Source organism: Populus alba, chromosome 2 (assembly GCF_005239225.2).
Source record: "Populus alba chromosome 2, ASM523922v2, whole genome shotgun sequence".
In the NCBI taxonomy this organism is placed as follows: Eukaryota; Viridiplantae; Streptophyta; class Magnoliopsida; order Malpighiales; family Salicaceae; genus Populus; species Populus alba.
The window spans coordinates 15319354-15461068 of record NC_133285.1 but is presented as its reverse complement, the minus strand read 5'-3'; the positions used below and the strand labels follow the sequence as shown (position 1 = coordinate 15461068).

At 31.9% G+C, this 141715-nt stretch overlaps 14 protein-coding genes and 1 long non-coding RNA gene across 32 annotated transcripts; 11 read left to right on the top strand and 4 right to left on the bottom strand.

Annotated features, from left to right (window-relative positions):
- Window positions 1–3190: 3190 nt before the first annotated feature.
- Window positions 3191–5002, top strand: LOC118049869 (uncharacterized). Of its 2 annotated transcripts, none has more exons than XM_035060010.2 (5): window positions 3191–3393; window positions 3483–3567; window positions 3689–4167; window positions 4426–4660; window positions 4753–5002. In XM_035060010.2, the coding sequence occupies exons 1-5, from the start codon at window positions 3388–3390 to the stop codon at window positions 4770–4772; spliced, it is 825 nt and encodes a 274-aa protein (XP_034915901.1). In that variant the 5' UTR covers window positions 3191–3387; the 3' UTR covers window positions 4773–5002. The 2 variants fall into 2 exon arrangements, with proteins under 2 accessions (XP_034915901.1, XP_034915900.1); XM_035060009.2 differs by having other exon boundaries at window positions 3480–3567.
- Window positions 5003–21943: 16941 nt separating this feature from the next.
- Window positions 21944–25477, top strand: LOC118049870 (uncharacterized). The gene is made up of 8 exons (XM_035060011.2): window positions 21944–22214; window positions 23061–23141; window positions 23252–23340; window positions 23426–23500; window positions 23817–23929; window positions 24003–24158; window positions 24262–24324; window positions 25065–25477. The coding sequence occupies exons 1-8, from the start codon at window positions 22092–22094 to the stop codon at window positions 25199–25201; spliced, it is 837 nt and encodes a 278-aa protein (XP_034915902.1). The 5' UTR covers window positions 21944–22091; the 3' UTR covers window positions 25202–25477.
- Window positions 25478–36348: 10871 nt separating this feature from the next.
- LOC118049871 (protein SULFUR DEFICIENCY-INDUCED 1) lies at window positions 36349–40398 on the top strand. The gene is made up of 4 exons (XM_035060013.2): window positions 36349–36600; window positions 38152–38364; window positions 38918–39073; window positions 39867–40398. The coding sequence occupies exons 1-4, from the start codon at window positions 36463–36465 to the stop codon at window positions 40278–40280; spliced, it is 921 nt and encodes a 306-aa protein (XP_034915904.1). The 5' UTR covers window positions 36349–36462; the 3' UTR covers window positions 40281–40398.
- Window positions 40399–42104: 1706 nt separating this feature from the next.
- LOC118049872 (pantoate--beta-alanine ligase) lies at window positions 42105–45403 on the top strand. Its single transcript, XM_035060014.2, has 4 exons — window positions 42105–42982; window positions 43729–43842; window positions 44568–44699; window positions 44993–45403. Exons 1-4 carry the CDS (start codon window positions 42386–42388, stop codon window positions 45107–45109), a joined length of 960 nt encoding a protein of 319 aa, XP_034915905.1. The 5' UTR covers window positions 42105–42385; the 3' UTR covers window positions 45110–45403.
- Window positions 45404–45934: 531 nt separating this feature from the next.
- Window positions 45935–48937, bottom strand: LOC118049873 (vesicle-associated membrane protein 722). Its single transcript, XM_035060015.2, has 5 exons — window positions 48562–48937; window positions 48039–48180; window positions 47251–47371; window positions 46880–46942; window positions 45935–46338 (listed from the first exon to the last, which is right to left on the bottom strand). Exons 1-5 carry the CDS (start codon window positions 48749–48751, stop codon window positions 46195–46197), a joined length of 660 nt encoding a protein of 219 aa, XP_034915906.1. The 5' UTR covers window positions 48752–48937; the 3' UTR covers window positions 45935–46194.
- A 3773-nt stretch (window positions 48938–52710) lies between these two features.
- On the top strand, window positions 52711–55993 carry LOC118049875 (uncharacterized). The gene is made up of 3 exons (XM_035060017.2): window positions 52711–53061; window positions 54052–54206; window positions 55407–55993. Exons 1-3 carry the CDS (start codon window positions 52803–52805, stop codon window positions 55620–55622), a joined length of 630 nt encoding a protein of 209 aa, XP_034915908.1. The 5' UTR covers window positions 52711–52802; the 3' UTR covers window positions 55623–55993.
- A 715-nt stretch (window positions 55994–56708) lies between these two features.
- Window positions 56709–61144, bottom strand: LOC118049874 (guanine nucleotide-binding protein-like NSN1). The gene is made up of 10 exons (XM_035060016.2): window positions 61031–61144; window positions 60884–60927; window positions 60550–60794; window positions 60032–60149; window positions 59788–59961; window positions 59431–59648; window positions 58905–59169; window positions 57966–58145; window positions 57633–57844; window positions 56709–57198 (listed from the first exon to the last, which is right to left on the bottom strand). The coding sequence occupies exons 2-10, from the start codon at window positions 60900–60902 to the stop codon at window positions 56827–56829; spliced, it is 1803 nt and encodes a 600-aa protein (XP_034915907.1). The 5' UTR covers window positions 60903–60927; window positions 61031–61144; the 3' UTR covers window positions 56709–56826.
- Window positions 61145–66533: 5389 nt separating this feature from the next.
- Window positions 66534–74714, top strand: LOC118049876 (uncharacterized). 7 transcript variants are annotated; one of them, XM_035060018.2, is made up of 9 exons: window positions 66534–66672; window positions 66843–67009; window positions 67576–67890; window positions 68052–68274; window positions 69117–69263; window positions 69347–69471; window positions 70646–70850; window positions 71296–71546; window positions 74312–74714. In XM_035060018.2, exons 2-9 carry the CDS (start codon window positions 66894–66896, stop codon window positions 74478–74480), a joined length of 1551 nt encoding a protein of 516 aa, XP_034915909.1. In that variant the 5' UTR covers window positions 66534–66672; window positions 66843–66893; the 3' UTR covers window positions 74481–74714. The 7 variants fall into 7 exon arrangements, with proteins under 7 accessions (XP_034915909.1, XP_034915912.1, XP_034915911.1 ...); XM_035060021.2 differs by having other exon boundaries at window positions 66549–66672; window positions 66838–67009; XM_035060020.2 differs by having other exon boundaries at window positions 66636–66762.
- An 11305-nt stretch (window positions 74715–86019) lies between these two features.
- LOC118049877 (CLAVATA3/ESR (CLE)-related protein 41) lies at window positions 86020–86926 on the top strand. Its single transcript, XM_035060025.2, has one exon. It carries the CDS (start codon window positions 86139–86141, stop codon window positions 86532–86534), a length of 396 nt encoding a protein of 131 aa, XP_034915916.1. The 5' UTR covers window positions 86020–86138; the 3' UTR covers window positions 86535–86926.
- A 12335-nt stretch (window positions 86927–99261) lies between these two features.
- LOC118049878 (uncharacterized) lies at window positions 99262–107469 on the top strand. 4 transcript variants are annotated; one of them, XM_035060031.2, is made up of 15 exons: window positions 99262–99363; window positions 99782–99913; window positions 100694–100757; window positions 101045–101138; window positions 101618–101767; window positions 102229–102329; window positions 102952–103065; window positions 103645–103868; window positions 104473–104531; window positions 104616–104801; window positions 104889–105012; window positions 105237–105283; window positions 106329–106474; window positions 106601–106765; window positions 106904–107469. In XM_035060031.2, exons 3-15 carry the CDS (start codon window positions 100719–100721, stop codon window positions 107201–107203), a joined length of 1749 nt encoding a protein of 582 aa, XP_034915922.1. In that variant the 5' UTR covers window positions 99262–99363; window positions 99782–99913; window positions 100694–100718; the 3' UTR covers window positions 107204–107469. The 4 variants fall into 4 exon arrangements, with proteins under 4 accessions (XP_034915922.1, XP_034915918.1, XP_034915921.1 ...); XM_035060027.2 differs by having other exon boundaries at window positions 101042–101138; XM_035060030.2 differs by having other exon boundaries at window positions 100690–100757.
- An 842-nt stretch (window positions 107470–108311) lies between these two features.
- Window positions 108312–108914, bottom strand: LOC118049879 (basic blue protein). The gene is made up of 2 exons (XM_035060033.2): window positions 108685–108914; window positions 108312–108588 (listed from the first exon to the last, which is right to left on the bottom strand). Exons 1-2 carry the CDS (start codon window positions 108872–108874, stop codon window positions 108386–108388), a joined length of 393 nt encoding a protein of 130 aa, XP_034915924.1. The 5' UTR covers window positions 108875–108914; the 3' UTR covers window positions 108312–108385.
- A 4823-nt stretch (window positions 108915–113737) lies between these two features.
- LOC118049880 (probable serine/threonine-protein kinase PBL26) lies at window positions 113738–116332 on the top strand. Its single transcript, XM_035060034.2, has 5 exons — window positions 113738–114271; window positions 114439–114653; window positions 114749–114938; window positions 115021–115412; window positions 115529–116332. The coding sequence occupies exons 1-5, from the start codon at window positions 114142–114144 to the stop codon at window positions 115880–115882; spliced, it is 1281 nt and encodes a 426-aa protein (XP_034915925.1). The 5' UTR covers window positions 113738–114141; the 3' UTR covers window positions 115883–116332.
- A 630-nt stretch (window positions 116333–116962) lies between these two features.
- LOC118049881 (uncharacterized) lies at window positions 116963–120494 on the bottom strand. 2 transcript variants are annotated; one of them, XM_035060035.2, is made up of 5 exons: window positions 120289–120494; window positions 119292–119361; window positions 119070–119167; window positions 118066–118382; window positions 116963–117645 (listed from the first exon to the last, which is right to left on the bottom strand). In XM_035060035.2, the coding sequence occupies exons 2-5, from the start codon at window positions 119298–119300 to the stop codon at window positions 117209–117211; spliced, it is 861 nt and encodes a 286-aa protein (XP_034915926.1). In that variant the 5' UTR covers window positions 119301–119361; window positions 120289–120494; the 3' UTR covers window positions 116963–117208. The 2 variants fall into 2 exon arrangements, with proteins under 2 accessions (XP_034915926.1, XP_034915927.1); XM_035060036.1 differs by lacking the exon at window positions 120289–120494 and adding an exon at window positions 119922–119946.
- A 10852-nt stretch (window positions 120495–131346) lies between these two features.
- On the top strand, window positions 131347–139143 carry LOC118049882 (transcriptional corepressor LEUNIG_HOMOLOG). Of its 7 annotated transcripts, XM_073407561.1 has the most exons (19): window positions 131347–131457; window positions 131538–131639; window positions 131780–131849; window positions 131934–132031; window positions 132306–132415; window positions 132517–132809; window positions 132913–132985; window positions 133097–133208; window positions 133795–133847; window positions 133949–134215; window positions 134824–134886; window positions 135041–135265; window positions 136817–136955; window positions 137044–137153; window positions 137309–137458; window positions 137628–137783; window positions 137911–138027; window positions 138140–138337; window positions 138796–139143. In XM_073407561.1, the coding sequence occupies exons 3-19, from the start codon at window positions 131815–131817 to the stop codon at window positions 138937–138939; spliced, it is 2343 nt and encodes a 780-aa protein (XP_073263662.1). In that variant the 5' UTR covers window positions 131347–131457; window positions 131538–131639; window positions 131780–131814; the 3' UTR covers window positions 138940–139143. The 7 variants fall into 7 exon arrangements, with proteins under 7 accessions (XP_073263662.1, XP_073263665.1, XP_073263664.1 ...); XM_073407564.1 differs by lacking the exon at window positions 138796–139143 and adding an exon at window positions 138421–138740 and having other exon boundaries at window positions 131421–131639; XM_073407563.1 differs by having other exon boundaries at window positions 131422–131639; window positions 134824–134883; window positions 135044–135265.
- Window positions 139144–140646: 1503 nt separating this feature from the next.
- LOC140955297 (uncharacterized) lies at window positions 140647–141348 on the top strand. Its single transcript, XR_012169216.1, has 2 exons — window positions 140647–140764; window positions 141175–141348. It is a non-coding gene; the product is annotated as an uncharacterized lncRNA (long non-coding RNA).
- Window positions 141349–141715: the final 367 nt, after the last annotated feature.

Here is a 141715-nt window from a genome sequence, read left to right as displayed (position 1 = left end):
TTTTTTAATCTATGTTATTATTTTTATTTGGTTTTTCAACATATTGTTTATTAAAGATTGAGCTTCATGGTATGTGAGGTGATGTTTTTACTTTGCACCACCTCACAAAACACTATTTATTGTAATAATATTTTTTTTTTTGCCTTTGTTTTTTTTTTTAATCTATGTTTTTATTTTTATTTAATTTTTCAATATTTAGTTTATTGAAGATTGAACTTTATAGTTTGTGAGGTGGTCTTTTTACTATTCATCACATCACAAAACACTATTTATTGCAATAATATTTTTTTTTTTAATCTAAGTTTTTTTTTTTTATTTCGTACTTCAATATTTGGTTTATTAAAAATTAGGTTTCATGATGTATTGTGGTTTACTTTCTAAGTGGCTATATCAGTCATGTGGCTTGTGTTGTGAGTTTGGCATGTGAACACAGTTTACTTGATTCCGCCCTCCTTTTTAATTAGTATTTTCTTTATTTTATTCTTCAATATTGGTTTGATTAGAAATTAGGCTTTATAATTTGTTTTGGTTTGTATTCTATAAGGTCATCTCGATATCATGACCCGAACCATAGGTTTTACAAGTTAACTTAGTTTGAATCAGATCGTTTTATTGTATTTATTTTTTAGATTATTTTTGTCAATTTTATTCTTCAACAATGGATTGATTAAGAATTGAACTTCATGATTTTTTTCAATTTGTTTTCTATGATGTTATCTTAAGACCTAGATCACAGGTTATTGAGTGAACACGAGTTGACTATGGTTATTTTTTTTTGTTTACTTTCTATGAGGTTATATCGATCTTATGATCTAGGTCATGAGGTTGACTGGTTAACCTGGGTTGACTCGGGTTATTTTTTGTATCTTTTTTTAATTGAACTTTATTTTTCTAATTCCATCACTCAACATTAAGTTTATTGAAAATTAAGCTTTATAATTTGTTTGGATTATTTTTATGGGATTATTTTAGTCTAATAAATTGGTTTGTGGGTATGTACTTTAGTAAGTTAACTCATGTTGACTCAACTTGTTTTTTTTTTTTTTAATTATTTCTTAAAATTCTATCATTCATCATTGAATTGATTTGAAATTAAATTTTATAATTTATTTTGATTTATTTTATATAGAGTTATTATGATTACATAACTCAAGTTGTGAATTTGAAAGGTTAATCTTGGTTGACATGATTGATCCAATAAATTGTCATAACATATTTAATAAAAAAAAATATTATCTTGATTTTTTTAGTTAAACTATATTATTACTTATTGTTCAAGTTGTGTTTAAACTTGATAAATCAATCATATTAAATTAGCCTGCACATTAATTTTTTATTAGAAAAAAATTAGTAATGCATGGAAATTCTTTTGAAAATAATTGAAGACATCAAACCTGACAAAAAAAAAAGGGGGGACATTTTAGTCATAAAGGATAATAAAGGATAAAATGATAGCAAGGCTATACCGATGGAAGAGCTTGTCTCTTTGTACAGTGCATCGCATAAAAAAAAAAAAAAAATATTGTTTTTTTTGTGATGCACAGCACAAACAAACGAAACTTGAGTGTCGATAAGCACTCCACAAGAGAAAAGAATGACGCCATACGGACGTGCGAGGGCTACAATAGCATCCAAAAATGGAGTCGGAAGTAGGAGACAGTGGCCTCGAGAAATTTATCAGAGACCACCAACCCTTCACCATCTTGTCCTTATTCCCTTGACGGGGACAGCTTCCTCCATTCTCTCCGGGACACAGATATTAAACCGCCGGGATAACGACACGTCATCATCAAATACCGTGGAAGGGAGGGGTTACACGTCAGTCACCTGGGTTCCCATCATTGCCGGTGTGTCAGAAGGAAATGTATGAGAAAGCTCTAACACAGTCGACAGGACAAAACAACCAGTGGACATCTTAAATAAGAACCATCAGAGCACGTGTCTCCTTCGGCTCCATGCTTGCCCAGTATGGCCGGCGTTCATGGTAGTTAGGGTTCCGTTTTATTATTATCTTAAACATATCGAGACACTACGTTTCTGCAGAATTTCTCATTTCTTAACAATATTGAGAGCATCTTCCTCTTCGCATGCTCTTCTGTGTATCAGTATTTGTATAACAAAGAGTCAATTAATAATATTATAAGCTCTTTGTTTAGTCGAAATGGTGCTGGTAGAGCTGGCCCCGACATGTCTTTGCTGGCTCGAGCGAGGAGTTCTAGCTAGCTAGCAACGTACTTTGCTGGATATATGTGTTTTTATTTTTTCCAGTCTTGCACTACTCTGCTCCCAAGTCATGGAAACTCTCTGTGCCTCCTTCAAATGTATAATTGGAGCCATTTTTTTATGAATCTTGAGCATTGAGTGGCAGAATAATTAGTGTTTGGTCACTGAAGAGGAGAGCAGAGATGTACAGCATCTAAAATATTCAATGCATCACCGATTCTTAATTAATTATTAATTATCATGAACAATTGACTAGTCCTTGTGGCAAAATGATGGACTTAAACCCATATATTAACACCAGTAGATTGCATCAAGCATATTCTTTTGCTTTCTTTAATTATAAATGCATCCCAAAACATACAAAGCTATTCTTTTCACAAGTGAACTTGTTGAAATCAATGGTGATTAATGCGATGATTAGGAGTTTGGTGTTAGTTGATTTTTAAAATGATTTTTGATAAAAAACAATATATTAAAATAATAATTTATTTATTTTAAAAATTTTATTTTTAATATCACCACATCAAATTTTAAAATATAAAAATTTAATTTTAAAAAAAATCAAGTTTTGACCAACCCTTTTAAAACACAATACCAAAACATAGCTAATTCTTAAAATAACTCCTTCAGCAAATTTTTGCAACTAGCAGCCTCTAATCACAGCAGGTTAATATTCGGTATTCGATTGGTTAATCCAAAGTTTAGTTTTTTCATAAAAAAAAATTTAAAACAAAGTTTTCTTAATATAAAAAATGAGTGTTTTTCATTCACCTAACTCGAGCCAAACCCTAGATAAGCATGTCACATATAGTGGTGTCAATCAAAGGGTCCACCTTGATCGATGAAATGCAGATCTACAAGTGTTCGGAAACAGAAATGCCACGTGGCTAAACATGGTTCTTCATTAACTTAAATCTTTCCTTAATACCCACCACATGATCATCTTTATAAACAGTTTCCATGTTACGGGGAATCACATGCCAACCTTCAACCACTCGCTGCTTGGTTGTCTCACTATCTCTTTTAGATCCATTTCCATAATTTCTTTGTCTTCATCTTCTCAAAAAGGCTTATTTTATTGCAGACAGGAATCTTCAGCTCACTCAAGCACACACAGAGGCATGTTCCCATATAAGTAAGGGTATAAAAAATATCAAGCACAACATGCAGGTTAGCTCTGTTGAACTTGACATTATCATATAATGAGATGTGTAGAGTTCACATCAAAGCTTATGTTCACTCTTGAATGAATGTAGCAGACATTCCGCAAGCTCTTCAGGGTAAGACATGAACAGGCAAGAGAACATCCATCCAATATCCCTGCCACCAAAAACAACAGTAATGGTGAGAAATTAATACTATCAGTACATATATAGTACCTAGCTAGTTCTTAAACATGTTGCACACTAGTTTCTGTTTATTAAATATGCGTAGCTCTTTTCCTTACAAATTTCGTTGTGTGCAGCTAAAGGGAGAGAGATAATTTTGTTGAAGTATAGTGGGAATCATCGAAGATCAGAAAGGGTTAGAGAAAGTGATAAATTTGGTTTCAAATATTCCTGGCCATTTGCATTTTTATGCAGAAAAGATGTTGCAGAAGCTTGCTTCTACAGCACACTTGATCTGAAAAGGATTGATAGCTACAACAGTAGACAGCAGCATTGCACACGCTCTAGGAAGATGAAGCAGGAAGAGACAGCTGCGCGAGGACAAGTGATCACGAGTAACAAAGTGGATCCATCTGCTCATGCTTGTAATAAAGTTTTACCAGTAAATGACACGACACTGTCGTCCTCAGCCAGCACAAATGAAAAATGTAGCTCGTTGGAGAAGAAAGACAAGGTTAAAGGAGACAAAGCCAAAGCCATATCGAGAATGAAGGAACTGTTGAGATGGGCTGCCTCTGCAAAATCGGAGAAAGCAGGAAAGTATATCGGCCGGAAGGTAAATTTTTTAACATATTTGAGTCATTAATCTTCTCCCTGACCGGAAAATTTTAAACTTCTCCTCTCTCGGAATGTTTGGACGTTTGAGTTCATTAAGTGCGCATGCAGTATCGTTCTCTGGCCATATTAAAACAAGGGTTTAAGCAGGTAGTGCTGCATGGTACTGGTTTTACAATACTGCTCTCAAGACTGTAAAATCGAGCTCCCAATATTGATCATTCTGTTTAAATGATCTCTTTCTGTACTGATATTTCAGGTTCTACAGCTTAGAAGCCGAGCAACCCTTAAATCAGTACCAGATGATGAAGAACTCAGCATCGAGTCTCCCAAAATCAGTTTCAGATGGGATGTTGAAAGCTGCTCAACCACTTCCTCTGCCTACTCCGGCATTTCAAAGGCTTCTTCCAAGAATATAGACCTCAACATGCTGTCACTGAGATCCACTCCTGTTCATGACAGGAGAGGAAATTGGATCACAACAGACTCCGAGTGTAAGAACACCTCCCTCTAGCTAGTCCATCCCTTCTTGACACCCCCCTTCGAATTTACTAACACTTCCAAATGGTATTCTGATATTGGACAGTTGTGGTGCTAGAGCTATGAAGAAAAAAGCCCAAGGATCGATGGTCATTCTCCATGGCAATTGAATTGAATCCACTTGTTCAATTAGGCTTTGTATCGCAGCTGCTAGATTGTTTTTCCTTCCTTCTTTCGCTGTCTTTCCTTTATTTTTCCTTTGAGATATTAGTCGATCATCAATTCCTTGTAAAAATATCAATGTAGTATGACATGAAATTAATAACATGCAAAAATTAATAAGAATATTTATTCGATATTTTTTAAATAAAAAACAGTTTAGACGTGAGGTGGATTTGCTACGAGAAAGGTCTCGAGCGTGTGAGATTGATAAATCAGTCAAAAAGAAAAAAAGAAGAAAGAGAAAGATGGTGTACCTAATTTTATGCCCTTGTACCACACACCTCCAGTCTTCTGTCCTACCTCTGATATATCTAATTAAATAATATTATTTTCTTTATAAATATTGTTTCCAGTTACTCTAGCAACACCACCAAAACTAGGGTCCGGCTACAAACAATTATTACGGCTTGGGCCAATTATCTTTTTTTCCCCGATTCCTTAATTATCAGTTTTAACTTGACTGAAGTACTTAGATTACATATTTATTGACATCATTTTATTAAAAAAAAGAGAGAGATTACATCATTTTAAACCAAAAAAAAATAAAAAAAGTTTTTGGAGTTTGCTTAGGTATTGCCTGAGTTTATTCATGTTAACTAGATTTATCAAAATCAAACTAAGTTTATCAGAATTAACCTTTCAGCAAGTTTGAAAAAAAAAACACAACTTTGATTTGGTTTGTGGGCACATGTTTTTTTATTAGTAAAAATAAAAAAAGATAGTTAGGTGACGAAAAGGTGTTTTAAAGAAGTTAAAAAAAAAGGTTGAATTAATTCTAATTACAAACAAATCCAACATAAAAGCATGTAAAAAAAAAACAAACTAAAAAAATGATAAAAAAAAAACCAGAAAATCAGGAAAGACAATCAAACTTTGCAACCCATATTATATGAATGAGATAATCTAATAAAAGGCAAACTATAAAAAAAATATATGAAACTTAATTTCAAAACAACCAATGTTAATGATGTAATGAAAAAAAAATATTAAAGTTTAAAAAAACGATCGTAAAATAAATTTGAACCAACATGCTAAATTTGTGGTCCAAATAAAGGGATCAAAATAAAAAAATATAAAAGAAATCAAAGAAAATCACGAAGCTCAATATACCACCTAAAATAGATGGGCCACGTTACACTGTAGGTTGGTCTAGATTTCTCCAATGTAAAAAAAGGCTACAAGGAGACTTAAGTGCCCCTAAAAAAATCCAAGGAGATAAAGCGAAATTTTAAACAAATAAATTATTGAGGGATAAAATTAAAAAAATAAAAAGCAATGAAAAAAGAATAAAAAAATATCAATAAAAAGAACACTAAAGGTCAAAAATAAAAATAAAAATTAAAAAAAAAAAAAAAGCAATGAAAAAGAGAAGATTTGTGATGAACCCAAGCTAAACCACTAAACCCATGAAAAAAAAAGGTAAAAAAAAAACCTTCAAGACCAACCCCTAATTAAATGCTAAAAGATAAAATTAAAAAAATTATTTTTAAAATAGGATAAAAAAAAAAAAAAAAACTAAAGTGAAATCATGTAAACCTCCTCGGAAACTGGTGTTTCTAATCATGAGTCCTAGACTAACCCTATGGAAGAAATTTTTTTAAAAATAACGAAGTAAAATTATAAATTAATAAAATATTAAGGGATGAAAAAAACGGATCGATGGTCATTCTCCATGGCAATTGAATTGAATCAACTTGTTAAATTAGGCTTTGTATCACAGCTGCTAGATTGTTTTTCCTTCCTTCTCTCGCTGTCTTTCCTTTATTTTTCCTTTGAGATATTAGTCGATCATCAATTCCTTGTAAAAATATCAATGTAATATGATCTAAAATATGATCAGATTGTGTCTTGTTCCAATTATAGAGTTGTTGGGGTGAGATAAATGCATGGCATGAAGCGAGGAAAGTCTAGTGATCATGGTGTCTCTTTAGAGCAAGAAAACGAGTAGAAAAGGAGCTTCAATGGAGGAAATGAAGACCACAAAAAATGCTTGGGTTAGGTAGTGCATTGTGTGTGGGATGTTAATTTGGTGATTAATTAGGTGCAAATTATTTTTTATAAAAATATTTTGTAATTGAAATAATGTTTTTCAAAAAACATTATATATCTAACATGTAAAAATTATTAAAAAAATATTTATTCGTTATTTTTTAAAAATAAAAAACAGTTTAGACGTGAGGTGGATTTGCTACGAGAAAGGTCTCGAGCGTGTGAGATTGGTAAATCAGTCAAAAAGAAAAAAAGAAGAAAAAGAAAGATGGTGTGCCTAATTTTATGCCCTTGTACCACATGCATCCAGTCTTCTGTCCTACCTCTGATATATCTAATTAAATAATATTATTTTCTTTATAAATATTGTTTCCAGTTACTCTAGCAAAACCACCAAAACTAGAGTCGGGCTACAAACAATTATTACGGCTTGGGCCAATTATCCTTTTTTCCCCGATTCCTTAATTATCAGTTTTAACTTGACTGAAGTACTTAGATTACATATTTATTGACATCATTTTAAACAAAAATATAAAAAAGTTTTTGGAGTTTACTTAATTAGGTATTGACCGAGTTTATTCATGTTAACTAAATTTTACAAAATCAAACGAAGTTTATTAGAAACAAATATAAAAGTATGAAATAAAAAAAATAATAAAAAAAAAACAGAAAATCAGGAAAGATAATCAAACTTTAGGACCCATATCATATGAATAAGATAATCTCATAAAAGAAAAATAATAAAAAAATATAAAACTTAATTTCAAAACAACCAATGTTAATGTTAATGATGTAATGGAAAAAATATTAAAGTTTAAAAAATAATCATTAAAAAAACTTGAGCCAACATGCCAAACTTGTGATTTAAATGAAGGGACTAAAATAAAAGAACATAAAATAAATCAAAGAAAATCACCAAACTTAATATGCCACATAAGATAGGTGGGTCACATTGCACCGCGGGCTGGTCTAGATTTCTCCAACATAAAAAAAAGCTCCAAGGAGAGTAAGTGCCTTTTAAAAAAAATCCAAGGAGATAAAGCAAAATTTTAAACCAATAAACTAATGAGGGATAAAATTGAAAAAATAAAAAAATAATAAAAAAAGATTAAAAATATCAATAAAAATAACATCGAAGGTCAAAAACAAAAAGAAAAGTACAATTAAAAAAAAAAACAATGAAAAAGAGAAGATTTGAGTGAACCTGAGCTAAACCGCTAAACCCATGGAAAAGAAAGGTAAAAAAAAAAGCTTCAAGATCAACTCTTAATTAAATGTTAAAAGATAAAATTAGAAAAAATTTAATTTTAAAACAAGAAAAAAAAAAAGATTAAAGTGAAACCATCTTAACCTTCGAAATCGGTGTTCTTGGTCATGAGTTCTAAATTAACCCCACGGAAGGTAAATTTTTAAAAATAACAAAACAAAATTATAAATCAATAAAATATTGAGAAATGAAACTAAAAAATATAAAATAAAATAAAAGATAAAAAAAAATAGGGATCAAATTGGATTTAGAAACTAAAATCAAATGTTTGTGGATGAAATTATAAGAAAAAATCAATTATGAAAAAAAAAGAAGCAAATAATAATTAAAAAAATTAATTATTCATTGACTCTCCACTAAACAAAACAAACTTCAGACCACCTTGTACCTTGTCACTTGTACTTCACTTTTAAGCAAAAATGCAAATTCTTGTTGCTCTGAAAGGCCTGCAGATTATCTCCCAAAAACTCTAGCCAACACTGCTCAATCTGTCAAGACAGCCTGGTGTGCTCACTTACTAGCAACAGAGCTAGAAAAGCATTTGTTCTTAAATTCAATCAATGGCCAGGATATATTTCTAAATATCAATGGTTTAAAATAACCCAGCCCATAGGATCTAAATCCTTCTCCTTTGTCCTGTAATAAAAGAGTTCAAAAACCTTGACCCCAACTAGCTGGAGAGGGAGATGAACACTGTCATGAACCCAAGACTGTCACCACGAAACAAACCCAGAAATAACCCTCAAATCATCACAACCCGAAGCCTTCCAGCTATGAAAATGACCATTTAACCTGAAAACTCAACTTTGTTTTTAGCCAAATCAAAGCTCCCACTGTACAGCCTCCATAAAAACCACTGCATCCTCAAAACCCAAAGAGACCAGAGTAAAACAACCACCCACAGCTGCCAACCTCCCACCGACGGTCCAGCCCTTCTTGAAGCCGAATGACAGCAGCGCTGCCTATCCAGATCCAGCAGCGTTCCTGCCACTCTGCTCCAGTAACTCTTCCTCCACAAGAACCATGAGCCTCCAACGTTCCATCTCCACTAGCAGTGCAGCTGTGAGTCATCAACAGCATCTCAGATCCTCCAACAGCAAGTTTCAGCAGCTGCACCGTGAGCACCGGCATCTCAAGCCAAACACGGCAGCTGCACCGTGACCTCTATTGTAGAATCTCAATCGTCCTTCATGGCACAGCTCCATCTTGGTTCTCATTAGTCCAGCCATCGTGACCTTTTCTAGCCGAGCATAGCAGTAGTGCAGGCTCTCACCAACCGTGAGAAGTCAAGAAGCATTGCCTCTCTTTTTTTTGCCATTTGAAGCTTCAAGCTCGCTGGTCCTACCATTCTTGTTTATGATCTCTCTGGAGTCGGCTACATCCAAGGTTAGAGAGAGTAGGGGGACTAAGTCTTTTATGTATTCTGATTGCAGGAGTTAAGGTAATTCTGCATTCTTTGTTTGTTACATAAGCCATGTTTGGGCTGCATTTTTTATCTTGCTTAAGCGTTTCTTTGACATAAGATGATAACTACCTTGCTTTGTAACCCTTGTTAAAAAATGATGCATGAACCATGCTTGGAAATCTTCAATGACGACTATCATGCATGATTTTTCTGTTGGTGGGAGAAACCACTGGTGGTGGCTTTGAAACACTCAGAGGGGATAAAACACACTGTTTTATTACACAAATCCGAAGCTTACACTTAACACAAAAAGCTTAACAATTACACGCCCTCTCTCTATCTTTCTCTTTCTAGTGTTCCTCTCTATTCTCTCCACACATATAACATAAGCTGGGCACTCTATTTATACACAAAAACAGAATACGAAAATTCAAACTTTCTTCAAGTGTGAAAGCGGCTGGCGGCTGTGGCAGCTGGTGGCTGGCGGCTGCGGCTGGTGGCTGGTCGGTTGGTGGCTGGTCGGTGGCAGCTGGTGGTTGCCTTCCTTGACCATCTAGAGGTTGAGTTTAATTCAACAAATCTCCCCTTTAAACTCAATCGAGAGATATCATGCCAAGCATGAACACTTCTCTCTTCAATGCCTTCTCTCTGCTTGTAGACCCTTTTGACACCTATTGCTTTCTTCTTTTCTGGTGGGTCCTTATCTGCATGGAAACAAAATAGAGTTGTATCTTCCATAACCTGAGTGGTATCGTACAACTCTTCAAGATTCCGCATCTTTCTTGGTCCTTCTGACGAGGATGCTGATGGTGGTGTTGATGATGATGCTCCTGGTGTGTTCCTCCTGTTGAATACAGGGAAACTGTGTGCCGGACTTTGTGGTTCAGCTGCTGGCACAATCGGTTCTTCGACAAGTACTGTTGGTACTTCTTCACCTTCAAGGATCAAATCAAGATTGATCCATTTGATTGCTTCTTGATCACCATTCCATTCCCAAGATTTATCTTCTTCAAAGATAACATCTCTACTTGTAATCACCTTCTTCGTGATGGGATTATATAGCCTGTATCCCATCCTTCTTTCACCATATCCGACAAAGATGCATTTCTCGCTCTTATCATCGAGCTTTTTCCTTCTTGCATCTGGGATCTTTGCATATGCCACACAACCAAAGACTCGTAGATGAGTAACACTTGGTTTGTGACCACTCCATGCTTCTTCTGGAGTAATACCTTGCAAACTTCTGGTTGGGCAGCGATTCAACAGATACACTGCACATGATACAGCTTCAGCCCAGTATTGCTTGGGCAGCTTCTTTGCTTTGAGCAAACTTCTGGCCATGTCAAGAATCGTGCGATTCTTCCTTTCTGCTACACCATTCAGCTGTGGTGTATAGGCTGGTGTCGTCTGATGTTTGATGCCTTGTTGTGTACAGAAGGCTTCAAAATCATTTGCTGTATATTCTCCTCCTTGATCAGATCTCACTGTTCTGATCGTATAACCAGTTTGCTTTTCCACAATTGCTTTAAAATCTTTAAAACAATTGAATACTTCTGACTTCCTCTTCAGAAAGTATATCCACGTTTTTCTACTAAAATCATCAGTAAAAGTGAGGAAGTACCTATTTTGTCCAGTCGACATAAGCGTGATTGGGCCACACACATCTGTGTGTACTAACTCCAGTGGCCTCTTTGCTCTCCAGTTAACTTCTTTAGCAAAACTGGATCTGTGATGTTTGCTGAGGACACAACTCTCACAGACTTCATCTGGATGATCAATGTGAGGCAAACCTTTGACCATCTTTTTGCTTGCTAGCATCTTCAAACTCGTGAAATTCAGATGTCCAAGCCTCAGGTGCCAAAGCCATTCTTCACTGTTGGTGATGACGCTCAAACACCTTGCTGCATCATACTGGATGTTCAAAGGAAACATCCTGTTCTTGGACATTTTCACGTAGGCCATTAATCTCCAATTGTTGTCTCTAATTGCCAGATGACAATTCTCCGAGTAAAAAGTATAGCCTCTCTCCAAAAGTTGACCTAAACTGAGTAGGTTCTGTTTTATGGCTGGGACATAATACACATCGGCGATGTAGCTGGAATCGCCATTCTTCATCTTGACTGGGATGTTGCCTTTACCTTTGAATGGAACCTTTGTGGTATCTCCAAAAGTAACTAGACCTTGCTTGGTCTCATCTAGATTACTAAATAACTCTCGGTAGCCGCACATGTGATTGCTGGCTCCAGTATCTAGATACCATATGTCCTCCTTTTTCTTATCAAGTCCTTGTTGGACAAGAAATGCAGTTTCTTCTTTGTCATCCTTCTCTACATAGTTGGCTTGCTCACGTATCTCCAACGGAGCTTTTCTTCTGCATTCAGTGCTATAGTGCCCAAATTGATTGCAACTATAACATTTGATATTCCTCTTGTCACGGTTATTGTAACCGCCTCCTCTTCCTCTGGGAGTGAATGCTTGTTGTCCTCGGCCTCCTCTGGTGGTGCTTCTACCACCTCTTCCTCTGAAGCTTGTATTCCAAGAACCTCTTCCTTGGAATCTCTGGAATCCTCCTCTGGATTGTTGACTTCCTCCTTGAGTGGTGTAGCCACTTGATGAAGTCTCCCCTTGCTCATATCTGTCCTTGAGAGACAGCTTTGCTTGTAAGGCATGCTCAATTGCCTTATCTCCATTTCGCTTTACAATATTCTGCTCATGAGCTTGCAAAGAACTCATAATCTCATCAACCGTCAACTTGTCCACATCTTTGGACTCTTCAATTGCGACAACAACAAAATCGAATTTTGGATCTAGGGATCTCAAAATTTTCTCAGTAATTCTAGCATCGATGATGGCTTCTCCATTTCTCCTCATCTGGTTGACTATCACCATAATCCTTGTGTGATAATCAGAAATAGACTCCGAGGACTTCATTTGCAATAACTCAAATTCACCTCGCAAAGATTGAAGACGAATCTTCTTGATTCTGTCAGCACCTTTGTATTTCTGTTGGAGAGCCTCCCATATATCATGTGATGTTTCAGCGGAAGCTATGATCTCGAATGTATCTTCATCAAGACCTTGGTAGATGATGGTCTTGGCTTTGTTGTCCTTCTTTCTGTTGACTTTTAAGGCTTGCTTCTGAGCCTCTTGTAAAGCATCTTCTCTTTCTTTGGACTCTGGTTCATCATAACCAGTTTGTACAATATCCAAACACTCTTGTGACCCAAGGAATGCCTTCAATCTGATGCACCAACTATCATAGTTGTCTTTGGTCAGCTTTGGAATGAGTGTATGTGTACCTTCTGTAGTCATTTTGCTCTTTTAATGACTATATCGCCTTCTGGGAGCCGAATTTGACCAAACGGACACTGTAGATCGATCCGGAATGGTCCAAATAGTCGGGAACCGGTCTGACTTTGTTAAACTCGGGTCAGAAAATGGGTGAACCGGTCACAAAACCAATTCTGTACGGCGGGCGGTTCACTGGGTTGAACCGGGAATATTCTGGGAATATTCTGGGGAATATTCGGGGGAATATTCTGGGGAATATTCCTTCGGCTCGGCTGAGGCTTGAAAGTGGCTCGGCTCGGCGCGAGGTACGGCTCGGCTTGTGGCTCGGCTGGACTCGGCGTATACGGCGCGGCGCGGCTCAAATATGGCGCGCGTGTGGCTCAGTCGTCTTCAACCTCGGGGCGCGTGGGATGCGCGTGGGCGATCTGGCTGAATATTCAGGAGGCGCGTGTGGGCTACCCCGAACTCCGATTTGGCTGATTTTTGCGGCAGTGAGTTCGTCTTGATGAGCTCTACACTGTGGAATGATCAAAACTTGTTTTTGACAATTTTGAAAATTCGGATATACCCCAAAACACTTCTGTTTTCCGACGAACGGGGCTCTGATACCAATTGTTGGTGGGAGAAACCACTGGTGGTGGCTTTGAAACACTCAGAGGGGATAAAACACACTGTTTTATTACCCAAATCCGAAGCTTACACTTAACACAAAAAGCTTAACAATTACACGCCCTCTCTCTCTCTTTCTCTTTCTAGTGTTCCTCTCTATTCTCTCCACACATATAACATAAGCTGGGCACTCTATTTATACACAAAAACAGAATACGAAAATTCAAACTTTCTTCAAGTGTGAAAGCGGCTGGCGGCTGTGGCAGCTGGTGGCTGGCGGCTGCGGCTGGTGGCTGGTCGGTTGGTGGCTGGTCGGTGGCAGCTGGTGGTTGCCTTCCTTGACCATCTAGAGGTTGAGTTTAATTCAACATTTTCTACAGTGCTCTGAGTTATGCATGGTTTTCGGCCTGGCCATGAACATGTTTTTTGTTGATGAAGATTCGACAGGTTCAAGGATTTTTGGTTCTTTTGTTTTTCTGTCCCATGTTTTTTTTTTTTAAAAAAAGAATCTTAGGCATGTTTTGGGGTCCTGGAAAAAGCGAGGTGCTAGGAAAAATTCATGCAATGTTTGGTTTTGATCCTTGAAATGTAAAAAGCTTCCCCGTCTTTTGTTTATGGGTTTGGGTTTTAGAGCCCTTTTGCTTAGATAGAAAAAAGAAAAAGAAAAAGGGAAGGTTGGGAAATTTGTTTTTAGCCCATTCGTACTAGTCTTCTATCAAGAAGCCTGCCCCGTGGGTTTTGGGCTGAGCCCATTCTAAACCTTCAGACCACGTTTTGTTGTGCAAAATTTCACAAAGAAAAAATGCTTTTTTCTTTTTTCTTTTTTTCTTTTTTTATCCTTAGTCCGTGCTCCTTAATAATTTTTTGGCAGTTTTATTTTACTGATTTTTATTTTTTTTTTCCGAACAAAACCTTAATTATTCAATTTAATTTCTGATTCTTTCAAAAAACCATTTTATAATTATTTTTGAGTTCCAAATATATTTTTACCTTCTCATATTTAATTTGTGTAATAATTATCTAAACGAGGTGTTTTTTTAAGTATTAAATAAATTAATTTTATTATTATTATTTCAAAATAAAAAAATAATCTTTTTTTTTTCAAAAATACAATTAAATATTTTAAATTACATATGGTCAAGTCTCTAAAAAATAAATCATATTTAAATAATTTAGCATACTAAAAAAATCACAAAAAATATAGTTTTTTTTTTTTGCATTTAATAATCATTTTATTAAAGTCATGAAAACTTGGTCTACATTCCAAAAGCACCAAAAAATTTATTTTGTTTCTTTTAAATGTATGGGGTGGGGTTATGAACTTATTGTATGGCATATTCCAAAAATTAATTTTTTTTTTTTTTTTTTACTATAAAATGTCTAGACTTGACCCATAAATCCATAATTCACTTTACTATGGTGGACCGACTTTAATCAATTGATAGACCAACAAGTAGAAAACAAAACAATATCTTAAAAAATAGACAAATAAACAATGTACCTTACTTTAGATAAGGTGTATTAGAGGTGATATATCCTTCTTATACATAATCAGTCTCCTTACATAGACTCTAAGATCAATTAGAGTTTTTAGTGGCCAAAATACCACGTGGCGACACTAAATCTTTTATATATATATATAAAATAAATAAGAATTCTTTATTCTTTCAGCCCTTCACCTAAAATCTTAATCAAGGAAGAAGATTATCGCGTCGCACATATACAATACTGATGAAAATACCATTTTACCTCCGGCCCCATGTTCAAAGATTTTAGCTTACAAGAGAAAAAAATGTTTATACTAATTAAATGAATAGTAATACACAAGGAGGTGATCATGAGGACTTTTAGGTTTTTGTCGACATCAATTAAGTGATGAAGAATAACTATTAATAACCACAGTATTTCAAAGCCATAACAAATACACAGTCAATTAGTATATTGGCTTGTGCTTCATATCGGGTCAGTATCATTTTTTTTTATGTAAAAAATACATGAAAAGTATCTGACAACCATGTCAGACCCAAGCATCATGGGTTTGACACCCATGCCACATTTATTTTTCTTGGGTCTGTCATCTATGCAATACATATTTTCCTTGTGTTTGACACCCATGTCAGACCCACGTTGGCAAACATATCATACCCACATTACTTAGGTCTGACACCTAAGTAATTTAAATCTTGTTTTTTTGTTAAATCCAAGTAAATGCGAGTCCAACATAGCTTTTTGAATTTTAAAATAATAAAACAATATCAAAAGTTTTGGGTTTACTAGCCTTGCCAAACCTAAACATCTTGGGTCTGGTGTCATGTTAGACCTATTTTTCTTGGATCTAGCGCCCATGCCACATCCACGTTACTTAGGTTTAGCAAGTAAGTAATTTGGGTCTTGCTTGTTTGCTAGACCCAAGTAAATGTGGGTTCAACGCAGCTTTTTGAATTTCAAAATAATAAAATAGTATCAAAATACCAAAATATCCCCCATGATTATAGAAAATAACACAAAAAATAGTGTGGAAAAAAAAATACCCCCACATGAAAAACTTATTTTTTGTCTTTTTCAAGGCTAAAAATGTATTTTAACCATTTAACAGTTTATGAAATGTCAAAAAATCCCTAGGCAACAGGTCTTAATTTTGTTAATGTTGGGAGTATAATATTTTTACTATGCATATAATCATGAAAAGACTACCATACCCTCACTGAAACGTTTAATAACCAATAAGCCTATGAAAAATACTAAAATACCCCCACAACCAGAACTTTAATTTTTTCAACCAAAACACAAAATAAAAATTTAACTTTATGTGAAAAGACAACATTAGCCTCGTCCCAAGCCTTTAAAGCTTGGAAAATTCACTGTGCAAGTCTACAATGGAATATGTCTTGGTCCACAGTACACTTGTATGGGGTTGCCACACCCAAGCTGCTTGGGTCAACCCGGGAAATTAAAAAAAGAATTTGAGGTTTTAATATTTCATATGAAAAAAATTAAGAAACAATTCATATAGTTATAAGCTAAAAGATTATTTCAAAAAGTTTTTTATCCCACATTAAAAATATATTATCTTATCCTATTAAGTTAAAGTAATTAAACTAAAAATATTTTTCATCCCACATTGAAGAAACATAATTTTTTTCTTGTGAATATAGAGTATATATATTAATAGGTTTCAAATCTCACATTGAAAAATAAAACATTCTTCTAGTATTTATATAATGGACTTTGACATAAGTTAGTAACCAACTGAGAAGGATAAAAAAGAAGGGGTCTCTAGCTAAGAGGAAAAACACATTTGAAAAAAAAAAAAGGGTCTCTACCATCCCGGGTTGAAACGTCGGGTTGCGCAGGGTCTGATAACTATGTTTAAAGAGCAAAAAGTGAGCTTGAGAGTGTTAATTATAACTTATTATCTTCTTCTCTTGTTCAATAAAATCAGTTAATTAATCCTTAAATTTTCAAAATATAAATATGGATTCGCTTTTGCACTATTATTTTTCAATATTTTTTAATTTTATTTTTTGACCCAAACATCTAGCTCTGGCAACTATGTCAACCCATGTGCCTTTTTTTTTTAGAATATAATAATTCACTTATAATTGTTCTAAAAACATATTTGTTATAACCCGAATTTTAACTCTTTTACTTTTAATTTAATTTTAAGGGGATTAAATTTTGAAATTAAAAGATCATGAATGTATTTCAATTAAAAGTGTAATTTATCAACTTGTGAGAAAATTAGGGACTATAATATATTTTTGTCAACCTCTTCTTATTATCAAGATAATAATAGTTATTTTTTTAAAAAAAAAATTTGATTCTGAATCAAATTTAAATTTAAAAAAAAATATGAATTTATTTGAAACTTAGTTTTTCATATGCTATAGAACTCCTCACATTCATTTATTTTTTCTGTTCCCAAAGGAGAATAAGGCTCCCTGTCACAGATCGTGACTCGCCCCCGTACGCCTCCCTTCTCCCTCTTTTGAGGCACACCCTCATTTTCTCCTTCCCTGACCAGACTTTTACCCCACACAGGACAAGGGACGCCATTTTTTCGACGAGGTTCCAGCAACCCCTTGGCACAATAGTGTAGCCAATACCATCTTTGAGCCACCCCACATCATCCAGGCCATAGACATTGCTCTTCCTCTCATTCACCCAAAAACGAAAAGGACCAATACAAGCGCTGTGTCTTCTCTGCGTCCTGCACCAGCACACAGCCATCACCAACAGTCACAGTTCCTCTATGTACCGTGAGTATGCACCAGCCATAGCAGCAGCGTCGTCCAGAACTCCAGCAACCGTGAGCAAGTTCAAGCCAGAAGCAACAGAAGGAACCCTTCTTTCCTTTCCCCCTCGCCTAAAGCATCAACCACCGGCATTAGCTACACCCTGCACTGCCAGCAACGACTTTCTCTTCTCAGTAGTGACAGCACGGACTTCAGTAGCTTGAGAAGCAGCCATCGTGAGAAAAAGCAGCTGTTTCTCCTCAACCACGGTTGCAGTCATCCCTCCTCATCAGCACTAGCAACAACGAGACTAGTAGAGAGAGAGACGGGACGAAAAACAAAGGAAAAGACAGAGAGAACAAAAGGGGAACGCAGGGGACGAATACAAGGGACGGACAGAGAGAGATCAGAGAGAAGAAAGATCAGAGGAAACAAAAAAAGGAAGAGTAGAAACAGGGAGAGGGAAGCATTGATCGGCCCAGAGACCATCACCTGATTCACCTCCCGTTTTCGTCTCCAGCAGCACGCCCAGGCAAGTCTTCTTTCCTCTGCTTTTGCAAATTTTATTAACCCATTCTTGTAGCAAGCGCGCGTGAAGCCGGCTGGATATAACTCAGCCCGTATAGCTATGCCAGATCCACCCAAAAAAAAAAAAACAAACACACACACACACTAACCGGTCCAATTTGTTTTTGTGCTGCTAAACACACCTTTATATTTATTTTATTTTATTTTATTTTATTTTGATATATAGTCAAATAAACCTTTTTGATACTAGAAAATTGCAGAAACTTTTGGATCTTTGTTGATTTATTTATCAACTCCTATTTTTTTGTTGTATATTCGATATGTGAACTTTTATCGCAAAAATATAAATATGATATGCAATATGTGTCTTCCTTTATTTAAAAAATAAATAAATAAAAATAAAAATACCTTCCTTTTCTTTTAATACAAATTCTGCAAATTTATTCACTAACGTCTAGAGGTAAGCAAAAAACTAAAAAATTAATTAAATTAAAAAAACAAAAGAAAAATAACCAAAAAAATCGAACCGTGAAAAAAAAACCAGATTAAACCGATTAGATTTTTAAAAAAACCGACCGGTTCGGTTTCAGTTTTATAAACTTGAAACAAAAAAAAAAACGAAACTGAAACAAACCAAAAAAACAAAGCCAAACCGGTTTGAACCGATTTTTTCTAAAAAAACCAAACCAAAACCGATTGATTTAAACCGGTGTTGGTTGTTTTTTTTTTTTTAAATTTGGTTTGGTTGTTTTTTTTTGTATAAAAACCGAATCGAAACCGAAAATAATCACCTATACTAATGTTAGAGTAAAAAATATTGTACTTTTTGGGTTGCACAATATTTACTAACGCTAGAGTCGAAAATAATCATAAGTGAATATTCACTGACATCAGAGTTAAGAATATTATAAAAAGATTACGAGAATTGAACAAAAACAAACCCTTAGCAATTTTAAACAAGACCACCAATGCAGCTTGCCTAGGTAGGGTGCTTGAGAATGATAATATCTTTCATTTTGAGTAATCAGTCTCATATCATAGAATCTTGATTGACCAGTTAGAGTTTCTGGTAATCATAATACTAGGTGATGACTCCTTAAATAAGATCATTTCCTCTAAGAACAAGATGCTGGATATCTGTTCTTTTTCTAAGAGAAGATTTTTAAAGGTCATTGCAATGTCCAGGTATGACAATATTTATTTTATATTTTCATCTTTATCTTTTTAACCTTTTTTTTTTTGTATATTTCTTTCTACTATTTTGAGACATTAACAATATGCATCCTTAAAATCCACCCATTTTTTAATCTCTAATTTTAGTGAAGAAATCATCTACAAAATTGCACAGATTAAAATAGTCAAAAGGACAATAAGTCTTTTACATATACAATATTTTCTTTTCCCACAACATAATGTATCAATTCAAAAGTTCAAAAGTTTTCTCTTATGATTATATATTTTAAATTTTTGTATATATTGATAGTTATAATGCATAATAAACTCTCCTTATAATAAACTTTGACAATTAGATCACGTAATAACATTTCAAATTTTAAAAAGCATGAAACCTTTAAAAATCTATTCAATACTTGATGAAAATATAAAATTAATATTTTAATCCACAATGCATAAAAAAAAAGTTTATTTTTGAAGACCTGAAATAAATCATTTAGAACTCAACATTTTTTTCTTTCTATTCTTTCCTCTTCGAATATAACAAATTTATAAAATAAGTTGCACAAATAAAAAAGAGTTTGCAGTTAAGTTTTGTTGTATATAAATAAAAAAATCCTACTTGAATGAGCGAATGTTTGTTTTTGCAGTTCGTTCGTGCTGTTAAATAATTTTAAATTTTTTGACTTAAACACTTGGGTCTGGCATGATTACTAGACCTAGACGTTGATCTGTCAGGCCTAGGTGCATGGGTCTTGCATGGTTGTTACGTTCAGGCGCTTGGTTCTAACACCCGTGCTAGACTCAAGGGGTGTTGCTAGATCTAAGATACTTAGATACGACAAGTATGTTTGATTTGACGAACAAGTAACAAAAATAATTATCGTGCACTTTAGTTGTTAGGAGATAAAAAAAAGTAAGAAAAAATATAAACAATCGATCATCGACGGCAATTCATCTATTATATGTTTACACGTGTCACACCATGTGGAAGAAGGCACAACTGCGCATTCAATAAGATGATGAATGTTCATATTAGACTACTAGAAAGTGTTATAAGTACCTTCTTAATGATACAGACACCACTTACTTGTCGGGGAAGAAAAATAAAGCAAAAAAAAAAGTCTTGTGTGAAACAATGAAAAATAAAATTACTAATATAATTCATAATAAAATATTTTTTAATCTATAATAAGATCGCATACTATTTAGCTTTTGTTATAGAAAACTAGTCATGACTACAGTATTTCTTTCTCTGTTAAAGCACCCGTGTAATAATAAAAAGAAAGAAAGAAAGAAAGAAAGAAAGAAAAGCATCCCGTCGTCTGCTTCAGGGCTACGCAAATGGAAGATCTACGCAACCCGATCTCCCGCAACTGAAAGATCCGATGGCAACGTAGTAAATAGAACCGGCCTCGAGGTTTTTACCATACCCCTACCTTTAGTCAATAGTAATACAGTACAGTAACTTTAAATTATATTACATTCACTCTCCTTTTAATTTTAATTTAAATTAATAGAGGAATTATCTCGACTAATTATTATATTTTATACTTAGATTGTTTTCATAAATCTAACCTTATATCTTAAATTATTCTCTAATTTATCTCCTCATTGAATCTTTTATGTAAATGACTCCAGATACTAAAATCCATTTAATTTATAAACAAAAATTAAAACTGAGAATAAATCTCCTTATGGTGTTGAAATTCAAATATTTTTCATAGTTATTTTATAATAAATTAGGTTACATTTGGATTTGGATTTCTCATGTAAAAGTATTTTTATCAATTTAAATAAGAATATTTAATAAAATAATAGATTAAATAACGACTCTATTATTTAGAGATACATTAAAAACAAATAGATATATAGGTACTATATATTATATAAAACCAAGTTTAGCTACTTACTTTTATAGGGGGAATCTCATAAAAGTCTATAACATTTAGAATTAATTTTAATTAGATCCCAAATCTAGTTTTCATCTCAATTAGGACCAAATATAGCAATGAATACTCAATTAGATTCTTCGATCATCTTTAGAGCCTGTTTAAAAGTATGATTGTGATTATTTTTTAAAGCGTTTTTTCATACTGAAATGCATCAAAATTATGCTTGTTTTATTTTTTTTTAATTATTTTTTAAAATTAACGCACCAAAATACAAAAAAAATTATTTTTTAACAATTTTTTTTTTAATTTTTGAAGCCAAACAATGCCAAAATAGTCAACAAAATTGTTTAGTAATCACTCGAGAAGCTCATATGATTTTTATTTTTTTATGAAAAATAAATGAATTCTATAAGATCTTCACCTTAAATTATGCAAAACTCACCAAATTATATATATAAAAAACAATATTCTTACATTGATTTATATAATCTGTCTAATTTCGTGATGGTATAATATAAATTACATGTTTTATTTAACCATTATATTAATATAAACTAATAGAAGGATTCGATTGAACATCTATCGATATTTCACGAACTTAATTGAGATAAAAAAATACACGGGGGGGCTAAATTATCTATGTAAATCAGGGGCTTTTTAAGAGGATTCCCCTATATTATATTATATTATATTATTTTGGGTGTAGAGTTGAATGAGAGCAGTAAGAAACGCAACATTTTCTGCTAATTGCCTAGGGTTTTAAGGGGTTTCTCTCTCTACTACTGCCACCACTACCACTAGAGCACTAGTATAATCTGAACAAGACAAGCCATGGATAGATACACCCGAGTCGAAAAGCCAAAGCCCGAATCTCCCATAAACGAGAATGAGATCCGTATCACTTCCGGTGGCCCCCTCCGTAACTATATCAGCTATGGCACTTCTCTTCTCCAGGTACCACCTCCTCCTCCTCCCTCTTTTTGTTTTTTAATTTTTTCTAAAAAAAATTATACGTGGATTGCTGTGATTAGTCGTAATAATAATGATTTCGTTGCTGTTACTTGATTTGGTTTAATGGTGTTTCTAGGTTTTGGGGGCATGTTGTATCTGTGTAGGGTTTTTAGTATTTTTATTGCTTGTTTCCTTCTGTTTTCTCTCTAATCTTTTTGTGTTTTCTTAGGTTGGTTCTTATGATTATCATTTTGTTGAAACCCCAGTTGAGCAAGCATTGAAGAGGGTTTTGATTTTTGTGCATTCTGGTTTTCTCTTTAACGGGCATGGTTGTGTGTTTTTTTGCAGCACCGAGCATTTTCTGCTGTGGATTTAGTTATCTTCTGACCTGATGATAAGTTGCTATTATACGCAATAGCATGTTTGATAGAGTTCTAAGAACTCGGAGTGGGGTTCATTTTGCTCAAATATTGATTTTTTAGTACTAAACTGGTACTTTTGGCTAATTGATGCTAATGTTACCTAGCGATTATAGGCATTGTCTTGATCATTTGCAAGTGAAAAATGCTAAACAAGTTGGTTCCTTAAATAGAAAAATGCAATAGTCATGAGTTGAAAATGATTTGATAACTTTCGTTATTACAATTTGGCTTTTTCCTTTTCTTTTGTTTTTAGTATAATTTATTGGCCTTTTCTGGGACTTGTTCTTGCACTGCACTTGTCTTTATTTTCTTCATTCAGGTACAATGCGTCCATAAATATAACAATTTGGTCCAATTATTTTCATTGCATCGTTATTAGGGTATGTTGTTGACTTCTGTATGATGGTTGTTTTTGATATTTTACCAGGAGAAACATGTTAAGGAGATTGTCTTGAAAGCCATGGGACAGGCAATCAGCAAGACAGTATCTGTTGCAGAAGGTATAAAGGTGGGTATGCCTTTCAAACTGATATTTTTGAGTCACCAATACTTTTCCCTGCTCCCCTCTCTCTGTAAAGAAACATGCAGAACTAATTAGTCTTGTTAACACTTTCTCAGCGGAGAAATCCTCGATTGCACCAAGATACTGCCATCAGCTCAGTGAGCATAACTGATGTTTGGGAACCATTAGAAGAGGGCCTTGTACCGTAAGTTTTTTGAATCAGTTTTATACTATCCAGTTCCTGGCTTGAGTGTACGTGATGCTTCAGTGTTGGCAAAAACCTGTAACAGTGTGGAACAGACGCGCCAGGTCTCAATGATTACTATCACCTTATCTTTTAGAGAGCTAAACAAAATGTCTCCTGGGTAAGTTCATCAGTCCATCATGTTTTTAGCTATAGTGAGATTAGGGAAGCTCCTTCAATGGACCAGAAAAAGCCACGCAAAATATTTTTCTCCATTTCTAATTTTCATGGCATGGGGGATTTCAAAGTTGTGCCTCAATATGCTATTTTCAGGGAGACCAATCAAAGAAATGTTTTTAGTCAGTTAAAGGTCCATGACCTGCCTTTAGGATATCTCAGTAGTAGCATGTATGAACTGATGCCTGCTGTGCACATATATTGACTTTTCTACTGGACTGTTGTAGCCCTTTGTATGAATGGATATCTTTTGTTACCAGGTACCAAGCTCCACACTCCATGAAACAACCAAAGCAGCATGATCAGCAGCAGCAGCAACAGCAACAGCAGCAACCTAGACAAGCACGTGGTTCCTACAATGCTGGTCCTGAAGGTAAATTGAAAACAATGGACTATTGTCAATGTTGAAGTGTCTGGTTTAGACTAACATGAATTATAAACTTTAGATTCATATGGCCGAGGTGATTCGTATGTACGAGGACGTGGTAGAGGGAGAGGACGGAACTGGGGCCGGGGTGGATATGGATATGGAAACTATCAGGGTAACTACCAAGGAAGCTATCGGGGAAATTATCACGGGAACTATCAGGGAAACTATCAAGGTATTAGTTATGTACATTGAGTTATTGATGGTGATGGCTTTTATTTTCTCTTACTTGTCCGTGAGTGCAGATCATAACCTTGAATTCACACTTTCTCCAATAGATAATGGTGGTTACTCAAATCAGGGCCGTGGTGGGGGTCGGGGCAGGAATTGGGGTTATCGTGGTAAGTTACTTCTTTTACAGAATACCCATGCTAATCGTTCATGTTGACACTGGCTGTGAATTCTAGGAGTTGTGATGCAGCACAGCTTAGGAAGCTGTTCTGGAACTGAGTTGCAGGGACTGTTTAGGGTTATGAATAGTGGCGTGAATGGTAATTTTAGGGTTTTAGTAGATCTTTTGATGGTCAGTATCTATAGATTGACGGGGCTTGAACATGTGGATGTTTAGGAATTCAATGGAGGTTGTCTGATGGATGGAAAATAGGATTTAAGTTGCTAGAAATTGTAGAAACTATTAGAGACGCTAATATGATTTCTAGGACACCTAGAGGTAGAGAAACCCAAGCTTCATGCCTAGGGTTTTTAGGAGTCACGTGGGAAGATCAAGTCGCAATATCAAAAGGAAAGTTACTAGAATTTTATTCATAAACGGTAATGCAAATATTGAAAGACTAAACAGAAATAAAGCCTTTATCCAGACAATTTTCCAGATTTTCAAGCACATCTCGAAATTACATCAATACCCTTGTCTACAATTTTACTTTTTAAAATTTTGCTTGTATTTTTTGTCTGCCTCAAGCTGGCATCAAATGTGTTTATATCAGCATGATGTTTTAGGCATTTGATTGACACGTGTTAATGCTAAATGTGAATCTTCCACTTTGATAGTGGAATTAATTCCTGCAGTATAGCTTTAGACGCGCTTCATATGCCCTTTGTACTGATGACATGATTGTTATAGGAACTGGATATGAAAGAGGCAGAGGTGGAGGGGGCAGAGGCTATGGCCAAGGTCGTGGAAGGATGGCCAATCGCTCAAGGGGAGGCGGAGGCGGAGGCGGAGGCGGAGGAGGCAGTGGCAACGGCAACCAAGCTTAAGAGAATAGTGTTCTCTCCTTTTGCTTCAGCGAAATGCTTGCCTAGGCCAGTGGGCTAAATTTTAATCCCAATACTTGTGTTAATGGCGTGAAATGTGGCTTGCGATCTCAGGCAGTTGTTTTGATTTTTCTCTATCATATGATTTGGGCGAGGTTGTCCGTTTGGTTTTTGCATTTAGCCATGAGCAAGAGGAGTTTTATTATAATGCTGTAATTATTTTGCCCTTGTGGTTACCCTGTTCATATTATCTTATTATATTTCTTTATTCCTTTCCAATCCTTCTTGCTCCTCTTCATGTCCATATCCAAATCTGTGTGACCTATGTCTAGCCCGGGGCAGTTTTTTAACTTTATTTAAAAAAAAAAACCTTGGATGGAAGATGACCTAGCTAAGTAACTCATGATCTTTTTAGGTTACGGCCTGGGGTGCCCTGCAAGATAACTTTTCACTTTGCTCGTAAGAATGGCCGTGCAAAAAGACCTTCGAAGTGAAGTAACCATGGAGGCACGTTGTGCTGTGCTCATGTTGTTTGTTGCGATTCCACTGCCTGCAGCCCTTGCGCCAGACAGGTATTACAGTCTGCAATTTCTTAGTTATATTTAGATTCTCGGAAGAATATTGGCAATGCTTCAGGGCTATTTAAAGTTAAACTATTTAGCTATTTTAAAATTGTTCTATTTAAAATAAATAAGGGATGATTGTCCGCGCTTTCTGCGGGTCAGATTATTTATTTTTAATATAAAAAATATGTAAGTTATTAATGTATTTTCTAGTAGAAAAAAAAGAGTGTAGGAGTGTTGATATGATGTGATTTGATCAACTTGACGGGTTAAAAAAAATAACCTAGACAGAACTATTAAAAATATAATTTGACTAAACAGATTTAAGGCAACATTTAAAAAAAAATATTAGGATAAAAACATATTGAGTCGACCCAAGTCAACTTGCAAATCCACGACAAATCGAGACACATTATAAAACTTAATTATTAATCAAAAATAATGTTGAAGGATAAATTAAAAAAAAAATAAAAAAAAACAAAACAACTTGAGTTAACACAGTTAATTTGTCAAAGTTGCAACCTAAGTCATATTATCGAGATAACCCTATAGAAAACAAATTGAAATAAAACAAATTATGAAGTTTAATTCTCAATTAATCTAGTGTTAAAATTAAAATTAAAATAAAAAAAAAAAAAAATAAAAAATAACTTGAGTCTAACTAGGGTTAACTTGTCAAACTTATGACCAAGACAATGAGTTTGGGACAAATCTTATAAAAAGTAAAACAAAAAAAATTATGAAGTCTAATTTTATATCAACCAAATGTCAAATTGATTGAATTAAATTAAAAAAATTAACTTGAAAAATACATAAAAAAACTTTGAGTTAACTTCTTTAAATTTAAATAACCAAATCATGAGACGAGAAACAAATATAATATTTAATGATAAAACTTATAAATAATAAAAAAAAAACTAAATTTTCAAAAAAAAGAAGGAAACAGTGAATTCCCCTCCTCAATTAATCTATGTTAATTTTCTTAAATAACCCTAAACTAAATATTCAGTTAACCCGTTAATTTTTCTTAAATTGTTTGTTTTTATAGCATTATTCACCAAAGGAAAAGGGGAGGCTGATCCTACCATGAAGAGGGGAGAAAATAAATGGACTGATGAATGATAACAATTATATAAAAAAATATTTTTAAACAATATTTTACTATTTTAATAACCCTAATTACTCAAGGATGTTTAATTTGAAATCAACAATGCTCTCATTCATATAAAAAAAACAAGGATTGCAGGGGCAAAAGTCTTTGATTTGAATTCTCCTCAATAATTAATCAAGATTATGATATAAAAGACTTTATGATATGGATATTTCACAAGATCATTCTTGTTAGGTTTGGTTTGTTGGAGGATAGAAGTTCCTCTATCCATGGTCAAGTCAATTTTAATTATTCTTTAAAGAAAGGGACATGTATTGGTTTTCATTGGTCATGAGATCAAATTTTTAAAAAAATGTATTTTCAATTATTTTTTAATTCTTAATTTGATTTTGTGAAATTTTGTTGCCTTATTTAAGAAAATTAAAATGATTATGAAATGATTAGAGAAATATATATATATATATATATATATATATTGGATATTGCTAAATCATCTTTCAATTTAACATGCGTTTTTCTTAATTTTATTTTTAAAATTTTATATATTTTTGAAATGATTAGAAAAATGTGTTTTTATATATTTTTTTTCAATTTGATTTTTAATTTTATTTTCTTAACTTTTCTCTCTTCTTAAATTGGAATAAATAAATATTTAACATGTGTTTTTTTTTCTTTTAAAAGATGCAGGAAATTAATAAAAATTGACCAATAATAGTTGAGAGAATTTACGTTTTTTTTTTTTTTTTAAATTATGACCAATAATTACTCTATTAATATAGTTTTAAAAAATAAATACAAAAATACAACAAAAAATTATAATGGATTTCATGATTCCCACCTGAATTCACAAATAACATTTTTAACTCTTCTTCCTTGTATCTAACCTTATCATGTAGAGTAATTATGAATGATTATTTTTTAAATAATATAAAAAACTCTAAGTTATGAGAGTTTTATTTTTTACAAGAATGGAGACAAATCTCACAAATGTGTCCAACGCTGTGGTGGGTGCATCAAAATTTAATGAACCTGATAGCTTTGTCGTCCAGGTTCACTATTTAAATGAATTAACCTGAAATTACGTCAAGTATTCAGGAGAAAGATCAATTATTGTCCCGCTTGTTTTTTTTTTTTTTAAATCATTAACATAAAATATTAATAAGGTAAAACGATACTTATCTCTATTTTTATATAAAAAATCTTCAAAATAATAATATATAATGTATCCTTAATGATATATAAAAAATATTTTTTTCTCGTTAATAAAGTGAAAGAGATATTTATTTATTTTTAAAGCTATCAAGACAAAGATAATACTCAAGTTCCTCATCTCTATTAAAAAACAAAATTCATATACTATGAAAACCTCATGAATCATTCAAAGTCGTCAGGTTCATAATTTTTATTTTTTATTGTGTATTTATTTTGAGAGTCTCTTTTTAAAATATCATTGTTTTTTCTCTAAAACAAATAATTAAGCATCGGAGAGTCCCAAGTGCACTAAATAAGACCTTTTACAAGTACCAAGCATCGACTATCTTGAATAAGGAGAATTGATCAAATTGCTAGAACCAAGATATTAACCAATTATCCAACACATATGCTTTATTTTTAAGCTACTTGGATTTTTTATAACATCATCAATACACTACTATAAAGACAATAGTAATATATGATTATTTTTCTTGTAGCCATTAGTCCATAGTTTTTGTTTTTATTTTTTTCTTTTATAGAAAAATAAGATTGCAAATAGGATTTGTTAAATAAATTTGGTAAGATTAGCTACAATAGATATTGAAATCATAATCTTCAGCACTCATAAACTTACTTGAAAAAGATTATAGAATATTAGGTAATCAAGTTAACCCGTGGGTCATTGTATTGGCTTGTATCAATTATTTTTATTAAAATAGTATCATTTTATTAAAAAAAAAAAAATTCTTGATGTTGACCTAGTTGAGTTTGATTGTATAACACCCCACACTTTTTCATGCATTTATACTTAAGTCCATGTATATAAAATTCAAGTAAATTTTTTTTTTTTTTAATAATAAGAAGAAAAATAAGAAGAAAAGGAGCAATCTCAACTCACCATCCAAAAATTACTACAATGATACAAAATTCATTTTCACACATTTCTAATGACAACACTTCCCAAATTACATACATATAAATTGTTTTTAAGGTAATCATTTGAAAATACAAGAATTCCTTCAACATGAAAATCTATTTAGCTTGGTGAAAATCTAAAAGAAATTGAGATCTTCAAGAAAAAAAATGCATATAACATATAATTATTATAAATCATCATTCAATAGTATCCATAAATTTTACTACAACCTCTATTAATTTAAACACAACAAATCAAGTTATAAATATGCAACTCTATGGCTCAAATACTTAAATTAACTATAGAAATAATCACTTCCTTATGACCCTTTCTCAAATATATTATATATTTCTTCTATGCAACTTCATAATTTCTTTCAACAGTTATCTAAAATATTATATTTTTCTCCCTTATTCCTCTGATGTATAATTATAGTCCTTATTTTTTCTATTCAAATTCCTTAAGTTATGGGCTTTATAATTCATTTTATTATACTGGTAAATGGTTAATTAATTCGACCAAGAAATCTATTAGTAATGAAACATATCGATAATTTTTTTATTTTGAAATCCTTAAAAATTCAATTGATTTCAGGGAATTATCATAATTTTTCTATCCAATAACCATATTAAAGTTTTAAATAATCAATTTACATTTTTTTAACTTGACAATCATCTACGCATTTGTATTTTTACATCAACCCCTAATTCACCCTTAATAATAATGGTTTAATATCTTTCATATCCAATGTTTTGCAATTCATTTTATGCTCACCTAGTATTGTTGACTTTAACTATGGATGCAATAATAATACCTATGGATAGTACTCTAATCTAATAATGGATTCTTCAATCCATTTAATCCTCATAGCATTCATGAATAATTCATTTACTTCAGTAACTATGTTCATTCTTTTAAAAAAATCCCTATCTCAATTTAAAACTAGGCGACATATTTATATTTTTTTATGATCATTAGTTTCTCTATCAAAATTTCAAAAGGGTTTCTCTTTAAATGAATCATTCACAAATTTCCTCAACTTGTAAATTGCACAAACAACTCAACACACATACACACACATAAAGATGTATTTCCAATCTGATCATCCTGGTTCTTATTCTAACATGGTTTTATGGCAATTACATAACTACTTCATTAACACTTAATCATAATCAATCTTTAACATTCTATACAATTCCATATTAAACGATAAAATTAACATACAAGACAATTAAAATTATAATCATAAATGAAGGTTAAATACTACAATTAAAATTTATATACACATACAAATAACATTACTTAATATACATGTCACAACATACAAAGTCAATTATATACTATCCCATTAGATAATTATATACACGTGGACATTATTTTCATCTATAAGAAGATAATCTACCAATGATCCTTTGCTTCTATCTAGTCTAAGATGAACCTAAAACTATTTAATCAATATCATGAATGTTTGAATACCATTACAAGTATTAAAACATGTACAATATACTAACCAAAGTTTTTTTATTCTCATTCTTATACAACCTATCTCTTTTATCAAACACTTTAATCATTACAGCCCGTATCATTGAAGTCCACTTAATCTTAGTCATCCCACATGAATGCTTATAACTTCAGCTAACCCATCTGGTTGCCAATCAATCTAGTTATTTTTTATGGATGCCATAACTCCAATTAACTCATCTAGTTGCCAATCAATCCGGCTATCTTTTTATGGATGCCATAACTCAGGTTAACCTAATTGGTTGGAAAATTAATTCGATTATACCTTATAAATGCCATAACTTTGGTGAACCCACTCGATTTTAAATCAATCTGGCTATCCTTTATGGATGTCATAAATCCTTCCAACCCAATTGGTTGCCAATCAATCTAATTATCCTTTACAAATACCATAAATCCAGCTAACCTCTTTGATTGACAATCAATCTAACTATCCTTTACGTGTATCATAATTCCGATTAACTCATTTGATTGTCAATCAATGCATCTATCAAATTCATACTATTATTATTTCCTTTACTTTTTAGATCACATCAGTAATACACAACAACTTAAAAATAAAATACTTAAATGATATTTAATTTCAAATAAGGTGTGGAGCACTTATGCCTTTATGATACCACAACCTCTCTTATACCAATAAGGATTTAATTATCATTACTCATTCTTTCCAAATTGAAAATTCCATTTCAACTTCTCATTAACTCCATATTCTTGACTTAATTAACAAGAGAAACTTCTTATGATCCACACACGCGTATACACTCAAATGTTATTCTTATAACTTTCATCATTTGTCTTACATCAAGAACAATTCTAAACAAATTAGAAATTAGCTAATTCTAGCTGGTTAATTTAATCATTTAAGAACAATGTTTAATATTTTAATCATAACTAAAGTTATGTCATTTGCTTTTAGGAGTGGATTGTCTCTTATGGAAGCTAAGATATAAAGCTATAACTTTTTTGAAGGGAATAAAACTTGGTTTTACCATTAATGCACCCAAAACTACCCGTTATCGCAATATTTTAAATATATCCAATAAGTTTCAGTCCAACCCCTCTCAATTCTTAACCCATATTTAGAGTTTTCTAACTCCAAATTAAGCAAAGTCAATTATTTTGGAAAGCTAACATCCATTGATATAATTTTTATAAAGAAATGTATTTCAAATTCTATCATTTTTACATCATAAACTTGTCTGGAACTTAGGTGACGAAACTGTCCAGTTTTCTAGCTTAAGGTTTTAACATGCAACCAAATATTTTCATTTATCTCTTCATCATTCAAAGCCAACATTTCATTCCATATATCTTGTAACACCATTAAACTCAACCTTTAATTTAATCCTAGCTTCTTAATAAGATTAACATGCTTTTATATCTTACTTTCATAATTCTTCACACCACTAATTCATTAACTATTATTCATTTATAATTTCATTCCATCTAATCATACTTTATTTATTCAACATACTCATAAGATGAAATTGTAAAAAAAAAAAAAAAAAAAATTATTTCGCTACTTAAATTCCATGTAACATGTATCTTATTAAAAATCAATTCAAGTTCCTCAAAATGATTGACCTATCTCATCTACTTCTTATACTTTTCAATTCCATCAAAAATCCACACCATTTTCATTTATCTTGTTATCCATTAATTTAATTTATCAATAATCCATACACAATTTTGTTGGATTAAACAATACAATTTCTCAATATTTCTCACAATACTTGTAAGACCTAAACATCCAAGTCGGCCCAAACCCAACATATGTTAACCTAGGTATATAAAGAAAAGTTACAAGAGAATTATTTTCTCTCTTCTAATTCTTGTGGCTGTCGGAACCCTCCCTTTCTCAAATCAAGAATTTTAGTTTTTGATCTTGAGTTTTTGAGTTCAAGAAAGTTGGAAGTAGCAAGTAAGTGGTTCTCTCTCATGTTACTTTCAATTATGGTTTGAATATGGAAGGATTAAAGAAGAGATTGGGGTTTATAAGAAATTAAATTTTATGTTGTTAAGAGATTAGGATTTAAGTTTAAGTGATTGATTTTGTTGTGTTGTTAGAAATAAAGAATCTTGAGGCTGAATATAATGAATTTTTATTTGGTCCTTGATTTATGAAATTTACATTTTAGTCCCTAAACTTTAGAAAAATTATAATTTGACCCCTAAATGTATTTTGAAATTCTGGTCAGTGTTATTATGAGGTTAAGGATGATGAATCTCAGTTTGATAACTGATTTGGAATATTTTCAGTTTGGTCCCTCAATCTTGGGAATTTACATTTTAGTCCTTGGAATTTTAAAAAATTACAGTTCGGTCCCTGGTTCATTCTGGACAGAATTGAGGATGGTTTATGGGTGAAATTTCAGTAAGGTTATGTACTTACAATTTGGTCCTCCAATTTTGATAAAATTACATTTTGGTCCCTGTTTTGGAAAATTGTTGTTTCAGTCCCTAAAACTAGGAGACTAAACTTGGTTTTCTTTTATGCATTGGAATCCTTAAATTGTGTTGTTTTTTTAGTATATTTCATATATATTTTTGTAGGTTCTCCTAACAATCTTTAATGGGATTTTCGAAACTTTCATATGATATTCCTTTTAATTCTATATTTTATAGGTGAGTGAGATAATTTTTAATAAACATGTAATATATATAATTATGTATATTGATTATATGATGAGTACAACTAGTTAATTTCTTGAATATTTATATATATTGTTTTATTTTACAAGTACTCATCTATTCTTGAATTTGCACTCACATTCTGTTGAACTAAATTCTATTCAATATGATATATATTGCTTTGATAATTCTATGAATATTTATTATGCCTTGATATAGGACTTGTCAGTAAGTACATGCTAAAGGGAAGTAGTTAGCCTATGTGCATATAATATTCTGTATACCTAGTTGGTGAGAGAGACATTAGCCTGTGGTGACTGATTCTTTAACGGTGGTCACCTTCGGGTGTCATCTAGTCACCTTCAGGTATCATCTGATCTCTAATATGTATTCCACTATATAATAATATGCTTAATATGTATATGTATATCAAGATAAATCAATTTGCAAATCATTAATATGTAAAATGTATATTAAATATTATTCTCTCATTGAGTTGGTTGAACTCACCCTTTATTTTTAATATTATTTCAGGTTCTTGGTTTCTGTTAGTAGATGGACTTTGTTGAGTGTTCCTGCTTTTTCAATTTTGGTCGATATGCCTTGGTTATTTCACGAGGCTTTTCTTTTAGTTTTTATTTGATGTCATAAATGCTCTACTATTACCTTGTTTTAATTAAGTTTGGATTTTGACAATGTCATGAGTATTATGAATTATTGTTTTTGTTTTAATTACTGATGAGAAGTTTTGAAGTATCATTTGGTTTCATTAGTTTTGAATAATATAATATTTCTGAAGATTATGAAATACTTTGTATTTTTAAATGACTTATTCTTTTGATATGTTCGTTTTGAGACTTAACGTAGGTGAGGCATCCCTTTGACACCACTTCTGCTTTGCCAGTCATGGACTAGAGATTTGGGTTGTGACAATACTCATTTATGTCAAAATCATAACACATTATCAATATTCATTATACATTTCACAAACCAAATATAACCATAATTTATTTATCTCATCCATTCATCATAAAATCCTAATTCAAAATATAATAAAGATTCAACTTTGACTATATAAAATACTTAAATTCATTGAACAACATCGATGTATCAACACATTGCTAAACACATATGAATAGGAAAACATTTCACTTGATTCTACAACTTCACATTTTCATCTCCGTATGGCCAACCCTTGACTTAACAAAATATCAAGTTTTCTTTCTTTATAATTTATTTTAATTTCCCTTAACTTATCACTCATTGTATATCTTATAGATGACAACCCAATTATATTAAAATTTAACATTATAACTATGTGATCACAACATTCCTTCATCAAAGTACATGCATCATTCAATAATATTCAATTTCAATAATTATATGAATTATGCTACAATACATAATTATACTCAATTATAAAGATTAAACCCACTTAAATTCATCCTTCCATTCTTTCTTACTTGGTTGACCCTTTTGCCCATTAATTTAACAAGCTTCCTACTTCAATAACAAGTGATTTCATATAATTCTTGAGTTATTCTAGCCTATTTATATGATTTCACTAGTAATTTGTAATTCCCTCAAAATCATTTAAGAACCCTAATTAGGTAAAAAATTGAAATTCTACACTAACATACTAACTACTTAAATTAATAAGAGCATTAGGGTTTAAAGATGCATTTGAAATTCCTTTCCTTTGCAAATCAATGTTTTCAATTTCTCCTTCCTCCTCCAAGCTTCTCGCTTTTTCTTTATCTCTAGTCGTCTCTCTTTATGTATCTCTTCCTTTCTCCCGAATCTTTTTTTCAACCTTCATGTATGTCTCATCTCCCTCCAATCTTTCTTTAACACCCCTTCACATTATCTCTCAAGAGAGATGAAGAAGAAATTAAAAAAAAAAAAGAAGATGAAGACTCTTGGTCTTCCTCCCTCCCTTTATAGTTTCACGTCAGCTTTTAAAGGGGAAGAGAAGAGTTTCTAGTTAAACTCTAATTTTACCCTTATTTACTGTCTATATGTTATTTTACTCTTAACTCCAGCATCATTACGAGGTTTTTTTGGACTCCGATTAATTTAAAATTTTAACTCGGGTTATAGTGACATGTTAGGAGGTTACTTTTAAAATTATAACTTGATATAATGGTCAGATTGAGAGTTATTCTTGATAGCGTGAAACTAGCCGGCATGTAGTTTTTACACCAAAATCTGAATTTATGTATTATTTTATCTAGTTAAATCATCAGTATTTACAAACTGATTCATTAGGGACTTATCCAAATTTATAATAGATTTGTTCCTCAAATTTCATCCATTTACGGGTTTAAACTGCATGATTGTACGCAAGTTTAAATCGGCGGTCAAAGTTATTCGTGCATAAAACCATACATTAATTTGTTTAAAGATTCCAAATTACTTTTCTAAGTATTTTCACCTCACATTTATATATAAAAAATCTCCATAATAATCACTAGTTTGTCAATTTTTTGGGTTATGGGTTCACATTGTACCTTTTATGCTTGTCGGGTTATATTTTCTACATTTAGATGCATTTTTTATACCAAGTTTAAGCTGATCACGTCAAATTTCATTAAACTTTATACTAGAACATCGCTTTCGCTTTTTATCTCTTTGATTTGATTTTTATTTGCTTTTAATTGTCTTTTATTTTTCCATGATTTTCGTACTTTTACTTTCTAAACTAAAACCACACTATCTATCAAATTCCCAAAATTCAAAACCATATTTTTAATTCCAATACTCAATTTACTCATTTAAGATAATAGTTTTTATTATTAATTTCATGTATTTTATTTAGAGGTTTACGAAACAAATTATTAAAAACTTGATCAAATTAAGTGAACTTCATTAAACAATATCTCTTCTAGTTAAATTTAAAACACGGTTTAATCCGATTCTAGATAATAAATTTTCAGATTCAACTTATCAAATCAAACCGGGGAAGGCTTGATTAAACAAACGTGATTGAGATAAGACCTTGTAAGAAGATATATATGATTGAGAAAAGTCTATTGAGGAGAGTAAGGCGAGGGGGGGAGAGAGAGGATAGCAACCAATGAACCACAAAACGACACGCGATCAATGTAGAAAGATTTTGTCTGTGAAATGAAGTTGGCCAGCATACATCCATAAAGACGTCTACATTCATTCCAGACCTCCTTTCTCGTACATATATATTCGGACCCACTTTCTATGTGACAGTCTGCTCGATCTCTAGAGAAAGAAACCGACCTCCGGTTCTCTAACATTGTCATATGATCGAAGCGCGTGTAGTTTAGTAGCGTGTGAAGGTGTGAAAGAGGACATGGAAGCAGCAGCAGCAGGAGGAGGAAGCTCAAGAAAGTGCAGTGCTAATGGTGGTAAGAAAGAGAAGGATCTGTTCCATGTTATTCACAAGGTTCCTGCTGGTGATGGCCCTTATGTTAAAGCCAAGCATGCTCAGGTCTGTTAATTCCCACCTTCCCATATTCATACTGCTCTTTCCCTCATACATCCATGCAGATCGATGAAGCTCTTTACAACCCATGACCTCGACTCCATCTACTCAGCTTGGAACCCTAGCTAGCTAGATTCAAAACATTAGCTTTTTAAATTGTTCCAGTGATTTACTGTATATATATTCGTGATAAGCATTTTGCACTGTTATGGTTGACTAGCTAGCTGTTCTTTTTCCATTAATTACCCATTAATCCAATGATAATTATGATAATCATTAAGAGGTAATAAATGGGTTAGCTAATCAAGTCTTAATTATCACAAGTAATTAGCTTCAACACTACAACTCTTTTGATTGTAATTCTAGACCTTCTTCCTCACATGTATAAAACCACAAAATTTCAAACTAAAATTAATCAAACGGTACAGAAAATCTTATGATGTTTAATATCACTGAATACTAATTATTTAGTTAATTGATTTTTCTGCTATTGTTTTATGATTTTATATAAGACTTTCCAAACTTGTTTTACATATATACCATTTGATAAAAATGCTAATATCCCCGGAAAAAATTAAGAGTAGATGCAAATTTTCCTAATTTATAACTCATCATATCATATGATCTGTTATATAAATAGGTCAATGTTGCTTTCCATTATGGATAGCAATAATAAGATCGATTATTGTGAATATATAATGAATAGATACTTGAGATCATGTTACTATTAAATTTTTTTTTTTTTTGTGTGTTTATTTATTTTTTTTAATAAATGATTTGCTATAAAAGAATTTTTTTTTAAAGTCAATGTATTATAGTTAATTTTTTGAATTTTTTTTTTTTAAGATAAAGAGTGGATCCTATGCAGAGTCTAGCTAACTAGCTTAGGTGGTCCATCAATACATAGATGAAATTATGAAAACTCTTCATGATAATTAAGCTTGATGTTTTGTTCTTAATTTGGAGTTGTTTTGTTTCATGATAGGTTAATTTCCCTTGCTTCTCCTTCAAATTTAATTTGAGAGCAATCTAATTAATTGATATTAATAGTCTTAATTAAGTGTTCACTCCTTTTTTGTTAATTAAAGTAGATAAAAAATAACGAATAAGTGGTTTAATTTCATCTTAAGAAATAATATTGTCTCATTGTGAGATATTTGATGCCTTGAGTTTCTTTTTGGGAAAAAAAATAAAGAAAGAAATACATTGTTGTTTAAATAAATTGGATAACAAAATTAAGAACATTGTTTTAAATAAAATATTTTTTTTAAAAAAAATTATTTGTTTAAATCAATCGAGTTGAATTTCTGCAATGTACACACATATATTAACTAGCTTCAGTCGTGATTTTAATTTAATAGTGATGATAATTACTTTTTGAAAGATTTTTATTTATAAATATATTAAAATAATATTTTTTGATTTTTTAAAAAATTATTTTTAATACCAGCCTATTAAACAATCTAAAGAAATTAACTTAAAATATTTTAAAAAAATTGTTTTCAAAAACATTTTCAAAAGCAGCATATTGATTTAATTAAAATGTAAATATTTCAGCTGGTACAAAAGGACCCAGAAGCGGCCATAGTTTGGTTCTGGAAGGCGATAAATGCAGGAGACAAAGTGGATAGTGCCCTAAAAGACATGGCTGTCGTCATGAAGCAAATAGACAGAACTGAAGAAGCCATTGAAGCTGTCAAGTCTTTCAGAGGCCGTTGCTCAAAGCAAGCCCAGGAATCACTTGATAACGTTCTTATTGACTTGTACAAGGTATACTCTTAATTTCATACCAATGTCCTAAGTTCAATCATCATGTAAGATATTAATTCGCACGAAAAATTACCCATTTTGCAAATTTATAATTTGATTTTTCAAGTATTTTTCTTATAGATTTCATTGTTTTTTTTATCATAAAGAAATGAGACTAAGTTTAGATTAAGATCCATTTTGCAAGTGCGGTCTGAACAGGAATTGATCATAATTTTATTTTTGTTTTTAAAATTAATTTTATTTTATGTTTTTGAAATTTTTTTTATAATATTAATGTCAAATATAAATCTTAAATATTATTTTAATGTATTTTTAATCGAAAAATATTTTAAAAAACAACTTACTATCACATTCTCAGTGCTCCATAATACAGATATCAAATCTGAATTAGCTTGACTGGTTATTGGTAATTTATTGATCTAGTTAACATAGTAAAATTCAAGTAAGATTTGAATAAGGTCAATTTTATTTTTTATTTTTAAAACAGCATTCTTTCATTAAAAAATAAAATGGTATCATTTTAAGGTTGATCTGAATATAATTTTCTTTGCAGAAATGTGGGAAAGTAGAGGAGCAGATAGAGTTGATAAAAAGGAAGCTAAGATCAATATACCAAGGAGAGGCATTCAATGGCAAACCCACAAAAACTGCACGCTCCCATGGAAAGAAGTTCCAAGTTTCTGTTAAGCAAGAGACCTCCAGGTTGCTGGTATGGTGTCTGTTTAATTATTTATTTATTTATTATTGTGCTTTATATTTTATAGGTTCCCAGCTTTCATTTAGCTCTTGATTATACAGGTTTTTTCAACTCAATTAGTTTCCATCTTGTTATTATTTAATTATATAATGGATGTTTTTTTTTTATTATTATTATTAATCTTTGATATGTTGTTTGGTTAATTTTAATATAAAATAAATCAAGTAGTTTTTTTTATTAATCATTGATGCTTTTCAAATACATTTTTTCCTTTAAAACCATATCAAAATAACTTTATTTAGATTTTTCTATTTTTAAAATCAACATATCAAAATCATTAAAAAAACATTGAAAAAAATATTACTTTAATATTTTTTAAAATTAATATTTTAACACAATTTCAAGCATAAAAATAAATGATAACATTAAATCTTTCTTATTGATGTATTTGATTTTTTTTTTTTTAAAAAAATTTAAATTATTATTATTATTATTTTAAATTATCAAAATAACTTTATTTAGATCTTTTTTATTTTTAAAATCAATATACACTGAAAAAATATTAATTTAATATTTTTTAAAATTAAATGAATTTTTAAAATATATTTAAACACAATGATATCATCAAATATTATTATTATTATTTATAAATATTAATATTTAAAATAAAAAAAATATTATTTAAAATAAAATATTTTAAAAAACATCTTATAAACACTTATAAGGTGAGGTAAGATTACTTATTATTATCGGTATTAAAGTGGAAATAGATAGATGCTTTAAGGGATGCTTTCTGTGTGCGCAGGGAAACTTGGGCTGGGCCTATATGCAAAAGTCGAACTTCATAGCAGCCGAGGTAGTGTATCAAAAGGCCCAGATGATTGACCCAGATGCTAACAAGGCCTGTAACCTAGCCCTCTGCTTGATCAAGCAAGCTCGATACGACGAGGCTCGTTCTGTTCTCCTCGATGTCTCGCAGGGAAGACTTCCCGGTTCCGGTGACGTTAAGTCAAGATCACGGGCCGAGGAATTGTTGATGGAAGTGAAATCAAGGGAGACCCCCGACGAGTTAACGGATATTCTGGGCTTTAATCTTGATGAGGATGATGATTTTGTGAAAGGGCTAGAGAAATTGATGAGTGAATGGGCCCCATCTAGATCCAAAAGGCTTCCAATCTTTGAAGAAATCTCTTCATTTAGGGACCAGTTGACTTGTTAATTTTGTATATTTAGGTAGCCTTTTTTTTTTTTTCTTTTTCTTTTTCAATGTAGGATAACCAAATAAAAAAAAGTATTTGGTTGAAAAAAAAAAAATAAAAATAAAATTGTTTCTGAAATGTATTTTTAAAATATATATATTTTTATACACGATCCTTGTTTTTTTTATTTCAAATGGTAACCAAATATTATTTTGTACTTAATAATTTTTTTTGTTGTGCGTGTTTTAAAGAATCATTTGGAAATATGGTTGTATTTAAATTTTAAAAAAAAGTTTGTTAAAAATTATTATTATTATTATATATTTTTGAATCGTTTTGATGTATTAATCTTAAAAATAATTTTTAAAAAATAAAAAAAATATTATTTTAATACATTTCAATATAAAAAAATATTTTAAAAAAACAAATATAAGTACACTTCTACAACAGGAATTTAAAAAGCTGTGAATGAGGTGTTCATGTTCATGTTGTTTCTATAACAATTACGAAAATGATAATTCATTGTAAGTAATAAAAAAAAGATGGGATCAGTTTAGATATTTGGGCAAAGCCAATTTCTCAACTTCTTGATCGAGGCGGCGGCGGCGGCGCGGCGGGGGCAGTGTTTTGATTTTATTTGAGCTTGAACATTTGACCGAGAGAGGCGGCTTCTTAGTTTATATTGATTTTATCATCCAGATTCTCAACGGGCAGCCACAATGCACGGTCGTTAAGAGTCAAGGATTAAATTTGTCAATCAAAACTATTTATTTGTCCTTGAAGATGACTAGAATATTTGCACTCCCGGTTAGTAAGTCCGGGAAAGAAAAATTCGAGTATTTTACATTGATTTGCACGCTGTTTTGAAATATAAATTAAACAGTTCTATTGGATTAAATTAATTTTTTTAAAAAAAGAGGTTTTACTTTACTTCCGGAGGAATAAAATTATTTTATTGCTCATAAAGATAAAATCTACATAATTTTTCATAATTTTTTTTATCTTTTTATTTTAGTTTTATTATTAATTTCAAAGTTCACTCAGGGTGTTACATTTATAGGGAGAAAAGACCTAACATTAGAACATCTAAATAAAAACAAGAAAAGTAAAATAGCTATGAAAAATAAAAGAAAATTCCAATAGCAATTTCTAAACTTGATTTGGGCATGTATGATGGCTTCTTATGGAATGTAAAACATTCTTCTAAAATTTCAGCCCAAACTATGTGAACTTGTTTGATCTTATTAGACTTATACTCAGATAAAAATCACATAACTAGAAGTAAAAGTATGATTATTTTTGTATTTTAAAAATAATTTTTTATAAAAAAATTTTAAAAAAATATTTTAATATATTTTCAAGTGAAAAAATATTTTAAAAAACAACTGCTACTATATTATCAAACAATAATGAGTTGTATGGACCATTAAAGGATATTGCATCAGACAAATTCATTATTATGTTCATGTACTAGGGGTATTGATGGATATGGTTTGGTTGGATTTGAATACAAGAATTATATTGAATCTAATTTATTATATTTATAAATTAATTATAAATCTATGTTATTTAATTTTTTTTACCCAAGTGAGCTGGAATATAATTGGACTGGGCTAATTGTTTTTATAAATACAACAATTATATAAACATCAATTGATTGAATTTATATTGCTAATTTTTATAAATGGATATTTATTTCACCTAACCTGTAATATTTATATTTTAGATTTTTTTAATTTATTATCATTTATAATATTCACTCTAATAGTACAAGTATCACTATTGAATCAATTTTTTTTAACACCCATGTTATGTAGTTAACAGGACTAGATACAGAGGATGTTGGCATGGGTGGAGGGAGCTAAACAATTCGATCAACCATGTGCTTAAAATCATGGACTTTTGCACCCAGCAAACCACCAAACACCATTAGGCTATGGAAAGTCACTTTCTTTTAACTAAAAAAATAGATCAACAGAAAGAACCAAACCGCCACTTGCAGGTTGCAATCTTAATACCAATATTCCTCTGACATAGCCATGCCAGTTGCCAAAACTCATCCCTTCAAGTCTTTCTATCTGAATCTCCACCGCTGAAATATTCACAATCCCTGATAGTTTGTCCGATGGAAGCGTCAAAGAAAGAGCCTTTGATAATAACAGACAAAGAGCAGATGAGGAAATGGTCAAGAACTATGAGATCTCAAGGCAAGAGCATTGGCCTTGTGCCTACAATGGGTTACCTTCATCAAGGCCACATATCACTCGTCAACGAGGCTCTAAAGCTCACCAACCTCACTGTCGTCTCAATCTATGTGAACCCAGGCCAGTTCGCTCCCTCTGAGGATCTTTCCACATACCCATCTGACTTCCATGGTGATATTAGCAAGCTCATGTCTGTTCCCGGCGGTGTTGATGTTGTTTTCCACCCCCATAATCTTTATGACTACGAAAATGACACGAAAAGAAATAAGAATGATAAGGGTGCTTGCAAGAATTTAGAGGGTAAAGGGGAGGTGGTGTCATGTTTGGAGGAGTCGGGGATGGGGCATGAAACATGGGTGAGAGTGGAGAAATTGGAAAACGGTTTGTGTGGGAAGAGTAGGCCTGTGTTCTTTAGAGGAGTTGCTACTGTTGTCACTAAATTGTTTAATATCGTCGAGCCTGATGTTGCTGTTTTCGGTAAGAAGGATTACCAGCAGTGGAGAATTGTTCAAAGAATGGTAAGACTCTTCCTTTTTTTTGTCCATTGGTTTTCTTTTGATTGAATAAGAGACAGGAATCCTTCACGTTTCTCAGAAAAGAAGTAAACTTTGGTGAATCGATTGAAAATATTAGTTTGCAAGAAAAATTTGCTTGTTGCTGACAAAGATTGTGAAATGTTGTCTCAAGTACATGTGCGTTTCTCAATAATCTTTTCAAATATTTCATGTGTTTGAGCACAGGATGATGATGTACTCTCTCTCACGGGCCCCATTTGAGTGGGACAATGGCCTTTTCTTAATGCAAAAGATTCTATTGTTCACTGTTAGGGTTTATAATAGAGAAAGTTTCGGATGTGTTATGCAATCTTGCATCAACTCAATGCTTCATGTGTATCATGTAACTAGATGGTAGAACAAAACAACACATGTCAATGTCATCATGCTCTGTAAAAATGATTTTATGGCTCTATCTCAACTTGAATTAGGATCCCAGTTCATGGATCTCTCGGTTCAAGAAAGAAAAATAAGAGTATCGACAGAGTTCATGATTCTCTTCTTGCTCTTTTGACAGATATTAGTATTCAGAACCTACATCAGCATTAGTGACTTGGTTTGCTTTTCAAGTTGATCTGTTTTTTCAGTATTCACCTTGTAATACTTCTGAAACACCTGGTTTGGTTTCTTAATTCGGAAGGTTAACCTACCCTTCTTGTTTTTTGTGACATTTTCATCAAATGGTGTATTTTTTGGTTGACTTCCTGCAGGTTCGTGATCTTGATTTTTCCATAAGAATAATAGGTACAGAGATCTTGCGCGATAATGATGGCCTTGCAATGAGTTCTCGCAATGTACACCTCTCTGCAGAAGAGAGGAGAAAGGTTCTTCAAATGATCCTTGGAACTTTTGATTTTCAATTTGCGATAGAAGTAGATTTGCTTATTGCATGCAGTCATACTTTCACCATGAGGAAACTCAAATCACCTCTATCCCTTTGTTTGTTAAGAAAAGAATTGCCAGCATCAAGAACTCTGTCGCATACTTTTGATTGTTAAAATCCCTTTCACTTACTTTCTATTATAGATGATTTAGCGCTCACAAATAAATTTGCATTTTGCTGGAGAAAACTCTCACTGGCCTTTTGCTGCTTAGTAAGTTGATTAAAAAAAAAAAAGTTAGATTCAGATGCTTCAACATGTACTTTAAGAGTAGATGTTTTACTTCTGCATATGCATATTAGCTGAAATGGTTCGATCATATTTTTTGCGAGAAGTTTTTAAAGAGCAGACATGTCAAAGAACCATCTTAACCCAAAAGCTTAAGCTGTTAGGTGAGGTCTTAGAATATGATTTATATTATTCTCTAACACATCCCCTCAAGTGAAAGCCCTTTGGGCTTGAAACTTGCACAGGCCCACATTACTTTGTGTTTAATTTTTATCAAATAAATGGGGATGGTGAGATTCGAACTCGTGACCACTGGATTATCAAGGCTCTGATACCATGTCAAAGAATCATCTCAACCCAAAAGCTTAAGCTATTAGATGAGGTCCTAGGATATGATTTATATTATTCTCTAACAAGACGTGTTTTTATGCTTTGTGCAGGCTTTGTCCATAAGCAGGTCATTGCTGGGTGCTAAATCATCAGCAGAGAATGGCCACATAAATTGTAGAGAATTAAGAGACTCAGTTATCCAAGCAGTAAGTGAAGCTGGAGGAAGAATTGATTACGCTGAGGTGAGGGGTGCAGTGTTTGTGTTCCCTAACTCTGCAATTTGAACTTGATTCTGATGTATCTGAAAACAGAACATTTTTTTTCTTCTATTCTCTTAACAACAGTAGCAGGTATTTCTGAAACTGATGATAATACAGTGACACTGTCTGTTTAAATACGAGTGGAATAAAATGCATGAACGTTAGATTGTTTCGACTTGATTGGAATCTGAGTTTTCTTGTACTATTAGTTATATCGATCTGATCCGATCTGATCCGAATCATTACGTTCTAATTGCGTTGTTTCTTTCTATCAGATTGTAGACCAAGAAAGTTTGCAGGCAGTGGAGGAGATCAGTAGTCCTGTGGTGTTCTGTATTGCTGCCTGGTTTGGGAAGGTCAGGCTGATAGATAACATTGAAATCAATCTGTGAGTTCCTACTGCCATTGTAGACCTAAAGTTTGGAGTTATTGGAAGAGATCAATAGTCCTGTGGTGTTTTGTGATGCTGCCTGGTTAGGGAAGGTCAGGCTGATAGATAACAGATTTTTGTTTTTCTTTTCACTGTGCTTGATAACCATGAACATTTGGCGCCTTTTCACTATTGTTTCAGAAGGGCGTAGAATTTGTACGGCGAGAACGGAACCTCTTTTTGAATGTGTTGGATACTCTTGCAATTCTGACAAAAGCGAACTTTCAAGAATATTCAAAATGATGTTCATGGCTAATGCATTGAAGTGTATTACAAAGATATTTCGACATGCCTCAGCTATGCCCCCAAATTGTATAAGATTCTTGATTGTGTCCCTAACAGTTTTTTTTATCTCGATTTAACTTGGATTAACCCACGACTCAGATAAATCAACTCAATTTGTTTTAAAAAATCTAGTCCAAAATAAAACATAGTTCAGACTAGGTTTCACATAATCCGTGATGAAGTTTATAACTACTTATATTCACTAGCCATGTAAATTTTATGGCATTTAAAGTGTTTTTCTGGGTTCTCACTATAATAGATAAAATAAATGAGAAAACATTGGTGAATTTTTAGTAGATTTTGGATTTAATTCTCTTTTGCTTTCTTCACAATAAGCTGAAAAAAATAACTAATACAATATGATCCCTAAACAAGATCTTTGAAAATATTTATTTTGCATGTAAACAAACAGGTCTGCGTAACACTGAATAATCAGGAAAATTTGAAACACCCATGTTTTGAACGTCTTTCAAAGCATAAGAATTTCAGAGAACTCCAAAAGGATGGGAAATATGGTAAGATGCCATCTCCACTTTGCCACTATCCACTTCTTGAGGTAATCAAATTCATTGTGTTTAACCAAGAACATATCGAGTAGTAAATGAATAACAAGGAATGGCCGCACACGTCAAGAAATTGTAAATAATTCAAAAAAAAAAAAAACTATACAGGCACTGTCGTATGATACAGTCATTTGAAGCCAAAAACTATATAGCAGAACCTGGTACGTGTAACCCCCAAAAGAGTGAAGGTAGATCATCTTCAGCATTTGAAGCCACCGCAAATTGACAATACTATGATGAAAATCAGGGCAATCAAGATCGCCAACACTATCAGCTTTATTTTCATGTTCTGCCACCACATTTTCCTCTTTATCTGGGTCCCCTGCTGCCTGAAATCTTGTGCCTGGGACAACACAACAAAGGACACGTTCATTGGTCAACAAAAAGAAGGCAACAGCAATGATCAAATACAATTCATAAACCATAGTTATGTACAATAAACACAAATGCAAAACGAAGCCTAGCCTAGAATGGAAATCCTTTGATTCTGGGTAAGTTTGCTAGCAATGAATGGAAGGACTAGTAGCCACCAAACGATGTTTATGTTTTTTGTAATATGGATTCTGCTTGTGTGTTGAAATGTTAATGCCAGTCCATGCTTCGATGCAGATGATAACTAGATGTATAAAGAAACCGTACAGCTGCATATTTTACAATCTCATTACTATATGTTCGCAGATGAGCTTCGGTAAGTTGCCTAATGCCTAAACATATCATACCCGAGTAAGTTTCATTTTCCTTCGCTGGAAGCTAGGAAATTGAATCAGTAATTAAGCCATTGGCACACTAAAATCCATCCATTTACATCCATTCCCAGTATGGTCAAGGGGATGGTCAATTTTGCTTTGTGGGGAAAATAAGAAAAGATAAATCTACCCGCTTACCTGAGAGTGAAGGTTTTCTGTTTTGTCCACCAGAAGTTCAATTTTCACTCCACGATCAAGAACCTGCAGAAATGAACTTCAATCTCTTAAACATAGCTCCATGTATCAGTTTTTAATTATTATGATCTATACTGAAATGTAACTAGAATCTTCCCAGTAAAAACAAATTAAACTGAAAATGACAAGACCATACAATATGAAATGAACTTCATTAATCAACATGATAGCTCCACAACTCTGTTCTTATTTTTTATGATCTGCACTATATAAAACCAGAATCTTCCCTGTAAAACCATAATCCCCAAACAAAAAAATAGAAACTTCCGTAATCCCTTTTGGTAGTTATAAAAAAAGAATTAAGAATGCCTTACCTTATCTATGTTTTCCATCATAACTCCTTTCACTTCAGAAACCTGAGCTTTTACTTTGGCAAGCTTGCTGACTTCCTCTGGATGGTCCATACAATACTGCATCTGCTCCTTCAACTTCGGCCTAAGTCAAAAACGACAACTTTGTGACAACAAATAGATTTATAGCATAGTGATGCAGGAGATCTTTTTATGTTAATAGGTACCATCGTACGGGGCTGAAATTTTGTTAGAAAATCTTGCAGGCTCTATTTAGAGTGTATTTGGAATTATAATAAAAATTATTTTTTTAATTTTTATTTGAATATATATTAAAATAATATAAGTTTTTATTTTTAAAAATATATTTTTAAAATTAAGACGTCAAAATAATTCAAAAACACAAAAAAAAATTTAAACTAAAACAAAATTAAAAAATTTTCAAAAGCAGTGCAATCACAAAAATAAATATTGCCTTATATACCTAGCGTTAAAATTTTTATAGCAACTCAAAAGACCTTCAATGACACCTAGAAGTTATTGTTATAGATTAGAGCTTTTTTTTTTTTTTTAATTTTCTGCTTTCCTTGTTCATTTAAGTTTATTTAAGTATCTGAAAAGAAACATCAGTAACAAAATTGCAATTAAAGTTTCTTAGTGATCCTTTATTTTGAAAATTTTATGTTCTTGTAATTATTGTGTTTCTCGTGTTATTTTCGTCATTGTCAAGGAGACACTGCTTCTTATTCTTTTTTGTTTTTTTTTTACAAGCATGATACTGCATCCAATAAACAAATGACAAGAAAAATTACCCAAATTCCTTCTTCAGACTATTAGCAACCGCTATTGCAGCTTTCCCCCCACCATATCTGTTGGTAAAATCCTCCTTGATTCTCTCGAGATAGGCAATCGGAATCTGTCGCCCCACAGACTCCGCTGCAACTACACAGTAAGCTGCAAAAGTTCCGAGATGCCACCGTTAGTTTGGAAACTTTTAATTGCTATTAATTAAATCCATCACTTATGTACATCCATTTCTACAATTCTAAAGCTTAAAATAAAATAAAAAGATATATTATATACTCATAAAACATCAATAATCACTATCTATGTCATCGTTAAAAGCTAAGAAAATTCTAGTTTAGTAAATTAAATATTCTTTTTTTCAAATGTTTCCTTTCGTAGCCATCATCTATAACTATATGAAATAAATAACAAATATCATCTAGAAAAATCGCAAAGGCATAAAAAGATCACAGCAAAACGTATAGATCAGATCATAAAGAGCGGTAAATCAATTAATCAACGGAGGGAGGGAGGGAGGGAGGGAGATACTGAAGCCGTTATCGACGAGGTAGTTGAAGGTGTGGCCATCGCAGTTGTAAGTGAACTTGTTGTTAGTTGCAGGAAGTTTCTGGAGGCACTGAGCGGCTATGCCCGCGAAGTTACCAGAGAAATCGGTGTAATCAGCCAAAATCACCGTGCCTCGAGCCACGAAGCTGTAGATCAATGATTGTTGCCCCATCTAATAAAAAAATAAGCTCTAACCCTGGGAGAGAAGCTAGGTTTCGTAGCAGCAGAAGCGGAGATGAATTTTCGAAGACGAGAGAGGAAATAGGGAGAATTTCGTTATCGCTTGGAGGTGAAGAAAGCTTCAAGGTAGGCAGATAGCGTACCGTAGCTTTTGTTTTGTTTATTTATTTACTGGTAAAACCACCCTCTGAATTTTTTATTATTTTCGGAAAACGCCACGAAGTTTGGTTTGATTTTATTTTTTTTATTTGATTTTGATATTTTAATACGAGGGCGTCCCAAGTCGTTCAGGAAGAGTTTTTCTTCTCTTCTAGAAGAGAAGAAAAACCTAGAAGAGAAGAAAATTCATCTCTATTTTTTCATTTAATTTCTAAATTTTTTTATTGAAAATCAGGAAATGGAATATATTTGCATTAAAATATTTTTTAAAATTAATAAATTAGAAAATATGTTGAGGTATTTTTTTTCATTTTCTGTTATAAGGACTAGATTATACAAACTAAAATTATAAGGACTACACTGTAAATATGCCATCCTCGGCCTTCATTAGAATAGCATTGTTTAAGTGTTTACAATACGAATTCAAAACCTTTTGTGATTATTATTATAGCATGATTCAATAAGATTCATCCACGTCTAAAAAAAATAAGGAATATTATGCTAAGAATATTCAGAAAAATATTAAATTAAATTTGATCTTAAACGAAATTAATTAAGCTATACGAAGCGGATACAATTGACTCCAAAAGGAGTTTGATCACATGTGAGTTATTTTTATTAAATGATTTTTTTAAAAAAAATAAAACTATAATATTGTCTTTATAAATTTTGGATGGAGTCAACAAATTTTATTGAATTAATATTTAATTTAATTCAATTAAAAATTCAGTTCAAATTAGAATTTAAATCCTAAATATCTTAGATCAACCCACCTAGGTTTTATCAACTATGATACAAACACCTCCATCAAAATCTATAATATACACAAATAAATTATAATAAACCCACTAGAAATTTTATTGAATTAATATTAAATTTAATTTAATTAAAAATTCAATTCAAATTAGAATTTAAATCCTGGAATATCTTAGATGAACCCACCATACTAGGTTGGGTTTTATCAATTATGATAGAAAACACCTACATCAAAATCTATAATATACACAAATAAACTATAATAAACCCACTAGAAATTAATTACATGCAACCTGTTTCAAAAAATAAACAATATTCCTAAATCTCAAATCCACTGATAGAAATCATGGCAGATCTATCTTATAAAAAACAAAACTTATTCTATTTTTTTTCTTCCACTAGCTCTAAATATTTTTTCCTAAAATAAAACATGGATGTTTTCTTCCTATACAACCATATTTAATACTCAAAAGTATTTACTTTTATTTTTAATTTATCAAAAATATTTATTAACTTACAAATTGAGACATAGATAAAGAAGAATTTAATTCGAACTTGATGGAGATTGACCAACTCAAATAGATAGAAATTTTGGACTTGATGGATAATTGGTAGGGTATAAATATTGTCAAACCCGACCGAACCTAGCTTGAACTATATATTTATATTATATAGACATATTTGTAGAATATTTTTTTTTTTGTACAATATATACACACAAACACACACACAAACATACCTTAATATTGATATAAAACATATGCATGCACTTGCATACACATACATACATAATATTTTATTTTTATTGATCAATAAAAATAGTAAAATAATATATACATTTTGGAATACTCGAAACTTAATGAATAATTTTTATAAATATTTAAATTTCCTATCTAGTTAATAATATATAGGATATGAAACCGATCGTTACCCATTTGATCCCTAGATATAGATAAAAAAGGCATGTATTCAAGTTGAAAAAATTATAAACAAGTGTTTTAAGTTTTTCAATTAGAAAAGTTTTATTTTCTTTGTTTTTCTTTTCTTTTCTTTCCTTTTTTTTTTTTTAAAAAAAATAAAATAAAATTGGAGTATCTCTTCAATACTGAATAACCACTATTAAAGCTCTCTTTAAATTTGATTTTTCTATGGTTTGAAGATAACCTCATTTATTTTTGAAGCTTTTCATTTTTATCCATTAACCCAATCCGAATTAAAAATAGCATTGGTATTCAAGTACAACTTTCCCCTAGTTCATATGCTATATAGATAATCTCGATAAAGCATGTTGTTGTCCATATAATTTTTTTTTATTTAGTTATAATAGTATAATTAAATATAATTTAACAATTCAATAACCTATCAATCTAGAACATAGTTTGAGTCCTAATTTTAAATTAAATCAAAATAAAAATTAATTTGATCAAATCTATTTGACCCAATCAAAACCTTGGTTTGGCTTAAAAAAACTAAAACTATATTATTTTAATTTTTTAAAAAAAATTCTTAAAACAATGGTTATTAACTAAAGTTAATTCACTCAACATGAAATTGGATCTTGAACAGTTTTATTAACTTTGAAAATAATATGTTTTTTATTCAAGCATCCAAAGATTAGCGGTGATCAAACACCTAGGCATATAGGTGTTTTGAGATATTAGGAAGAATAATTTTAAGGTGATCAGAGAGGTTTCGCCACCAGTTTTACAATTGCATTACATAAGATTATTGGTCTATATTTTTTAAAATTTTAAAATTTTAAATTAAAATTATTTTTTATATTTTTAGATTATTTTGATATGTTAAATATTATGAATTGATAGGTCATTAAAGTATATTTTAATATATTTTTGAGTAAAAAATTAATTATTATCTATTTTTAAATACCTTACAGAACTTGGTAATTTTGTGGGGTGAATTTGATGACTGTTTGGTCGGATTTTTTTTTTTAAAAAAAAAAATAAACTTAGTCCCTATAAAATGTAATTGAATTATTGTGATTGATGATATCATCCAAAGTTGGAAGGCGCAGCCTCATCCCTTGTTCTCGACTCAACCTTTGATAGCCTCAAACCCGATTCCAAATCCAATCCTGAGCCAATTTTTAGATGGATTCATATTGAATTATCATATGCATTTTTAACTCGGTTTTGATTTAACTTTTAGGCACCAAGAATTCAGTTTTAGATAATAATTGATATTGTGTTAATAATTGGTTTTAAAATATTTTTTATTTGAAATGCATCAAAATAATATATTTTATTTTTAAAATTTATTTTTAACATTAAAACGATTCAAAAATAAAAATTTAAAGTAATTTTTTTTTAAAAAAAAAAACACAACATGTACAATACCAAATAGAGTGTTAATCTAACCCTAAAAACACATATCAAGTTCTTGTCATATCTTGCATATTTTGAATTTGATTTTAATTTAATCATGACTTAACTCCTAAATTTGTTGAAAGCTTTTGAAACCCATTTTTTTTCAAACGTTTTAACAACTTATTGCCATTTTTTTTTTTTAATCAAAACAAAAAATTCAATTTTTCTATTTAAAAAAAAAGATAAGAGATAAAAAAAAAAATGAAACCAAACAACACCAAGTTTTTAATTTAATCACGACTTAGCTCCTAAATTTGTTGAAAGCTTTTGAAAACCATATTTTTTCTTCGAACGTTTTAACAGCTTATTGCCATTTTTTTTAATGAAAACAAAAAATTCAAGTTTTCCATTTAAAAAAAAATAATAAAGCAAAAATGAAGCCAAAACCTAAGTTTTTATTAACATAGTGTTTATTTTTGTGGTTCAACTATATTTTTTAAAAAATATTTAAGGTAATGTTTAAATTGTTTTGATGTTAAACATAAATTTTTAAAAATAAAAATATATTATTTTAATATATTTTAAAAAATAATATTTTAAGAATAATGAAATAGTGGATGAAAAACCAAATCAAACAACTTATATACTCATGACCCAAGCAAGGCCCAAATCCAACGAAATCGGATGATCCTACAAATGTAATTATCCTAACATTACCTTCTTACAGCATCATTAGCCAAGTAGAAACAGAGAGACGGTCGGAGGCAGATACTGCGTGAGAGCAATACTAGCTTAACGTTAGCCATGAGTGGGGTTTCTGCTTCTGCGTCAGCTTCCTCACCATCTCATTGTTTCTACAATCTTCAATCTAAAATCCAAATTAAGCAAGAGATTTACTTTGTCAATCCTCCTCTTATCTCATGTTCATCATCATCATCATCATCGCATATAAAGCTTAAAACCCATCTGGGTCTGAGGTTTGAAACAGCTTTGAGAGGTTATCGTAAAATCAATGTACGATGCAGTAGCAGCAGTGGACCTGGTGGCCCTGGTTCTGCTTCTGGTACATAGATTTCTTTTTCTCATTATTTTTGGTCTATGTATTGATAGATATTATATTATTTGGTGGTGATTTGAGAGAAATCTTTTTATTTGTTCCTTATTGTTTGGATTTTGTGAATATAAATTTGGGTTTTTATCGTAGTTTGAATCTGATACGATCTTAGTTTTTGGTATCAAAAAATTTGCTGGTCACACACTTCCCAGATAGTGTTTACTAATGATGTGCCCATGTTAAAATATTGCATGCGGAATAGTTGTTTGTATTTGTTGCTAATCATGTGAAACAAATGGTGTCAGAATGCCTGTGTATAAATCCGATTACCCAAATCAATTTGGAAAGAAATCAGTCCTCCAAAATGTTTTTGACTAAGGGCCAATTGTGGTTTAAGGATTTCGTAGAGAATTTCTTGAAACATAAAGGGACTCTCGGTGTAACTAATGTGAACAATGACTTTAGAATGTCAAGTTTTGTGCTACTTAGGCTCGTAAGTGCAACAGTTTTTTTAGTGATTGTGTATGGATGTGAATGTATTGTGTGATTTTATCACGAGACTTTGTCAATGCTGAAGAGGATGTATAGTCTAGTGGCCAAGTTTCATTATGATTTCAAATACTTTGCTGAAGATGTTGGCCTTGATCTTTTATTTGTTGGAATTGTGATCGACTCCTTAGCATTGCGCATCTGTTGTGGAAAAAATTGATTATTAAGCAAACATTTCCTACAAGCAGTTACTGTAGGAATTAAGAAGCATTTATATTTGATGTTTAAACTCTTAGAAGTTTTTGAATCTTTGATAATGAATGATGTGAAGAGAGACTGTTGGGTTTTATGAAATACGGTTTTGGAGAATTGTGAAGTGTAAACCACTTAATGAATTTCGGGCCTACAAGATCATGAAGTATTGGAAATCGGAAGTGTCAGGATGCCAACTGTAGCATCATGTGATGTTGCTTCATTATTGCTAAACAATTGAGATACTTGATTTTGCAGGTGACAGTGATAGCAGGAGTGTTCTGGATGCATTTTTCTTGGGAAAGGCTGTAGCAGAAGCACTTAATGAGCGTGTTGAATCTGCAGTTGGGGAGTTTTTAAGTACAATTGGCAGGCTCCAAGCAGAGCAACAAAAGCAAATACAGGACTTCCAGGTAGTAAACTACATGTATTGTTATCAGTCTATATTAAATTTATTTATAGTCAAAGAGTACTTCCTTTTTACGTTCCTTCTTTTATTAATGGATGGTTCTTTGAGCAAATTCGTGCTGTTGTGTTCAGGGTGGAAGATGTTTAATTGTGTTCCACCTGTATTCAGATTCAAGAACTGTCACAGCAGATTTTCTTTGAAAGTTTTCTCTTAGCTTTTTAATTATAGTGGCATTACATGTTGAATTTTAGGTTACATATTTATGTTTTTATATGTTTTAATGATAACAATAAAATGAAAATTGGACTAATAATATGCTTTGTTGAAAATAAGTGTTAAACATGTTTTATACAAAGATTATATCAACAAGCATGAAGGATTTCATGAAAATAGGACTAAAAATTGTATAAGTGTAGTGATAATGAGAATGTATGCTCTTGTACTATGAAGGTTTGATTGCACAAATATGATTGTAATTAATGATTGATGATTTTGAAGTTGTTTTATATATATATATATATTTCGTACCTGGAATAATGGTGTTCTATCCATACCGGTCAGTAATATCTCAAAGTGTTTGAAAATGGAAGTCAAACATTGACAGAAAAAGACTTGTTTTTTTTTTATCATGATCATATTTTTACCAAAAGATTTTTAATTTTTTTTTCAAATAGATCGATTGCTATAGAAAGAGGATTAAGGCATGATTTGTGTGCATTTGATATTGATTCTATTTTTTAACATATAGGTTAGAGTACATTGTCTTATATGAAGAAACTCACCTATCCTAAGCTTATTAAAATGTTTTTTTGCCAAGTGTACTTGAGCTGTGAGTATCTTCCTTTTATTTCTATTCTATAGCATAGCTGCAAGATCTTTTTCTTGTTCTTGATTTATATATTTTCCCTTTTGCTAAATTGTTTTCAAGGCAATGTAGATTATATGGGCTGGGATTAACTTTCGCAGCCTGTCTGTGTGCTTTTGTATGAGTGGCTGTGCGTTATTTAGTTCATTCAAGTAGTTGAAATTATTTCCATGTAACCTAGAATGGTGTATATACATCTTACAGCTAGTATTTTTGACCTAGTAGAGGTTTGAGTATTTGAACCAGTCATGGCCATTTGCTCCTTACATTTTTAGCTTTATTGCTCTATCCTTCCAATTTTTTGGTGCGTGTATCTGTAAACCATTTGATCATGTGCAGGAAGATGTGTTGGGAAGGGCTAAAAAAGCCAAAGAGCAAGCAGCTCGCGAAGCCATGGAAGGGCAAGGAATCATTCCCAAGCCTACTACAGTAGAAACAACATCAGTCAACCAAGGTGTTAGCCAAACACCTTCACCATCTACAGCCAACGCTGTCAAGACAGATTCAAATCCTGCCACCGAGGGACCTGTTTTAGGGGTGTCAAGTGATGACTGAGCATCTTTCTCTGTGTTCTATGTGTGTTGAGTGTTAATACATTTCCATGCGATAAATCGGTTGTCTCTCAGCATGGCATACATGTTGCTAATTAGTTAGTTGCTAAACGTTTAGTACCACAGAACCTGTTCAAATGGACTGCAATGCTTCCAAGAATCATTACCACCATCACCATAAGATCTAGTGACCAGTTGTTGTCGTTTAGGAATTAGGAAATCTTGCATGCTCTGATGATTGCTTTGTCAAACATCAAGCTCCCGAATGAAGCTTTGTTTTAATAATTCGACACTTCGAATGTAATACTTACAAGTTTATAAACTCAATATCCTATTTAGTAGAGTAGTCGAGTCTATAATCTTTCGATCTTTTTATGCCACAGGTGCAATCATGATTTACCCCTCTCATGCATATTTTAATTAAATGATAAAATGAAGAGCAAAGTTGCACATTTTTATTCAAGAATGGAGGTGCTGCTGTGAAAGGCAGAGTTATAGGCAGCCTTTTGGGTGTTGCATCTGGCATGGCAGCAGGAAGGTGGTTTTAGAGATGGTCCGGGTGTGATGGTGCCTTTAGTGGATCCTTTTTTGGGTGCCATCAAGAATTTTTTGTCTAGACTGGGAGGTTCAAGTTCGTCAGGCCTCAAGAGGAACGAAGAGAACACGATTTAAAGTTCTTAAGCCACATCAAAATTCACAATTCAGTGTCTCATCTTTAATTTTAAACAATCAGATTTTTCATTTTCAAAGCTGCATATCAGATGCGGTTGAATCAGCTTTTTGCACTTGACTGTGCTGTTGTAAAAAGATGTAAACCCAGAATAAAAATTAAAGAAAAAAGCTTGATTGGTAGCTTTGATAATGTTCAAACACTAGCACTGTTTGGTTAGCTAATTGAGCATATTGACACAATGCTTAGATCTCTCTATTTTTTGGATAATTTCTAAGCTACATCAAGATGTAGTAGAGAAAAAACATGGAATTTATCTGTGGGGAAAGAATTGTGCATGGGGGGAGAAGAAAGAATGCATTTCTTTTCTTCTAATTCTCGCCACCCCACCCACCTAAAGGAATTCATGATATCGAGGCATGGTACAAGCACATATGAAATAAATTGATCTCGCTCTGTTGCTTAACAAAATTTCCAATTTGCTTGAATCAGAAAGAGTTTGTATTTCCACGGTCCCCACCTAAAAAAGGCTAACTCATTACTCATCATCACATTGAATACCAGACATAGGCACCTCAGCAGTAATTGGACTATCATCATCCATCTTACCACTCCTGTCTTCAACATTCATGGCCGAACCTTTCTTATAATCCACTTTAAAGTCATAATCACCATCCATTGCATCCACTTTAGCTCCCTTTTTCCTCCTTTTCTTCTCTGCTCTTTTCATCTTTGTATTCAGTATACCTTCTGCTGAATAGAGCTTCTCATTTTGCCTGCTAATTTCAGTTTTTGCCTTAGACTTGTTCGCATTGTCATCTTCAGACTCCATTGGCTCGTCATCATTGTTAACCAGTTCTTTGGAGTTTTCATCACCTTTAATTGATGGTTGAGCTTCATCTCCATCTCCCTGATGTGCGTGACAAAATTTAATCAGAAGAAAATATTGAAAGAAACTAAAAACACTTGAGAAAGCAGAATTAGATGTCTCGAGAAATAAATCTTTTACAAACATTGAATTATAGGAAGAGAATAGTAATAACAAGTTTACTATAAGCAGTTTTCACATGGGAAACTGCAACTTTCCCCTCCATATGGATAATGAACTTGTAAAAGATAAGGTTTATGCAGTAAAGCCAAAAGCAATGGTTATATAAATTCTTTCTTTGGGGAAGGCTTCATGTGAAACATCATGAGATGAATAAACCAGTCACAAAAACAACAATGCAGTCATCAGAAACCATTTGCAATGAAAAAATTTCAGAGCAAACCTGGCTCGCTTCGTAGCCTAAGAATGTTAAACACTTCTCAAATGCTGAGACCAATGGTGAAAAAGACACAAACCTCAATCAGCTTTTCATCGAAATTGAGAGGGCAACTAGGAGGAACTTCTACAGGATTGTAGTCGTCAGCTGACTTGAGGCTTCCAATGAATGAGGATTCACTATTGTAAACTTCATCAATGTTAAATTCCTTCCCAAACTCTGAAACAATCTTTGCCTCTGAAGGCTCCCCTTGATTCCTGGCTGGGGGCATTGTGTAATATGGTATCTTACCTGTAAAATGTTAAATATATACCTCAGTAGGAATTTCTTTCTTTTACATATGCAATGTGTATCTTTGAGGTATTTGTCTTTGTTTATGTAGAGATTGTAAAATTTCATTAAAACTGCGTACCTTCATTCCAGTCATGCAGAACAATTCTAGCAGCAGCATCAACATCCACAATACCACCCTTTTTGAGTCTACCTCTTACAGTAGCCACCTTTTGTAGAAAGTCATCAACTGAATCAAAGCTAGGGATCTTGTATAGCGTTACCAACAGTCTATCTGGGCACAGCTTGAGAATTTCTTTCACTGCATTGTCCACAGAAAGGTAACATGCATCAGTATGCTCATTAATTCCTAACATGAAGGTTTCTGACTAAACAAATAATGCATCTCAATTTTCTTAAATGTTAGTGCCATGGATTTCAAATTTACAGATTTGTAATTCTGCAGTATGATATAAACTCATACAAAATTTAGTGCTCATATCACTTAAATTTAAACAGTCGTTTTTCACATGTTTAAAAATCATTTCCAGGGAATAGAGTCACAGTGAGACATTGTCTACAAGCAGCAATGATGCTTGCATTTATCTTCCACAGGAGAAAAAGGACACAACTCAAAGCATTAAATTTCAAATTCAAAGAAAATTAAAAGCTATTTGCTAGACAGTAATCTATAGTGAACATGTATTGCTTTCTTGCCAGTAAATAATTATAATAATTCGCAGTAACATGATCCTTTCAGAAAGGCAAGCATATAGCATCAAAATGGTATCTGCAAGACTGGAACATTCCAAGGAAAAATAATCCCTCAAAATAAGAATATCAGTAAGATTGAAACTGCTAATATAGCTCCTCTTAACCCCTAACTCCAGCTTGCTCATCTACCTTGTCCTCTTTTTGTTAGAGAAATACAACTGTCATGTTTAACCAGAGTTGCGAGATCCATAATTCCATCAAAGTAAACATTCATTAAAAATATAAAAATAAAATAAGCAATAAAGCAGCTAGTCCAAGACAATGGCAACACCGTTAAAATATTAACAGGAATGAAAGGATCATTTACCTGGACCAACTGGATCATCCAACTTCTCGATCCTTTTGCAGTTTCGAAGAGCTATAGTTGCATCACTCTCCACAGATTTAAGCATTACAACACCAGGACAGTCCAACAATTTAACATTCTTGTCTAGCTGAACTTCTTGCATTGATCTAGTTAATCCTGGAGTAGAGCCAACATTGACAACATGGGATCTCTTCAAGCTGTTAATTAGACTACTCTTACCAACATTGGGCAGGCCAATTACACCGACTGTGATAGATTTCTTGATCTGAAAAATCCAAGGTATAGCTGGGATTACTACTTGCCAGAACAAGATTTTACAGGCTTCAACACCCAACTTCAAACTGTAGCATTTATTAAATAAAAAATTTCTCATCCCCTCCCCTCCCATCACATTTTTTTCCCAAACAAACTGTAAAAAAATCACTGCTCAAATGAGTGGAAAACCAAATATTATGTAGGCATCTAGGCACTCCTTAAACTTCAACCTCAGAACCCTCTCATAAAAAAGAAAGCTGCCCTAACATACCTCATGGCTTCTTGAGTAATTTTTCAGCAATTTAATAAGAGTTTCAGCTCCAAGACAATCACTTGTTTGTAGAAGATTGCTCGTCTTGGCTGATTTTGAGGAAGATTTCCACCCTAAGTTTGATCTCTGTTCTTGCGTATTGCACTTAAAAGCAACTGCCGGGAATTCTTCTCTAAGATACTTAAGCCATTTCTCAACAGCTTCACGAGGGACGAGATCTAGAATAGAAGAATGAATAAAAATAAGTAACCAGTGGAACTGCAAAAGTTTAGGGAAAATGGAGCATTCCACCTGCCATGTCGCATTCTTAATATATTCAAAGAGCAAGCAAAACTGTAATAAAATGAAAGAAATTACCAATTTTGTTTAGAAGCAACACTAGGTGCTTATCGTAACCCGATTTCATCACCATCTTTTCCATATCAACACATCGTGTACCAAGAGGATCCCGTGCATCTAGGACCTCCAGGATGACATCCGATGTTTCAACAACTTTAACCAGCTCCTTGTAGAATGCCCTATCAGAATTTTCTGCACGAGAATAAATGTCAAAATAAAAGCACAGAAAAAATTCCACATGTTAACTTGGATTCTTCATTACCTCGGTTTCTTGTGATTCCTTTGAATTCTACACCACCATTTTGGTCTCCAGTATTTTGTTCTTTTGCCGAATCCATAGTGCCATCATTCTCTAACAGCCCCAGCTTCCTCTTTTGAGCCTGAAAATACATATGAAGATATGCTTTTAGCAATGGATGAAAGGTACAAGACAAAATTGCAAGTTCTATTTAAAAAGATAGCAGCCTGGAAAATGAACAATCCTATTTAAAATTGTATCTTATAATCGATTCTGAACCAAACCATTCTGCCTAGGTCGATCATAAAGCAATTGGAGAAGTAAAAAAGGCTATGCATGCGTGTTCAGAGCTGGTTTTGGAACTGCAAACAGTAGAAACTTCGCCAAGCGAACCCATCAAAAAAGCTGACTGCAGCAGCTTATTTATCTAAATCTTTACAGATACAAACCGCTTTGTTGACTAAACTAAAAGACCATCTATGTGAATCCACCAGACCAGCAAAAAAAAGTACTAAAAAATATTAAGGCAATGGAAACAATACCCTCTCTTTGCGGGCAGCTTTTTTTTGCTCCAACTCCTCAATAGCACGAGCCCTGCGAGCTTCAAGAGCTTTTAGCTCCTGTTCCTTGAAAGGCCATTCATTAGGAATACCAGGGTCCTTCTCAACCTTGCGTTTTTTATCCAAGCCAGACTTCTTAGCTTGTTTGGCCTTCTTTTTGTGATGCTCCTTCACTTTCCTTATAACCTTATACTTTTGTTTCAACGACACCCTCTTACTCTTACTCTCTACAGAAAAACAAAACACACGAAAAAAAATCAAGACAAATAAAATCTTTTGTGCGGATATTGAGACTAGAGAAAAGGTTTTTGCTTACTTTTGCTCTTCTTCACCATGTTTGATAGCTATAGGTCTGATACCCTGAAATTATAGCATAAGATGCAGAACCGGGAAAGAAATATCTTCAGACCTTGATGATGGTAGAGAAAGAGAAGAGCAAGCGTTGAGAGTTATGGAGAAATACCTGGAAGAGGAGCTGCTTGTTTTCTTTTGAGTTTAGGGTTCAGCCAGCAGAATGGAGAGGTTGCTAGGGTTTTTGAGAGGGGGGCTTGTATATGGGTCAAATGTAACGATGATCCATTCGACACCGTATGTAGGCCCAAGCCCAACTGGGAGAACTAGGTGGCCAAGTAGTGGATTTGGCGTTATATAGGGATTGTCATTTCACCCGAACCCAATAGATATTAATCCGGGTGGGTAGGAAGTTTTTAGATCTTATTAGGTTCGGGTTGGTTCGGGTAGAAATCTAAGATAAAATAAATTTATTTTTAATTAAATTTGGATGGATAATTATTTCAAGTTTTTTTGACCAGTATAAAACCCGACTCGTGAGAATTTATTGTCATTCCCAACATTATATCCTTTACGAATCTCCTTGTTTTGATAAGTTTATGAATATAAATTAATAACATACAATATGAATAAAAGATTTATTATTATTTTCTGAGTGATTTTTTCAATACTAGCAAAATATGTTTTTTAAAAAAATGCAAGTCTAGTGAATTCTCTTGTCTAGAAGAGTAAAAAATACAAGATCGCATAATAAAAAGCAACATGGATCTAATTTATTTTTGTATTTTAATTTTATTGATTTTTATTTTGATTTTTTTGTTAAGTATTTTTAAAGTTTTATATTCAAAATAAGGTGTCTATAAAAAACTATTTGGGTTGAAAGTAATCTACGGGGCATATTTTTCATCGTTAAGGTTTTACTAATTACATGACTCGTGCTTCGCTGTGGGTTAAATATTTTATTATTTTATAAAATAATTATATATGTAGATCTTTTCAACGTGTTTTTATAATTAAAAAAATATGACCAATTAAAAAGTTTGTGACACATGTAATCAAATAAACTAAAAGTTATGTACGCTAATAAATAAATCATTAATAACACCTGAAATTAAAACTTGAAAATCGAGAGACAAGTATAAATCAAGATATTTAATTTTGAAAAATAGGATATTAAATTGATTTAATAAAATAAAAAGAAATAACATGTAAGGCTACACATATTAAAAATATTATCTAAAAATATATATTTTTTTATTTTTAAAAACATAATTTATCTATATAAAAGATAAAACCAAAATCATAAATGAATTAGAAAAACCTCTCTGGAAATTAAACACATAACAAAAAAATCAATATTATTTAAAAGATACTCTCTGAATAAAATAAAAGAGAAAAAATTTTGTCTGTATTTTTGTTTTTAGTTTTTTAACCGATCACATCATTTTATCTCTTTTTAATTGCATTATTTAAGGTTATATTTTTTATGGCAAACATGCTAGGCAACCATGTCAGATCTATAGCGTTTGGATCTAACAGTCATGCTAACAATAGACGATGTGTCACCTATTTTGCCAAGATTCTAACTATTGTGGTGACCAGAAAATCAAGGCTTATTCTTTTTTGACCCAAGTACTTGTTTTGCAACTCGTTGTTTACCCAAAACATCTTAGAAATCATGACAAACTTATTCATGACCTCAAAAAACAAAACGCCTAAAAAATCAAACTCAACTCAAAATCAAAAATCAACCTGAGCTTATATATGTTTTTTACGAACTTTTAAGATATAAGAACACTTAATATGAACTATTTGTATCAAATGGAATAATTTGATACAAAAATCTTTTATTTTGGTGGTCTAAATTGATGCCAACAACAAGTTTCTCCCTCTACTGTCAAAATTTGGTGACCCCTCTCTCTCTCCCCTTTCTCAACTCGGGATAAAATTAAAAAAAAAAAACCTTTGTAATTGTATAATTTTCATGATTGTTTAAGTTGGAGGACCAAAGTGAATGTTTTCAAAACTTATGGTATGTCACCTATGTTTGCCATATTTTTAATTTTGGTCCTCCCATCATCTCATAAGAATTTGAAATCAATTGCTCCTTAAATAGGACTTGATTGCTAAAAACCAAAGTTTGATGACTAAACTGAAAAAAAAAAAAAAATAATTTTCTGCACAGTGACAAATGTAAAGTGAAAATCCCACATGTTTTAGTATACAAGTAATGTGGTGTATGGATATGAAAAAAAAAAAAAAAAATTATTATCCTATGTTCTTTAAGATTTGGTATTTTTTAAAAAAGAATTTTATGAACATTAGTCTTTCTTTCATGATTATAGAATGAGTTTTGATTTGAAAAAAATAAATATTTTTTTATTTGGTTTTTTTTTTATAGAATTTTTTTGTATTTTAATTTCCCTACTAGGTATTGTTCGTCTTTTCTTTTCTTTTTCATCCCAAGGGAATGTTTTTTCTATTTTTATTTTCTATTTGATGTTGGTGGATTTTCTATATTTTTTTTCTTATAAAAAAGATTGTAGTGTTTTGGCAAATGAGATTATGAAGAGCAAAAAATATATATTTTAGATGTACTTATTGTTATGGTGTTTTTTGGTCTTTTAGGATTTTTAATTATAGCAAACACCATTGTCCTTGGCTATTTACTGTGTTAGTATTGAAGTTATGTTATTTGGTATAAGAGCCTAATGATTTTTAATGATTAGTTGATATGTGTATTGTTATTAGAAATCCTTAGTGGTGGCAACTATAATGGAACGGTTAGTTTTAAGATGTTAGAAACTTATTATAAAGTGACTCGCACATAAAAAGGTTATTAGTTCTTTGGCCGATGAGTTACATTAGATGTTTTAATGACTAAAACTTTTCAAACAAAAAGGTTTTACTCCATGAACAATCTAAATTTAGGAACAAGTTCCTTATAATTGAGAGAGATTGATGCATGAGCTTCATGGAAAAATAAAAAATTTCCCTTTATTATTTTTATTTTCTTCCTTTCCATTTCAAATATTTCATTCTTTTCTATTTTTATTTTCCTACTAGGTGTTAATAGCTTTCCTAGCGTTCATATTTGAAATTAATAGATTTTCTATTTTTAATTCCTATCTTATAGTAATAGGTTTTCTAGTTTTAATTTTATACATAAAATATTGTAATAATCTTTTGACAAGTAAAAACTAAACAAATAAAATTTAAATATTTCAAATGTCTTTATAGTTATGACCAGCTCATTGGCCCATACCATATTGCGGGTCGGAGGAAATATTTTTTTTGAAGTGTGATAAAAAGTATAAGTATTGTTAACGTTCTTTTAAGAAAAAAGAAATAGATTTTAACGAAAAATTTAAAATCCACTAGGTGGTGAACAATATTTTTATCCAATACCGGGATAAAAACACATTAGATCTACTTGAATTAACCTGAGTTAACATGCAAAACTTATAGGGATAATCTTGTAAAAAATAAATTATGAAGCTAGATATTCAATTAACTCAATGTTTAACTATGAAACTGGTATTAACAACATTCAGTTAAAAAAAATATCATTTGAATTTGAATGAACCAACCAAACTTGCGATGTAAGTCATGCACAACATTAAATTCAATAATTATCTTTCCATATATTATTTTTCATTTAATAGATTTACATGACAATAAAGTGCTTATCAATTTTTTTGTACAAAACATTTTTCAAAAAGAAAAAGATATGACATGCACGCGAGACCAGTAAAGACAGATCATTGATAACAAGAGGTCAAAATGCATTTTTAGTTTTAAGTTGCATAAAAAAAAATTAGCTCATCAATAACAAAGGGAAAAATTAAATTTTTTTTTTAATTGAAGGAAAAAAAAATGCATCAAACAAAAAGAGGAAAAAAAAAATAGCCCGAGTGATGTAGTTTAACACATCAAAGTTGTTATTCAGGTCAAAGATTTAATTGGGTGTAATATTTTTTTATATAAATTTATACCAAACCATAATATATTAAAAAAATAGTTTGAAAAAGAGCCCAACAATGCAATGAAATGACCTAGTGGCCCTAAGCCTTTGAAAGGAAAGGCCCAAAACAGGAGCTTTAAAAAGGTAGATAAATTATCACTCCCATCTTTTTTTTTTTTTTTTTATATATATAAAAAAATAGGTATACAACATGTTACCTATTATAGCAAATGACGTCTCATTTGCCGGCCTAGATTTTGGTCATAATTGTGGTAGTTGAAAAATCAAGATTATTGGTTTTTTTACTTGAAAAAACCATTTTTTTAACTCTTTTCAACTCAATAACACTCTATAAACTGTCAACCTAATAAACCAAAAAAAAATCCAAACCACAAAACAAACTGAGTAAAATACTTTGTCCTTGACTTAGATATAATTTTTTAGGCTATAATGAGATTTAAAACAACCATCCACAGGTCTCCCTTTATCTTACGAAATTTTTTAACATGAATTTTTACTATTTTAGTGATCGAAATAGGTGTTAACAACAAACTTCTTTTATCTACACCAAAATCTCACTAGCTCTTTATCTCCTCACACAAAATGAATGATTGAAAATGATAAAACCTAAGGATTAATCACCTATTAAGTTAAAAAAACGATGGGTTTTGGATGAAATTATAATCTTCCATTTATTTTACCAGTATTTTTCATTCTGGCCATTTGTTTTTTAGTTTCACCATCTCTTAAAAAAACTAATTAGTTATTAATTTCGGTCTAAAAGGATTCAATTATGCATAACAAAATATCAAGGATCAATTTGAGAATTTAAAAAAAAAATATTATTTCAATTTTTGGTGTCATTTAAAAGAGTGTATAGTAAAACTGAAACAATAAAATCACCTAAAAACTTAGTTTTTGTTGATGTTCTTGATTCTTAAAATTTTTTTATATATAACAAACCACATTATCCTTACTTCTAGCTAAATCGTGGTGTTAAAAATACAATAGTTAATGGAAAGTTCTTAAAATTTGGTGTTTTTGTTATGTAACATTTGTTCATTACCTAAGTGGTAGAGAAATAATTTATGGATCAAAGAAAAATAGAAATTAATTAAACTCAAGCAAACTAGCTTGTATGGACAGTCCATGACTATGAATGTCACGTAATTATTTTTTTAAAATAATAAACATATTTCATTGCAAATGCTCTTTCTGGTTTTAAAAGTAAAATTATTTAAAATGCAAATAGTTTTCTATATTGTTTTCCATATTTTAATCATTGGCTCTTATTAGTTGTTTTAAGCATTTTTTATGACAAAACATCAAATATACTCCTATAGTATTAGAATAATAACACTTTTTTTATTTTTCATACAGATATCTAAAAATAATAAATATCAAAAAATAATTAATTTTTCTAAAATTTACTTTTTCTAGAATTTATTTTTCAAATTAAAATTATTTTCATGCAGACAAACGATTCCAAATATACTTCTAAAGTATTAGAATAATAATATTTTTTTTAAATAATATTATATTATTTTTTAAATTTTTTTTCGCTTAACACAATATTTTCATTAAAAATAACTGATTAATTTGGCATCTAGCTTAAATCATGTTTACTTTTGAAATGATTAGAGAATTTACCTAAAACCCACACACCTAAACAATACTTTGATCAACATTTTTTTTTAATTTTTTTTTATAAAAAACAACATAAATTCGAATCAACCACCTGTACCTTAGATTAGATCATGAGCAGAAAAAATAAAAAATGAAAAGAATAAAGAATAACGAAAAAGAAACAGGCAGGAGCCAGTGGCTGGCTCCTAGTTAACGACAGCGAGGTTCATACAATTCCAATCCAAAACCTTTCATTCTCATCATCTTAAAATAATAATAATAATAATAATAATCAAAATATTGCCCTTTCCTCTGTAGGTAGAGTAATATACGTTGTCGTTATGATATAAAATCGATCATCTTCGGTGGATTTAATCTTATTTATTCAGTGCAGAAAATTTGGAATATTACATGGACGCCATGCGTTTTTGACCGAGGAGTAGCAATGGCAGAGTATGTAGTTTCTTCCTCACCTTCATTTACCAATTTGCATATGTGGAGGAGAAGCCGTGTCAAGGAGACGGCGCCCTCTTTTACCCCCAACAATTTGCACTCACAAAGGTATTCATTCATTATTCTCTCAAGTCTTTGTTTTTTCTAAATATTTTTTGAAACTTGGAGGAGATGATAGGCAAGAAGCATCGAATTTGACTTTTTAGGGTTTTGTCAAGGGTGATAAGGTGGAGATACTATTAGTATTTATGTATTTGTGATTTTGTTTCCCTGTTTTCAGAGTATTTTCATGCATTTTCAATGATTTTGATTGAGAATGTGGGATGCTGCTATTGCACCCTGTATTTTTAATATTTTTGGATTCGAGAAGCTGATAGGCAGCCAATGTTAAGAAGAAGCATCAAATTTGACTTTTTAGGGTTTTACCTAGGGCTGCAATTTTGGCAGTAAACTTGTTTTGTGCAGAATTGGTTTCCGAGGAGATCAAAAAATACTATTTGTATTTGTGATTTTATTTCCCTGTTTTCTGCGAATTTTCATGGATTTCGAATGATTTTGACTGAGAATGTGGGCTGCAATTGTGTTACAATGTGCATTTTTTTCTTCTTCTTTTTAAAGTAAAAATGAGATTATTTGTGAGTCGTGTGTTAATGTTCTCTTACTTGTGTTTGTAGAAAGTATTCCCACCGAAACTGTAAAGATGTCCAGGTCTCTACGCTGAAAACATGCTTTGATGGGCTATTAAGTTTCAAAGCAAGCCCTGTTACTAGGAAGGATTCCTTCAAGTGCTGTTGCCTGGGATCGTTGGTGGACCCTAATGGTGCAATGGTGTCTGGCTGGGTTTCTGTCAGCGATCAGTTACTTCTGACAGCTAGTATATTTCTTACATATATGGCTGGAGTAATTCCCCAACACAACTCCAATCGCACTCATCAGAAGAATTTTATGGAGGATAATGTGGTTGTTGAAAGCTCTACGTCTTCTGGTAGGTAAGGGTAAGCAGAATGGAGATTTCAATTTTGAAAGATGTTTTACTCTGCATAGTAACAAGCTGTTTTGCTTTTCTAATTAGCGAAGAAAAGATTGCAATGCGCTTATTTATGTATGCTTTAGTTCTTTTAGCTAGTGAAAATATTTTCTCTGTTTGCAGTTATAGGAAGAAAGATGACCATGTTAATTTAAAGCATGCTTGGGATGCAGTGAAGGAAAAACTTTTGGATTCTCTAGATGCTATAGAACGCAGGAGCAACTTGGGAAACAAATTCCTTCAATTTGAGCAACAACATGCCAAGCGACCTTTAAGTTTGTTTGCTATATCCGACAGCCCAAAGCTGCGATTACTGTGGACCTCTTTTCAGTGGCTCGAGGAAGAGGCAGGCACTGCCACAACTGTCTCTTCATTCTATAACTGTCCATTACCTGATAAAGGAATTGCTTTCGCTTAATTTGTTATCTTTGAGTAAATCATTGCTTTTCATTTAGCTAGATGAAGGCTTAAGCTGGTTCAAAAGGCATTATCAGGGGAAGAAAAACAAGAAAAAAAGTTTGATATAATGGCAATTTTTAATTGCAAGATAGGTGATCAATCATATTTTCCACAAAAAAGAAGATTGTGTGGCATTTTACATTAGGTATTCTAAAGTCACTTTACTTATGAACTTAGTATAACTTTTACTTACTAGTTAAAAGTAATGGTTTTTGAAAATCTCTATTTGTTTTACTGATTGAACATCCGGGAACCTATTTCTCTCTTAAAGTCATTATCCCACTTACCAGGATTGTAAGAGAAAAAAGTTTGGAGATGCCCCTTCCCATAGCATCATTTGATGAAGTGGTTTCTCCCAAGACTCAAACCATAGCCTTGTAGTTGCAAGCTACTCTGGCATTTCTGGAATGACCTATTTATAACGATTTTGCTTAACTCTTTGTTGTGATTTTTTTGAATTTTTTGTATCTAACTTGCAAATATTAGGTTAATTCGAACATGTTTGAGGTATGGAAGTTCTTCAAATTAAGGATGTTATTCAGATACTACTATAGAGAGGTTGGGAGTTATCTGCAAACTACATCGCAGCATGATTAAAAACAAATTTTGTTAACATACTTTGTTAAATGAATCTGCAGCCTCTTGCTGTATAGAGACCTAACTCTGATTTTAATTTGTTGTATAATTTTTGCATTTTGATGATTTAGAGTTTCATAAATTTGGTTTCAGGTAAAGAACGTATTTGCTGATAGTGAGGCTGTTAGCATGGATGATTGGCTGGCAATCTTTCCTGAAATTATTCAAAAATCCTGTCACCCCGTATGCATGGCTTGGCTGGTAGAGGAGCTTCAGCTAGAAAACAAGCAGTCTGACAAGGTAGATTGGATAAACTTGAAGTATTGTTTTAAAGTTTTTTTCTCCTATCTTGCTGATATAACTCTTTTTTTTTATTTTTTCAGGAGCTTGTTTCTTTGATGATTGAGAAATTGAAAGGAGATGATATTGTTTTACAGAATATAAGAAAGTCGGGCAAAGAGGATCTTTATGCAGAATTATTATACTTTCTTAGATTTGGTTCTCTAAGGTAAAACCTGCAAGGATTTTCTTGCCTTGTTTCTTCTCCTCTTCTAAACTACTGTAGAATTTTCATCTCATTCTTCAACAAAACTTGATTTTGAATCCTTTAGAATTTGAGTTGAGTGCAATTAATTGGGACAGTTATAACATTTTTCTGCCGTTTTCAGTTTTAGTACTAAGAATCATGATATCTTGTTACTATTCTAAAAATAAAAATAAAGAAAGGAACATAATTTTCTTTTTTCCAGTCTGCAAAAACAGCAAATTTATATATCTTATCCAGAAGGATTCTTTGATGATTACTTTCCTCTCCCTTTCTTTGCAAAGACGAGAGTACTGTTTGGCTAAATACCCATTGGTGCATTTCTAGAGCTTCTGTTAAAGTTGGCTGATCGAGAAAGAATTGAAAGCCATGGTGTTGATCAACTCTCCTAATGTATATTTGCTTGATTCATCCTTGAGAACCATTTTTAACATATAGTATTCAGTTTCAAATGAATGTACTGTTGTCACCTTGATTAATAGTTGTTTCTATAATTTCTGAGGGCCAGGATAAAGCATTGTTTCTAAATTTCGTTTATTGCTCTAACAAAATATCCTGTTTTCTTTAAACCCCTATTACATGCTAGCCTAAAATTGCCATGAAGTGTAAAAAATGAGTTAAAAAATCCTCTAAAATAAGCTCCCGCTGACAAATGCTACAGAGGTGGCGTGTTCTATGAGTTTTCTCTGCACTGATACACAGTATCAGTGGACCCAGCAAATTGTGTACTGATTAGTTAAAAGGAAAAGGATGCGGTTTCAAAATCTCCTTCCAGTGTGCTGTTTTTATTGTTGGGAGAGGTTGCCTGAGCATAGAGGTAATTGGAAAATCAACATATGCATTTCTGATGTAATTGCCTGAAGTTCATGGATCACATATATTTTCTTATCGAATGGCAGTGTTACTAAGATAGGACATATCATTATCAGCTTCTCACAGAAGCTTGTGAATCTTAATTAATTACAAACCGCATCACATTTACATTTCATATGGTGTTCTGGCAGATTCCTTTGGCACTTCCTATATGGGATTTCAATTTAGTTTTACCTCTATTTGTTGGATCACTGTATAATTATCTTCATTTATGCGTGGTGAGATATTTGCTTTGCTTTACTTTACTGTTATCTGTGTTTGGCAGGAAGAGTTGCTGTTATGATTGTAGATTGTTTATTTTGCATGGAGATTCCATATTGGAAGATTTGGTGATAACTTTAGCGGATGGGATTGCTAGTGTTTATTTGGAGATTATTTCTGTTGATGGTAGTTTGTCGAATGAAATGAACAGCCTGGATATGTTTATGTGTAATATGTCAACCCGAGCACTCCAGAGATTACGCAATGAGGTATATTTAGTTTTCTTGGGTTAGCTTGAGAGTATGATTAGTGCACAGCTGGTTCATTAACTGGAATAGTTGTCATGTTTTTTTTTTTTTTTATTATAAAAAATCTCTCTCTCTCTCTCTTCCCCCCCTTACACACTCCCTGTCCCTGATACAGGGCTGACTGCATGCTTGTCATAAAATTTTGGTATCTTGTTTTTCTGATTCAGTTAACTTTCTTGTCTATTCTGTCATTGGCTTATGCTTTTGTTTCAGTTGCCGGTCAGGGATGTCACCTTTGAATACTTGAAAAGATATTGCAATTTCTATACCTTTTCCTCTTTCGTTCTTTCTCTTCTTCTGTGTTGTTTTAGTTCTTCCAAGAAGTAAAAAATGAAATTCTATCTGATTATTTAATATAAGCTGCCACTGAATATGCAGAATTTTCGCTAAAGAATATTGTTAACAGGTAGCTCTGAATCAGTGGCTGTATCAAAATGTGGAGGCAGTTGTATCAATGTATGAGGACCGATTTGACCTGTGTAATCTTCAATTAAAATTCATTGAAGAACCCTGTGAGAATCAGATTGAAAAGCATCCTTGGTGGAAGAAGCTTACTCTGAGAAAATCCATAATGATGCAATCTTCATGTTTTAGTGCCATAAGCCACTTCTCTATGCCTGTAAAGCGGACAAAGGAACTAAGGGCCTTGGCAGGGTGGTATGTCTTTGTGCTTTCCAAACCCCCCTCCATCCACCTTGACATGCACACACACACTTGCTTGCACATAGCATAAACATGCCCTTCTATGGTAGATTTAGAAGGTGGCTGTTTCTGTTTTGTTTTCTATACCTCCCAAGTTCACTCCCTAGATGATATCACTGATTTGACACTTTAACGTGTATATGATGTTGATGCAGCCTAGGGATTTGGCTTTGACTTTGGGAAAATAGTAAAGCAAGGAACAATAGGAGACAAATATTCTACCCTCAAGGTTTGGCTTGAGAGAAATATTGAAGCTCCGAGCTCAAATTATGTGGGATATAGGCTTTAGTCCATTCTTTCTGGGAGTTGGTTTAGCATTCTGGAAAAATTTAACTAACTCCCACAAAGAATTGGCTATACCCCACATAATCAGAGCTCGGAGCTCAAATATTTGCCTCAAACCAAAGCTAAATCCATAGGCTGCATCAGATGTTTTCATGGGGTTAGAACATGAAGGTTGTTGAACGAGGGATGTTAACTAGGGTAACTCATTGTCATGCGAGTTGATTATATTGGGAATGTGGAAGCCATTACCCATTACCAAGTTAGTGTCCCAATCCCAATGAAATGGGGTCTTGAGATGAAATTTAGAATGCGTTATTGTTTTATGTTGTTGCACAAAATGCCTGCTTTCAAGAGTGGAGTTTGTGCCCTCATGATTGCAAATGCAAGACTTTTACTAGCACACCAAGTAGATCATAGCGAATGAGATTTGCCGCGTATTGATAGAAAGGTTGTCAAAAACGCTTTTTGACTTTTTGTAAATTCAGATCGTAAAATCGTAAGTATTTTTTTTTTCATACATGTTTCATATAAACAATAAGCAATTCCATCAACAAAGATGTGGTGTACTTGTTCTTGCATGATAAAATTCTACCATGCAAGATTCCAGGAAAAAAGTTGAAAGTTGTTGGTAAGACTCTACGCCGAAGGAAAAACTTTGAAAACAACTATGTCTTCAGAACTATGCTCTTATGTTGGCTAACACCCTTCCAATGCACTTTCCAAATGCATAACCATCTATAGTGATAGTTTTAGCTTATATGATGTCTTTTGCCTTGATGAATATTACATAACGCTTTGATATTGTTATGCTTTCTTTTAATTATTGTTATTCTTTCATAAGTTTAAGATATTGTTTATTACTCACCATGAATCTCAACAAGTGGATCAATAAGGAATTGCAGGCTTGTATAAACTAAAACAAATGAATCAAGCAAGTCAAAGTAAGACCTTTTTTCTTTCTAATCTTAAAGTCTGATTCCTTGTTAGATCATGTCTTTGACAAGTTATGAGATTTTCTATAGAGAAATCATAATGCTATAAACTTGTTGAAAAGACTACGGTATTTAGGTATAAGCATATGGTGGATCAGACTTTAGAGTATAGTCTATCACTCTTGTCTGTAAAGATATCCCTATACAATAAGAATTTTCAAAGTCTTGCCCCATAATAGACAATTTTGTATTTGTCAGGAAGGGTTTAAGGACTGTATCCTTCATCCTTGCACTATTGATTAAAGAAAGAATTCATGGATACAAGCGCTTGTGGGGCTCGTATGTTAGTGAGTAAACACAAGGATATGCAACGAGGACAATAAGAATTTAGAATTGGAAATTTGGAATTATTGTAAAATCATAAAATCAGTCGTAAAATTGTGAATTTACCCTATTTTATCGATGTTGCATGATTTTACATGATTTCGGTATGATTTTATCATTTTTTGATTTTTTAAGTGATTTTGCCAATAAGTATGTATTGACTTGTAAAATCTTAATTTACAAGTCAACTCGCCATTTTAATAACCTTGATCGGTAGAATGGATGATGGAATGGATGAAACTGTTATTGTTAGATAGAAACTGATGCTTCTGGGAAATTTTTGAGGTAACCCTGCAAGTGATAAGTTGAAGTGCTTGTTGAGAAAGTTTTGGCTATTGCTGAATTAGGATATAGCTAGTAAAAGGTGTGAAAATGTGAGTCGATATGCTAGTGCAACCCATCAACTCAAAGCACCTAAGTGTATTCCGAGAATTCACTCAATCTGCATTTAAGATGTACTGGCATATTGTGAAAAATAGCCACAGATTAATCACATTCATCCCGTGAATCTCCTTGACAAAGAGAGTGGACCAACCCTGCTGTCTTTTATCTCTTACAGTTTTGCTCAAATGTATCATGCCCTTAACCATTTTCTGTGTTTGTTTCTTCTTTTGCAGTCTTGCTAGGTTTTCAGTTTCAATTCTGATGGGGTGTTTTAATAATGGATTTGGTCTAGTTGGGAGAATCACCTGGGTTCCTTTTAGGCAGATGATTCCTTCCTAATCAACCCGCTACTGTACTACCATTAGCACTTATCATGTGACATGGTGTCTTACAGTAGCATGCACTTAAACACCTATTTTCTGCATTCTGCAAAAAGGGAAAAATATTATTGTGAAGTCCAAGCAGTAGGAGATTTATGGAGTCATAGGAAGTCGATGTTATTAGCACTCTTTGCAATTTCAGTGATGCCTGGCTAACTAAGACCTTGAACACGTACATGATGGGCAGTAGGAACATCCTGCTTCCCAGTCTAGCAGTAGGAAGTCGATATTATTAGCGCTTATTCCAATTCTGTATGATTAATCCATGCTAATTCTGTATGATTAATCCATGCTTGTATGTTTTAACAATCTTCGATGTGCTCTCAAAGTCTATTCTGGAACTGTTATTTTGCAGGAGATACTACTTCAGTCTATACCTTGAGTTATCTGACATCATGATGCCACTGGTCAGAGCTGTTATTGACAAAGTCAGCAATGCTATTTCATTCTTCCTAGTTACGTTGATTGGGAGGTCATTAGGACTCATTTACACTGGAATTAGGCAGTCCCTGCGATGGAAGTGAGATGTTAATGGTACATTTTCTGTTTTAATTACAATTTTGCATCTCATCTTTTATCATTAGGATTATTATTATTTGGATATAGCAGTCGCTGTTGGAAGATCAGTATCACAGTGACTTGTCGTTAGAACCTTGGAATTTTTGCTTGGCCACTTGAGGCCTCTATTAAATCGTTTCTTAATAAATCTCAGAATCTTCACCAGTTTCATTTAAAGAACTGGCTTTCATCTGGTCAAAGGGTATCATTTCAAGTTCATGATAATTATTTAGAAAATGCAAGTCATGGAAGCATGGGATGTCTGCACCTGTCCCTTTGTGAAGGATGTGCATGTCACAACAACAGGTACTTGTACACTAGTACCTTTTTTATGCCCGTTGCTTTCCTTTTTCTGTAGTTACGTAACCCTCTGAAATCAAGTGGAGGGAGTGCTGAACCCAGAGTCCTTTCTTTTCCTACTCTGTCCATTTTACTTAACCTCTTTGATCGAGTGGGGGAAGGGGTGGTCTGCACTGGGTTCGGTCCATGTGCTTTCCCACATGTGAGAAAAGGGAGCATTATTTGCATTGCGTTTTTGATAATATTTGTTCACACATGAGGTCTTGGATTTCCCAGTCACAAAGAACATGTTCGATTGTCAAGCTCCAGGGACAAACCTCCCCCATGCAATAATATTGAAATTCTAGTCCTCTGCGGGGACATGGGCATGTGAGATGGCTGCTGAAGCTTAGGCATCTAGGGGCCTGGGTGGTCCAATTGAGGGGTAGATTGTATTTGGCCTGAACCAAATTTGCAAAGGAAAATGCCCCTCTTATATAGTGGTTCGAATTAAGATTGCAACAGCCTGAAAATTCTTTATTCTTCCCTTCATGCAAACATGACATGCATCGGCTATCTTAAGATGGTGATGGTGAATTGGTTGGATATTTCTGTATTTGTAGTAGCTTGGTTTAATGGCTAGATGGATCCTTTGAGGCAGTCTTTTCACACCAAGACTAAGTTCATCTTTCCGATTCAATTAAAACCAGGCTGTTCACATAGGTTGTATTGTCCCAGGATAGAAGAAACATATACATAAAAGATATAAACGTGTTTGGTTGAATGGGCAGACACGAAAACATAAAAATAAATATGTTTTTGAGGGAATATGTGCATTTTCAAAACAGAAAGTGTAGGAGGGATTCATGAATATTTTGCTTATTATAATCAGGTTAGAGGTTTGGCCTCGAGTGGGGCTAAAGAGGGAGGACATCTTAAACATCAAGCCATCTCTCTCAGGTTGATTGTATCAGTATAGTGTGCCTGGAGCTGTGCATGTTTGTTTTGCATGTATAATGTAGTTTTCAATGTCTATGGAGAAAATGGTGGGCACACAAAACATTGAGAAAGTGACAAGCACGTAGGTAGTAATTCTTTTCAAAAGATTTCAAAAGCAAAAGTACATTTCAGAAGATTATACTTGTGCCCTACCATCTTTACATGATTATCTCTTTTAGTAAGAAACTTCTTATTATACATTAATCAATACATGGTGTCCACTCCTTTTTATAAAGCAAGGTCTACCACTTCGCAGCTGCATCTCTGAATTGCATGCCCTAATTGCATGCTCTCTATGTCTAAATTTTCTGAGATCTATGCCAACTTTTCCTCCTCCTCCTTGTTTTTTCTTCCTTTCTTCCCTTCTTTTGAGGTTCCTCCAAGGTTGTTCTCTGTATGGGCGTGGTAGTATGTCTCATCAATGACCTGAAGTGGACAAGACAGGAGAAAAAACATAAAAATACAACAAACACAAAGTCATACTTAGAGGGCTGATGATGTATCCTTATCCAAAAACCAAAAGAAAGAAAGAAAACTATTTTAAGGCACTTTGTAATGAGTATAGGATATGCACATATGGCATATTTTCACCATACAAATTTAGTATTTCTTTTTACATACTATCATTGGACAATTATGAAAGATACTAGATATTATTTCATTTGTGTGTGTGTGGAATGGGAGGGCCACGAAGGTCATGTCGACTTTTCTATCTTTATTGTATTTTTGCTCAGCAGTGAGAGGAACCCTCCGGGAAAGAGTTTCCGGGCAGATGGCACTGTAGTGATTTGATATAGATAATGAATCATGACTTTATTGAGACAGGGAAATGGAGGAAAGATCTTTGATGGATTCAATTATTAGGCGCCCATGCAAGTTTATGCTATAATTTTAACCCCTCATTTGTGCGGCTCCTGAGTGGGAAATCTTTCTTTATTCTGTCTTTTTCAAACCAAGTACTGGGTCACTTGTTTTCTTCAACTAAGTTGCTTGAATTATTGTAAGCATGCATATGGATAGTTCCCAAAGAGCTCTTTCTTTTTATATATATATATATATATATATAGACTGAATATGATTAGTGTTCTATATATCCTCCATGTCACAGAAATCATAGTACTCTTCATGTAACTTACATCTTTTTTAATGTGTTTTCATGATTTTATTATGTATATTAATTAACTAAATATTTTTAATTTTATGATTGAAAAAACTATGTCACATGCACCGCACAAACCGAGCCCACGAGCCTAAAACTTGTGTTTTACCTTTTCAAAGAATTACCTTTCAAATGATAATTAGAAATCACATTCAAATCATATTCTTGTCTTGTCCAAAGTCATCACTATAATTCATTTGGACAAAAAAAAAAACTATCCAAAAGCCAATCAGTAAATGAAATGATTGAAAAATGTTTCTAAAGCATGTCAGAAGATACATAAGCTCTTGATTTTGCTTTTGCATTTTAGCCGTCCTTTGCATAGCTACAAGCTCTACAACAGTGTATAAATCAATCATAGTAAATCGGAGGCAAAATATTAGTGTTCTGAATTGAAAAATGAATCACTGACATGTCTTTTCCTAGATTATACCATGACAAATCGTATCAACGTACGACAAGCAATTTCACGTAGATGTTTGAATTTATTGGTTTCTTGACGAGGAAGATCCACAATCAATTACAAGATATTTAAATGTAATGGGATCTTGTGCTTCTTTTATTGTTCCACTCTTGAAAATATATGAACAAATACTTCCATGAAATGTTATACTCCTTTATTGTTTTAATCTTGAATGCAAATAAAATAAAATACTCTTATGATTCTAAATTGACTTGGTTAAATAAGTTCATGATATTAAAGCTATGCTTGTTAATGAAGTAAATGGCGCCATTAGTTGCATTACTGAAAGAAAAAACTATAATTTATAGTTTTTTTTTTTAATTTCTAATTTTTATATCATAATCACAAAAGCTATTATAATTACATTAATTTAACATCTAAAGATTTGTAGCTTGGATTTGAGAGTTTGAATTCTAATCCTCTATATTAAGGATTTCCAAGCAACTTCATGTATGTAAAGAAAACAGCCTTGATGCTTCACCCTTCTCGATGAATCAACATAATCATGCAAAAATCAAAAGAAAAAAAAATGATTTTCAATGAAACAAATTTTACAAATATGGATATCTTCCAATCTTGTTTATGAGTAGGCAGTTGATAGTAATCGATTGGCCTGGTAGGCAAGGAAAAATAAATAAATTTCTTGAAAATAAATTTTTTTTTAAACCCCATTGAATTTTCAATTATTTTATATGAAAAAAATAAAGTAAAATTTGCTGGTTACACAGCACGAGTTTCAAAGATGTACGGATCGACTGCAAGTTGCGGATTTGATTTGAGGATAACACAGTGAAGCTGAATATCCGAAACAGTAACAGAAGCAAAGATTTGATGAAAAATCAGGTAGATAGTAGGGTTACTGGGCTGACACTTCTTGATGTCAGCCATTACTAATCTTATAAGTGACCCTACAATCTGGTCTGCGCTGCTGGGTACAGCTAACTCATTCTGGACCGTTTTTTTTTTTTTTTTTAGTATTTTATATTATTTTGATGAGTTATTATTAAAAATAAATTTAAATTAATAATAAAAATATTATTTTAATGTATTTATAAACAAAACACACTCTAAAAAATAACTACTATTGCGATACTAATCAAGCTAACCCAACAAACTAATCAAATAAATAGTATATCCAAAACATAATTTGATCCTGATTTTATTTAAAATTAGTTTAGAGGTTAACACGGTCAAGTCTAAATTAGATTTATTTTGGTTAATTTCAAAGATTTTTTTTTAAATTTTTTTTATCTAAAATAATATATTTTAAATAAAAATATATTAAAAAAATGTTATTTTAGAATTAAACCAATAAATATAAAACCCTAATTTTAGAACAAGTTAGATTGTTGTGTTTTTTTCGGTAACCGTGACTCTTCAAACAAATTTACGAGCATCTCAAATAATTTTATTGTATCCTAAAATAAATGACAGGATAAGCTTCACCGATTCTCAAAAAGATTTAAATCGGTGATCATTATGTTTAAAATAAATGATATGATAAGCTTCACCGATTCTTGAAAAGATTTAAACCGGTGATTATTATGTTCTAAAATAAATGACAGGATAAATCTTGTAATATTATTTGGGAACGTGATGCAAATTGTATTTCATAAAAATTCAATTTTTTTAATTAAAAATTTTTTTATATGTTTTGGATCGTTTTAATACGCTGATCTCAAAATAATTTTTAAAAAATAAAAAAAAATATTATTTTAATATAAAAAAATATTTTAAAAAACAAGTGTAATTACACTATTTGACAGTCATTAGCGAAACTAAGATAACCCTCGGAGTTGTGTTTTTTTCTTTGCTAAGGCCAAAATGGGAAAATGGGGCCATTAGGGTAACCTAGAAATTAATAAACGTGGATGAGGATAATTTGAAGGTCCAAAATTGAAAACATTTCCACGCTTTATCGATTCCATAAATTGATTTAGCTTCAAGTGGGGCCCTGCAATAAATGGTTTTAAAAAAATCTATATGCTATATGCCTCCTCTCAACAAGATATATTTTTATACCAGCTTGACTACTTTATATTACCAGCCATGAAAGTGGGAAAAAGAATATAGAGAGAGAGAGATCAAAAGCAATAATTATATGCTTTACTACAAAGTGATTCCTTAACAAATACTTGAAATCCCCAGCTTCTCTTCTCGAACGCGAACAGTACCAGCTCGATCATTCTTTCCTGATTGAAATATACCTGTGAGGTTGATGCTCAAGAACAAAGAATGAATTCTTTACCCTTTCTCGTTATGGAAATCTTAGTGTTCATACTTAATTGTTAGCGCAGCACCACTTATATGGGGTAAGAGGGTTTTTGAAAATATGACAGCGGTTATAATTTAAAGTGTTTTTTGTTTGAAAATATATTTAAATAATATTTTTTTAAAAAATTATTTTTTATATTAACATATGAAAATAATAAAAAAATATTAAAAAATTTGCTCATAAACACTTATATCAAGCTCTAAAATAGTAATTAAGCTTGGAAAATATATCATAATCGTGTTCATACTTGATTGTTAGTAGAACTACTTGTATGGTTTGAGAGGGATGCTTGAGGCTGTAGTAGTGGTTGCGATTCAAAGTATTGTTTTTATTAGAAATGTATCGTAATAGTATTTTTTTAAAAATTATTTTTGACATTAACACATTAAAATAATATAAAAATAATTATTTAAAAAAATAATTAAATTTTTATAAAACATAATTTTAACGGTGTTTTCAAATACTATCAATTATTGAAAACAGCTGAAACTCGTGGGTGTGTTTATGGTAGCTTGACAATTATATCAAGCTCTAAAATGGTAATTAAGCTTGGATAATTACCTTTTTCAATCCAACTTGAACTTGCTCATAGGTATAAATATTTTTAATATTATTTTTTAAAAAAATTAATTCTATTAATCTCAGTACTATATTCTAGCTTCAATTTTGAATGTCAAATTCACACTGCACTTCATTTTATGTGTGTTATGTAATTACTTTCTACTCACTATATAATAATATCTTGTTTTTAAATAATATATTTTTCAAAAGATTTTTTTTATATATAAAATATCTTATGTTCACCCGCATTTGGAATTGAATAGTAAATTATTCGAGCTTGTTCATGAAAATAATTAAGTTTCAAAATTGCGATTAAGCTCGGTTTGTTTACCTGATAATAGAGCTCGAGTTATTATTTTATTGAGTAAATATATGAATAGAATTCGAGTGATTTAGTTTGCCCATATATGATTACGGCAAAACGCATACACCAATGCACGGGGTTCCGCAATTTATTCTAGTTGTGTGAGCATGAAAAGAAAAGAAAAGAGAACTTGATCCTTGGGTGCACATTATAAAGTTATTACACCCGTTTCATGTTTTAAATGAGTTAATTTAGATTCATCTAAGTTAAATAAAAATATCATTGTTTTAAAAATTAAAAATAAAATAAAATAACGTATATAGTTTTAAGTTTTCTTTTTTAAATCAAACTTATTTTTAATAATTGGATCTATCACGTCTCGTTGACTTTTCAAGATTAACAATATCTAACAAGGTCAAGTCTTATAAATTTAAAATCCAATCTAAAAAAAAAATCATCAAATTAATCTGCTGACTAAGTTTAATAATAATAATTAAGAATAAAAAAAAGAATTAAACACTTTTTCTTTCTCAATATTCGACTAATTAAGAAGACAATTGCCTTAATCAAGAAATTGGAACTATTAGATTATGTTTATTATTGTGAAAAAAACTATATCAATCTAAAAATTTAAGTTGTTATGTAAGGTTTCAAGATATGATTTATATTATTCTCTAACATATCCCTTAAAGTGAAAGTTCTACAGGCTTGATGAAACTTGCACATGTCTACATTACTTGTACTTGATTTTTTAATAAAAAATAAGAATAATGAGATTCGAACTCGTGACCTTTTGGTCATAAAAACTCTGATATCATGTCAAATGAAATATCTTAATCAAAAAATTTAAAACTGTTATATAAAATTTTAAGATATAATTTATATTGTTTTTTAATAACCAAATCATCTTAATCAAGAAGTTAAAACTAGGGGAGTATGCAAGTTTCTTCTCCACGCACTCCTAGTAATTAAGAAGTAATTAGGAGCATGATGAGGCTTGCTCACCGAAATTAGCTTGACGAAACCTAACTATACAGATTGAGAGCTCACGTCAATTTGTTGACAAATTTGGCCCACAATATATTATGGAGGAGATTGTGTTGCTAACTCACAGCTTACCTAATACAAGAAAAGATGAATTTATTTATTTATTTATAGAGCTCTTGTCTTGCTTTAGGACGGCGAAATCATTCCTTTTTTTTTTTTTTTTTTTTGAGCTTGACGACAATATACAAGGGGTAATTAAATTGAGTTTTTCTAGGTTAGTCTCCCTTGACTATGTTAGCAAAATGTCGTGGAACCACCACATGGGAGTGTTGTAAAATTTATTGGATGAATACTAGTTGAGATTGCACTTGATTAGTATTTTAAATATATATTTAATTAAAGGGGTAAAAAATAAGAAAATAAATATATTTATGAGATAATTTTTATATTCATTCAAAAAAAAAAATCTCGAAATATTTTTATATTTTATGTTTCAAGATAACAATCAAATATTATCTGAAAATCATTGAATGTTATAAATAACTAGTTATGTGCTAATGTTGTGATTTTTTTGGCTTTGAAGACCCAATTAGAGCACTTTGGTGATGAACATGAAACTGGTTTTGTCGACCACCAAGAACAAATTAATATAGAATTGATTTTCCTTTAAATTATATATAATTAATTAAAGCAACGAGTATTATTGGTTTGTCATCCCTCCTTTTCATCAATTTCTTGAGAAGCAAAAACCATGACTTTTGGCTTTGATTAGGCTGACAAGATTGGCAGGTAGAAAGTTAACCTCAACAAGGTCAGATCACTTGATAGTTGGTGCCTCGTGCTAGCTAAATATTAAAAGCTTTATTTTACATATTAATTTCTAGCTAAGCACTGCACTGCACCTCTGATTATCATCACGCACAGATGTAAATAGAAAATGATCACGTCAAATAACCAGTAAAAAAAAAATGTTCTTTTTTCTTGAGACTAATTAAATAACATGAGGGCTTTCATTTCTCGATCTGAGTACAAAAATATAACTAGTTAGAAAAATAAAAACAAAATCATAAAATAAATTTATTTTTATAATAATTTTAAAGTGGGTTTTTTGTTATTTTAAAATATATTTTTTTTATTTGAAATATTTTCACTTATTTTATCTTAAAACAAAAACCAAATCATCATCCGTATCTATAGCATAATAGGTTCACCACGAGATATTGTTTCACATAACTTCTAATGAGTTTTATTTTTTAAAAGACATCCTGCAATAAAAAAAATGTTCTTAGTGCTATATAAACAACTAAGACTCTTGTCTCCTAATCGATATGAGATAGTGGCCTTATCAAAACCTTCTAGATGATGAGCTTGGATAAAACACATGACTTATTCTTATGCCAATTAATGATGTATATTTATATCTATAGCATGGCCTTATTATAAAGGTATCTCATAAAAAAAAGGTGTTCTTGATTATATATATAAACAACTAAAACTCGTTTTGTAATCGATATGAGATATTGAACTTATCACAAACAATAACTTAAATTTCGGTGAAATTATGGCTATATGATGTACTCTTCTACGTCTATGTCTTATATATATAAACAATGTACAAAATATTGGATTGACTTCATGAGGGACGATGCTGTAAATGGTCACGTTGGTTTTTCGTGAGAAAAAAGTAGTTAATAATTACAAGGAGAAAGTATGGCACACTAATGAATTACTTCTATATTAATGGCATAGATTTCCACAAATTTTTAAGGAAGACAAAATGTTATTATGAAACAAATGTCAATGGAAAGCCTTCTGATCATTACTTAATTATATAAACAAGAAATTATTATCACTAATGTTGACCAAAACCTAATATATAGAAATAATCCAAACACGAACACATTAGAATTATTTTTTTTGTAAAAAAGTGTCAATAAAAAAAAAAAAGATCGTTGAGGGGATGCTTACACGTTTTAGCATATAGAACGATAATGATTCACTCAATCATACTCCATTTGTAAAGCTTGGTGGGTGATCGATGAAAGCTCGTCACAAAATTGGCCTTAAACGCACCGTCCGTCTCCTCTCCTGAAAGTTACCGAGGCAGAAGGGACCCATGCATCGCCCATTATGGGAGACACACATTTCTCGATTGGCCTTTCACTATGAACAATCAAAGCATGAGAGAAGCTGCAGTGTGCTCACTTGGAACAGAATTCGATGCTTTGCTTTCCGTTTGCTCCTTTTCCCTATTTTTGTTCCCTGAAAACAAAGACAATTACGCCTCCTCCGACGACTGTTTTTCGAAGGCGCTGCCACATTTAGACCCACTCTCCTTCCAAGCTCTTCCTCTTAGTACTCTCCTTGGCTGATGATCTTGAGCTCCATGATCACACACTGTGTTCCAAAAAATAAAAGAGAAAAACCCTGGAAATGTCAGCTCTGAACTTGGCCAGGTTAGGTCACAAATGGTTTCATCGTGACGTTATTATTATCTTTGATCGAGAGCTGTGAGAGGAATTCTCATGACTACTGTACAATTCCCTTCTCTCTAAAAAAAAAAAACCCTAGAAATCTAGTTTTTCTTACAGCACAGTTATGTATTTAGCTGCCGTGGATGCCTCCCGTCAACAGCAACCTCTCTACCAACACAGTTATGTATTTAACTCGATGATCAATCCATAACGCAGTCGGGCTCCTTGAATATTTGCGGTTTTTCTCATCATGTTTTTTATTATTATTATTTATTAAAGGTTTATTGATTATCTCTAGCTGGGTAATTAGAAGATTTTGTCAAGTATATTTTGTTTTAATTTCTCTAAATGTTGTACAAGAATAATAATTTATTTTATAGTAGAATTTCTATTTTTACTTTTTAAAAGGATAATGTCTTTTCAAGAAAAAGATGACGTACGTCTTCACTCAAAATACAAGCATATAGTACTTCAAATATTCTTATACATTACATGATTTTTCAATCATACTTTTTTAATTTGTTTCCATTATATATATACCCCACTATCAATTATTTTTATTAAAATTAAAGGTCACATGGGGAACACAAGTTAATTTTTTTTAGTATAATTAATAAAAATACCGTTTTAAATGAATAAAAAACACCCCTTAAGTTAAAAAAACAATTAACGCCGTTCATAGGCGTTGTACATGGTATTCTCAAAATTAATTTATCCGGTTCCGAACCCTTCACAAATATATAGTTGTTTTGTGTTCTAAGGGATATTTTTGCCAAACATTATTAAAATTATTTATATGATGCATAATTCTAACAAAAATAACCACCTAAAATCTATATTACTAAACCAAAAAAACCTAAAGGATATGATCAAGAAACAATGTAATAAACAATGATATATAGAATATTTTAATATTTTTGTTAGAAAATAATATAAATTATATTTTGAAACGTCATTTAATAATTTAAATTATTGGATTGAGATGGTTCTTTGACATGGTATCAGAGTCTTGATGATCAAGCAGTTATGAGTTCGAATTTCATCATTTCTATTTATTTAATAAAAATTAAGTATAAAATAATGTGGATCTATGGAGATATTAAGCCTAATAATTTAAGTTATTGAATTGAGATGATTTTTTTATATATTTTTTTATTGCATTAATCCATTGATTCAGGTTGAATGTCAACTATAAACCGATTATTGCTTTAATCCATTGATTTCACTATATATATATATATATATATATATATAGATTTGAGGGTATCATCTACGCGCCAAATAAAGGGGGACAGTCCAATTCTTGGTGGAAAAAAAGTGATGAAATAAGAAGATCACAATAAATAATTTTCCTTTAGGGTTCTCTCTCTCCAAGTCAAAGAAATATTTCTTGGGGAACCGGCCAAGTGAGAAAAGCCACCACCCCTCCTTCCACCACTTCTCTTTCTTTCTATTTTGGTGCTGGCTTTACCTTTCAAGATTCTTTAATATTTGTTCTCCATCACTAAATTTAGTGCATTAATTAAAGTCTTAATTAGGATAAGACTATATCACCCTTATTCAATGCACCAATCCCCGTAATTCCATCAACAATTACTTGCAAAAATCAACTTTAAAATTGTTACAAGAACAAGTTTATTTTTATGTTTTAATATTATTTTTTCAACAAACACGATACCGTCTTTTTATTACATGATATTTAATCAAATACACCCCAGAAGAATATCAATAAATGAGTCGGTTGGGTTGATATTAATTGCAGAATAGCTGCCTATATTTAGCAACAGCCTTTCCAGTCTTAATTATAACCTGTAAGGGCGTTTTGGTCATGCTAAAAACACTAGTGGGATTTCAAAAACTATATGATATATCATATATCCCTTTGTGAAGCTAGGGTTAAGATAAAAATTATTCATATCCACGAAAAGGGTTTATTGGTAAATGCACAGACTCGTAGCTAGCAGCATCTTTAATGTTAAGTTGGTCCTTGGTTCCTCAACAAATGTGTATCGAATTTCAAATCCTCCTTTCCATTCACTTTTGCTGAAGCTTCTCCTCCTCCTCTCTCTCTCTCTCTCTCTCTCTCTCCTCTCTAATTCTTCAGCTAGCCTTGGTGCTGGTTCATGGATATTGAACCCTTGTGGGCTCTTGGGGGGTGGTTTCTTTTTTCTATTACTTGCATGGCAACACCAAAATCACAGTCAACAATCAGTGAAACCTTCAAAAGATCACACCATTTCTTTCTCTTCCTTGCACTTCTTTTCGTTTTTATTTTACTTACTAGCCCTAGCAAGCCAATAAACCCAACAGACGCGGTTGCATCAATTTCCATCAAAAGGCTTCTATTAGAATCCTCAGAACCAGCCTCTACTACCATGAACTTGCATCCAAAACATACGCAAGGCACGCGCACTTCTTCTTCTTCATCATCACCATCATCTTCAAAATCCACGCGTAAGAAGTTTGGAGCTCAGGCACATGAAGTTCCTAGCGGTCCAAACCCTATATCGAACAGGTAATTAATTAAGTTGATCATGATGAAGCACAGAAAACTTGCACTGCCACGAGAGCCTGTTGTTGAAGATGATAGTTAGAGAATTGCAACGGTGAAGTTATTATGAATTTGTCATCTTTATTTTGATTGTTTTCGTGCACCATTAATACTGCTTGTCCTCAGCGAGGGGTTTGTTACCGTGTTTGTTGTGTCATCATCCTTAGCCTTACCCTTTTTTCTCTTATCTTTTTTTGGTGTTTGTTTTGAGGTGGGAAGGGTTCTTTTTTTCTTACTAGAAATTAATGTATAGCAAGAGAGAAACTCTATATAATTATATATCTTGGTATATGTATGTTCCCATCTATATATTTGATTCATATATATATGATATGGTGATGGTGGTGGTGGTGGTGGTGATATTGTCCTTTTTTTTAGCATTATGCATGATCTGATGAGTGCTTTAGTCACATATATAATCTTGTGGGTGCCCTTTTATAATAATTTATTGCTAAAATCTTGAGAAATTAAGGTCATGGATGATCATCGAGGAGAGATCTCTTAAGTTGAAATTTACGAGTGTCATCAACTCGATCCAGTCGTTAAGTTGTTCATATGCTTCTCATAGTCAATGGATTACTTCTTAATTTCAACTATTTTTGCTAGAAAAAGGTCTCAGATCCTCAAGAATTTGCTGAGTCTGATCAATTGATGATAAAAAAACTTGTTCTTAAAAAGATGAAGAGGCTAAACAAGAGGGAGTGAATAAGAACAGAGAGAAGATCTAGCTAGCTAGCATGGGCGTATAGTTGCATGGATTCCCTTTCCAACCTAACGGGGTTCCATGCCAGGCTGGGAAAGGCAGATAAGAAAGGAATATCTGTGTGGTATAGTTGTGTCGGATGTGTGACACAACACAGGCATGCACAGAGGCCATTTTGTTTTCCCTGAGAAAGTATTTGATTTGCTTTTGGACTTGAGCTCCTACTGTCTTCTAAAACACTACACCATCCAAAAAAGCAGAGATGAGAGGCCAAATCAACAACTAATTATAAGTCATGAGAGGGGCAGAACTAGCTAGGGAGCCCCATGCTTTGACGATGATAACAGTATCATTGGCTATATTGTTGAATGATTAAGGAGCCATATTCAATGATATGCTTTATGATGGTGTTCTTGTTGAGAGAGAGAGAGAGAGCTTTAAACCGTTCCTTTTGACTTTTGTCAGGCTGTTTTATCCAGAGAGAAGCTTTTCCATCTTCAACCTCAATTTATGGTTGTAAAGCGGGCAAAACTTGCAGTATTGTAGCATTTGGTATGCCTTTGTGCTTTCAATATTTTACTTTGACCAATGATCGTTGAAAGTTCCATTGGCAGGCAGCAACTTCTATGTGTTTTTTTTTATTCTTTTTTAGCCAATGCTTTTCCTTTTCCTTTTTTATATGTATACGTTTGGATTTTTTTGAAACTCCATCGACGTGTAGAAGAGAAATGCCATCTCTTTTTTTTTTTTTTTTTTTTTTTAGATTTACGTGGGTGTTCGGGCCAGTTTGCGTGCACCACGACTAATCTCACGGCCCACTGGAACATCCTGCAAATCCAGTGGACATATAAGACACCGCGGGGATGACAAGCATGAACATAAAACTCGAACTCAGGAGCAGCGGAAGGAGACAAGCTCCTCCCACCGCCAAGCCAAGACCCTCAGTGCAAGAAATGTCATCTCTACTTGGACCAACACGTAACTTTTAACTGTTCAAATAATAATTAAGAGGGTAATTGCTCAAATAACAATTAAGGGGATGCCAGGCGGGAATAACAAATCTTTTATGATAAACAAATTTATTTTGCAAGCTTGTTATTACAAGTGATTTCTACAAAAAAGATTAAACTAATTAAATATACAATACTTTTATATATATATATATATTTTGGTTCTCATCTTTCATAGATTACAAGTCTAATAAGAGCACCTTGAACAAACAACAAATCTATGGGTATTTGAATCTAAATGCTCGGGAAAAAAATATAATATTTGATGGAATAGTGACAAATCTTTTTTAGTAGTTATTATATATTTGCTATGCAATAACCCCCTTTCTAAAGGGCTAAACAAGGGGAAATCAAGTAAGAGAAATTAAGGTTTCGGTTCTAGAGAGATTTTATGTTTCTTATATTTAAAATAAATGATTTGATTGATGATAAAGAAAGAAGATTCTTAATTCAATTATCTGTTTCATTGACAAAAAAATGATAAAATCCTATCAAGTCTAATCCATGGTGATTATTTATCAAAGAATAATCATGGTTATTAAATGATTGAAGAGCGATATTTATGATATTAGTTGGCACTCATAAAAAGTTTCTAATAAATTATAAATTCAATACACCATGTTTAATAAAAAGATGGGCATTCCTTGAATATTGTCAAACAATCACTTATTCACAAACCTCTTATGGAGTGAATGGTTTTCATTTTCCATCACATGAAAAAACCTTCTTGCTCCACTTAGACTTATCCCTCATCTAAAAATATCTTAGTGCTAGGTTAATTTTATAGAAAATGAACAGTCCTATTTAGTCAATTATCTAGTGATAAACTCTTATGTTGCTTTTATTATAATATTTTTGAAAAAGTTCATGGCTCCAGTAGAGAATGAGATGTAAAAATATATAAAGAAGATGGCCTTCCATTTTTTTTTGTTGTTTAAGGGTTGCTTACCATATCAAAGTACCAAACATTTTTTGTTCTTATTGATTTGATCGAGGTTTTATCTATATGACCTCCGAGCGATGCAAAGTACACATTTTCCATAGAGGCAGGCAGTAATCAACTTGGCTTTACTTCAAGGTAAACAATAAACTTTCTACAATGGAACCCTAACACTCTCTCTCTCTCTCTCTCTCTCTGAAAGGCCTTGGTATTTTATTATAGTAGTGAAGAGTGAAATGCCAAGAAATTTTATAATTTGGTCCTAAAAAATAAAAAAAAACATTGAGAACTTTTTTTTAGTTTTCAATTTATATTTCAATTTCATCCCCCAATATTAAATTTAGTTCATATTAGACTTCATAATTTATTTCAATTTACTTTCTATAAAGTTATTTCAGTGATATGACATATTTTGCGAGTTTTACGGGCTAACTATGTTGACTCGGGTTTTTTTTCTTGTTTTTTTTCCTCAACTTCATCTTTTAACATTAGGTTGATAGAGAATTAGACTTCATAATCATAATCATTTCTTGATTTTCTTTTTATATGGTTATTATGGTCTCATGACTCAGGTCTAGAGAATTGAGTTGAATTTTTTTTCTATAATGTTATCAGGTTCTTATAACCTAGATAGCAGATTTGTCAAGTTAACCTGAGTTGATCTAAGTCGATCTAATATGTTGTCATTTCGATATTTAAAAAAGATGTTGTCTTTATTTTTTTTATAGTTAAACTATATTTTTCTCTGTTATCTGGATTGTCTTTGGACTTGCCAAGTTGACTAGGTTACATCAAGTCAATCACCATATAGCTTTAATTTTTTTCTACTAAAAAACACATTAATGACACCTTGATATTTTTTTTATATCTAGAAAAAATTTAACCTGACCCGCAATGTAGGGCAAACAATTATCTAGTATATATATACATTGTGACACTGGAAATACATTATGTGTATGCATGACAGAAAAATATAATCTACAAAGGTGAAATACAGTACTCCAAATGTTTAACATGTTAGTGACAAAGGAAGTAACTCTACTTATATAGTGTTTGTATGGTTTTAAAGGTGCACTTACGATCTAACCTTGGATTCCAAAGAAAAACATAAAAACAATGCTTTTCACTAGAACAAGGGGGGTACATCATAGGTGCAACCCGGTTTTCAAATGGATCCTTAATCAATTTGGTTAAAATATCCTTTCACTACTAATTTGTTGGATCAAGTACTTCTACCATTCATGTTGTCTACAATGTAGATCCTTCATCCATCTCTATCAAATATATTGTTTTGCAACTAATTCTTGAGAAGGTTAACCAATTTCATATGATCAAGATTTTTACCCGTTGAAAACTTAGAAGAGAAAATTTTAACTAAATGAAATCGTTCCATAAAAACATTAAGTGGTCATTAAAACATTGATTTACAATCGCAAATAATTTTTGTAATCAATTGGTCAGGATTTTTACCAATTACTTTGAGCTTTTAAACTGAGTTTAAGTCAAAACATTGGTACGTTAACAAGATCATTTTTGGTGAGGTTCAAACGATTGAAGTCTAGTGTTGACAAGAACACTTTTCGAGTGGGCTCGGTTGGCACCAAATAAATTATATTTGGTGGTGGCCAAGTCATCTTTCTAATAGCTTTTATAAGTACCGAATAATTGATATCTTGTTTTGATCAGATCGGTCACTCAACAGTTAACATAAGAAGATTGACCTTTCTTTCTCTCTGCTAAAAAATTGACAAATATAAACGGAAACACTGATGAAATTCTTCTATTGGTATATTGCGATGATCTTAACTAACAAAATTTTCCATCATTGTTTCCATCGTTAAACACTAATAAAACAATTCCCTCGGTATATATCGAGGGAATTGCAACAGTAAAATAAGGAATGAAAAAAAGAGTCAAATAGTACGATGACATATAACTTTTATAGACAAAATTAAACCAACGATAAAGTACATCCATAAATATGCCAATGGAAAATTTTCCTTGGTATATGCCGAGGGAATTACGAAGAGTATTACAGTGAGATTCAAAAAAGGCAAATCATATGGTGACATGATATTTTTATCGACAGAATGATCAATGGAGAACTGATAAAATAATTTCACAGGTAATGCCGTCAGTAATATCTAATTTATGACTTGACAATCGAACTTCGTCCCTCATTTCTCATTCTTCCTTATGTATTTTTTTTCCTGTAATAAATAGTCATTGTCTCCCCCCTAATCTCAACACAATTCAACTTTCCAGAACAAATTTGGCGACCATAACACTTGGTTTGTCAGCATCTATATTCTGATTAAAATTTTATTGAGAATTCTCCACTTTAAGTAAACAAATCTATCTTTTTTTTTTCAATTTTAAAATGTTAAGCTTTTTTGAATATTTTTGTAGTATATGTATTTTTTTAGGTGCTTGTTTTATAGTTTTTTATCATACAAATTTGTTGTATGGATTTATGATTTGTACATGTTAGGATTTGTTTTAAATTTTTTTAAATTGTATTTGTTTACTATAGGAAGTTGGAAGAGGTTATTGAATTGCAATATCATAGTGAGCTGAATAGAGTATTTTTATTCAAATGTTATTGGTATGACACCATTAACAGAGAAATCAGAGTAGATCCTCATTATAGTTTGGTCGAAATTAATTCAAAGGCTAAACTACATAATGTCGATTATGTCTTTGTTTATACTAAACAGTGTCAGCAAGTTTATTACATATATACTCCTTCATTTAGAAAGAATTGTTCAAGAGTTGATTGATTATCCATAGTGAAAACCAAATCCAAGATTCATGTTGAGGTTGTTTAGGATGGCAACGATGGATTAACTGTAGGAGATGATATCTTTCAACTTAGTGAGTTAGTTGATCCATATCAAGTTGTTCTGTATAATGACTTAAAAGAAAATTCAAATTTTTGTATCATCGATAATATTTTTATTGATGTTAAAGCTAGGAAGTTAAATGATATTTTGAGCTCCAACGGACATACACAAGTCGATTAAGATGATAGTGATGGAGTTGAGGACGAGTAAATTGACGAAGAATAAAACATTTCTTATTAATTTGCACAACATGAATGTGTAATGCCATAAACTATAATGCAATATTTATGGATGAAATTCACTTCAATGAAATGAAAATGATGCTAATTTGTTATTGAATGACAAGAAAATATTTATTTTATTATTGTGATGTGAATTGATGTTATTGAGTTGTGTATGCAGCTATGAATTTAAGTATTTGCAGGATGGATAGATAAGAAATACAAATGTAATTTGACATTAAACATTGTTTTAAATCGATGAAAGTACCGACAAACTGTAGAAAATACACGGGTGTACTAACAGGATGTCTCCATTGGTATATTCCAATGACCATAGGAATTGTTCCCTTTCTCTCTAACACTGTTCATGGTATTCATTACATACAAATATATTGACAAAATATGTTTGACAGTATATTCCAGTGACTATGAAAACTATTCACTTCTTAATACATTAATAATTAATGTTATTTTAAAAGCTTTTTTTTTTCCAATGACATCACCAATGAAATGAAAGTCATTGATAATATTTGAAGGGCTTTCTAAAAAGTTTCATGCAAGTTAAAAATTTTCATTTGATTTTACAAACAGAATCACCGTCGGTAATTCTGTTGGTGAAACTAAATTAAAAGACCTGAACAAAACAAACAAGGCTTCCTCTTTTTTTTTTTTTTCTTTTTTTCTCTCTTATTCTTTGTTCTTCTCTTACGAAGTCATTTCTTTCTCTCCTTCTTAGCCAAAATCAAGCATTCTCTTCTCTTCTCATCCTTAGGTGAGTTGTCTTTCTTTATTTTTCTTTTTGTTGGTTTATTAACAATCTCATTTCTTTTCTTTTTCTTTTTCTTTTTTGTTTTTTTAATTATCAACAGAACTTAAGCACGCCATTAAGGTAATAATTTTTCATTCATTTTCTTCCTTTTTTGTGTTTTTTTTTTTTGCACTATTTTTTGTCATTATTTTTGTTCAATTTTGTGTTCTTAATAATTTTATGAAATAATAAATGTGTTGAATTTATTTGTTATTGAAATAATTTTTGCATTATTTTTTAGTTATTTTTCTTTTCAAATTTGTTGTTCAATTTCAATTAAATATGCAGGATTAATGTTTTTAAACGTACTGATAGAAATTTCCGTCAGTAAAATTATTAAATCTGGTAATGTCTATAGAACCCAACTATGTCTATGACTTGACTTAAGACACAGGTTACAAGTTAGAAAGGCTAATTATTATTATTTTTTTAAAAATATATATTTCAAAATGTCATTAATTTTAGATTAAAAAAAAGTTGACGTGTTGAGTTATGTAAATTTGCCAGGATCAACTAAATACCTGGTTTTAAACTAAACCCGACATGAGTTGGAGAGTTTCTGGATCAAACTAGTAGGATGAACAAGTTTCATAACAACATTAATGTATCTAGATTGAGACCCAATCACTCAATATTTGCCCCTTGTTTGAGTAAAAGTAAGTTTGAGCTTGGAAGACCGATGTAAACATTTAGCTTAAAAAAGGATTAAATTGATTTTTTTTTAGTGTTTTCCGATTGGTTTGATGTACTAATGTAAAAAGTTTTTTTAAAAAATTATTTAATATATTTTCAAAAAAAAAAACCACCCAATACAAATTAAGTACTATAAAGGCTTCGGTACCATAAGTCAAAACATAAAGAGTTTTACCTCTCACATTTTTTGGCTATGGTTATACATGTCCACAAAGGACTCCAAGGAGATCATCAGACCAAAATTTTCAAGTATTTTAGTTTTGACTCCCTTTAAAAATAAACTTGTTTGTAACTTCTATTGAGTTGAGAATAATGAAATATGTTGGGTTGTGCCTTAGTCAACCTTCCTATTTATATAGAGGCAGTAGAACACTGCAGTAACTGTAATGATTACAACATCCTATATTAGAATCCTATTCTATAATATATTGTCATCCAAACAAACAGATTATGATTCTCCATACATATTTTTTCGTTTGTGTTCTGTAATACCTGTCAAAGGCTTAGTTTTGTTCCAAGCCATGAGTGAAGTAGTGTAACAGCTACCTCCAACACAAACTTCCTTTGCCTTATCGATGGTCAAAACTCCCTCTACAGCTTCTTTGTCGAATTGCGGTGCAAATCTTCAAACCATTGAATTAGTATTATAGGCTCCTCTCGATGAAGAACCTTTTCCTTTCCTCGAGTCTATCCCTTACCTTTAATCAGTAGTTTTTATAAATCTTAAGCTTGGATCACAATATCCTAAGCAAGTAATGCATGCCAAACTCCACAAGCTTGATTGACCATTTTACCAATCTTTCCGTTATGTTTTTGAAGAATCTGCTTTAGGGTTTGAATGGTTTTTACACCAAACTCTACATTGAATGTAATGTGCTTGGAAACATAATTGTAGTTTTCATGCTTCCATGACCATTTTATCACTCAGTCTAAATTATTAAATCTGGCATGATCTAATGAGTCTATTCACCAATTCATTGATCAAGGGTTAATATTATACGAGTTTTGAATTAAACTACATGAGAGTTAATTTATTCAAATTATATTGAGTAGATCTAAACGCATAGTTTGACTTTTTTTAAAAAAATCAAAATAAAATTGTTTTAACTTTTTAATTTTTTAAAATAAAATTATTTTAAGAGCCAACTCCTTCATTCTATGAAGCTGATGAGGCTGCGAAACTTAATACTTGAACTTTGTCAGTTTTAAAGGAATTTAATCTTTATTTATCTCAACAATATCTATGTTTTTGTACTGTATAATCATGATACCACTTATTTATCTTTTAATCTCATTTTCATACTGGGACTAAGCATGTTGAAGATTTAAAACTGACAGTCGCTTTCTTCACCATAAATTGGTCACTTTGGAAGCAGAACTGCCCAAATTAAACCAAACGCTACTAGATTTTGATAGAGTATAACTTGCTCATTTAGATTAAAACCTCCATTGATAATGATATTGAGTTAATGACAGGCAAAGACTTTTTTCTATGTGGATTTGATTAATCATGTTGATCGAAACTGTTTGCTACGATATATGGCCCTCTATGCCTTGAATATGAAAACCTAAGCTTTAGGTTTAATTAATGAAACTGGAGAGGATTTTGAATTTCCAGCTTGCATCCATATTGATGGAGTAATGGAAACCAGAAGGGAGAGGCAATCATGGGTAAAGGAAAGCACAGAAGCAGTTGTTGCCCTAGCTAGCTAGAGATCGTAGAGAGGAGGATGATGGCTAACGATTTCAAACTATTTATTAGTTTCTTTTTCTTCTTAATAGCATAGCTGATGAGACTAATTAGCAAACTAGCATAGCTAAGAAAAAATTAAAAAAAAAAAACAGAGAGAGAATAATTTAGAATAGCCCAACAAATTAAAATGAAATAAATTGTGCCAAGGCAATCATAAAAAAATAAAAAGGTAGTGTAACTGTTTTTAAAAATATTTTTGAAAAAAAATTAAAATTTTTTATTTATTTTAAATTGATATATTTTTTAGTGTTTTTAGATAATTTTGATACAATGATATAAAAAATTATTTTGATATATTTCTAAATGAAATGCACTTTGAAAACAATTGGAACCACACTCTCAATTATTTTTATTTATTCAAGAGATGGATTATTCCTTGGTAGTGTTATTTTTTCCTTTATTTTTTTTAAAAATTAAAAAATTATTTTTGTTTTAAATTAATTATTCGGAAGCTTTTTTTATTATTATTTTAATATATTAATAATAAAAATAAATTTTAAGAACAATCTCTATCACATAATCACATACCAGCTTTGTAATGCAATTATTATAATTATTTTCTAAGCTTGAGAACAGCACAACTTAATAAATTTTAATTAATTGTAATATTTTTACGAGAAGTGATATTTATTAAAAAAGAAATAAAAAAAAACGCCCACAGTTGAGGCTTCTTGAAAGTCATGTCAAAGGCTTTGCTGGAGCACAGCTTGCAAGTTTGAAGCAAAATTTACTGCATTTAGTGTAGTTGTCCAGTCAATAAAGGAGAGTGTATTATTGGATAAACACATCGATAAAGTGGAAGGAAACCCACAAAGGAACAAATATCACATAATGATTATGTTGGCTTCGTCCATTGTTACAGTGTAAATGCAGCATGATTGACCATCTTTATTCATTTATTCCGGTTAGCCTGTGTCTCAGAAAGCAGCATCTTTTACGGCCCACAGGCATGGAAACATTGCCTGAATCATTACCGGCAAAAGCTTGCATCATATTCACGATCATGTATTTTCAAAAATAATCATTGTTATGATATTAACCAGGCTTGAAGAACAATATCAAAGCTTTCTCCAGGAGATTTGTCTCTTGCAGTGGCGGAGCGAGGATGTTTGAGAAAAACGTGTTAGTATTATTGCTATTAGACTTGAGTTAGTATTATTGCTATTAGACTTGACTTGATTTAGCGAGTTGAATTAAAACTTAGCTTGTTGAGCTGAATTTAAAATAAAAAAAATATAAAAATTGATCCGGTCAAATCTATGTAGCTCGATAAGTTAACTCATAATTTAATTGACCCGTTTCAAAACTTGAGTCGACTTTTCTTTATTATTTTAGAAAATAATATTTTTTTTTTAAGTTGATACTTTATTGTTTTGATTGATTGAGGTCGGCCAACCCAACCAACAATTTGGGTTAAAATTAATAACTTTTGCTTAAAACTAAACTTATGATGTGATTGGTATGATATAATGTAGTGTAATATAATATAATCAAATATACAGTGTAATAAATAATTAATGTAATGTAATGCAATGAGATTGTTTATTACATTTGTAAACTTTTTAATGATGTAATGGAGCATTTGAAAAGGTTTCATTTCACTCCTTGTAGTTTTAAAAAATATATAGTCTCTATTTTTATTTATAAATTGGTCCTTATAAGATTTTTTGGTCCTTGCATCTTATAAAAATCACAATTTAATTCTTATGATGATTTTTTTTCTTAATATGACTCAGACTTTTCATGGTTACTTTTAATCATGGTTACTTTTAATTAGAGATGACAATTTCACCTAAACATATCGGACACCAACCTGGATAGTTAGTGAATTTTATGGGTAATTTGAGCTCTGAGCATGCTCGGGTAAAACCTGAAAGGACAAAGTCAAGTTTTGAGTTTGGTATGGAATGGACTGGTGGGCTGCACTACACTGTGGATCGGTCTAATTTTTTTAACAAAAAAAAAAATGCTTGAGCAACGGTTGTGTTTTAAAGAAGAAAGAAAACTCATTACTCGGGTCATTAAAGAAGCAAGAAAACTCGTTACTCGGGTCATTAACTCAATTGAATCCAATAGTATCAGGTAATCCAATAATCAGATTTAAAAGGTAGGCAACGACAATAGATGAACCGCAAAAAAAAAAACATTTGGCAATAATTAATTACAAAAAATGAACCGCCAATATCATACCTGGGAGGAGAAAAAAGAAAAGTTTGTTAGAGACTCACCGTCACTCCACCATGGATATTGCTCACCACCAAAAGAGTTCGTCAAGACAGTTCAAATCCCACAACAAAAGGCTACACGGTGACATCGTAAGAAACGACATAGGCTGCTAAAGTAATTACCTAAAAAAGCAAAATGAACAAAACATAATGAAGTGAACATGCCTATATTCAATCAATTGATTCTATTTAATTCAAAAATAAACTTTATAATTTAAAAAATAATCATAAATAAAAACAAATAAAAAAGCCCATAGAATAAATTAGAGGACATATAAAGCAAATAAAAAAAACAAAGACCAACCTCTAATTAAATAAACTTTGAAATTTGAAAGATAAAATTGAAAAAACATTAACTTAAATGATAAAAAAAAATATGCAGTGAAAATTAGGGCAAATCTCCCAAAACTAAGTTAATTTTTTAAACTTGCAACCTTTGAAAAGAATACACGGGCTTAACCAAGAAGTTTAAATCCAACCAATTTAATGTTGAATGATGAAATAAAAAAAAAATACTAATCTAAAAACTTTGCTGAAGAAAAACAAAATATCAATAAAAAGAATAAGGATAAAATCTGATAAGAAAAAAAAATAAAAAATGATGAAATCATAAAAAAAAATTCAATTCTAAAAATGGTCTCAAATTACATAAATATAAATTAAAAAAATAGAGATCAAGTTTGACAAATGAAAAAATTGAAACAAAATTTTAATTTCTTGAATTATTTCAAATAATAATGAAAAGAATATTTATTAAATTATATAAAAAAAGAGAAGTTGAATGGCTGCTCTGAAAATCAAAAGATATGGTGTCAAAATTGAGGAGGAGAAAGAGAGAAAAATAAATTAATGTCAAACCAAAGGTTCGTTTGGTGCAGACATCATCTGGTCATGGAGATAGTGCTAAGATGAATTAGATGGTGCTCTGGAATGATGTTTTTGGTCATGTATGTGCCATCTAGAGATAGCAGAATGGCTAAATGCATATGTTAATAAATTTTTTAAAATTATTTTTTATTTATTAAAATATCAAATTATCTTGAAATAAACCCAACAATCATGAAATATCAATAGCTTAATAAAGAAAATACCCTTAAACCAACAATTTGGACTAATTAGGCGTTTAAACTGTGCCTCCAAAATAAAACGACAAAAACATCCTTCCTTACTAAAGATATAAGAGTTATTTTTCTCAGTGTTTTATATGAATATATATATATATATAAACCTTTTAAAATATTAAAATGATCTTATAACGAAGGCTATTCCACTCTCGGCCATTAACTTATGAATTTTTTTAAGGATAAAATAATAAAAATATTATTCCCGTCCACGTTGTGTGTTGAGAAACAATATTTTTACCATGTATTTTGTTTTTTAATTGTAATTGTATTATTGCTATTCCTGACCTAAAATTTAGTAATATCGTTAAAGTTTGAAACAATTACATTTATGCCACAGGATATATATAGAAAGCTTAGGGTTTCTCCTTCGCCCTTCCCCCTCTTCAGCCGGCTGTCAGACCGTGTCTTACTCTCTCGTCTCGATTTTTGAAATTGAGTGGGAAAGTCCATTGTAGCACCTGCATTCCTTCCAGCCAGGTTGGAAACTAATCTCTTCTCTTAGCTTTGTTTCTCTGCCCTTTTTTCTTTTGTTTTTGTGTGTTTGCGATTGCCTATTTGACAATAAAATGAATTCTTATTTCAATTACCCAAAACTACGATGCGTTTTGCTCTTTATTTTCCTTCTCTAATTTGAAATTTTCATTCCCTAATTCCTCTGAACTTAGATTTGTAGTTTGTGTATGGAAACACTTTGTGGAATGTCTTGTTAGATTCATATATGGTGTCAATAGTGAAATGGGTACGCTAACTTATTGCTCAGTGGATTATGTGGAGGATATGTTTGATGAAATGCTTGTTAGAGTGGGGTTTTGATATCCATTGTGCTTTGTTTCAGGTGATTGATATAAAAAAATAGTTTCTTGATAAGTGTTTCTTACCCTGTTTTGATATCCAGTTTAAGGTTATTCGACGTGGCTGTTGGCAGAAAATCAATTTTGGAAGGCTTGAATCACAAATAAGCTAGCGAAGGAGTCCCGAGGCTTTTTAACAAGTCCCGTTGCATCTCCTTCTCTTCAAGAATTCAACTGTGAGAATTCATACACGTTTTCTATGAATTCTGTTGATTTGTTAATCTTTTATTGTTGCATATTTAAATTTAAATTGGTAGTATCGTCATTCAATTTCTCCCATGTAACCTTCCTCTTTCTTCTTCTCCTTGAGACAATGTCAGAAGCTTTTTGAAGCCATGACTGTTATACATGACCAGGAATAATGGTTTGTTCATAATCAATGATTGCAGCTGCTCGTCATCTTGCTTTTAATCAGCCTTAGCTTCTGCTGATCGTGTTTCATCCATGCTTTGAATCTTTGCTATGCTTGTATTGTTCTTTTATTATAACATGATATTATCGCGTAACTAATTAATTAACAGAATAAAAAGCAAAAATGATAAAGATTTAGAAACCATTTACCTGATGAAATCACAAGTAGAATCAGCAGCAGCAGTAAATGCAGTGATGCTCATTGAGACGTGCCATTAGGTACCCAATGTCATCCCTAGGTATCTCTTTAAATCGAGGATGATCAACGCTGCTCAAACAACCTTTCAATCAGTTTCAATATTTGAGGGACTGATATATGCATTTTGATATACTAAAATGATTCATTTGTTATTACAACAAATTAAAAAAAATAAAGAAATTCAAAAACAAAAAATGTCAAGTGTGATTTCTATTCTGCCAGCCATCCATACCAAACTGACCAAAACATAATAATAAAATAAAAAACCCTAAAAAATCAACATGTATTTTCCTAAACTTTTCGAGCTTTGAAGAAGTTGACTGATTGATTGGTCAATTGAAGTTAGCCAACCAGAAGCAGAAGCAGCAGTCATGGCGTATGCTTCTCATCTAATTAAGCATTCTAAAAAGGTATTTATTCTTATCAGATCTCTTTATTATTATTTGCTTAATGTTTCATGTTTTGTATTTTCAAATAATAATCGTAAATTGAATTTCTGGATTATTTTTTTGTGTAAAATTTATTGCATGCATCCTCCCTTTCTCTCTCTCTCTCTCTCTCTCTCTTTTGAATTCAGGATTCAGTTTTTATTTTCTGTATTTATTTTGTGGAAAACTCGAATTTTCCTTCTGATTTTTCTGTTTTTAATTAACTTATGATTTATAATTTTTTACTTTTATTTTTGTGGTTTCAGCAGTTACGAAATGTTTCCAGCTTAATGCGGCATGAGCATGCTGGATTGGTGCGTTGGTTATCAAATGATTTTCACCTCTCCAGTGGTAAAAGAACCGGTATGTAAATAATCTCTAGCATTCATAGGAAATCATTTAAATCTGTTGGTGATGGTTGCAATCAAGTATTTTTATTTAGTTGCTGATTTTGTTTGACTGCCAAGAGTTACTGCTGCACTTCAGATGCGTAATTTTTTTTATATGATTAGATATGTATAGATTTTGATTTAATTGGTAAGAAAATGTGAATGGCTGATGAGGTTTAGGAATAAAAAGATGACAAGTGAGAAGTGCATGTTAAGGGATTTGGATTTGTTTTGTATTGTTGCAGTGAGTGTTTTTCAACGGAAGTTAAGTGTGGTGTTGTTGTTGGAAGTTTTGACTCTAATTGTTTCCTCTTCTTTCTTCATTCCTTGCTGTGATATATTCTTTTCGCAGTTTGGTATAAAAACACAAGTATACGGGGTGCATTTTTATACACGAGTGCTTTCAGAAGTAAATTGATTGTTAATTTACTTACTTGATGCCCTTTTTTGTAGTTATTGAGGAGTTAAATGTGCAAGAAAACATGAACTTTGACAATGGGATTTCTAGGCCCAACTTGAAAACCACCTGGGTGAAACAAGCTGACGTTATCAAAGAACCTTATATGTGTTCTCCTCTCCAGAACCTACTTCTTTATTTCCCAGGTATAGCATTTCTTAGCATGGTTTCTGTTTCCTCAACACAATTTCTAATTAGGGTGTCCATTTATCTAATAACTCAAGTACCCTTAAATATATATAGGAAAAGGTGAAAATAAATTAGATTTAAGACCCAAATAGCTAAGTGTGTGCCCTTTGACCTTGTGAAATTAGTGATTATATATCTAGGGTTAAGTGGAGTAGTGCTTATGGGATTGGTGTTATAAGTTGGAAGACATGGAATCTATTACATTCAGATGCAAGAAACATTTGACGTGTTTAAATAACAAAAGTGATGTTTGTCATTTGCTCCATTAAACTTGTTCAAATCAAGATGGTGCTGATTCTGAATAATAAGACAATTGAGATTGATGATAATTTGTTGAGTTGTTTACAAATTAAAAAGATCAAAGTGATTTTGTAAAATAAACTATCGTTTTCTAAAAATTGATGTTGTTTTTCTGTAGGATGTGTTTCTGCAGATGAAAGTGGCAATCGCCTGTTCCTTTCTGACAGCAATCATCATCGTGTTATTTTATCTGATGGCAATGGAAAGATTCTGGATTCGGTATGTATAACTGTTACATCAAATGAGTTAAAAATAGATGCAATGTGAAATAATGGATTTCCATAAATCTAATTTTATCTGTTTGGACGAGGGAAAATTAGAGTACACATGGCAAGAATATCTTGGAAAAGATACACATGGCATAAATCTACTAGGAGGAAAACTGTCTAACTGGCAAAATGAAAGTGGTACAATGCTTGAGGTTTCCATTTTACATATTTTTATTGATTGTCAATATTGATTGATTGACAAATCTTGTTGAATGAATACTGATATTCTACTTGAATTTATTCACTGGTTGGAAATTATAGTATTCATCAGCCATCCCCTAGGATGGTCAAGCACGGACTCCTAAATAGTGGTTTCCAAACCTGGCAATATATAACTCAACCCATTTCTTTGTCTGTCATGCAAGTGATAAGGTTTAATAGTTTCATCTGTAGATATTTGGGCATTGCAGAACTCAATAGATATCACCTCAAGAGTTTTAGTGATTTTCTTGCACATCTTTCTCTAATGCACCATATTTATCCTTTTTTTTTAGTTGCATTTTGATTTGTGAAAAGCTCAAATGAATGTAAAGATAAAGTTTGAATTTAGACTTACATTTTTCATACACCAGATTGGTTCTGGCCCTGGATTTGAGGATGGAGAATTTGAGTCTGCCAAGCTAGCACGTCCTGCAGCTTCCTTTTATGATGATGACGAGGATTGCCTGTATATTGTAGATTCAGAAGTATGCATTCAGAAGCTTTTGAATCATGATTTATGCTATGGTGAAGTTTGACGTGCCCCTCAGGATAGGTTTTTAAATTAATATTGAATTTCAATATCAACATGGGTTTAAAAAGATAATAACTTCTCATTAAGGGTCCCCTTTATTTTGCGTAGAATATTTTTCAATGTTTGGCTTGAAATTTTTTTTCCTATAAAATGTTTTTCATGTAAAATGTTTGTTAGTGGTGGTGGTGGTGGTGGTGAGATTTAGATAATGGTTGAAATAGTTGGATGATATTATAAGTGGGTTATTATTTGAAAATTATTTTACCAAATTTCATGAGCTAAAAATGTTTTCTAGCAAATGAACCAATTGACTAGTTTTTCTATAAAATACTTTACGTGAACAAACACTAGAAAATATTTTCCAGAAATAAAGACAGGAAAATCTATTAAACGTTTTCCTATAAAATATTTTACGCAAAATAAATGGACTCTAAATTTGTCAACATGTTATCAAGAAAGTGCTTGACATATAATTATGCTATTTTTAGATTTTTCACTTATTATTTAATTGAATTGGTTCTTATCTGTTAAGAACCATGCCATCAGGAGAGCTGATCTGGAGAGTCGGGTTTTAGAGACAGTTTATCCAAAAAGCTTAAGTAAGAAAAATAATAGTATTTGGACCTGGATTATGGATAAGCTGGGTTTTAGAATCAATGTCGATGCAAGATCTGAAGAATTTGATTCACAGCCTCTGGTGTTCCCTTGGCACCTGTTGAAGTCCATGGATAATACTTTCTTAATCATCAGCCGTAGGTAAGGAAGGGTGTTTGTCTTATGGTTACTTATTAATAATAAGCAACAAATGCCTCTTTAAAATTTTTGCATTCTTTTTCAGTTTATTTGCTCTGTCTGCTTTAAATTTTGTTTTGCTTTTTTTTTTTTTTTCTGCAAGCTTTTCTTTGGAATGTGTCTCTGATATGTACTGGTAGTTCCTTGGAATATGCTTCTGTTTGCCTATGCAAAAATTTTCTTTCTGCCAAACATGTGAAACTAAGTGGTGAAGTTTTCTAATTAATTTGAGCAAAACAAGTAATGACCAATTACAAGGGAACTGTGTGATGCTTTCAAAAGCATGCCTATTTATTGTAATCCGTCGATGCACCACATCAAACCAAATAGCACAGACTTCCTTCCCAAACTTTAGTGCTTGATAGAAACTAATTTTAGAAGGTTGCAGGGATCACTGTTGCAGGGAACAATATTCACAACTTTATAAGTTGGCTCTCTATCTGTTTGGTTTTTGCATAAATAGAAATATGAAGCTTTAGTGTTTGGATCTATTTCATGTCAGATGATCATTTTGATTCTGTTTAAGTAAACTTTATAGTCTGCCATGAAGTTTTGTTTGTATTTTCAGCTTTGAAACTCTGTGGGTCATAGATTTAGTGTCAGGAGAGATGAAAGAATGCATCAAAGGTTTGTTGTTTTTCTAGATTTTTTTATTTTTTCATAATACTCTGATGTTCATGTCTAATATTTGCTTATCAAAATTCTGTAAAGGATTTCCCAACATTTTGGAGACTTGTGGACAGTTGATCGCAGGGAAAATATCCCTTTTGAAACAGCTACCAATTGATTACTTGAAACAGCAGACTGATGTCAACTGTTCCCTGAAGGAATTTCCATATGCTACTCTCGTATCAAACTTAACAACCTTTGAGAATGACATTGTCTTGTGTGACACAGGTAGAGCAAATTCTGTATTTTCTTCATCTTGATGTTCATCTGCTGTGGTTTTGGTTTATTACTCATTTCTCCCTTAATCTCCTGAAGTTGCACATAGGGTTCTTAAAATAAGTAGAGAATCCGGTGCCTGTTCAAACTTACAGTTATCAAATTTTGGGATTCTTGGATTACCGTTCTGGCTATCATTCCCTGTGGAGAGAGTTTATTCTGTGTGAGTATGAGTACTGTATTCTGCAAGGTAGCTTCTTTCTGAATTCAAATCGAATTCTTCTTAAAAAATGGTGACTTCACTTTCCTTAAGACAGTAGTTTGCTGAAGAGAATTTCCTTTAAATTTTTTATGCTGTGATATTTGTTCCTTTTTGGCCAACATGCCAGTTGCATGTAGACCTGTTTCAACCCACTGATATTTTGCCCAATGTTTTTGGCTGATTAGTGCTGGAGCATCGGCCGATCATATTGAGCACGTCAGCTTGTTACCAGGTATTTGCTGTTTAGTTTGATTAATTTCTGTGTTTACGATGTGAAATAATCTTTTGCACCATTCATCACTCTAAAACATATCCACCTCAATATCAAGAGATTTTAGATCCTTCGATACCATTTCCATCTGTGCTATTTTTGGTCTTCCTCTTCCCCTCTTCCCTCTTCCTGTCAAACCATCACTTATCCAAACCAAGGACCCTCTGTTGGCCTATGCTGGATGTGGCCAAGCCATCCTAATTTCCCTTTTATCACCCATCTCCAATGTGCACTGCGAGGATCTTTTGGCAGATATGTTCATTTATAATCGTATCTTGGGTTAATAAAGTTTTCCATGACTAAAATTTAGTTTTCTGTGCATGCTACATCTCCTTCAGGAATTTGGTGTTGAATAAAAGTTCTCAAATGACGTGGCATCTTGGCTTTCCGTGTCAAACATCAACACTAAAAATACTTAACTTGAACTTAACACTAAAAATACAAATGATAGTTGAACTGTTACTAATTTTCTAATGAAATGCATTACACATAATATAACCACAGCTGCTCTGTGGATGATGTGCGAACTTTGACACAACCTTGATTTTACTTGAAAATCAAATAAATTTCTGCTTGCAAGGTTGAGGTTTCAATTTTCAGCTACTGACTTATCATGATCTTGGTGGAACAAAGATGTAGGCAGTTTTATTTTTGTTTCCGCATACTTCTGCACTCCTGAAAAATGAAACATGTCTTTGCTTGCTTTGAAATCCAAAGAAGCTGAGCCGCTTTTGTGTCTGCCATTCCACAAATATTTCAATCACAAGAAGACTTGTTTTGTTTTTTGTTTTTTTTTTTTCCTGACTGCACCTAGTGCTCAAAAAAACTATGCTGTGTGCAGGCAGCTATCTTGATCTCATTCAAACATATAAAGATAGGAAAACCATGCAGGCAGGCTGCTTGCATGGGGCTATACCGATTTACATCCCTAGTTGCTGCCTTCATATATTCATGCCACAAACCACGAAATAATCTGCCATGGCTTGTTTTCTGGTTTATGTAACAGGAAGGGTTGACATGAGGTTAAATATAGACATCCCTATGGATACTGAGCTTGTTGAACCATTACAAGAAGGATGTATATGGCGCCAGGCCAGAGGGTCTGCTACAGTAATATTAGGAGCAGAAGATGTAGTGGGATCCTCAGAGAAGGTTCCTAGTTGCAGAGCGTTTTTTTTTTTTTTTCCTGCGTTACCTTCCATATCTTGCTTTTGCTTTTGATCTTTTGGCGCAGTAGCCCTCTACTTCCAGTCCCTCAGTAGTTTTTGGTGTATTCAGGCTGGTGTTTCCCAACAGTGGTATGATGAATTGGATAATCTGGCATTTTCAACACCTGGATTAGAGATGGCTACTGAAGAGGATAATGCAACCTCTGATGTCAATTACCAGGATGAGAGACTCCATATTGATTGCGCTGTCAACACTAGTCCCGGGACAAGTGAGGTATATTTGGTTTGTCCTTTGCTTGATCGCTTGCTTTCGACATGTTCTTCATTCCATTTTATTTATTTATTTATTTATTTTGTGCTGACTGATTGTTTCAAATTAGTAATAATATCTTTATTTTATCTGCAATAACAGCTTATTATACATGCGGCACTGTATCTAAAACTAAGAAGGCATCTTGATCTGGAAGAGGGTGGACAGCAGAAACATGCCGCGAGGATAGCTGATATTTTGAACCCTGGAAGAGGTGAAGGACTGGAAAAAGATTCATGCATTCAGCTCTTGTTAAAATCGAACTGTAATTTGAGAGACCTCGTCTTTGTGAAACCCTTGCATGTGAAGATAAAATTGGATACCCTGGATCACCCAAAAGCTGATAATTCAAAAGATATCATCTTAACAGACTCTGCCATTGAAGTCAATGTATCTCTCTAGACATGATTGCTGCTGTGAAAACACGAATATCCTTGTCACAGCAAGACCCTCCTGAGGGCAAGAGGAAAAATTAAATTAACACTCAGCAGGGATCCTCCATTGCAGGGCATGCCCTTGTGTCGTTGTGTTTTTGTCATAAATTCAAATGTAAAAGGAAAATCAATAGATAGGAATTCAAAGTTCAATCTGATTGTTGTACTGAGAAGAACAGATCATAAATAGAAAGAAAAAGAAAGAGAGATGGGATTTGGTGAACACTTGTAGAATTGAAATCGTTTCTCGTCAAACCATAATGTTTCAAATGGAATGTTGATGTCGATTCGTTACGATTGATGCAGCTTGGTTTGACATTGTGATATGAGAGGGTTCAAAACTACTGTTACGAGTTGACCCGGAATCCTCTGCCAAACTCACTAGTGGAGTTTACTAGGCTACTTGGAGCTCGACCATGGTAGTAAAATTGAGGATGTGAAATAATTGGACAGTTTTTGTGTGGAAATTTGTGATTGAGAATTGAGATTGGAAAGCTAGCAAAAGCTATTGATCACGCGGGTTAATTATCCAGATCAAGACCAACAAGCTTTTATCTTATTAATCATTGTAAGAAAACCCGGATTGGCTCAACATGTCAATCTAAAACCTAGCTGATTTTAGACTTAAATTGGTCTCGCTTGAAAAAAAAAGTAATAATAAAAAAATTAATTAGTCGGTTAAAAAACCAGGTTGATTGGTCGGTTAAAAAAATTGATTGATCGGTTAATTGACCAGCTGATTTGATCAATTTGTGACCAGCTGATTTGATCAATTTGAACCGAACCTGACCTAATCAAAATCTAACCTTTAACACGTTGAATTTTTCTTAAAAAATGATAAATATGACGTGGTTTTACCCTCTCCGACCAAGGCTAGTTTTTACAAGGTATTTATCAATTTCTGTGAACATTGCTGCAACCTGCAAATTACTGTTACTATTCAAAACATGCTTCCATGTAGTGATGGTGGTATTATGTGTTATTTTCCCTTCTGATCCGACTACAAATGTTCATCAAAGCATCTTCACATCATATCACAACTCAATTCACCTCAAATTACACGTTCAAGATTCAGATGAAGAACAGGGGGCGCCGCTGCAATGAGCTGAAGCCACCACAATATTTTTATTCATCAACATTCAATTTCTATCTAGGCGGAAGCATTGACTGCAATTTTCAACCCCCAGTCACAGTGACTGGGGATACTGCATATAAAATAGTTCTGTCCCTCCTTCAGCTTGATTGTATCTTTTCCACTTGTGTAAGTGTTGGAGCTCGGAGAAACCGTGCAGCCATCGTAGCCATCGACATCTACAGTGGCCACGTCATGCAATGAAGGATCGTAGTTGAAAACTGTTCATCAAGAAAACACAGCACTGAAGTTAATATAGTTACCATAACAATTATAGAAGATAAATAATTATTATGTGATGGTTCTCAGCATTTTACTCAGGCTGTCGCCGGCCTTGAACTTTTTCCCATCTGTCCAACTCTGGATGTTGAAAGTCCAGCCTGAGGTGTCACCGACGGTGAAAGTAGATGCCTTGGCGATGGCGATCTTGAATTGGAGTGATAGAATGACAAGAAGAGTACTAGCCAGAACTACGCCGATCGCACTGCATCTTCCCTGGCGAGCCATTTCAGCAATTACCAAGAATTAATTGCTTCTTGAAAGAGAGCGCGGGTGAATCCTGAAGTGCATGCTTGAGTTACTTTTATAGAGAGTTTTGTCCTGTAAAGGACAGGAACTGTTGATTATGTTATGTTTTAAAAAATAAATTCAATCGGATTGAGTAGTGTTTTGAAGTATAGTTATGATTGTTGTTTAAAATGTTTTTTATTTAAAAATATATTAAAATAATATTATTTATTTTATTTTTAAAAAATATTTTTAACTTTAATATATTAAAATGATTTGAAAATATTAAAAAAATAATAATTTAAAGTAAATATAAATATAAAAAAAATTATTTTTTTTTTAAATATTTTAAAACATTAAAACAAATAAGGTCTAAAGTGCCCTTATTTCGTTGGTGAATTTTGACAAAGGAAAAAAAAACTAATAATAACAAGAATTAATTATTATTAATTTTTTTAACAATACTTTTTAAAAAGGGTAAAATCTTGTTAGTCATGATTAGAAGCATACCTAAATTGAACCAGTGATTTTTTTTAGTTATCTTTTTATTTTTCTAGATATGCTTTAAAATATTTATTTGATTTGATTTTAATTAATTAGGTCAATTTAACTAGTTTGAATGTTATTTTTAATATTAATTTGATAAATTATTGAATATCAGAATCTACAAAAACAAAATTATCTCTATACTTTATGACATAATTTTAAAATCTGATCGGTTCTAGTAGGTCGACCCAGAATCCTGCCGTTCAGGATTGGAATTAGGTTAGGTTTTAAAAAAAAATAAAGAAATTCAAAACCCAGTGGATTGACCCGGCAATCAGGTCAAAAACCTAGTTGCAACTGTTGACTTTTGTTTTTTTATTTTTTTACTAAAACAATGTTGTTTTAATTTTTTTATTTAAAAAAAAAATTAAAATTAACTCAGATAATTTAATAACCTGATCAAAACTCAAAACTCGAATCTTCAACTAGATCGGGTTTAAAAACTCTGCCAAATGATTATAAGATTAGAGCTTAAAAAAACTCAAATTTTTTCTTTCGCTGTACGCTTCATAAAGGCAAGAAAGTTCAGTTTTTGGGTATCAAATGCCCGTGAACCTTTCCCAATTTCTTTAATAGCTTGTGGGTCAATGTCATGTGAAGACATAGTCGAGGAAGGTTTGGTAAATAAATAATTTATTATTTTTATTTAGTTCTCTGTTGGTTCCTAATTAGTGTTCTAATTGTATTTATTCAGATTTTTAGAAAAAAAAAACAATCAATTACTGATTTTTGTTTTATAAATATTATTCTGTTTTTCCAAAATTATATTTATATTATTCTATAATCTAAATGTTATATTTTTTTTTAATAAACTTTGAAAATGGTAAAAAGTAAGGGGGAAAAGTAAGTGAAAATATATAATTATTACTTATATTTGGAAAGTAATGCATTAAGGAATGAAGGGAGTGTTTGGCAGTCATAAATAACTCATATCTTCATGAACAAAACAATCCTTCACATGCTTTCTTGATCCCATCCCTCAAGTGAAAAAGAATTTGGAAAGATCAATGGGTTACCTTCCACTCTTTCTAAGCTAAATATTTTCAGAATTTTTATTTATAAAATTGCATTTAGTTATTCGTTCAAAACAAAAAAAATACAGAAATAATTGAAATATAAATGTCATGTTTATTCTATCCTTTCATTTTAAAAAAATAAAAAACTTATTTCAAAACTGTTTTAAGAACATATTTATTTTTATATTTTTGTTATTATTTATGCTTCCAAACATTTTTTATCCCTTTTATACTTGTCTTTTTTAAGGCAATATTTATTTATTTATTATGTGGGTTGAAATTGCATGATTGCAAAGCAAGGACAGAGTAGCATAGTATTTTAATTTTGCAATCACCAAGTACAATTTCAAGATTCCAATTCCAACAACGTCCTTTTCTTCCTGTGTCTTCACATGCTAACCAAAGAAGGAAATAGATGGAAGAGAATCTCCTCTCAAGACAAAAATAATAATAAAAAATCCTTGCATTTAGCATATAAAAGAAGCAATGAGAAAGCATAAAATTTGCATCATGTTGCTTGGGCCCTAGTTTCACTATCTTTCTCTCTCTCTCTCATATATATATATATATATATATATATATATATTAGATCGGGTTTTGTAGTTTTTTTTATGCAGTATCTTGATGTGACGCGCAAAAAAAATCTTAGGACTTAATTATTTATTTTGATTTTTTAACCAAATAATATAGGGTAAATCTCAAAAGTTATGAAAGGTCTCTATTATGAACTATTACATGATAAAGAATAACCGTGTATAGACTTTATGGAAAAATATTTGTCATCACAAGGATATAAGTGTGATTTGCATAAAATAAAATAACAAAAGTCTTTCCTATAAGGATGACCAATTTGTAAATGAAAGTAAACTGAACAAACTGAATAATTTTTAAAAAAATTATAGGAGCTAAAATAAAAATTTGTCAAAAACTCCATTAGTTTAGTAATAGTTTTGCAATCAAAACAAAGGGATATAACGTATGATTTCATTCCATTACATTCATATTTTATCACGATACATGATACCAAATATATCTTTATAATATTTATAAAAAGGAAAAAGGAAAATTATAAGCTAAAGTTGATTCGTTGAGAGCAATATATATATATATATATATTGGATGATGATTTAATGTTTATGTACACTTTTTTTATATATTTTTTATTAACGTGGGTGTTCGGGTTAGCTTGCGCGTACTTCGACTAATTTCTACGGACCCTGAAATTAATGATCATATAGGCCTTCAGTAGCCCTGAAGTTTATGAAACTCGAACTGGTGATCTCTAGAAAGCAAATCTAAAACCTCATCAGTTAAGTTGTATCTCTTAGAGTTTCTTCGTTTTATAGATATACTCATTTTATATTATTAATTTTTCATGCATCTATATTTGCATAGTATTTATCTATATTTAGATGATTAGACTGAAAACCTTGTCTTTGTTGTAAGACTAATTTTTATGATATCAATATTAAAATAACATGTAGTTACTATCTTGAGTCCGAGTGTTTATACCAATAGGATATGTCTTTGTATATTTTCTGTTTTTATTTTAAAATGTTAAAATTTCACTCCAAAACTTATATTATAGTTTTTAATGATCAATTTTATTATAATTAATATTGACCCCTCTTGTAATGATGCTCTACATAGTTCGATGCACGTAGAATACACAAGTAGACGGGGGCAGGCCATGCCAATTCATGAGCATGGGGATCCCTTCTTCTTTTTTCCTCAAGAAATCGCCTGGCCATGGCCAGCTAATGTCTTAAGGTTTGTTTAACATGGCAGCCACCGCACAGTTAGGCACACACATTATAATAATAATAATGTTAACAGTGAAATGCAAATAATTTCAGTATATGTTAATAATAATGTGTGTGCCTAACTCTGCGTTGGCTGCCATCACTGAAATGCTAACGTTTTTTGCACTTATGATTCTTAAACAAATTTAGGATTTTTTATATATTTTTTAATTTTAAACTTTTTTTTATATTAGATTTATTGGGTATCAGATTTCATAATTTATTTTGATTTATTTTCTATGGTGTTACCATAATTTCATATTTTGAATCGAGAATTTTGCAAGTTAGTCGTGTTAACTTGAATAATTTTTTTAATTAAATTTTCTCTCGACTTATCTTTCAATACTAAGTTGATTGACTTCATAAATTTTTTTTATGTTTTTTATAAAGTTATCAATGTTTCATTATCTGAGTCGCAAGTTTTACGAATTAACCTTCATAATTATTTTTAAAATTTTATCCTTCAATATTGTGCTGATTGTGAATTGAATTTCATAATTTATTTTGATTTGTTTTTAAAAAAAATTGTTTTTTTTACAGAGTTATCAAGGTCTCATGATCTGGGTAGTAGATTTGACCAGTTAACTCAAGTTGATCTGAGTCAATCTAATATATTATTATTTCAATGTTTTAAAATTTTATAGTCAAATTACATTTTTATTTGTTGTCTAAATGATCTTTGGATCTAATGAGTTGACGATATTATATCAAGTCAATAGTTAAAAAAAATCCTTAAAAAGCATATTAATAGCATCTAGATATTTTTTACATCAATAAAAAATTAATTCGACCCCTAACATGGCACAAACAATGATCTAATATTTATCTAGTTAGCCTCTTCTGTCTATAAATTTATTTATTTTTATTTAAATTCAATTCACTATTATATAAAACCTAATATGCACAGTCGAACCATCCTAGGCATAGGTCATAGGTTGGACGCATGACAATTTTTTTTAAAAAAATAAAAACACATAAACAACATTATTTTGGGCAAAAAAAGTTGATTGGATCGTTTGGGTTATAGGTATAACTACCAAGTCAACTATATAATGGTTTAAAAAAAACTTGATTTACCAACATGTTGTTGGCTCAGTGGTTGTTGGGGCAGTTCTCCTTCCTTCGAACTTCGGTTCGAGTCCTAGTAGGAATGGGGCTGAAGAGTTTGTTCCCTTCTTGTCTCTATTGGGTCTTTCCTGTGCGGTATGTTTGTTACCCCCGCGGTGTCTTACTTGATCACTGGGCTTGCAGGATCTTCAGTGAGCCGTGGGATTAGTCGTGGTGCACGCAAGCTGGCCCGAACACCCACGTTAATCAAAAAAAAAAAAAACTTGATTTAATTAAAAAGTTGGGTTGATGGGCAATCCACCAAACCAAGCCAGGTTTCATAACCAATGAATTTACAACTATCCCACTTCAACGGTTTCTAGAATCTTCACAGGGCAGCTCATTCCCCTCCACGCACGGACAAAAACCTTTCAAAACCTATCATTCATCCATTTTCCTCGGAGGCACCAAAAAAAACCAAGTCATTTTCTATTACCTGGCTTGTCTCTTTGGATTTTCATTTATGTTTGGTAAATTTTTCTTATCTTTGAATTTTAGGTTGTAGCTACCTAGGTTTAGTTATCAAGTTTGGAGTTTTTAACCACCCAACATCCTTGAAATACCATGATGTTCGATATCGTGTATCAAACAACAGCGTTAATTAATTGTATATATTCTTTGAGAATTTGGTGTTAATTTGGTTTCTTGATCGAGTCTTATGGATTATGAATTCTTGTGAGGATTATCTCCATTAAAAAATTTTGATATCTTTAGAGTTTGAGACGACGTGATTGCCCACCATAAATATTTCTTGGAGCTCAAGCTGATAAATTTAGGACATATTTGGCTTTGAAACATGGGTTGCTTTTGTTGTTTTTCATCTAATGAGAGTAATGTAGATAGGAGGAGAAATGGTTCAAGAAGATCAGCTCAGCCACCTGCCTATCCTCCTCGGAACGATCACAATAATATGGCACCACAACCGGGTAGGTTCTTTTGGACAACTCTCTCTACATGCGTTATATATTGAAACATCATGGGATTTTAGGACGAGTGTTTGATCATGTCAAGTTCAATGGAATCAATTATCTTTTGGAAAGAATTAATCAATTATATAGACCTTCGAAAGCTCTAATTCTAATATCTTGAACAGAGAATTGCAAGCCAAGACCCCGACCTGAATCTAATGACAACAAGGATGCTCGCGATCATAAAGAAGCTGCCAACGGTAGCAGTAATGTCATTGCAGCACAAACCTTCACTTTCCGTGAGCTGGCCATGGCTACGAAGAATTTCCGACGGGAATGTCTGATTGGTGAGGGCGGATTTGGTAGAGTTTACAAGGGAAAACTTGACAAAGGTGGCCAGGTATGTTGTTTTTTTTCCATTGATGTCAGCTCAGCACGCTCTCTAGCTAGCTTCAAATATAAATAGTGATTCGAGGGACAGTTTATTTTATGCAGGTTGTGGCTGTGAAGCAACTTGATAGGAATGGTTTGCAAGGGAACAGAGAGTTTATTGTTGAGGTGTTAATGTTGAGTCTATTGCACCATCAGAATCTGGTAAATCTCGTCGGATACTGCGCAGACGGGGATCAAAGACTTCTGGTGTATGAGTACATGCCAAAGGGATCTCTTGAAGACCATCTACTAGGTACACTAGCTAGTTTTTGTTCATGTTTCTTTCTGCATCATGGAATGCTATAACTATTTGGATATATATGTACAATTTTCAGATCTTACACCTGAGCAAAAGCCATTAGATTGGTTCTCAAGAATGAAAATAGCATTAGGAGCTGCAAAAGGTTTAGAATACTTGCACGATAAGGCCACTCCCCCAGTTATATATCGTGATTTGAAATCATCAAACATCTTGCTGGACAAATTCTTTAATGCCAAGCTCTCTGATTTCGGGCTAGCAAAGCTTGGACCTGTTGGGGAAAAGTTACATGTATCTTCAAGGGTGATGGGAACATACGGTTATTGTGCACCAGAGTATCAAATAACTGGCCAGATTACAGTCAAGTCAGATGTGTACAGTTTTGGAGTTGTTTTTCTGGAGTTAATCACTGGAAAGAGAGTCATTGACACGACAAGACAAAACAATGAGCAAAATCTAGTTGCTTGGGTAACTAATCTAACTCTCCTTTCCTCTTCTTAATCTGTCAGTCTAGTAACTTAAACATGTAATCTCGAAAGGGGGTCAAGTGTGCCAACATGTTCGCTTCTAAAACGTTGTCACAGGCACAACCAGTATTCAAGGAACCAAGAAGATACCCGGAACTAGCCGATCCACTTCTACAGGGAGATTTTCCTGTTCGAGGCTTAAATCAAGCAGTTGCAGTTGCAGCCATGTGTCTCCAGGAGGAACCATTGGTTCGTCCATTGATCAGTGATGTGGTCTCTGCGCTTAGTTTGCTTGGAGATGGTCTAGAAGAAGGAGCAGAACCAGCTGCTTCCTTTCCTTCCCCGCCAACCATGGAAACCCTTGACAGTGCAAAAGAACGTCAACTAGCTGTGGAAGAAGCCATGGAATGGGGATCAAATTCAAGGCGTATGAAGTCGCAGAGTCCAAGAGCTTCTGCGTTTTCCGTTTAGATTTTGTATGCATCAATATGGTTGTTTCCTTCATGCCCCCATCTCTCTCTCACACTCAAAAGACATTAATTCTTTTATTCTTTCGTTTGTGTTTGATTAGTGTTCGGGACAGAAAGAACAATTACCGAAAAAGATGGAAACATGATTGATTGACGTAAAGTACACAGAGATATGTCCTCGCCATTTCCATCTCTTTTATGATCTCAAGACAGTAACTAAACTACCTTATTGTCTGTTATGCAATACAAGAATATGTATCATCATGTTACTGCACTCCATCTCAAGAGCAAGCATAATAATAATGTCATGATCTTTATACTTTATCAACACTTCTATAGAATTTTTCTACTCTCTTCAACCTCAGGCATGACGTATAGGTCTCTGGTGATCATTGTCCAGAAACACGGGAATAAAAGACGAAAACTCATCAAATAATAGTGCAAGCCTTCTGCCCGCTTCTGTTGCTGACTTGTTTTGAATTTGGTGTAAGAGATTTAAAGATGGAATTACAGTTTTAGCTTCTTCTTTTTTTTATCTTTTAATATTAGTTTGTTTTTAAACCTCATCATTTATTTTTATTTATTTATTATATAAAATTATTTTTAAAAAAATATATTATTATTAAACTCAATGTAATGTGTGAGCGACTGAGATTGTTATTATTTTAATAATTTTTTTAAAAAAAAAAAACAAAAGCTTAGCCGAGTTTTTACCTCAAAGTAGACAAATAAGGTTTCAAGATTTATGGTTAAAAATTTATTCACTGTGAGCTCAGACTAACAATATATATACTAGCACAAAAATATTTCCCCCAACCTGATTTTGTTTTAAACTCTCAAAAACAAAAAGTCGAAAGCAATCAAATTCTACTTAGATGATCTGAAGTTGTTTCATCAAATCGACGAGATTTTATCCTATCAACTCCCATCAACTTCAATTTGAAAGCAAGCTTAAGCCTAGAGCCAAATCGGACGCTACGGAACAGTTTACACAACCAAACACCTGAGCATCGAGCGCATTGGCAATGGCCACAAACACCAGCACCCGTCACATTCAGGTGACGTCCAACCAAGCCAATGATTGAAAAAAGTAAAAAATATTGACCAGCAGAAAGATTATCCAATGGTTAAGTTCAGGCAATGTGCCATGTTTGTTTTAGCCACAAATATTGACTAGGAAAACAGATCCGGGCCTCCAATCAGGTGCAGGCCTAACAGTATCTGCTTACACAAAAGATGAGATCTGATCAGCAGGTTATCATTGTGCTGGCGACTTATAACATATGACAGCTACCACGCCACTTAAAATTATCCCCTTACACAATTTCTAGCTTTGTGGCATTGCAGCATTTAGATGACCATATCTTTGCATTACTCTCTTGGTAGCTAAAGCTGCTGCCTCGCTTGCACGAAACGTGCCGGTAGCCATGATCGCAGCAAATTCACGGCCGATCTCCTCCTGTACTTTGTTCCGTGCATCCCCAAGAGGATCTACTCCATTGACTGTAGTCTTCCCCTTGGCTTCTGCAGATTTGACTGTGTCCAATGTCCTAGGCTCGTTTGGTTTGGCATCATCAGATTTGACTTTAACATCAGCCTCTTTAACGATTACTTTTGTGGAAGGGCTAGGACCACTGGCCGTGGATTTATCAACAGTTACTGTTGCAGTCTGTGAAGACTGCGCCATTGAAGGAGGCCTGAATTGTGGAACTTGCGGGACAGCCCCTGCTCTCAGTGTTGACTCCAGATTTTGTATCATGGGCACTACAACATAAAAATAAGCATGGTATGTTAAGAGTTAGCTGCCACGAGCAGTTAAGTTGCATGCGCAATCGCTATCCACTAGCATGAGCCTAGTCAGCAGACAAAATCTAGTATGAATCCACTATCCCACCATGATATTTGAGACTTCATAACACATTACTAAGTTCTCTGAAAGAAAATCATTTACAGCTAATAGAACCCAAAAGAAGGTTTTTCTCCTAGCGAATAAGAAAAGGGGTTAAAGAGCATCTATGGACCCGTGCTAGTTCATTCAAAATTCAAAACAAAACCCAAAAAACGGGAAAGGAAAAGGAATCAGGGTAATTCATTGAACAACTCTCTCTCAACATATCTGTATTTCGATTCAACAGAAGGAAAGTAAATGACTTGCATAATCAAGACTAAGTTAGATCAACTCACTTATAAGCGCACCCATTGGACTGTTCATGACTTCATTGGGTAGCTGAATAATATATTCTGGAATAGTCACACCCACCAAAAACTGGGCAACCTCATTGCTGAAGTTGTTGCAGTTGTGAGTAAGTAAACTATAAGTCTCAGCAGAGTAACGGGAACTAATTTCCTGCAAATACTCTTCGAATACATCCTGGGGTACATGTGTGATACCCAAATCAACTACTTTAATTGGCGTTCCATATGGAGTTGTTCCAGAAGGCAAATGTTGTATACCTCCCCCAAAGAAGTATTCATTACCGTACACCACAACTCCTGTGTGCCTGTGATGATATACAAAACAATAAAGTCAGATACAAAGCCACATAACACTAAAGCTTGAAGGTTCATAACAACTCATGCAAGGCTTTAATAAAATGAAGTTCAGGATCATTTTACATCCCTGCATAATAGACTGCACAATGTACCAAATGTTGTTTACAAGTTATCAAAGAATGAATTCCAAAAAAACATAGTAGAATTCCAGAAAAAAATAAGTTCATATTTACTTCATATCTCAAAACAGTTTTAAAATATAAATACAGCTAAATTGGGTACGTCATCAATGATTAAGGGCAGAAGATGCCAATGATAGAACAAAACCTTCTCCATCTATATATATATTGAAAATAAATGCCCATTTAAAAAATGAATTGAATAAGCGACTTAGGCCCCACCCATTAATGGGGAAGTGGGCTCAGGATGCATGCACATAATTCACTTCTAAACTGTTAAAATTAAATTATTCCATAGGGGGGGAAAAGAGCACAAATACCCACCAAAACTGTTAGTCTTCACTTATCCACCTCAACATTTGTATCGTAGAATGAGGTTAACTCAAATTCCAATTACACTACTCGCATTCTACTTTATATTTAAAGTAAGTACAAGATACATGCTCACTGCAGAGAAGGTAGGTTATTTCAAGCATCCGAGATCTTCAACACATCATTCTCATTCGAGAAACTTACCAGATTCCATCAATGGCCTTCCCCAAAAACGCTGTCGAGAGTTGCCGTGCCAATCCTTGGCTGAGATCATACACATTCAAGGTAACCTTGTAACCCTCCTACCATCAGTAAATCAAAGTTCTGACTCAATAACCAATGTAAAAAGCCACTGCCACAACTCACATGCATACCTCTAATACAACATGCAATGAAAAACAAAGAGCATGACAGACAAAATCTTACCTCAGCCATCTCTCACAATATTTCACCGACTATAAGTAGCAAAAAATTCTGTCAACCAATGAATGATAATCTGTTCCAGTCACAATCCAACAGCACAAGCATTCATTTAAAACCATTATGATACAAAATTAGCAATAGCAATTTACAAAAAATCCAAGGTATAACTTGAAAAGTCAGAATTCTTCGGTATATCCAAAGTTGCACCCGATACTCTCAAATGACGATGGGGCCATGAATTCTTGAGAGTATTTGAGAATATGATAGTGATTGTTTTTAAAAATATTTTTTTGGTCATAAATACATCAAATATTTTTTTATTTTTTAAAATTTAATTTTAATATCATCACTTCAAAATCCAAAAATATAAAAATAAATTAATTTTATAACAAAAAAAAATCAATTTTTATAGAAATACTATTTGAAACACAATTTCAAACGGCTCTTTTGTATATGATTGACATTATGATATTACGGTTATAACTTTTTAAAAAAACTTCAAATTATAACTTTTCCTCACTGAGTTTCTAAAAGCAAAATTATGTTATCTATTAAATACTTTCAAATCTGTGGTGGAAAAAACACAACGTCACCGCAACGTAGAAGCAAACAGAGCCTAAACTCCCAGTATACCTAATAATTTCTCGAACACGAGTGCACGAGGACTTCCCAGCTCCCACAATGCTACATTCTAGAGTTTACAAGAAGAAAAATAAAAGTATAACCCTAAATTCATTTCATTAATGAAATAAAAATTGAAAACAAAAACACAGAAAATCGTATCGTCATTTAGAACAAAAGATTAAACAGCAGCACTTCAAAATTACACAGATCTACAAGAAAAAATTGAATAACTAAAAATAAAAATCTAAGAGCCAAAGAAAACGGAGAGAAACGCATCTACGTACAATTAAACCTAAGATTCAAGTCTTAAAAGAAGAAACAAAATAAATCAAGGAAAAATGGAGACGAGAGAGGAGAGAAAGGACCAAAGGATTACCTGATGAAAGGTACGACTTTAAGGAAAAGTCTCTCTGCCTGGCCTCAACGATGCATACAAGGAAAGGCAGGGGGAGGAATTTATACCATACAATTGACCTCCGAATCGAGAACTTTCCTCTCCTTACATCTTCTTCTTCTATGAGTTTCTAGAACTCACTAGCCAATTCTTGCTCGACACGTGGATTGGATCGGTGGTTCGTTTATTCCTCCTCACGTTTTTTTTTTTAAGAACGAAATGAAATGAAAAATCTAATTCAAACACTAGAAGTTGACATATGGAACGATGATCTGTGTAGCATTTTTACTTTAGAAGAAAGTTTTTTTTATCAATGCTAAAAAAATTTCAATTAAAAAAAAATAGTGAAATGTATTTTTTAGGTATAAACTTTATAAAATCCGCATAAGGGTTTTATTTAATTTAAATGAAAAATAACAAAGAAATCATAAAATATTAGGTTAATCAAACTAGATTTTTATTTTTATTTTTATTTTTAATATTGAATTTTGTAGGATAAAATTCTAAAAAAATATTAATAAAAAGGCTTGCAAAGAAAAAAAAACAATAACAAAAAGAATAGGGATAAAACTTCATAAGAAAAAAAAAGCACAAGGATGATGAGATTTGAAAAAATATATATTTCAAACAAAATAAATAGTAACTAACAAAATACAAAACAAATTTGTTAGATAAAAAAATCATGAGGGGTGAAATTGAAAAACATCTATAGTTTGTGTCATAATCTATTTTTTGGTTATTCCCCAAATTCACATTTTCTCTTCCAAAAATTAAAAAAAAAAATATTCAAACTAAAAACAAAAAAAATTCAAAAAATAATAACAGTGAGAAAAAGATGTTAGAGCACCTAGAAAATGGTTAGAAATTGGTTGAGGAGGCTCAAAAATTAAAAGATTAAATTTTAACAGTATATTTTTTATATATGCAGAGTCATGTTGACAAAAAAAATTCAATTTAAAAAAGAAAGGTCCAAAACTAATATTTATAGACTCAATTAAATGTAATTAGAGATTTAATTGAATGTATGAACGGTTTGATTGCAAGAAAAATTGATTTTTAAGTCAATTTAGGCTTTAATTTGAAGAAATTAAAGTTATGGGGTTAAATTAGAATTTTTAAAAGTTTATTTGGTCAAATCAAGAGCTTAATTGCATAAATATTGAAGTTTTATGGCCAATTAAGGACTTGATTGAAGAAATCCAAATCCAAGGAACAAACTGGAAAAGGCACGTAAATAGAGAGACTGAAATTGACCAAATCAGGGGTTAAATTGAAGAAATTAAAAGTTTATTGATCGATTAAGAGTCAAATTGAATAAATCCAAAACCAATGACCAAAAGGAAAATGGGCGCTGAAATCTAAGGCTTGAATTGAAGTTCTTCATGGGTGAAATTGAACAGAATTAAAAGTATGAAGCCAATCAGAGGTGTAATTAGAGATAAGTCACAAATTAAAGGATTTTTGCGTAATTGACAGAAAAGTTATTATTCATCTTCTTCTCTAGCGAGGCTACCCAAGGGGCCTCCTTCCCAAGGCATTTGATGCCTCGTTTCCTACCCATATTAAATGAAGCCTGCACGAAAATGATCATGTGATACCTTACTACATGCTAGTATAAACCGTTCAAGCTTATCGAGGTAGCGGCATCTCCCCAAAGTAGCCAACTCGATCAGCTATTTTCCTGCACAAAATTGGCAATTCATAATTGCTTCTTTGAAGCAATGGTTGGACTGCTTTTGGGTCGAACCAAGGGTTGACATTTGGCACTAGAAGTGACAAAGTGTTCCTCTTCCATAACCTATAAATATATGTGATTTTCATGCTCCAATAAAGGAGAAATCTGGGTCCAAAGACAGCCAAAAACTAACCTCCCTAAAGGTATGCCATCTTCACTCTCCTTTCTCTTTGCCACCAGTCACACCGCAACACCGCTAGTAAAGCCGGCGTCCTCAACCAGGCCAGCAAGGGCACCTCCTCCTCCACGCCAAGTAACTTTTCTTTCCCCTCCGGCTTCTTCTCCTGCATGCAGAACAATATTCGTTATGCATGCATGAGGACGGAAAGGGGAAAATAATCCCCCCTTCCTTTTCTGGGTCAGGTTGGTTCTAGCCCAGCCCTGATGTCTGGGTCGGGTCCGCCCCAGACCAAAGAAGTAAAGAGGACTGTAATTATTTGTTTTGTGCTTGCTTTTATTTGCCTGCGACCACCTTATCCAGTCACTATAATTATCAAGTTATGTTTATGTTTTAATTATGTCTTTGTTTTATAGGTGTTTGTTTTTTTGTTGACATTATAGTTTTTAAATCTTACTTGGTTTGGTGGGTCGACTCGGGACTTGGTTGATTCAGAACCAAAATCAAGTGGGGTTTAAGAAAAAAATAAGAAAAATAAAAAAAATCAAGTGACCCGGTCAAAAATCATAGTTGCAACATGTTAACTATTTGTTTTTTAAAACAAAAATGATGTTATTTTGATTTATAAAATAACTTGGAGCTGATCTTAATCAAACTCGTGACTCAGATCATGAGACGGGTCGACCACCGGGCCGAGTTTGGAGGTTTAAAAATCATGGTCATCACAAATCTCTTTTTGTGATCATTTTAGTTTTTATCATGTCATATGTTTAGGTCACTTTTTTTAAGCTTTGTACTTTTTTTAGTGTTTACTAGTTTATTTGTCCGCGCTCCACCGCGATCTGAACTATGTTTTTAAAAATGTAAGATAAAAGTTATTAAAAGCGCGAAGATTTTTTTGCAATGCTATAAGAAGCTCAAGCAAGATGATAAATCTTTAATTGCTAACTCGATGTGAATTGGTTTATTTAATGGGTTTAAAGGAAACCTGGATGATCTTTTTTTATTTTCAAAAATTAATGTTGAACGATAAAATTGAAAAAAAAAATAAGGCAAAAAATAAAAGATAATGTTTAGCCATGTAAACTTTTCAAACTAGTAATCCGAGTTATTATATCAAAAATACCATACATGGAAAAGTAGTGAAACTCAATTCCCAATAAATCTAATATCAAATGATGAATTATCATTATTATTATCATTACTAATATTATCATAATCATTACAACTATCATCGTTATCATTATTATAAATAAGTAATATCATAATTATTGTTAATATTATTATTGTGATCACTGTTATTATTATTATTATCGTTGTTGTTGTTGTTGTTATTTATAATACTGTTATAATTATTATCACCACTACTATAACTAATATTGCCATTATTTTTATTCTTATTACTATCATCATTATCATCATTATTATTATTACTATTATAACCATAATTATTATTATTACTATTGTTATCACAATCACAGTCACTATTAGTATTATTATTATTATTACCATTACTATAATTATTAATATCATAATATTCATAACCACTGCAATCATTATAATAACTACTATTATTTTCATTACAACAACAAACTACTACTACAACTACTATTACTTCTGCTACCATTATCACTATTACTACTTCCACTATTATTATCACCACCACCATCACTATTATTATTATTATTATTATTATTACTGTTGTTGTTGTTGTTGTTGCTTCTACCACCACCACCACTGTTATTACTATTATAAATATTATTATCACAATCATCGCCACCACCACCATTATCAATATCATAATAAACTATTATTATTATCACTATCATTAACATTATAATCACTATTAATAGTATTATTAATAATATTGTTATTTTTATTGTTATTACATCCACTACAATTACAATTATTATTATTATTATTATTGAAATAACAAAAATCATAAACTTATTTTAAAGGATAAAATCTTAGATCATAAAAACTTTAACAAAAGAGCAAATGAAACAAATAATAAATCAAACGAAAAAGGACCAAACTAAAATAAATATTATTACTATTGACAAAAAAAATCATATATTTGATTTGAAGGGTAAAATTAAAAACTGTAATAACTCTTACAAAAGAGCTAAGGGAAAAATAAGAAATCAAAAGTAGAAGGACTGGATCAAAAAAAAAAATCATATACACAAATTAGAATTGAATGACTAAATTGTAAATAAAGAAAACTCTAACAAACGAGAAAAATGACCAAAATAAAAAATCAAAACTGAGAGGATGGATTCTAAAACACTAATAAAAAATATGAATGAATTTATAAGGATTGAAACTATAAAAGAAATGAAAACAACATAAGAAATTAAAAGAATGAGGATTGAAATGAAAAGCAAAACATATGAGAAATTGTAATTGATGGACAAAATTGATTAAAAAAAAACAAAATTTTTATAAAAAAGAACAAGGATAAAATAAAAAAAATTCAAAGAACAAGAATTGATATTGAAAAATAACAAATAAGACAATTATGTACTGTAGCTGTTAGGAGAGAGAAAAGAAAGAAAAACAAAAACAATCGACCACTCGTAGTAATCCAACTGTTGCAAGCATACACACGCTACACCATGTGGTTCCTGCGCTTTTAAAGAGATGACGGATGACCAAATTTGACCACTTGATGGTGTCACACGCGCCCCTGAATGGCGTAGACGTCACCCACTCGCCAACATGAAAAGTGGAACACGCACCAACAACTTTTCGATTAGAAAATTAAAAACAAAATGTGAAAAATATCAAAACGACTCCATGACTCTTTTAATTACACAAAATACTTGTGTGAAAATACCAAAATACCCCAAAAGGCAAAGAGTTTTTTTTTTCTAAGGTTAAAAATGTTCTTTTACTATAAATGGAAAGTGAAAAAAACTCGAAACACCCTTGTCCAGCAACTTAAGATATTTTTTATCTTGGGGGCGAAGAAGTATTTTCACTGTTACAAAACTTGTAAAAAGTCAATAAAGTTCTTGGTCAATGGTTTTAAATTTTATTGACTAAGGTGTGAAAGAGTATTTGTATTGTGTTAAAAAAATTAAAAATACACATACACCTCAAAATAATCTTTTATTGACCACTAAGACAGAGAAAAAGACAAAAAAACCCCAGCTAAAAGGCTTAGATTTTCTCCGCTCAAGGGTAAAAGGATAATTTTATTGTAGTAATCCACAATAATTTATGTATAGAGCTATAATGAAACCCCTATATTTTTTAGCTTTTTTTAATTTAATATTTAAATACTAATACATATAACCTATTAATATGTGTTTGTTTGCAGTCAAGTGTTTTCTTAGTTTTCATACTAGTTAACACTACAATGTTGTTCCAACTAAAGATATTTGCTCTATGCCTACTGTTATTTGTCTTTAACTTCTTTATCTAGTGATCATAACCATAGTTATTAAACTTGACCCAAAGGTTGACCCAGCCAAGGGGCAAGGTCCCGGGTTTCATAGGTCAACCTAGATCAACTCGGCTTAACCCGAATCAACCTAGAAAATTTTTAAAAAAAATTAAAGCTTTAATATTTCATATGAAAAAATTAAGAAAAAAATCCAAGTAAGTATACATATTGTAAATAATGAAGTTTAAAAGAATATTTTAAAAAAAATTATCCCATATTGAAAAGATATTATGTGAAGCTTTTAAGTTGAATTATTTAAATTAAAAAAGTTTTTTATCCCACATTGAAAACATAACTTTTTTCTTGGGAACATGGAGTATATATGCTAATGGATTTCAAATCCCACATTAAAAAAGCATAACTTTTTTCTTATGAACATAGAATATATATATATATATATATATATATATATATATATGAAAGGGTTTCAAATCTCACATTGAAAAGATATTATGTTATCCTTTTAAGTTGAAGTATTTAAACCAAATTTTTTTTTATCCCACATTGAAAAAACATAACTTTTTTAATGGGAACATATAGTGTATATATACTAATGGGTTTCAAATCCTACATTGAAAAAATATAATTTTTTTTCTTAGGAACATAGAGTATATATACTAATGGGATTCAAATCCCACATTGAAAAAACATAACTTTTTTAATGGGAACATAAATTATATATACAAAAAGGCTTCAAATCCAACATTAAAAAGATATTATGTTATCCCTTTAATTTGAAGTATTTAAATCAAAAAGTTTTTTATCCTACATTGAAAAAACAATACTTTTTTCTTGTGTACATAGAGTATATATACTAATGAATTTCAAATTTCACATTGAAAAAACATAACTATTTTTCATGGGAATATAAAGTATATATACAAAAGGGCTTCAAATCCCACGTTGAAAAGATATTATGTTATCCCTTTAATTTAAAGTATTTAAACCAAAAAGTTTTTTTATCTTACATTGAAAAAACAATACTTTTTTCTTGTGAATATAGAGTATATATACTAATGAGTTTCAAATTTTACATTGAAAAAGCATAACTTTTTCATGGAAACATAGAGTATGGACCCGTTTGGGATTGCGTTTGAAAAGCGCTTTTCATAAAATTTGAATTTTTTTTTTGCTCAGAATTAATATATTTTTTATGTTTTCAAATCATTTTGATATGCTGATCTCAAAAATGATTTTTAAAAAATAAAATAACATTATTGGCATACTTTTCTGAATGAAAAGCACTTTGAAAAGCAATCACAACCACACTCCCAAACACGCTCTATTATATATACGAAAGGGCTTCAAATCCCGCATTGAAAAAAAATATTATGTTATCTTTTTAAGTTGAGGTATTTAAACAAAAAAGTTTTTTTATCCCATATTTAAAAAACATAATTTTTTTCTTGGAAACATAAAGTATATATACCAATAGGTTTTGAATCCCACATTGAAAAAATATAATTTTTTTTCTTATGAACATAGAGTATATATACTACTAGATTTCAAATTTCCACATTAAAAAAACATAACTTTTTTCATGAGAATATATAATATATATACAAAAAGGCTTCAAATCCCACATTGAAAAGATATTATGTTATCGCTTTAAGTTAAAGTATTTAAACTAAAAAGTTTTTTTTTATCTCATATTAAAAAAATATAACTTTTTGCTTGGAAACATATAGTATATATACTAATGACTTTTAAATTTCACATTAAAAAAAAAAAAAACATTGGAGCTCTACCAGGTTTCGGGTCGACCTGTCGGGCCGAACCAAATTTAATAACCAGTATCATAACTATCAATAATATAAGAAATTATAGTGTCATTAAACTCACTTTTTCAATAGTGCTCTTGTCCAGCCATTAGCTTTAGTTTTTGTCTCGTCACTTATGTTCGTGTTTACTTTTCAATTGCCCAAATAAAAACCACATGGATGTTTTTATCAAAAATCAATACTATAGGGAGCTCTAGTGTCATCAGTTGAATTTAATAATAATAAAAAAAATGAATAAAAACAAGTTTTAATTGTTTAAATCTCCTTGTAAAGTAAAAAAAATAAAAAAATCACATGGATGTTTTCCATTTTTCAATAGGGTATTTGGTAAGTGCAAACGAAATTGAACTTCTTTTTGAAAAAAAAAAAAACAGAACAAGCTAGTATAAAATAAATTAACATTAAAGAATCAATACAGTGAATTGTATTTGAGAATATATATAATAAATAAAAAAGAGAGACGTGTTATTTATGTTTACCTTACAGTTATTAATAAAGTTGGATGTCGATAAAAATTAAATTATCTTTAAAATAATTATACGAGTATGGAAAGATAATCATGCTTCCATTTTTATCCTTTTTTAAATCTAATAAGCGCTACTCGTCTTTCTTTTAATTTGGTTTGTACAGGAAAATGAACAAGCTAGTAGTCAACAATGTTGTATTGATCCGTGTGCGTGCGTGGGGAGTTTGAATTTAAAATTATAACGTAAATTTAAATATACAAATGCTTTATGATTTTCAAAGATGCTATATAGTCCTAGCATGGTCTTCAAGATTATGAGATGTTGACATGATTTTCAAGGTTGTTGTTGTGAGATATCTTTAGCATAATCTTTATGACTGTGAGGTGTCTTAGGATGATCTTCATAATTGACTTGCCTAACACGAAGATAATAAATAGTTTTTAATAAAGAAATAATAATGCCACTTCTTGTAATAAAAGCATAGTTTTGAATCCCGGCCCGAGACCCGACTGATCCAGGATTGAAAAAAAAAAAATAAAAATAAAAAATCCGGTGTGACTTGGTTGACCCAGTTGCAACCCGTTGATTTTTTATTTTTTTATTACTAAAACGACATCGTTTTGATTTTTTTAAAAAAAAGAATTGACCCGGTTAAAATCTGGAATCCGAGCCTTAAATCGGGCCGAGTCTAAAAACTATGAATAAAAATCAAATAAATTTTGTTGCTTAAGTTTCTTATTTTAAATATTTTTTTTCATGAAATATGATGACATCATGTATCATAAGATTGCATTAATTCTCATTACAATATAAAAAATATTTGGGTTATTTTAGAAAAAAACACAATGAAAGAGAAAATAGCTTAGTTTGTCCTTGTACAGTGAGTGATTTTTTAATCTATCTTTATATATCTAATTGTATAAATTAATTCCTTAATAAAAGATATTTCTCCAATATGTCATTTTGTTTATTTTTTTTATTAATGGGTTGTTTAAAAATATATTAACAGTTGCTTTTCAAAGTACTTTTTGCTCAGAAATGCATTAAAATAATATTTTTTAAAAATTATTTTTGATATCAGCACATCAAAATAATTAAAAAATACCACAAAATATATTAATTTGAAAAAAAAACATAGCATTTTTCAAAAACACTTTTAAAACACAAAAATAAACAACCTTGAACAAAAAAGTTACATGATGTAAAAAATGCTTCTTATTCCAAATAGGATGAGTAGTTCACATGTTTTTTTTTAGATTAACGTCAATATTCGGATCAGCTTATGCGTCCCTCGACTAATCTTATGAGCCTTAAAGTTAGTGATTATGTAAACCTCTTGTGGCTCTGACTTTAAGAATTTGGGACTCGATCTTGTAATTTTTAAGAAATAAATTTAAAATATAATCAATTAAGTTATACCCCTAGCATGTTTTTATACTTTAAAAACCGTGTTCAATAACTCAGATATATAATTGTTTCAATTATGCCTTGTTTTCTAGCTAAAAAATCGAAGGGAGGGTAGTTCATGTAAAAAATAAACTTATAAATCACGAGCAATTCACCTGGGAAATCTTCAATTAATTTCTTTTTTTATCATATCCCCTTCGATACCATACCCAACACATTCGTATAAGATACTTGTCCAATACAGATACGGATACATTTTTGGAGTATACATGCTTTTTGAATAGAAACAATGGCGCTATCATCATCGTTTTTCTGTTTTCATCAGAACCATGATTTTATGCATGCACGATATACACAGCTTTTTCTTTAACGATATCCGTATGATCTAAATCAATGCAAGGACCCCACCTGACATAACTTGCGCTCTACGCGAGTGCCCATGTAGCGGCAGAGCACAGAAGCATTACTAGAAAGGTAGTAATGGGAAATCTTCAATTATTATTTTTATTTTTTAAAATTTATTTTTAATATTACCATATTAATATATTCTAAAAACAAATTAATTTTTTAAATTAAAATTTTTATAAAACAAGTTTAGCCTAGTTTTCAAACTACATCAAAAATTTAAAAAAATATATTACATATATAAACACATATTTTTTTTATCAGTTTTAAAACCTGTTTATTTTTATATTTAAAAAAAATATATGAAAAAATTAATTTTTTATATATATTTTTAAATCATATTTTTTTATTATTTTAATTTATTAATATAAAAAATAATTTTAAAAAACTATTATTTTAATATATTTATAAATAAAAATATATTTTAAAAAATAATTGTGATCCAATCTACAAAATAACGCTAGTCACATCACTTAACTGCCAGCCCACAAATTGCGCGTGTGCCTGGGCTGTTTTTCTTCACCGTTCACACGACAACCTGGTCGACACGTATCCAGTCAACGGCGCCGTAATTGAGTTCCAAACCTGGAAGCCCATCAATTACCGAACTGTTCCCCAACCCGAGGCTAACTCCAAACCTATAAAAATAAAAATATCGCATGGGACCAAGTAAGCTGGCTGGAATCTTCTTATATTTTAATAACAAGCTTCTTTCTCTCTGTTTGCCCGGTTCAGTCCTGTACTTCTTCTATATTCAGTATAAGTCCCTGTATTTTTAACTATACCTATTATACTTTTAAACAATATCTAATTTTCCAATATACTTTTCTCAAGCTTTTTCTATCCATACTAATAGAATTGCATTTTTTATTTTTAATATTTTCTTGAGACATACAAGAATATAATTTTATTTTTTCACAAAAATAATGATTTTTTTATATTTTTAAAACTCAATGGCAGAGTAATTTTGAAATTTTTATTTCTAAAATATTTTGAGAATTTTTTTATATAATATTTAAGGGAAATCTTAAAATAAAAGTATAATTTTCTCTATTAGATAAAAAAAATTCTAAATAATAAACACGAGACATTCACTAAACTATACAAGGACAAATTCAAGTTAATTGGCTAATTAGTTTTGAAACTTTTTATTTTAAAAAATATTTAAAGAATTTTTTATATAATATCTTAAGGGCAATTTTGAAATTTTTTTTTTAATAAGGGTATAATAGATATAATTAAAAATACAAGTAAATGTTATATACTCAATAAATTATATCAGGACAAATTCAAGTTAATTGACTAATTAATTTTAAAATTTTTTATTTTTTTAAAATTTTTATACTTATACTTTAAGGGTAATTTCAGAATAAAAAAATATAATTTTATCAATAAAAAATTTACTAAATAAGGACACAATAGATACAATTCATATATAAATATATATGTACGTATGTATGTATGTATATATATTATAAACACTCACTAAACTATATAAATAAGGACAGCCTCAGGTTAGTTGGACGAGTAATTTTAAAATATTTATTTTTTAAAATATAATATTTCAAGGGAAGTTTTGGAATAAAATTATAATTTTGTCAATTTAGATATAAAAAATTGATTAAATAAGGACATAATATATACAATTAACAATATAGGGATATACTAGATACTCACCAAATAATATAAGGACAAATTCCAGCTAACTACCCTCTAACTTTATAAAGCAGAGAATTTCACCAGAGCAAGCCGGTCTACTTCAGTTGCACTCAAAAAAGAAAATCCAGGCACCGATTTTTTCTCTCTAGTGATAGAGGTTTTTATGTTTTTGGTTAATTTTGCTTTGAATTTAAGGATTTTCTTGCAGAGATCTTGTGAGATGGTTCTTGTAGCTGTTCAAATTTTGAGCTCAAGGAAGTGTGGATTAGGTCTGTTTGGTTGCTAGCAAAATTCGGTGCAGAATCTCCAGGTTCTTCTCTATGTGTCTTGCTAGGTTTTGTGTTTGCGTAGTCTTTAGGTTAATCTAATTTTTCTGTTTTAGGAAATTAAGGCAAAGATTACGTGTCAAGCTTATGCATTGAATTTTAAGCAACGATTCTATTCTTGCAGAAAGGAGTAGTGATCGGTTGTTTTATTGAAGAGACATGGCGCAGCAGAGTAATTGGGAAGCAGATAAGATGTATGTGATGGTTTGTAAGTATTTGTTTTCTAGTATATTTTTTTTGTGTTTTTTTTGCTGATATCTGTTATTTTGTTGGTATAGGCTTGATGTATATATTCATGATTATTTGCTGAAGAGAAAATTGCATAATTCTGCGAAAGCTTTTATGGCGGAAGGGAAGGTTGCCACTGATCCAGTAGGTAATGTTGTTTAGCTAATTAATTGCAGTAATTTTAACAAATTTTTGATACTTTATATACCCTCAAAGAACAATATGCTGTTTTGTTGTTGACTGATTCTTATTTTGTTTTTAAAATGCAAAAATTGCACTGCGCGGTATGTGCTATGGCTGTTGTATTTGCGTAATTTATCTTGCTCTGCCGGTTGTTTGAACTTCTTGTAAGTCGAAGCAGACTGAGCGGTATGCTTAAGCAGAGGTTGTACAAGGTATTTGAGTGTTTTTTTTTTTTGTAGCAATTGATGCACCTGGAGGATTTCTGTTTGAATGGTGGTCTGTCTTCTGGGATATTTTTATAGCAAGGACCAATGAAAAACATTCTGACGCTGCTGCGGCATATATAGAGGTGCCTTCATGTTGTTCAAGTTATAGTAATTTGAATGGTTTTTTTTGAAGGGTGGGGAAGATGTAACAACTAACCTGAATATAACTTTCCATCAAAAACAGGCACAACAAAGTAAGACAAGGGAGCAACAACAGATGCAAATGCAGCAATTGCAACTCATGCAGCATCGCAATGCTCAGATGCAGCGAAGGGATCCTAGTCATCCAGCTCTTTCTAGTTCTCTAAATGCTATGAACCCTGAAGGGATGATGGGGCAGCCATCAGCCAGTGTATTGGCTATGAAAATGTATGAAGAACGGATGAAACACCCTCACTCTATGGACTCTGAGACATCACCAGCTCTAATCGATGCCAATAGGCTGTCCCTGCTTAAATCACCAACTGTTCAACAAGGGTAAATGTCCTTCTATTTTTAAATGCGAATTTCATCTCTAATTTTACAATCACTCGACAAGGTTCAGGTGGGTAATGGATTTCTTTTGTCCTTGCTGATTCAGCCAGCTAGCACAGGGTAATTCTGGGAACATGTCGGCTTTGCAGCAAATCCAGGCTCGAACTCCACTGATAACTGTAATTACTTGGACTAGACCCTTCACTTATGTTTTTGCTACTCAAATTTCTTGTTCCTTTCAAGTATTTCCATTCTACCATGCATTACCTGTTAACATGTTGAATTTTCAGGACATCAAAAGTGAGATTAATTTGGGCCCAACTCAGAAAAGTTTGCCTATGGATCCCTCGTCAATCTATGGACAGGCATTTTTGCAATCAAAGTCTGGTCTAGGTGGAGCAGGTAATTTCAAGAAGAGATTTTCATATAAAACTTTTGTCCTTCTTATTGCAAGTACATTCACATTTGCGTTCATGTTTTTTTCTTTTGCCAATTATCTTTCATCTCATCATGTTGTAAGCTTCTGGGGCATGGTGGAGTGAACTTAAGACCTATATGGCTAGAAATTGAAGATGCTTCACAACATGCCTAATTTGAAATGTCTCAGGATCTCTAGAAACATTGGATGTAGAAGCTTAAATGTTTAATTTATTTGTTTTAACACATGAAATATCATACCTTCCTTCAGGTGTGCAAGCTTGGTAAAACTATTATTGTGTGTCCCCTTGTGGGCCTAGATTGAATAATGCTTAACAGTTTGACAAATAGATGGGAGTGGACCACACCTACTGTGCTATCATAGCACCCCACCCCCAAAAAAAAAAAAGGAAAGAAAGAAAGAAAGAAAAGATGTCCTGAAATACATGTTGAATAAGTTATGTGCTCTAATAAAGGTCATTCAAAACTTTAGATGAAATAACTATTGAGCAAACTGGAAAGATTGCTATTGCAGTACTTAAAATGGATTACCTTTACTTCCTTTACTCAGGACTAAATCAAGGTGTCACTGGTCTTCCTCCATTGAAGGGCTGGCCACTAACTGTAAGTTTGCTTTTATTTTCCTGTGCTGGATATTCAATTCATTCTTTTATTTGTGTATGTATTTCTGGGTCCTGGAACTTATAGCACACCAAATCCTACAGGGAATCGAGCATTTACGGCCAAGTTTGGGTGGACAAATGCAGAAGCCTAATCTGCAGACTCAAAATCAGTTTCTTTTGGCTTCACAACAACAGCAGGTCTTGGCACAGGCTCAAGCACAAAGCAACCTTGGAAATTCAGCTAACTATGGAGACTTGGATCCACGAAGGCTAAGTCAGTTGCCTAGGAGTAGCTTGAATGCAAAAGATGGCCAGTCCACGAGAAATGACGGGTCTATATGTTCTCCAGTTCAATCAAGTTCACCAAAGGTTTGAATGTCTTCTAAGATGAGGAGACTGTCCAACGAAAATAATCCTTCTCCTGATGTTAAATATATCAAATAAAACTCAGCCATTGAATGTTTATCCTGCTTTATTTCAGAAGATGATGCTTTTGAAACTTATGAAAACGTGGTTTTGATATTCTAAGGTCTCAAAAGGAGAGGTCTCTCTCTGACTTCTCTCTCTCTCTTTGAATGCATTGGAAAGGAGTTTACACAATATCTGGACTCTTTCCTAATAGAAGTTCATGAAAGTAACATCACCACTGTTTGACTGTGGAACTGTATGCAAAAAATGCGTTGCTATGGATATTTTTTGTATAATCATGCCAGCATAGTGAGTCTGAGCTTTAAAAAGATTTCCTTTTGAATTTCCGCTCCATTTAAATGTATCCTAAAATATTTTATATAAATGTAGTTTAGCATCGACCCTCACAACCCTTTTTCCTGACAACAGTGATTCAAGACTCATTAATCTCCTGTCAGTTCTAAATACCTTCCTATTGTCTCTTGTCCTAACAACAGTGATTCAAGACTCGTTAATCTTCTGTCATTTCTAAATACCTTACTATTGTGTATTTGCTGGTGTTCTGACAGATTAAGATGACCCAGATGCAGCACCCTTCGTCTCAACAGCAGGAGCAATTGCAGCAGCAGCAGGTTGTAGTTGTTCAGAATTAGTTACAAAGCTCCCTGTATCATCAAATTTATAACTATAAGTGCTATTTATAACTGTACAATAACTCCTTCAATTATATGGCTTTTCTAACCATTGAAGTTTGTATTATCGTATTTATAGTCTAATTGCTGGCTGCAGACTAACAGGAAAAGGAAGCAACACTCCTCTTCTGGACCTGCTAACAGCACCTGTACAGGAAATACAGTGGGTCCATCACCCAACTCTCCTCCATCAACTCATACCCCTGGTGATGGAATGCCAACAACCAGTAGTTTTCAGCATGCTAAAAGTGTGCCAAAAAGCTTGATGATGTATGGTCCAGAGGGGACAGGAAGTCTTGCATCATCTTCCAATATACTGGTATATATTTTTACATTTCACAGCTAATAATTAGGGAAATATGCAGCAGACGCTTATTTGGCATTGGTATCTTCATTATGAGCTCAAAGTTTCTACTATTTTAACAATGAATGAGATGCCTCATAGCCGTGTAGTGTATCAACATTATTTACTGGTAGGTTTACAATGGTGGCAATGTGGGCACCTACCAAAATTAAGGGCAGGCTTACACATAAGAGAAGGTTTTTTTTTTTTTTGAGTGAAAAGAAAGGATTACAAGAGAAGATCGCCCCCCGAAGTTTTTTTTCAAGAAAATTCATAACGGCCCTTAATAGTCCAGGACTTTCCCCTTTTTTCTTGTCATTGATCCCTCCTTGTCATATGTCCTAAGGAATAGCTTTGTTTAGAATAGTTATTTATGAAACAATCATTTAAATGGAATATTTTGTGTTTTTCAATTCAGTTTTGAAATGATGACTTTGTTTAAATTCAGTAATACATATTAGAGTAACACTATTTTGTGTAAAAATGCCTATTGAAATAGTGTTTTATTTTTGCGCCCCTTAACCAAGAACCCTAGCTCCGCCCAGCCCACACTGTCTCTGTCAATCCCCTAACAAAGTAATGGAAGTAAAAGTCTAAATTTGGAAGTCTATCCCAATTAACGTGCCTTGTCCTTGCTGTACTCTACTCTGAATTTGTTGTCCACAAACTCCTTGAAATGCGAGTGGGGCTAACCAATTTATGAAACTGGCCTTAGTACATTCCTTGAAATGCGAGTGGGGTTAACCAATTTATGAAACTAGCCTTAGTACATTCGATGGGAGCCATAATTAACCATTAATTAGGTGTATTGTCTCGTGATAAAAAAGAAAAAAGGAGATCACCATAATGGTAAGCAAAAATATATTTTAATATGACTACTACCATAGTAAGTTAAATTTGTAAATTATGGAATTATTAACTGAAACATAAAAAATTAGCTTTAATCATTACTTGAGAGATAGCTGCTTTTTTTCCCAGTAAATGATGTCTTCAATTTTTTTTTCCTCGTTATTTCTTTCTTTTATGTTTTCTTAGTAAATAGGAGGACAAATACCATTCACATGTTTTCATTGTAAAAGCATGTCCACTCTCAACTCTCAAGTGTGTGTGTGAGAGAGAGAGAGAAAGTTTATCTAAACCCAATTTTATTTAGTTAAAATTAATAGCAATAAGGAATTATCTGATATTATAAGTAATTTTGATATTTAGTTCAGAATATATTTATAAAAGTATAAGATTTCACAAGGAATAATTAAATAGTAATCTATGTGAAAGAAGTGAATTTCTTTATGTTATTTTCATTAATGTGAAATACTTATCAATTTTTATGACATTATTTTCCTTTACATGAAATCACTGTATTGAATTTGACTCCCCTGAAAATAAATTCTGGATCAAAATGGCACTGTTAGATTTACTTTCCAGTCAATGTAGTTGTTAAGAAACAGTACCCTTCAGTAATGTACACCACCATGAATCTCAGGAGTTGTATAAACTAAAATGTGAGGAAGTCATTTCTTGGTGCAGGAAGACATGGATCGTTTTGGAGAAATTGCTGCTCTAGATGATAGCATTGAACAGTTTCTTGCACACGATGGAGATGGAAGGGACTTGTATGGAATAGCAAAGCAAAGTCTCAGTGAGAACCAAAAGAATTCTTCTAAAGGTCGGCTGCTTATGGACATCTTTACATCTTTCCTGAGTTGAGAATGACTGGTTTCTTATTTCATTGTTGGCCACTTTCTTCATTTCAGGTTTTACTTTTGGTGAGGTTGGCTGCATACGGACAAGAAATAGCAAGGTCACTTGCTGTCATTTTTCTTCAGATGGAAAGTTGCTGGCCAGTGCTGGACATGACAAGAAGGTATGGTGCATGTTACCGTTAATAATAAATCCATATTTGAGAAGCTAATTACTGGATGATGTTCTGTCCCATTAGCATAAATATGGACATCTTTTCTTTATATTACCCAAAATAATGAATACTGATATATGCTTACTTTGTGTTGCGTGTATCAGGTTGTCCTGTGGAACATGGATAACCTGCAAACAGAGAACACCACTGAAGAGCATAAATTAGTCATCACAGATGTTCGTTTTAGGCCAAATTCGTCTCAGTTGGCTACATCTTCATTTGATAAATCTGTGCGATTATGGGATGCAAACAATGTGAGTATCTTTTCCTCTTCTTGTGATTGGGATGTGCATCAAAGTCTGTAAGGTGCGGGGTGCAGCAATAATCTTTTTATTTCTGTGGTTTCCATGTCTTGTTGATTAAGCAATCTTAAAATTTATCTTATTGTTGAAAATGGTTTATTCATTTGAGTTTTCGTTGCAGCCGAGCTATTGTTTGCATGAGTATACAGGGCATAGTTCACCTATCATGTCTCTAGACTTCCACCCCAAGAAAACTGATCTTTTCTGTTTTAGTGACTATGACAACGAGATTCATTACTGGAACATCAATCCATTCACAAGTGTTCGTGTCTCTAAGGTTCACTATATTTTTTAATGTTCTTTGCTAAGTATTTCTTTCTTTCATTGTTAAGCTGCACTTGATTCTCTTTCAGTATAACCTTCCTACTAATGATTGAAAAATAAAAATAAAAACTTCCACTTAGGGAGGCAATGCACAAGTGAGATTTCAACCTAGAGTTGGACATCTACTAGCTGCAGCGTCAGATAAAGTGGTGACCATCTTTGATGTCGAAGCTGATAGGCAGATTCACTCATTCCAGGTATCGCTCATAAAGAAATATGCTGTAGTTGGTAATTTAAATGTCTGCGCATTATTTTTCAAAAATAATTTCATTATTCAAGTACATAATTATCCACTCCTCTTATTTCCAGGGGCATTCTGAAATGGTAAACTACATATGCTGGGATTCAGCTGGAGATATTTTGGCTTCGGTCAGTCAGAACTTGGTGAAGATTTGGTCGATGGCCTCAGGGGAGTGCATTCAAGAGCTCAGCTCCAATGGGAACCAGTTTCATTCTTGTGTTTTCCATCCAAGTTACTCCACTCTCTTGGTTATTGGAGGAATCTCAGTAAGTCGCATTCCTTTATAGAATCATACTACAGACAATAATGGATGAACCTTTCTGCTGACCGGATGTTGGTTTTATTGTAGATATCACCTGTCATTCCATGGTTAAGACATTGGTTCATGGTAGTAGTGATGTTAGTACACAAATAGATGGTGACGATTCTTGTTGATATTCCCGCTTCACACCAGCGAGGCTAATTTCAGGCCTTTTCTAAATGTTTCAGGAATGAGCCTGTAGTCCTTCCTCCTAACATTATATCTGAAACCAGTCCAGTGCTGAATTTCTTTATAGCTAGGGTTTTCCTTGTACATGAGATCAAACCCTATTTTTTCCTGCATCAATATCTTTGCTACAATATCATTCACATTCCAAGCATAGCAATGAATTCAGCTCTTCTTGCTCCTATCTTTGCCGGATTTCTTGACATACCGAAATTGTTTTTTCAAATGTGGCTGCAGTCATTGGAGCTATGGAACATGGCTGATAATAAGAGCATGACAATCCCGGCGCATGAGAACATAATCGCAGCCCTGGCGCAGTCACCTGTCACTGGGATGGTTGCTTCTGCAAGCCATGACAGCACTGTCAAGTTATGGAAATAAATCCAGAATGTGGCCGTATGGTGATCAGTCGGTGCCTGCTCTCACTTGCATGTAGATCTTAAAGCTAGCAGTCACATGGTGGTTAGATCACTTGTATAATTTTTTTCTTTTCAACTGCTACACGGCATATATGTGTTGCTTATAGGATTGTTTTTTTCATCGTTAAAAGTAATAGAGCACGAAGCAAGTAATTACGCTAGTAAACCTAAGAAATAGTTCTAGGAAAAAAATTCCCGAGAAATGTTTTATTCATAGCTTAATGAATACATAAATAGGTAGCGCTTGATTATAAATGAAGGTTCTCGAGTTGTCAGCCTGGAATAAAAAAAAGGCAAGTTGTTAGAAGCAAAATAATATACGTAAAAGTCTTTATTTATTATTATTATTTTATCTTAAGATAGCGGTTCGTTATTATACTAGTAAGAGAACATTTCTAGGTTTTCTCGGCCAGATGCAAGTTGCTAGAAGCAAAATAATATACGTAAAGTATTTATTTATTATTATTATTTTATTTTAAATTTCATGGTTCTGCATTGTCGTGTTTGTCGTATGTTATGGTATATAGTGTTTTTAAAATATATTAAAAAAAATAACATTAAAATAACTAAAATATTTTAAAAATATTTATTTAATATTTTTTATCTAAAAAATATTTAAAAAAAGCATGTTAGATTATAAAAACAAACACTACGGAAGACCATCCATAACAGGAACGATAGATAGTACAGTTATCGTGGGAGATGAGAGTGGTAGTTTCCAGAAATTGTCTGACATGTTAATAGGTTGACAAACATAAACATAGATTATAACACTAGATTATTTCACGTTCTTACGTCGCGGGTAAGATTAATTTTAGTATTGTCCACGTATCTTTTAGCCAGAAATAAAATAAGTTATATGGGAATGACAATTTATTAAATTCACTTGGGTTAATTTATTAAATCTGTTATCAGGGTAGGGTACTAGACTTTGATATTTTTATAGAAAACAAATAAAAAAATTATTAAATTTAATTTTCAATTAACTTAATATTAAATGATGAAATTAAAAATAAAATTCAATTAAAAAAATTAGTTGAGACAACTTGGATTAACCTGTTAAAAATGGATCATGGACAATGATAACCTCATAAAAAGCAAATCAAAATAAATTACAAAACTCAATTCTCAATTAACATATTATTAAATGGTGAAATTAAACAAAAAAAAAAAAACAAAAAACCACCTATGTCAATCGATCAAACTCGTGACCCGAGTCATAAAACTATAAAAACCTCATTAAATGCAAACCGAAACAAATTATAAAGTTTAATTTCCAATCAATATAACATTGAAGGATAAAACTACAAAAAAATCAACTAAAAAAGACAAATAAAACTGAGTCAACTAGAATTAAAAAATCTATAAACCAATTAAATTGAGAAAATCAAAAAACAATTAATCAAAAAAATCAAACTGAGAAAAAAACCAACAAAACCAATTAGAATATTTAGAAAAAAATTTAGTTCGGTTCGGTTTTAATTTTGTAAGGTAGAAACTGGGTAACCCAAACCGAATTGAACCAGTTAAAAAAAAAAAGTACTATAAATAGAAAAAATAATTTGCCCACTTCGCAGTAACCTTAGTGTCATTTTTTTATTGTCATTTTTTTCGGCTCCTTCTACAACAAGACCATAATGATTAATAACTTTGCTAAGTTTCTTCTGGCTTTTTTTTTTTATGGTTGCAGACAAGATGCTAAGTCTACAACAAACTATAAATTCAAGAAGAAAGTTATGTTGAATTAGTTTTATAGCACATTGTTGTTGATGGTGATGGCGGCATAGGTATGTGCATTTGTTTTGGTTAAATCTATCGTGAGTTTTTATGATTTTTAATATTTTTGAAATTTTTTTATCTAGGTTTTGTGTTTCCTGTTGATATTTAGTGTTGTTTGGGTTTTAATATTTCTTATATAAAAAAAACATGGGTTTTGTTTTTCAGCTTCTGGGTATTCTTTTAAATGCAGAGAAGAAAAGATTTATCTGTATAAGAAGATTTGAGGTTTTGATTTTAAAAAATCAGGTTTGGATTTTTGGCATTTGGGTATTTGAAAAATATAGGAAAAATCATGTTTATTTTGCAAGAAATTTAGGGTTTTGATTTATAGCAAAGTTTTGGATTTGAGATGTTGATCATTTTTTTAATTGAAATAAGTGGTGTTGATTTTTGGTTTCTGGTTGTTTGCACAATGCAGGGAAAACAACATTTGTGAAAAGGCATCTTATTGGCAAGTTCGAGAAGAAATATGAACGTATAGGTTTTCTCGGTTTTTTGAAATTAAGAACCGAACCAAAAATGATTACTCATACTTGCGACCCGTGTAATAAGACCATGATAACAAAAAAAAACTATAAATCTCAAATTCTAATCAATCTATTTTTTAAGAATTAAATTGAAAAAAAATGACAAAAAAAAATATTGAGTGAACCCGGGTTAACCTGCAAAACCTGAGTCAGAAGACCAAAATAGCTCGATAGAAAACAAATCGAAAAAAATTATAAAATTTCAATTTCCAATCACCATAATATTAAAATATAAAATTAAAAAATATAATCTAAGTCAACACAATTAACCTGTGAAATTCATGATATAGATCATGAGATCATAATAATTACTTAAAAAGCAATTGAAACATATTATGAAGCCCTATATCCAGGAATTTAAAAACAATAAGTTTAAATTTTTTTAAAAAAAATCCTAACAAATTTTAAGTGCTAAAGTGAAAAGGTGTTTTA

Excerpts from the sequence above, each read along its gene's own strand:
- LOC118049875 (XM_035060017.2), top strand. The coding sequence starts at position 52,803 with ATGAGTGGGGTTTCTGCTTCTGCGTCAGCTTCCTCACCATCTCATTGT. Across the intron at positions 53,062-54,051 it reads TGGCCCTGGTTCTGCTTCTG|GTGACAGTGATAGCAGGAGT; the intron begins GTACATAGATTT and ends TTGATTTTGCAG. Across the intron at positions 54,207-55,406 it reads AGCAAATACAGGACTTCCAG|GAAGATGTGTTGGGAAGGGC; the intron begins GTAGTAAACTAC and ends GATCATGTGCAG.
- LOC118049879 (XM_035060033.2), bottom strand. The coding sequence starts at position 108,874 with ATGGCTCGCCAGGGAAGATGCAGTGCGATCGGCGTAGTTCTGGCTAGT. Across the intron at positions 108,589-108,684 it reads CAAGGCCGGCGACAGCCTGA|TTTTCAACTACGATCCTTCA; the intron begins GTAAAATGCTGA and ends CTTGATGAACAG.
- LOC118049876 (XM_035060018.2), top strand. The coding sequence starts at position 66,894 with ATGGCAGAGTATGTAGTTTCTTCCTCACCTTCATTTACCAATTTGCAT. Across the intron at positions 67,010-67,575 it reads AACAATTTGCACTCACAAAG|AAAGTATTCCCACCGAAACT; the intron begins GTATTCATTCAT and ends TTGTGTTTGTAG. Across the intron at positions 67,891-68,051 it reads AGCTCTACGTCTTCTGGTAG|TTATAGGAAGAAAGATGACC; the intron begins GTAAGGGTAAGC and ends CTCTGTTTGCAG.
- LOC118049880 (XM_035060034.2), top strand. The coding sequence starts at position 114,142 with ATGGGTTGCTTTTGTTGTTTTTCATCTAATGAGAGTAATGTAGATAGG. Across the intron at positions 114,654-114,748 it reads AACTTGACAAAGGTGGCCAG|GTTGTGGCTGTGAAGCAACT; the intron begins GTATGTTGTTTT and ends TATTTTATGCAG. Across the intron at positions 115,413-115,528 it reads AGCAAAATCTAGTTGCTTGG|GCACAACCAGTATTCAAGGA; the intron begins GTAACTAATCTA and ends ACGTTGTCACAG.
- LOC118049874 (XM_035060016.2), bottom strand. Across the intron at positions 59,649-59,787 it reads GTTGCTTCTAAACAAAATTG|ATCTCGTCCCTCGTGAAGCT; the intron begins GTAATTTCTTTC and ends CTTCTATTCTAG. Across the intron at positions 57,845-57,965 it reads TCTGCATGACTGGAATGAAG|GTAAGATACCATATTACACA; the intron begins GTACGCAGTTTT and ends AACATTTTACAG.
- LOC118049882 (XM_073407561.1), top strand. The coding sequence starts at position 131,815 with ATGGCGCAGCAGAGTAATTGGGAAGCAGATAAGAT. Across the intron at positions 137,459-137,627 it reads GATTATGGGATGCAAACAAT|CCGAGCTATTGTTTGCATGA; the intron begins GTGAGTATCTTT and ends TTTTCGTTGCAG. Across the intron at positions 138,028-138,139 it reads GGCAGATTCACTCATTCCAG|GGGCATTCTGAAATGGTAAA; the intron begins GTATCGCTCATA and ends TCTTATTTCCAG.
- LOC118049877 (XM_035060025.2), top strand. The coding sequence starts at position 86,139 with ATGGATATTGAACCCTTGTGGGCTCTTGGGGGGTGGTTTCTTTTTTCT.
- LOC118049878 (XM_035060027.2), top strand. The coding sequence starts at position 100,719 with ATGGCGTATGCTTCTCATCTAATTAAGCATTCTAAAAAG. Across the intron at positions 104,802-104,888 it reads CATTGTCTTGTGTGACACAG|TTGCACATAGGGTTCTTAAA; the intron begins GTAGAGCAAATT and ends AATCTCCTGAAG. Across the intron at positions 105,013-105,236 it reads GTGGAGAGAGTTTATTCTGT|TGCTGGAGCATCGGCCGATC; the intron begins GTGAGTATGAGT and ends TTGGCTGATTAG.
- LOC118049869 (XM_035060009.2), top strand. Across the intron at positions 3,568-3,688 it reads CACCAAAAACAACAGTAATG|CTAAAGGGAGAGAGATAATT; the intron begins GTGAGAAATTAA and ends CGTTGTGTGCAG. Across the intron at positions 4,168-4,425 it reads GAAAGTATATCGGCCGGAAG|GTTCTACAGCTTAGAAGCCG; the intron begins GTAAATTTTTTA and ends CTGATATTTCAG.
- LOC118049881 (XM_035060035.2), bottom strand. Across the intron at positions 118,383-119,069 it reads AAGGCCATTGATGGAATCTG|GCACACAGGAGTTGTGGTGT; the intron begins GTAAGTTTCTCG and ends ATATCATCACAG. Across the intron at positions 117,646-118,065 it reads TCCAATGGGTGCGCTTATAA|TGCCCATGATACAAAATCTG; the intron begins GTGAGTTGATCT and ends TTTATGTTGTAG.
- LOC118049872 (XM_035060014.2), top strand. The coding sequence starts at position 42,386 with ATGGAAGCGTCAAAGAAAGAGCCTTTGATAATAACAGACAAAGAGCAG. Across the intron at positions 42,983-43,728 it reads GGAGAATTGTTCAAAGAATG|GTTCGTGATCTTGATTTTTC; the intron begins GTAAGACTCTTC and ends GACTTCCTGCAG. Across the intron at positions 43,843-44,567 it reads CTGCAGAAGAGAGGAGAAAG|GCTTTGTCCATAAGCAGGTC; the intron begins GTTCTTCAAATG and ends TGCTTTGTGCAG.
- LOC118049871 (XM_035060013.2), top strand. The coding sequence starts at position 36,463 with ATGGAAGCAGCAGCAGCAGGAGGAGGAAGCTCAAGAAAGTGCAGTGCT. Across the intron at positions 38,365-38,917 it reads TTCTTATTGACTTGTACAAG|AAATGTGGGAAAGTAGAGGA; the intron begins GTATACTCTTAA and ends TTTTCTTTGCAG. Across the intron at positions 39,074-39,866 it reads AAGAGACCTCCAGGTTGCTG|GGAAACTTGGGCTGGGCCTA; the intron begins GTATGGTGTCTG and ends CTGTGTGCGCAG.
- LOC118049873 (XM_035060015.2), bottom strand. The coding sequence starts at position 48,751 with ATGGGGCAACAATCATTGATCTACAGCTTCGTGGCTCGAGGCACGGTG. Across the intron at positions 47,372-48,038 it reads AGTCTGAAGAAGGAATTTGG|GCCGAAGTTGAAGGAGCAGA; the intron begins GTAATTTTTCTT and ends TTTTTGACTTAG. Across the intron at positions 46,943-47,250 it reads TGATGGAAAACATAGATAAG|GTTCTTGATCGTGGAGTGAA; the intron begins GTAAGGCATTCT and ends TCATTTCTGCAG.
- LOC118049870 (XM_035060011.2), top strand. The coding sequence starts at position 22,092 with ATGGATAGATACACCCGAGTCGAAAAGCCAAAGCCCGAATCTCCCATA. Across the intron at positions 23,341-23,425 it reads TTAGAAGAGGGCCTTGTACC|TGTGGAACAGACGCGCCAGG; the intron begins GTAAGTTTTTTG and ends AACCTGTAACAG. Across the intron at positions 23,501-23,816 it reads CTAAACAAAATGTCTCCTGG|GTACCAAGCTCCACACTCCA; the intron begins GTAAGTTCATCA and ends TTTTGTTACCAG.